This window comes from Brassica napus, chromosome C7 (assembly GCF_020379485.1).
Source record: "Brassica napus cultivar Da-Ae chromosome C7, Da-Ae, whole genome shotgun sequence".
Lineage (NCBI taxonomy): Eukaryota > Viridiplantae > Streptophyta > Magnoliopsida > Brassicales > Brassicaceae > Brassica > Brassica napus.
Window position 1 is genome coordinate 22,587,774 of NC_063450.1, and position 110,381 is coordinate 22,698,154.

At 37.4% G+C, this 110,381-nt stretch overlaps 16 protein-coding genes, 2 long non-coding RNA genes and 1 pseudogene across 35 annotated transcripts; 8 read left to right on the forward strand and 11 right to left on the reverse strand.

Moving 5' to 3' along the window:
- The first annotated feature begins 6,326 nt into the window (after positions 1 to 6,326).
- On the forward strand, positions 6,327 to 8,105 carry LOC106425387 (glutathione S-transferase T3-like). Its single transcript, XM_013866120.1, has 3 exons — positions 6,327 to 6,437; positions 7,346 to 7,650; positions 7,769 to 8,105. The coding sequence occupies exons 1-3, from the start codon at positions 6,327 to 6,329 to the stop codon at positions 8,103 to 8,105; spliced, it is 753 nt and encodes a 250-aa protein (XP_013721574.1).
- A 3,679-nt stretch (positions 8,106 to 11,784) lies between these two features.
- Positions 11,785 to 13,298, forward strand: LOC106425355 (annotated as a pseudogene).
- A 3,012-nt stretch (positions 13,299 to 16,310) lies between these two features.
- Positions 16,311 to 17,192, reverse strand: LOC106425388 (glutathione S-transferase T3-like). Its single transcript, XM_013866121.2, has 2 exons — positions 16,971 to 17,192; positions 16,311 to 16,910 (listed from the first exon to the last, which is right to left on the reverse strand). The coding sequence occupies exons 1-2, from the start codon at positions 17,190 to 17,192 to the stop codon at positions 16,311 to 16,313; spliced, it is 822 nt and encodes a 273-aa protein (XP_013721575.2).
- Positions 17,193 to 18,820: 1,628 nt separating this feature from the next.
- BNAC07G11420D lies at positions 18,821 to 20,478 on the forward strand. 2 transcript variants are annotated; one of them, XM_022705394.2, is made up of 5 exons: positions 18,821 to 19,166; positions 19,383 to 19,483; positions 19,617 to 19,730; positions 20,053 to 20,136; positions 20,304 to 20,478. In XM_022705394.2, exons 1-5 carry the CDS (start codon positions 18,917 to 18,919, stop codon positions 20,358 to 20,360), a joined length of 606 nt encoding a protein of 201 aa, XP_022561115.1. In that variant the 5' UTR covers positions 18,821 to 18,916; the 3' UTR covers positions 20,361 to 20,478. The 2 variants fall into 2 exon arrangements, with proteins under 2 accessions (XP_022561115.1, XP_013721534.1); XM_013866080.3 differs by having other exon boundaries at positions 18,830 to 19,166; positions 19,380 to 19,483.
- A 586-nt stretch (positions 20,479 to 21,064) lies between these two features.
- On the forward strand, positions 21,065 to 22,352 carry LOC106425344 (CRIB domain-containing protein RIC2-like). Of its 5 annotated transcripts, XR_007326044.1 has the most exons (4): positions 21,065 to 21,265; positions 21,359 to 21,497; positions 21,649 to 21,737; positions 21,992 to 22,352. XR_007326044.1 is itself a non-coding variant. In XM_022705395.2 (3 exons), exons 1-3 carry the CDS (start codon positions 21,145 to 21,147, stop codon positions 22,162 to 22,164), a joined length of 408 nt encoding a protein of 135 aa, XP_022561116.1. In that variant the 5' UTR covers positions 21,065 to 21,144; the 3' UTR covers positions 22,165 to 22,352. The 5 variants fall into 5 exon arrangements, 1 of the variants encoding a protein (XP_022561116.1); XR_001285096.3 differs by having other exon boundaries at positions 21,359 to 21,737; XR_007326043.1 differs by having other exon boundaries at positions 21,649 to 22,352.
- A 2,205-nt stretch (positions 22,353 to 24,557) lies between these two features.
- LOC106425421 (RGG repeats nuclear RNA binding protein A-like) lies at positions 24,558 to 26,107 on the forward strand. Its single transcript, XM_048764077.1, has 6 exons — positions 24,558 to 24,714; positions 24,812 to 25,079; positions 25,158 to 25,218; positions 25,310 to 25,423; positions 25,783 to 25,833; positions 25,910 to 26,107. Exons 1-6 carry the CDS (start codon positions 24,558 to 24,560, stop codon positions 26,105 to 26,107), a joined length of 849 nt encoding a protein of 282 aa, XP_048620034.1.
- Positions 26,108 to 27,775: 1,668 nt separating this feature from the next.
- LOC106425435 (squamosa promoter-binding-like protein 10) lies at positions 27,776 to 30,589 on the forward strand. 8 transcript variants are annotated; one of them, XM_013866165.3, is made up of 6 exons: positions 27,782 to 27,975; positions 28,548 to 28,772; positions 28,862 to 29,486; positions 29,618 to 29,739; positions 29,827 to 30,072; positions 30,159 to 30,589. In XM_013866165.3, exons 3-6 carry the CDS (start codon positions 28,891 to 28,893, stop codon positions 30,311 to 30,313), a joined length of 1,119 nt encoding a protein of 372 aa, XP_013721619.2. In that variant the 5' UTR covers positions 27,782 to 27,975; positions 28,548 to 28,772; positions 28,862 to 28,890; the 3' UTR covers positions 30,314 to 30,589. The 8 variants fall into 8 exon arrangements, with proteins under 8 accessions (XP_048618404.1, XP_013721619.2, XP_022561250.2 ...); XM_022705529.2 differs by having other exon boundaries at positions 28,865 to 29,486; XM_048762447.1 differs by having other exon boundaries at positions 27,776 to 27,975; positions 28,548 to 29,486; positions 30,165 to 30,589.
- A 316-nt stretch (positions 30,590 to 30,905) lies between these two features.
- LOC106425436 (squamosa promoter-binding-like protein 11) lies at positions 30,906 to 34,582 on the reverse strand. Of its 3 annotated transcripts, none has more exons than XM_013866170.3 (5): positions 34,287 to 34,582; positions 31,931 to 32,576; positions 31,728 to 31,849; positions 31,359 to 31,607; positions 30,906 to 31,240 (listed from the first exon to the last, which is right to left on the reverse strand). In XM_013866170.3, exons 2-5 carry the CDS (start codon positions 32,527 to 32,529, stop codon positions 31,095 to 31,097), a joined length of 1,116 nt encoding a protein of 371 aa, XP_013721624.1. In that variant the 5' UTR covers positions 32,530 to 32,576; positions 34,287 to 34,582; the 3' UTR covers positions 30,906 to 31,094. The 3 variants fall into 3 exon arrangements, with proteins under 3 accessions (XP_013721624.1, XP_022561252.1, XP_013721623.1); XM_022705531.2 differs by lacking the exon at positions 34,287 to 34,582 and adding an exon at positions 32,678 to 32,902; XM_013866169.3 differs by lacking the exon at positions 34,287 to 34,582 and adding an exon at positions 32,643 to 32,900.
- A 3,838-nt stretch (positions 34,583 to 38,420) lies between these two features.
- LOC125590493 lies at positions 38,421 to 39,119 on the reverse strand. The gene has a single exon (XM_048764078.1). The coding sequence runs from the start codon at positions 39,117 to 39,119 to the stop codon at positions 38,421 to 38,423; it is 699 nt and encodes a 232-aa protein (XP_048620035.1).
- Positions 39,120 to 41,091: 1,972 nt separating this feature from the next.
- On the forward strand, positions 41,092 to 42,311 carry LOC106358024 (stress-associated endoplasmic reticulum protein 2-like). Its single transcript, XM_013797762.3, has 3 exons — positions 41,092 to 41,265; positions 41,713 to 41,869; positions 42,070 to 42,311. The coding sequence occupies exons 1-3, from the start codon at positions 41,263 to 41,265 to the stop codon at positions 42,114 to 42,116; spliced, it is 207 nt and encodes a 68-aa protein (XP_013653216.1). The 5' UTR covers positions 41,092 to 41,262; the 3' UTR covers positions 42,117 to 42,311.
- A 49-nt stretch (positions 42,312 to 42,360) lies between these two features.
- On the reverse strand, positions 42,361 to 44,741 carry LOC106425452 (F-box only protein 6). Of its 3 annotated transcripts, none has more exons than XM_013866187.3 (2): positions 44,405 to 44,741; positions 42,361 to 43,774 (listed from the first exon to the last, which is right to left on the reverse strand). In XM_013866187.3, exons 1-2 carry the CDS (start codon positions 44,551 to 44,553, stop codon positions 42,541 to 42,543), a joined length of 1,383 nt encoding a protein of 460 aa, XP_013721641.1. In that variant the 5' UTR covers positions 44,554 to 44,741; the 3' UTR covers positions 42,361 to 42,540. The 3 variants fall into 3 exon arrangements, with proteins under 3 accessions (XP_013721641.1, XP_048618406.1, XP_048618405.1); XM_048762449.1 differs by having other exon boundaries at positions 42,361 to 43,704; positions 44,405 to 44,673; XM_048762448.1 differs by having other exon boundaries at positions 44,371 to 44,577.
- A 3,171-nt stretch (positions 44,742 to 47,912) lies between these two features.
- Positions 47,913 to 48,475, reverse strand: LOC106425389 (stress-associated endoplasmic reticulum protein 2-like). The gene is made up of 3 exons (XM_022705953.2): positions 48,467 to 48,475; positions 48,263 to 48,419; positions 47,913 to 48,098 (listed from the first exon to the last, which is right to left on the reverse strand). Exons 1-3 carry the CDS (start codon positions 48,473 to 48,475, stop codon positions 48,052 to 48,054), a joined length of 213 nt encoding a protein of 70 aa, XP_022561674.2. The 3' UTR covers positions 47,913 to 48,051.
- Positions 48,476 to 49,087: 612 nt separating this feature from the next.
- Positions 49,088 to 53,889, reverse strand: LOC106425428 (histidine kinase 3). The gene is made up of 10 exons (XM_048762450.1): positions 52,790 to 53,889; positions 52,424 to 52,705; positions 52,177 to 52,346; positions 51,872 to 52,084; positions 51,604 to 51,790; positions 51,494 to 51,545; positions 51,146 to 51,375; positions 50,970 to 51,068; positions 49,809 to 50,893; positions 49,088 to 49,730 (listed from the first exon to the last, which is right to left on the reverse strand). The coding sequence occupies exons 1-10, from the start codon at positions 53,276 to 53,278 to the stop codon at positions 49,478 to 49,480; spliced, it is 3,060 nt and encodes a 1,019-aa protein (XP_048618407.1). The 5' UTR covers positions 53,279 to 53,889; the 3' UTR covers positions 49,088 to 49,477.
- Positions 53,890 to 54,623: 734 nt separating this feature from the next.
- Positions 54,624 to 56,087, forward strand: LOC106425431 (nuclear transport factor 2A). Its single transcript, XM_013866158.3, has 2 exons — positions 54,624 to 55,107; positions 55,771 to 56,087. Exons 1-2 carry the CDS (start codon positions 54,811 to 54,813, stop codon positions 55,840 to 55,842), a joined length of 369 nt encoding a protein of 122 aa, XP_013721612.1. The 5' UTR covers positions 54,624 to 54,810; the 3' UTR covers positions 55,843 to 56,087.
- On the reverse strand, positions 56,013 to 57,497 carry BNAC07G11320D. Its single transcript, XM_013866156.3, has 2 exons — positions 57,129 to 57,497; positions 56,013 to 56,639 (listed from the first exon to the last, which is right to left on the reverse strand). The coding sequence occupies exons 1-2, from the start codon at positions 57,267 to 57,269 to the stop codon at positions 56,196 to 56,198; spliced, it is 585 nt and encodes a 194-aa protein (XP_013721610.1). The 5' UTR covers positions 57,270 to 57,497; the 3' UTR covers positions 56,013 to 56,195.
- Positions 57,498 to 57,694: 197 nt separating this feature from the next.
- On the reverse strand, positions 57,695 to 58,864 carry LOC106425430. The gene is made up of 2 exons (XM_013866157.3): positions 58,193 to 58,864; positions 57,695 to 57,967 (listed from the first exon to the last, which is right to left on the reverse strand). The coding sequence occupies exons 1-2, from the start codon at positions 58,590 to 58,592 to the stop codon at positions 57,951 to 57,953; spliced, it is 417 nt and encodes a 138-aa protein (XP_013721611.1). The 5' UTR covers positions 58,593 to 58,864; the 3' UTR covers positions 57,695 to 57,950.
- A 1,285-nt stretch (positions 58,865 to 60,149) lies between these two features.
- On the reverse strand, positions 60,150 to 62,402 carry LOC106425408 (agamous-like MADS-box protein AGL9 homolog). Of its 2 annotated transcripts, none has more exons than XM_013866141.3 (8): positions 62,113 to 62,402; positions 61,405 to 61,489; positions 61,235 to 61,302; positions 61,051 to 61,150; positions 60,935 to 60,976; positions 60,795 to 60,836; positions 60,524 to 60,666; positions 60,150 to 60,401 (listed from the first exon to the last, which is right to left on the reverse strand). In XM_013866141.3, exons 1-8 carry the CDS (start codon positions 62,349 to 62,351, stop codon positions 60,308 to 60,310), a joined length of 813 nt encoding a protein of 270 aa, XP_013721595.2. In that variant the 5' UTR covers positions 62,352 to 62,402; the 3' UTR covers positions 60,150 to 60,307. The 2 variants fall into 2 exon arrangements, with proteins under 2 accessions (XP_013721595.2, XP_013721594.1); XM_013866140.3 differs by having other exon boundaries at positions 60,150 to 60,404; positions 62,113 to 62,344.
- An 18,752-nt stretch (positions 62,403 to 81,154) lies between these two features.
- LOC106425413 lies at positions 81,155 to 82,786 on the reverse strand. Its single transcript, XR_007326045.1, has 3 exons — positions 81,812 to 82,786; positions 81,515 to 81,736; positions 81,155 to 81,417 (listed from the first exon to the last, which is right to left on the reverse strand). It is a non-coding gene; the product is annotated as an uncharacterized LOC106425413 (long non-coding RNA).
- A 15,512-nt stretch (positions 82,787 to 98,298) lies between these two features.
- On the reverse strand, positions 98,299 to 101,826 carry LOC125590322. Its single transcript, XR_007326634.1, has 2 exons — positions 98,928 to 101,826; positions 98,299 to 98,831 (listed from the first exon to the last, which is right to left on the reverse strand). It is a non-coding gene; the product is annotated as an uncharacterized LOC125590322 (long non-coding RNA).
- Positions 101,827 to 110,381: the final 8,555 nt, after the last annotated feature.

Genomic DNA, 110,381 nt, shown 5'->3' on the forward strand with positions numbered 1-110,381 from the left:
CGCCCCCCCCCCTCTTTCTCTCTCTATAATCATCCGATTTGAACAATTTTGGGCTCTATTCCCCTTGATTTTTCGAGCTCTACCTGATTCCTACACTCGTTTTCATCCTAAGACAGGTATACTCCGCGAATCTCCACATTCTGAAATCGTGTTCTTGAGCAATTTTTTGGGTTTTGTGAATTTCTTATTTCCGTGTTGATTCCTTGATCAAATATGCATGAAACAGATGTTTAAACATGGAATAGAACACAATTGTCTGTGATCAACGAGTTTGGAACAGGATTTGAGATGATTTAGGGATTGAGAATTTTTTTGAATTTGATTTTTTTTTATCACAACTCGATTTCGCTTTTCATTTTCATGTTGCTTTGAGTTCTTAATTGATTATAACCATGTTGAGAGCAATGATTCTATTTTGTAGAGAATGAAGCGCACGAAAATGTCAGCAAAGAAAAACACACAAGAAGAGGGTTCGTCTCATCTGGAGAAGCAAAGGCCAAAGAAGTGGGATAAGTCTGATACCACCCACTACAACAACATGAAGAAGGTAGCCGTTCCGGCTACACAACTAGCATGTCCTGAGACGATGACAATATTGGGAATCCAAGCAGACATTGAAGGACTGTTCCAGAACATGGGTCTAGGCCAACTATGCAACCTCAACGAACCCACTTATCCGGAGTTGGTACGCCAGTTCATAGCATCCGCATACGTCACCCGTCCCGATGATAGGCATCAGGAAGGTTTTCTGGCATTCGTTGTGCAGAAAGTATACTATGAGGTAACTTTCACAGACCTCTGCGGACTATTTAGATTGAGTGCAGGGGAGAGGACATCTGGTCTTTATTGGACTTCAGAGCTGTTGAACTTCTAGGAAACGATTGGCACAGGGGTTTATAGATCTTCTCAGGCAAAGGAGTCACTTATCCGGAGCACAGTACTGAGATATGCCACACGCCTCATTGGCTCATTGCTATACGGGACAACCACAGCCGCATCAGTCACGCAATGGGAGTTGTGCCTCCTGTACCAAGGTGTGAGGCATTTGCTACCGGCATTTGCAAACTCTACATTCCCACCTGCTACTACCTTCAACATGGGAGCGGTGCTGGCCGCAAACTTAGCAGGATACAAGGGGAAAGTAACCAATTCCAAGAGCAATGCATGTGGATTTGGTGCAGTGATTACTTGGATCCTTAGACATGTGGGTGTAGACTGCAAGAACCAGCAGGTAGCACTGGACAGATCGAACAACATTGCTTGGAACTACCTGGATGTCATTTCTCTTGTGAGTAAGGAGTTCATAGCTGGTCCCCACTCGAAGATCCATCGGGATGGTCCTTACGTCTACGTATTCCAGGACCGAGCGAAGAAAACACTCTACTGCCACCTACCTCAGATCGGTCTCACTTCTCTACTTTCAGAGGCTGCAGTTGAGTTCCTACCCCCTGCTACCGCACTAGTAGACAAGCCATCCTTCTTCACGCCAAAATATCAGACCAAAGGCAAGGGCGTGGTTGATGAAGAAGGAGAAGATGAGGCTGCACAAGCCATTCTAGATGATTCACAACCCCATCAGCTACTCCCATCAGACTCCAGCCAGTGCAAGCTGCAAGAGCTTCCACCGAACGCCACTTCGCGCCAGCAACAACATTGGAGAGATCAGAGCATAAAGACAAACAATGACATGCTACACAAGATCTGGGCTGCCATTTCACGTATCAGGCCGTGTCGTTGCCAAAAGGATGATGTAGTTCATCGGGACAACTCTCCATCCACCTCGGGTTCGGGTTCTAGTGGTACACACAGGGTAAGAAAGAGGTCCAAGAGACCCAACGATGCAGGAACATCTGGAGCAGGAGACGAGGAGTAGGAGCTATCACCGGCTATTTTATTTTCTTTTCTATTCTAACGTTTTATGGTCTTATTTTCTGTTAATTTTGAACTGAGTTTTTTTTTGGGTTTCTTAATTATGAGTTCGTATTTCTTTTACATGGTTTCTTCGTTTTATTTGGTTGTGTTCTGAGTAGTTTTTAATTCGTATTCAGCTTTGCCTTGCTAGATAAACCAAATAACTATTATCCGAGGAAAGAGGTTATATCAAGTGTTCCTCGGAATTTCCTCGGTATTTCTTAAAAAAATAAAATAAATAAGTTCAATGGTAGTCTGTTTCCGAGTCATCATCACCAGATGAATCTGAATCTGGATCTTCGTGAAACTCTCCAATCACTGGTTCATCCTCTACGTGAACGACGGCTTCCTCTCCAAAGTCGGTTAAATCGACTACAAGGCCAACTCCAGCTAAATCTTCTGCTGCACTTAAGTTGCCGGATGTGCTTGGTTGTAGTGGGTCTTCTAGCTCAGAACTTCCTTGAACTCGGCCTCTCGGGTTGAGTCTTGTAACAGTAACCCATGGATCATCTCTGTTCCTTACCCGGGGGTACTTGATATAACAAACCTGTAACATTTAGAAAAATTATAAATTAATACACATGATGATGAATCATTCTGAATAATTAACATTTAATTACCTGATCGGCCTGAGAAGCAAGAATGAAAGGATCATAATATTGCAGCTTTCGCCTCGAATTTACTGATGTAACACCAAATGCATCTGTTCTCACACCTCGATCTGGAGTGTTGTCGTGCCAATCACAATAGAAAACAGTACAGCGCAATCCAACCATGCCCAAATACTTGATTTCCAAAATCTCATGTATGTGTCCGTAGTATACATCATCTCCTGATGCAGAACAAACGCCAGCATCATAAGTCGTACTCGAACGTCTCCTCTTCTGAGTTGTGAATGCATATCCTCGAGTACAAAATCTCGGATATGACTTCACAACAAAGTTTGGTCCAACGACCATCTCACGTATCCAATCGTCAAATGTTTCACCTCTGGCCAAACCAGCAGACACCTATTAATAGCACATATATATATGTTATATCAATAAATGTGAATTAGTATAAATATGTGATAAAATATATTTTAATTTGTTTAAAGCACTCACATAAGTAAACATCCATCCAGTAAATTCTCTCTGCTTCATTTCTTCTAGTTCGTCCTCTGTGGCGTATCTATACTCGAACCGCTTTTCTGCCATGAAAATCATGTATATGATGACAATAATGTAATTAATTAAGATTTAAATTTCAACTTGTTAAAATAAAAATTTGTAAGCTCATTTATTTACCTCTCATATTGAAGAACGTCTTCGCAGTTGGTGAGCAAATATGTTTGCAAATGACTGCGCTCCTGCTCAGTAAGTCGACGGTCCTTTGGTTTTCCGCTAAGTCGTCCAACGTCTGTGAAAATGTCTGGAACCGTAACATGATATGTTGCCCGTTCGCCTCTATCATCATGCCGAGCAGGTCTTCTGTTTTTGGTCTGAACTTCTGCTGGAAAGTAGTACTCGGCAAAGTTTGAAGTTTCTTCATTGATCATCTGTGCGACTATAGAACCTTCCACCCTACTTAAATTTTTCACCATCTTTTTCAAATGGAACATATACCGCTCATACAGATACATCCATCTATACTGCACAGGACCACCAAGTTCCAATTCTCTTGCCAGGTGAATAACAAGATGCTCCATAACATCAAAAAATGAGGGAGGAAATATCTTCTCAAGGTTGCACTGAATCACGGCTATGTTAGTCTTCAAATTTTCAATACCTTCAAGAGTCACTGATCTCGTGCATAAATCGCGGAAGAAACCACTTATCCCTGCAATTGCTTCATGAACATTTCGTGGTAATAGTTCCTTGAAGGCGAACGGAAGGAGGCGCTGCATCATTACATGGCAATCGTGGCTTTTCAAGCCAGTAAACTTTCCTTCCTTTCTGTCGATACAGTTACGCAAATTTGATGCGTAACCGTCTGGAAATTCCACATCGTTTGAAATCCAATCAAAGAACGCATCTTTTCCCGCTGCATCAAGTCGGTATATGGGAAAAGGAGCCCTACCATTTTCATCAACATGAAGTTCTGAACGAGCACATATATCGACTAAATCCAGTCTTGACTTCAAATTATCTTTTGTTTTACCTTGAACATTAAGGATCGTGTTCATGAGATTGTCAAAAAAGTTCTTCTCAATATGCATGACATCTAAATTATGCCTTAGCAGATGATCCTCCCAGTATGGCAGATCCCAGAAAATATTTTTTTGTGCCAGTTATGTAGTTCTCCAACAGCATCTACCGGAAAACGCTCATGTCCACCGACTTCTGGCGTCCTTTCTGCACCAAAATCTCTTAGTTGTATCTTCAAATCTTTCCCACAAATTTCCGGAGGTGGACTGTCAAACACCCTCTTGTTCTTCGTAAACAAATTCCTACTCCTACGATATGGATGATCAGGTGGTAGGAATCTCCTGTGACAGTCAAACCAACACGTTTTCCTTCCGTGTTTTAGTTGGAAAGCATCAGTGTTATCTTGACAATATGGACATGATAGCCTTCCATGCGTTGTCCATCCAGACAACATACCATATGCTGGAAAATCACTTATTGTCCACATTAGTACTGCCCGCATTTGAAAGTTTTCTTTACACGAAACATCGTATGTTTCAGCACCTTGAGCCCATAGTTGTTGCAACTCATATATTAGTGGCTGAAGAAACACATCAAGTGATCTCTTAGGATGCTCTGGTCCGGGAACGAGAATCGAGAGAAACAAAAACTCTCGTCGCAAGCACAAGTTTGGGGGGAGGTTGTATGGTGTAAGAATGACGGGCCATAGAGAATACTGTCTTCCACTCTTGCCAAACGGACTAAAACCATCAGTACATAATCCAAGGTAGACATTTCTTCTCTCATACGCAAAGTCGGGATACTTTGATTGGAAATGCTTCCACGCTTTTGCATCTGAAGGATGTCTGATCTCACCATCTGTTGAGTGCTCCGCATGCCATCTCATTGGTTGCGCTGTGCGTTCAGACAGATACAACCTCTGCAACCTTTCCGTCAAAGGTAAATACCACATCCTTTTATATGGCACTGGAACTCTTCCACTCGTATCTTTATAACGAGGCTTTCCACAAAATTTGCATGTAACCCGCTGTTCATCCGCCCTCCAATAAATCATGCAGTTGTCGCTGCATACATCTATTACCTGATACGATAAACCAAGACCAGCTACGAGTTTCTGAACCTCGTAGTATGAACCAGGAGCTACATTATCCTCGGGTAGAATACCTTTTACAAAATCAGCAATCGCATCCACACAGTCTTCAGCCAAATTATAATCTGTTTTAATGCCCATCAATCTTGTAGCAGATGATAAAGCTGAATGACCATCTCTGCAACCTTCGTACAATGGTTGCTTTCCAGCATCCAACATATCATAAAATCTCCTAGCTTCTGCATTGGGTAAATCTTCCCCTCTAAAATGATCATTTACCATCTGCTCAGTACCTACACCATAATCTACATCCGTTCTAATTGGTTCTTCTAATCTAACCGCTGGCTGAGGTTCGCTAGTACTACCATGTTCATAATCAGTTTCCCCATGATGATACCAAATTTTGTAACTTCGTGTAAACCCACTCAAATATAGATGAGTCCAAACATCCCACTCTTTAATAACCTTTCTATTTTTACAATTAGAGCAAGGACATCTTAACTTACCTGTTTTTGCTTCCGGTTGTCGGTGAACTAACCCCATGAATTCGGTTATACCTCGTTGGTATTCTTCCGTAAGCAATCTCGTGTTCGGATCCAAATGAGGTCGATCGATCCAAGAACGAAAATAATTTGAAGAAGACATATTTTTTATGAATCAAATTCGTGTGTAAATAGAGTAAGAGGGAGGATGAAGATATAGAGTGAATGAAGAGGAAGAGGAGTGCTTGTATATATAGATTAAATCCTGCCGACATACCGAGGAAATTCCGACGGAATTCCGACGGAAAAGGCTAGTTCGTCGGAATTTCCTCGGAATTTTGTAAAATCCCCCAACGGCACTCCAACGGCTATAATATTTCCTCGGAATTCATCGGTTTTTTTCGAGGAACACATTGTTCCTCGGAATATTCCGACGGACTGAGGTTTCCTCGGAATTCCATCGGTATATTCCGAGAAAATTCTGAGGAACCCCAATTTTGTGTTTCCTCGGAATTTCCTCGGAAATTCCTCGGTATATTCCGAGGATTTCATTTTCCGTCGGAATGTCCGTCAGAATACTGCTGTTTTCTTGTAGTGCTCTCTCACTCGGTCTCTCTCTCGCTTTCTCACTCGGTCTCTCTTTCGCTCTTTCGGCGGCTCTCATCGAGAAGGGAAAATGGCGAGAGCTCTCTCATTGCCTCTCCTGGAGGGGGAAAAATGGCTACCTCTATCTCGGTGGCTCGTGTCGAGGACGAATCACTTCGACTCTCTCGCTCGGCGGCTCTGATGGAGGAAGAATCACTCGCTTTGCTAAAGCTAAGTTTTTTGGTTTTTTTATGTTTGAATCCTTCAATTCATGCATGTATTAGATTGTTTGTTGTGTTACATGTTGTGTTCTGTTGGATTCTAAATAACAAGAATTGACCAATCGTTGTTGTTCGGATCACAAGGTTTCTCAACTTAGAATTAGTTTGTTGTGTTGATTTATGTCTCATGTTACTGTTTGGCGATTAATCCTTTGATTCCTTTTGGCTTCTGTGTGTGACCAACTGTTGTTGTTCTCGGTATCACAAATTTTGTCAACTTATCATTTGTTTGTTGTGTTGATTTATGTCTCATGTTATTGTCTGGTGATTAATCTTTTGATTGTTTTTGTTTCTGTGTGTGTGTGTTAAGATGGATGGATCAAGCGAGTGAGAATAGAAAGGGGCAAGGTTCTTCCATGAAGAGGACAGCGCTTCCAATTTAGGTACGACATGTCCCTATGATTTAGAAACCGGTATGAAATGAATTGATAGAGTTGTGGTAGATTACGGTTGAGTTTGGTATTAAATGGATGTGAAAGTGTTAGATAGAAATTGATGTTTGAGAATGGTTGTGTTTGGTAATAAATGTGGTTAGATAGAAATCGATGTTAAATGTGGTTAATAAAGTTAGATATATGTCCACTCTATGTGGTTGTTTGTGTTAAATGCCTTGATTAACTATCTTCATTGTTCTTTACCTCTTCTCATCTATAAAACACAACTTTTTTTCTCTCCTATCTACTAAACACAATTATCTTATCTTTATCTCGTCTTAATCCATATTCCGAAATGGATTATCCACATAACAACACCTCTAAATTTGTTGATCTGCTTAACAGTCAACAAGAACCTATTTTTGCTTTTTCACAAGACAGTGTCTCACTGTCTTCGTCACAAGTCCCTGTTTTCTCTCATCAAGCGCCTTAACAGACTCCAACAGAGCGTAGGGAAAGGAGGATTTGGACGCAAGTAGATGATGTGGTCCTAATCAGCTCGTGGCTAAACACTAGTAAAGACTGTATTGTTGGGAACAAGCAAAGATACAGGGCATTCTGGAAAAGAAATGCAGCTTACTTTGCTGCAAGTCCTAAGGTTTCCGGCTGTGAACAGAGAACGGGAGACCATTGTACGCAGCGCTGGCAGAAGATCAACGATGCTGTGAACAAATTTTGTGGGGCTTATGAAGCCGCAAGCAGAGAGAGAAGCTCAGGACACGATGAGAATGATGTTCTGAAGTTAGCTCATGAAATCTACTTCAACAACCACAAAAAAAGTTTACTATGGAACATGCTTGGAAGGAATTTCGAAATGGCCAAAAATGGTGTGAGTTTTTACTTCCAAAACCCATGGAAGCACTAAAAGGACGAAGCTCGATGACAGTGCACAATCATCAAGTTCTTACGCTACTGAAACCACCACTGGTGAGGCTGATCAAGGATGTAACCGACCACCGGGTGTTAAGGCTTCAAAGGGACATGGTAAGAAGAAGATGGCAGAGGGGAAAGAGAAGCAATCCAGGATGACATTTTCTGAGTTTCAGAGTATGTGGAGCCTGAAGAAGGAGGATTTGTCACAGAAAGAAAAGCTTTCCAAGATAAAGCTACTTGACAGTTTACTCGCCAAACAAGAACCCCTAGCTGACTATGAAGAAGCTCTTAAGAAGAAGCTCATTAATGAGTTGTTGGCTTAAGCTTTGTTGCTCTTAAGTTTATGTTGTCTAATTAGTTTAATTTCAAGTCTATCTAGTTGTCTTAACTAGGGGTGGGCAAAAAAACCGAACCGATCGAACCGAACCGACCGAACCGAAACCGATTCGAACCAAACCAAAGTCCATTTCAAATCATTCGGTTGAAGATTTTTCCAACCCGAACGGTTCAGTTCAGTTCGGTTTAAACCGAACCGAACCGATAAACCGAAGTGTTTTTATAGTTATTTAAATTAAAAATATTAGTAATATCAAGATATTAAAATCCTAAGATTAAGCCCACGTAATTTCCTTTGGCACGAAGGAAATCCTAATATAATTTGATTTCCATGACACTTCGTATAACTTTTGAAATATTTGTCATTAAGCCCACATAATTTCCATGTTATTTTTTTTTCAATAGTGTATACTTTTAAACCCTAAAATTAAAACCTAAACCAAGTCTAATTAAAAATAAAAATTCTCCGCTGCGTTTCTTTTTTGCGTCTCCTACTCTCCTTCCTGCATATTTTTGCTTTTGGTGGTGTCAATTCTAATAACTTCAGGTGAGATTTTTAATATCAAGTTCTAAGAATTTGTTACATATATTTATACAACTGAAAAGTGAAAACATCAAACTATTCTTTTAACTTACTAACGATTTTTCATACGTTTGTAGATGGATAAAGGAAAAACAACCAACAAGAAAAGAAAAGAGTCTGATTCTCCGACACATTCTCCAAAGTCTAAAAGAAAACTGCCTACAAGATCGCCTGCATGAAATGTTTTTACTAGGCTTGAAGATGATGACTCAAGGTGTTCCTGCAACTACTGTGGTAAAACGTATTCATGCAATCATGCTACAGGTGGAACTACTAACTTGAATGTACACATGAAAAAGTGCAAGGCTTATTTGGATCATGTTGACTCTAGTTCTCAGAAATCCGATTAAACCGAACCGAACCGAAATACAAACCGAATCGAATACAAACCAAACCGAATATAAACCGAACCGAACATAACCGAACCGAAATCGGTCCAGACCAAACTAACTATGGTTTACTTCAGCAGGAAAAATTCTAGAACCGAACTAACCAAACCGAACCGAACTCGAACCGAACCGATAAAATAACCGAAGTGCCCACCCCTAGTCTTAACCTATCTATGTTTCGTGTTCTTCTGTCTGTTTCTTGTCATGGATGAAAAAATTGTCTATGTTTCTTGTTGTATGCTTATGTTTGATATAAATTGTCTCTGTTTCTTGTTGTTGATGATATAAAATCAGAAGAATAGATGATAAAAATTGAGTGAAAGAGTGGAGCTTCTGGCACGTCGGAATTATGGATGCAGGCTAGTAAGGTAATGAGGCTTCTGTCACGGACTCTATGTATTTGGTCTGTAGTTGTTGTTTGTGATTTAAAGACTGTCTGATCTCATGTTCTTGTTATTATTTTCAGGTCAAAAAATAGTTGTTGAGTGTCACGGACAAGCTGAGTGTCACGGGTCTGCAATGTCTTGTAGTCTTATAGTGTCTTTTATTCTTGGTCTGTAACTAGTAGTGTCACGGGTCTTTATTTTTGGTATGTATCTAGCAGTGTCACGGGACTGTAATTGGTGAATCAGTGTCATGTACTGATAAAGCGTTGTCTTGTAGTGTCACGGGTCTGTAATTGGTCTCTTGTAGTCTTTGTAATGTCTTGTTGTCTTGAGGTCACGGATTGTAAATCTATTTCTCTTGTTCTCTTGTATCATTATTAACCTTTATATAAAGATTGTCTTCTCAAACTCTAAAGATTGTAAATCTATTTCTATTGTTGTTTTTCCTCTCGCGTGTCCATTTTTTTTTTCATTATCACCTTCTCATGTTCTATCTTTCTTTCTCATTCTCAAACAAATAAACAAGTTTGTGTAAAACAAGTCTCATCTAATGGCTTTTTCTTCTCAAAACACATTTGATGATACTTTTGATCAAGCATTTGATGATACTTTTGATCAAGCTTTCGAGGATTTTGCTCTTCAATATGGTCATCAAGAAGAAGAAGAAAAGAAAAAAAAAGAAGAGTTTATATCGAAAGAAATCGTGAAGAAGACAATCTACAATTATGGAATGATTATTTGAGTGAAACTCTAACATATCCTCATAATCTATTCCGACGACGATTTAGAATGAACAAGCCATTGTTCATGCATATTGTTGATCGCCTCTCCAATGAAGTTGAATTGTTTCGATACAAGAAAGATTATCTCGGAAGAAGCAGTCTCTCTCCTCTTCAAAAGTGTACAGCAGTCATTCGTTGTTTGGCATATGGTACTGCGGCTGATGCAGTTGACGAATACCTCAGACTCGGTGCAACTACAACTCGGTCATGTTTGGAACATTTTGTGAAAGGAATAATATCCTTATTCGGCGATGAGTACCTAAGAAGACCAACACCGGGTGATTTTCAACGTCTACTTAATATTGGTGAATATCGTGGATTTCCGGGGATGATAGGGAGCATCGATTGTATGCATTGAGAATGGAAGAATTGTCTCACCGCTTGGAAAGGTCAATATTCACGTGGTTCGGGAAAACCCACAATCGTTTTAGATGCGGTAGTTTCGTATGATCTATGAATATGACATGCGTTTTTTGGACCTCCAGGTACCTTAAATGATATCAATGTTCTTGATCGCTCATATGTTTTTGATGAGATAATAAAAGGTCAAGCTCCGCAAGTCACCTTCTCTATCAATGGAAGAGAGTATCATATGGCTTACTATCTCACCGATGGTATTTATCCGAAGTGGGCAACTTTTATCCAATCAATTCCAATACCACAAGGTCCGAAAGCGGTTTTATTTGCTCAACATCAAGAAGCTGTCCGAAAAGATGTCGAGCGCGCTTTTGGAGTTTTGCAAGCTCGCTTTGCTATTGTAAAAAATCCAGCACTCTTTTGGGATAAAGTCAAAATTGGGAAGATTATGGGAACATGTATCATACTCCATAATATGATAGTAGAAGACGAACGAGATAGATACACTCAATATGATGTTTCAGAGTTCCAACAAGGAGAAGACACTGGAAGTTCACATGTCGATCTCGATTTTTCTATGGATATGCCTACAAATATCGCCAATATGATGGGTGTTCGAATTAGAATTCGTGATAAACAAAAGCATAAACAACTGAAAGCTGATTTGGTTGAACATATATGGCGTAAATTCGGACGTGATGAAGACAACAACTGAACTCAGATGCTTCTTTAAAATCATTCTCGTTCTTTTTTACTAATCTTTGTTTAAATGTTTTTTTTTAATCTCTATGTTTAAGATGTTATCTTGTAATATATTTTATTTAATAAATAAATTTTATCTTTAATCTCTATGTTTAAGATGTTATCTTGTAATATATTTTATTTTCTTAAGAACCCCAAATTAAGAATCTACAAATTTCTTAACAAAAGTTTTTAAGCTAAATTTATTATTTAAAATTTCATTAAGAACCAAGTAAGCGGTCTAGGGTTGAACTTGCTCTTAGATTGGATTGATGGGGTTCTTCCGAATTTAATACATGGAATGTAGTGTTTGTCTCAGGAGATCATCAAAAGGCCCAGTTCGACCCAGAAAGTCCATTAAAAAGCCCAATAATGTTACAAACAAAACATCCGGCTAAAACCCTCGGAGACGTATATCATCGTTTCCAGGTCTTCTTCTTCATCTTCATCCAACTTCCCTTAGCATTCAGAACCAAACCCTAGATTTGATTTCCCTTGCGCTGCATCTGACGATGGAGTTCTCTGCCGCCGATTTCGATAGGCTTATGATGACCTCGCTCGAAACGCTTGTGAGGAACAGTACAAGAAGGATCCTCTCGATTCTGAGGTTTGTACTATTCGATTCTTTTTTTCCTATCGTTCAGGATCATTATTGTACGGAGATGTGTAACCTGAATTAGATTTTAGGAGATCAGATTGATTGATATAGGTTTCTATGATTCGATTTGATATACAGAATTTGCAAAAGTGGGGTGGAGCATTGCTTGAACTTTCCCAGTTCCAGAGTGTTGCTGATGCAAAGCTCATGTTAGATGGTATGAGTCTTTGTTAAAAAAGTCTTAGGTAAATCTTTTTTGCTAAGAAAATAACAAAACAAAATGCAACGGTCTATTGTGTAGATGCTCTTTCCAAGTTCGAAGAGGTATTAACAATAAACCCAGGGAAGCATCAGGCTCTTTGGTGTCTTGGCAACGCCTACTCTTCCCAAGCGTTTCTTAACCCGGACTCCGATGTAGCCCAAGGTCTCTTTGATAAAGCTGCTGACTATTTCGAGAGAGCTGGAAATATGGTACATTCGTATGGTTTTGAATTGAATGTGAGGTACTCTGTTAATGAAACCAACTTCTTATATTGTTGTTTGTTTTTTTTTGTTTGGCAGGATCCAGGTAATGAGATGTATCTCAAGTCCATGGAAGTTGCAACAGAGGTACCTCTTTCAACTTTTTGTGTCATTATTACATTTGGGGAGAATCGTTTGACATTTGGTTCTGTGGTCTTTGTATTTTTTTTTTATTAATCAATTCCTGAAACCTTTCTGTCTATGTGAGTAGGGGCCGAAACTGCATAAGGAGATACATAAGCATGGTGGAATGATGCAGCAGGCACTGGCTGGAGGAGGAGGAGCAGGTCCCTCTGCTTCTTCAAATGCTGGCGTAAATTTTGTTGCTTCTTTAATGCGCTTGTTTCATACAGTTATTTCACTAGTCTCAAGATTATGAGAAGGTAAAGCAGAAAGTGAGAGAAATTATCCTTGCTTTTGCAGGGTGGGAAGAATAAGAAGAAGAACAATGACTTCACTTACGATGTATGCGGTTGGATAATTCTCGCCTTTGGGATTGTTGCTTGGGTTGGCATGGCTAAATCCCTTGGCCCTCCACCTCCTGCTAGATAAAGCCCTAGTAGTGAAACACCATTCCATGAGGACAATAATACTGCCTGCTAGATTCGATTTCCCAAACAGAGTGGTTCTAGATTTGAAGAGATTTCAACGTTTGTTGTGTCGATATGGTTTTGTCTGCCGACCAGATCGTGTCAAATTGTTTTGTTTACTTGATTACATTAGGATGTTTGTTTTTCACTAGTGGGTAAGAAAAGAGAGCAACTATGTTTTTTGTTTCGTGGTACGAACACAACAAGGTGTACACGATTTCTTCTTTGAGTTCTTTTTTTTTTTTTTTACAGAAAAATAATTGAAACATCCTATAAGAATAAGCTAAAGAAAAAAGTAAATTGCAGTATGTGTTCTTAGCATCGACCATTGTTGAAGGGCATAAGAGCATCATTATTGCTAGGACCAAATTGTGTTTCCTTAAGCTTATTTATAAAGCTTATTTTAATGTTATTGTGATGCTAAGAGACAAAGGTTAGGGACAATCTCAAAAGTGTAGATTATTGCTAGGATTTTTAGTGGTTTCTTAGTAAATTAATTATTTATTTTTATAAGTAATGACATATATAAAGGATAAGTTTTAAATAGAAAACATTTAACATCTAAATAGAAAACACAAACACAAAAAAATTACAAAGTTGCCAAATAAAAAAAAAATTACAAACATCATAAATAAAAGCAAATAATCATTTTATTGAATTTATAGAAACTTAAACATTATATATAATTTGGAAGATGTCCAAATTTTTCACATATATTTTCAATCAAATCTTCTTTTAATTGTTGATGGATTTGTGGATCCCGAACTTCTTTGCGACGACCAATTGTATTGCCGTGTTTTGTAGACTTTTTAACGGCAAATGTAAGATCCTCATCTTGAAATTCCTCAAGAATGTGTGAATCTCGTTCATCTTGGACAATCATATTATAGAGTATGAGACATGCTCTCATAATATATGATATTTTGTTTTTATCCCATAAATTAGAAGGATTTCTAACAACGGCGAACCTAGCTTGCAGGACCCCAAAGGCGCGCTCAACATCTTTTCGAACGGATTCTTGGGTTTTAGCAAATAAAGAATTTGCCGGACCTTGTGGTAGTCGGATAGATTGAATAAAAATCGCCCATTTTGGATAAAACCATCTGTCAGATAGTAAGCCAAATTGTACTCCCTTCTGTTGACATAAAAGTTTACTTGCGGAGCTATCCCGTTAATAATGTCATCAAAAACAGGTGATCGATCAAGAATATTAAGATCGTTCATAGTACCTAGAGCTCCAAAAAATGTGTGCCATATCCAGAGGTCATATGAAGCAACAGCCTCCAACACAATTGTTGGTTTTCCGGTTCCCCGTGAATACATTCCTTTCCAAGCGGCGGGGCAATTCTTCCACTCCCAATGCATACAGTCGATGCTTCCAATCATCCCGAGAAATCCACGTTGTTCACCAACAAGGAGTAGTCTTTCAAGATCCTCCGATGTGGGACGTCTGAGGTATTGATCGCCAAACAAGTGGATTATTCCGGCGGTAAAATGGTGCAAACATTTTCGAGCTGTTGTTTGACCAAGTCGTACATATTCGTCAACTGTATCAGCTCCACCACCATACGCCAATTGACGAATTGCTGCGGTACATTTCTGGAGCGGAGATAGACTCGACCGTCCGACTGCATCTTCTGTTGGTCGAAAATACTCTACTTCTGTAGAGAGACGATGGACAATACACAAGAACAATGGTTTGTTCATTCGAAACCATCGCCGGAATAAATTGTGAGAGTATGTTGGAGTTTCGCTAAAATAATCATTCCAAAGCTTCTCGTGGCCTTCTTCTCGGGTTCTTTCGATAAAAATACGTTTTTTCGCTCTTTTGGTTCTGGAAAAAAATCAGGGTTTTCCAAAAAATCACCAAATATGTTATCAAAATCCTCATCATCATCTTTGTGGTAATGATAATGGGAAGAAGAAGCCATTTAAAATTTTAAAAGAAAAAAAATGTATTTAAAGTGAGCATACGAGTGATGATTTGAATATATGTTATGAGAGAAGATGATGAAGTATTTATAGAAACTAAAAAAATGTATCTTGTGATATTTGAAGTATACATCTTGTGATGGCATCTTGTTTTCTTGTGGAAAACAACCCATGTGACTCTTGAGTACATCTTGTGATACTATAGTACATCTTGTGATACTAACAAACAAACAACCCATGTAAATAGCATGTGAGTCTTGAGTAGCCTAGTTCATTTACACTTTTAACATTAGACATAAGAGTTCATTAAGACATCCGATTCATTACACATGAAACATAAGACATAGAAAGAGTTCAAATCCATTACAAATTATACATGAGTTCAAATCCGACACAAATTACACATGAGTTTATATGAGTTCAAATCACACAAAGCCGAGAAAGACTTCAAAGAGTTCAAAGCCGAGAAAGAGTACAAATCCATTACAAATTACACATGAAACTAAAACCATAACTCATTTGATTTACTTAAACATGAGAAGCATTCCTATTAAAACTAATACGAAAACCATTACACCAACCAAGTATTCAAAGCCATTGGTAAACCTTGATTTCTTCTTAGCTAACTCACACACCATCTTCTCTACCGTATCCAGTTTCTGCTGAGTCTCATAGTCACTCAACAAGGCTAGAGCTTCTACCTTTTCAGCCAATTGAAGCGTGTGTATATCCCTGGCTCTCATCTCCTCCATAACCGCCACATCTCACCATTTCCATACATGGCACTCTCCATCATCAACATTATCACAAGTGTAGTATCTTCTTCCCGGATCATTTCTAGTGTAAGATGTGGCTAGAACAGGTTGACTACCACAGTAGCATGTCTGCGGAAATCCAAACTCAACCTCGGGTTGAGGAGGATACTGAACCGGCTCACCATAATTGTACCTTATCTCAGCTTGGTCTCGACGTATAAGATCTTCTGTCTCGCTGTAGATATTGTCAGCTGTCTCCCCACCATACTCCTCTGATTCAGAAAGCTGGCTATAGCTATAGTCATGTCCCATGTTCAGCTAAACCTGGAAAAAAAAAGACAAGGTCAACATATTACAAAGAAAGGCTTAAATGCTCAGAAAAAAATTGATTTGGCTCGTATACAAATTACACATGAAACAAAACCACAGAAACAAGACATCATAGAAGCAAACAGGAGATTTCATTATTTCAAAGGTGGTCATAGAAGCAAACATGAGTGGATCTTATTACAGACATAGTTATTAGAAAGTTAAAAGCTAATTAGGACATTATTGTTTCAGAAATACTGGGCCAGAAGCTTATTCTTCACAATTTCTTCAGCCTCACTGAGTGGATCTTTTTTTGCAAGGAGAGTGTCTAGTATGGCTAGCTTAGACAGCTTCTCCTTCATCGTCAAATCCTCCTTCTTCATTTCCCAAATGCTCTTATACTCATCAACAATCTTCCCTTGAGCCGTATTCCTTCTTGCTTTTGCAGCCTTGATACCTTTAGGGTGGGTCTCATTATCACCAACATTGACAGATGCTTGGGAACCTTCGACACAATCTTTTCTCTTTGAACTCCCACTAGCCTTAGGAGGGTTAAGGTTAAGCCATTTCTGGTCATACCTCAACACACACCATGCATGCTCAAGGTTAAACTTCATCTTGTGATCAGAGTAGAAGATGTCGTGAGCCACCTTGAGAACATCATTCTCGTTTTGACCACTGCAATTTTGTCTCTCTGCGGCTGCATATGCGCCACAGAACTTGTTGGTTAGATCATTTATTTTGTGCCACCGCTGCTTCAAATGTTTATGCTCCCTCTTTGCACCACTGTCTGTACCATGAGGACTTGCAGCGAAGTATTCGCCAACTCTTTTCCAGAAGTTCTGTAACTTTTGTTCATTGCCGACAATAGCATCCTTGGATGTGTTAAGTCAGGCATTGATTAGCACCTCATCATCAGCTGGTGTCCATTTCTGTCTCTTCCCACGCTCCGCGGGTGTGTCTTCAGGTGGAGTTGGAACCTCAAACTGTTGTGAACTGAAAGGAGGGATTTCTGATGCTCCAGAATGAAAACTCTCATAAGGAAAGTTTCCATTGAGAACACTTTCGTGTTCACTGTTATGAAGGCCTAAATAGCCAGAAGACTGGCTATATGGAATCCTTGAATCCATAGCACTAAGAAGAGAGAAGGGATTATAGAAGAGAAAGGGAAATTGTTTCGGGTTTTACCAGAGAAGAGAGAAAGAAGATGATGGAGAATGAAGGATAGCTTGAAGGATAATAAGTAACAATGACCTAACCATAAACTACGAAAGTCAAATCAGAGTTATTACACATCTCGTCAATCATACTATACGATTCAATTCACTTAATTTCCATTAAAATAAAACAAAATTTAGTTGCAAACAAACTAGATTATCATCTCACTACATCAAATAAGACAGGAGGATTTGGTTGCAAACAAACTAGACTATACATACAAGTTTCACAACCAACCATGCCTACCAAATTCTAATCAGAGTTCATGCCTACACGTTTTCAATCCGACTTATCAATTCATTAAGTGGAGCTACTAGTAACAACTATTGGAGTTCAAGTGAAAGTGAATTACCTTGTACTTTCGACGAAATGGTTGTTCTTTTTTGACTTGTAAATTATCCGAGTTATTGAGAGCCAAACGAACCTCACCTAATAGCAGACTCACAATCAAACGAAAAAACAGATATCAGTTTCATCAAATAAGTAATGATTTTGCAAACAATAAGTAACTTCATCATACTCTCTCACAGACTAGAAAGACGATAATATATTTTCAAAACCCTAAAGCTACACTAGTTTTCACTATATTTTACCCAAACACCAAACAGACAATCAGACACGGTAATCATAACCAAATATCAACACATATCACAAAGACGATTCAAAATTTTGAAAACCCTATATCTACAACGACAACAAAATCCTCATCCAAGGAAGTAGATCGACAACGACAACAAAATAGATACAAATACTCAATATGGTGGAGGAACACATACCTTCTTCACCTTTGTATTCAGTAAAACGTTGTCGGTGAGACAACAAATCCTCTGTACTGCGTTCGAAATCAAGGAGAGGAGAACCGTCGAGACCGAAGCGCCGTTGAGACAGAAGCCCCGGCGAGAGAGAAGCGACATCGCGAGAGAATCGCCGTGGAGAGAGATCCGCCGTCGAGAGAGACAACAGATCCTCTGTACTGCGTTCGAAATCAAGGAGAGGAGAACGGTCGAGACCGAAGCGCCGGCGAGACAGAAGCCCCGGCGAGAGAGAAGCGACGTCGCGAGAGAATCGCCGTGGAGAGAGAGATCCGCCGTCGAGAGAGAATCACACTGTCAATCGCCTTCTCAATCGCCCTCGCGAGATAACCGACACACACAAACTGAAAGATGGACTCAATTCGATTTTACCCTAAAAATCATCGGTCATTCCCAACCTGACACGTGCATCCTAAGGACGACCACCAACACATCTTAACTAAGGGAGGTACCAAATATAATTCGGTCTTTTTTATTTTCTTTTGGGCTCAATAATGTTAAGTGTCTTTAGAGCATCTTTATTGGTGGGATGAAGATAGAGGGAGAGAGAGTCTCTTGTCTTGCTTTTTTTTTTTTTTTTTTTTTTTTTTTTTTGGTCATTGAAGAGTAAGGGACAGCCCTTAATTAAGGGCTTTTCCCTTCTCTTTCTTCCTCGGTTTCCACTCTTTTCCCCCCTAAGGGATGCCTTAAGGGACTGCCAATACAGATGCCCTTAGACCTTATCGTCCCTTCGGCAACGCCTATGAACGATTTTATATAAATAACCAAACGCAAACGCAGCGTTTCATACGCATCATCATCTCCAAACAGAGCAGCTCGAAACAATGGCTTGCAAAACGATTCTGCGCTCCGTCTTCCTATCGGAATCACGTCGGACTTCCTCCGCGAGTAGATGCTTCTTTTTCCCTCCTTCGCCGGCGTCTGTTCCTGTCCATGGATTGTTCCCGGCGCCGAAGAGACTAAGTTTCAGTGGTTTCGCCTCTGTTCCGGACCGGCTCCCTCGTCTCAATTGCACCAATAACGATCAATCCGAGCAAGGTCCGCCTCAAGAAGCTGTGCTCAAGGCGATTTCAGGTTCGTGTCTCGTTGATTTCAATCCTAGTAACTCGTTTCAGAGTGATTTTGTTTTTGCTTGGCCGAAATGGATTCGAAGAGGAATCGTTTTTGTCAGTTGAAGTAATCCTTCACATGTGGTGGATGAATCTCTAGGAATTTGGATTATTTAGGGTTAGCAATCAAGCTTGAGTGCTAGTTTATTGACACGTGTTTCATGCTGATGGCATGCAGAAGTGTCGAAGACTGATGGGAGGGTTGGGAAGACTACCAATGTGATTATTGGAGGCACTGTTGCTGATGATTCTGCTAAAGATTGGCTTGAACTTGACCAAAAGGTATTTTCTTTCAGAGAATCTTTTGTACTTGTTTAGTCAGTTCCTAGTGGAGTTGTTCTTTTGGTTTTGCTCCTGTGGATTTGGATTGCATTCACTATAGTTTAAGATGATGTTTGCTGACTCGACTTTCCAGGTCAATACATACCCAACAGAGAGAGGGTTTACAGCGATAGGGACTGGTGGAGATGACTTTGTGCATGCTATGGTCGTTGCTGTTGAGTCTGTCATTGACCGTCAAATTCCAGAGGTAAACTTGTTTTCCTCTCAGAGGGTATCTTCATACTACTGTTGATTGATAAGAGAATTGTAGATCATTGCTTCTGATTTTGAATCTGGTTTGAGATGGAAACCTGGTATCTCAAGTAGAATCATGAGTCTTGGTGTATTAGTGCTTAATAGAACTCATCTGACTTCTTAATGTTACACCAATTCTTTGTTTATACTCTTCTCGTGTATAGAAAGCATCAACTGTCGGTCTTTTTAGTTGAGGACTTTCAAGCAATTTATAATACTGGGAACACAAGAATCCTACTAACCATGTATCTCTGTGTTTTTGCCGACATCAAAAGGATTGTGTGAAGCAGACATTATCAAGCAAAGGCAAATATGTATCGGTGAATATTGGCCCTATCCGAGTTATCTCGAGTGAACAGGTTTTTCCCTCTTCCCTCTCTCACACACTCACACAAAAGACATACACATAGGCACAAGAAGCATAGAGATTCTAACCATATTTTACACAGAGGATGAGAGAAAGTTTAAAGATAAAGATTTGGTGAGATAAAAAAAAAAAAAATTGGTGTGGATTGGTTTTTGGCAGGTTCAAGCAGTGTATAATGCAATGAGGAGAGACGAAAGAATGAAATACTTCTTATAGGTTTTTAGGTGTGGTGGTAGAATCACGGCTCTTCCCTCTTCTCTGTTCTCCATTGCGACTATGTAAATTAAGCGGGTGTAAGGCCATCATTTATTTTATTCGTGCTTATTTACACCAACTAAAGTCTTCCTTCTTCAATTATTATATCAAAGATGACTTATATACAAATGAATAGTTGGAGAAAATAAATAGCTAGGTTACCACTTCTCACCCGTATGAACTGGACTGACCCGGTTTGTCATAGCTTTACCGGTTTGCAGGTCTGATCATCTTTTTTGAATTTTACTATTGGAAAACACTAATTTTAATAGTGTGTAATTCATAAAGATGAGAAGTTGTTTTAGTTACAGTAGGACGTAAGTCACGTAATCGTCGTGGGAAGCTTGTTTATGGTTGTATTGATTACAGTTACGAATAAAGGAGATTATTATTGGGTAATCCTGAATGTTTAATCCAGAAATTAGGTTAAGTGGCACTGTTGGCCAACTAGCATCCCCAAATGTACTCAATAATGACACTCTCTAATCCTTTTATTGGGTTAGGAATTAATTACGAAATTCTTCAACGTATTAATGATTATAACTTGCTTACAAAGCCATAAAAAACCCACGAGACTGCAAATAAAACCCCTACCAAAATCCCCAGTTTTCCATCATTTCCACACGCTTACATATCGTATACACCCCCCCCCCCCCCCCCCCCCCCCCCCCCATAGGACAAGCACATACATTTTCCAAGGTAGCAAGAAGCAAACCAGAAAAAAAAAAAAGAAAAAAAGAGAGAGATGAAAGATCGGATACAACAATTTGTAGCATTGCCATTTTCACTGGGTTGCTCAACGCAATCCAGCGTCGCCGTGGCTGATACTCATGATCAACCCAAGAAACCAGACCAGCTCATCAAGAGTACCTTCCTTCTCCTACACTTTGTTCCTTTGCTTCTTCTTTTATGTTGTCTGATCTGGCTTTTTCTTTTTTGGTTCTTTTTGGTTTTCTAAGGGAGAGAAGAAAGTGATGAAAATGGCTTGTTTCAAAAAGAAGACACGAGCATAGACAACAACAACAACAACGGCAGTGCTAATATCTCAGACAAAATTATTCGAAGCTTCAAGAGTTTTTCTCACTACTTCATTCATATGTCTTTTTTACTACTCCCCTTTTTCTTTTCTTTTTTAAGTGGGTCTTAGCCTAACCAATATATGTGTATCAACATGATAATTCATATATTTTTAGCTTAATTACAATTCACAAATAACTGAAGATGACGGGTCATATTTCGTTTTATACAGCTAATACAGCGAGTAAATTTTTAGAGAGACTTGCGACCATTATGATTCTTTGGAATACTCAAGAAACAATACAATAGTCATATATATAGGTTCGTCATTTTCTAAATATTTGGCAATGTTTTATGAATCTACATATGAGATATAACTAGGGTCGACACTGAATTTAAATATTTTAGTTAGATTTTAATAAAATTCATAATAATTTAGGGACCACCAAAACTATCTTTTATCAAAAACTATATATATATATATATATATATATATAGTTTTAAAATTTGGGAATAAAACACATTACACATGAATCACTTCCCGATAACGTGCATTTGCTTCTGTATATGAGCAGGTTATGAAGAGGAGAGGGAAGAAAGAGAGGCGGAGATGGAGATAGGGTTTCCAACGGACGTGAAACACTTGAGCCACATCGGAGTCGATGGAACCATGACCACTTTTGACGTCTATTCCACCACCAATTCCTCATCTTTCCCATTCGCTGGTTTCCATCTCACTGCCGTCTGATTTAATTTGTATCTTTAACTATGAAACAACTTTACATATACTATTTTACATTTCTGTTTATATGCAATGGTTCCATATACGTAAGAGTAAGACCCTCATTGGGTTGCAAAGAAAACACCACAAAGTCTATCCAATAATGACTTTCAAAAGATGCCTTTTTTATCTTTCAATATTCAGTTATAGTTTGCTCACTATCATCACTAACATATCTAATAAATTTGATTATCTTCTACAATGGATTAAAGATCATATTCGAATCAGTGATGCCTTCAAATCACCGGTGAACGGGAACGTGTTCATCGTTTATAATCATACTCATACTCATTACATTAGTAGACATATAATCAATTATTGCTCCTCCCTTTGTAAACTAATTGTTGACAAAACAAATTTTTACCTTGGATTAAATTTAAGCTACTTAAAAAAACTGGGTGGTTTGACTTGCTACGTATATATTTAGGACATACTCGCAAGTTTGTTGATGCGAGAGTTTATGACTCAAACGTTATTAACTGATCTGTACAACTGGTAAAAAGGTTAAAAATTAATGTGGGATATTAATTTGTGACAAATATAATTGACTAACTAACAAATGTACCAATATAAAATAAAATTAACAATATTTATCTATTTGTAAGTTATAATACTAGTTAGTGAATAGTACAAATTCAAAATCTATAATATATTTATAATATTTCAAATTTAATTTGAGTTTAATATAAAAATTATATTCAAATGAAGTTGTTTAAATATACTTTTTTTTTTAATTTTAACTATCCACCCGCAAGCACTAAGAAAACTACTTTTTGAGAGATTCGGAACATATGAATTGGTTTATAGCATTATTACGTTATTGTAAAATACCAATAGTGGCAAAACTGTAAATCTTAGAAAAATACATATTTACATGTCCAAAAAAATAAGATATTCTTTTTAACATATAACTAGACTGTAATCAGCGCTAAGCGCGAGATTTATTCTTTTTGTTTTAAAATAAAATAATATATTATAATTTTAATGATTTTATAAATTTAGAGTTTATTATCGATTTAATAGTTATTTGGACATAGATTACAATTTTGTTTTGGTAGCAGAAACTTCTTGTGTTGTGTTTGGTATGAGTGAAAATTATGAGTTTGGTGATAGTATATAGTAGAGATTTCATAGCACGTTGAGATCTTCATAATAATGTAATTACTATTTATTTGTTATAATAACTAAGGTGATTTAGTAGAATTGTCACCCAAATTGTTGAGCTGAATAGTTAGATTGTGACAAAAAAAAATAGTTAGTTTTGTGACAAAAAAAAAGAAAAGAATAGCTAGATTGTTAGCTTAATCGAGATTATGTGAATATACTTTTACGTAGAATATATTCTAAAACCATTATACCCTATGAACAAATATATTAAATATAAAATAGTATTTATCTTAGAGAGAATCTACCTATTGTTAAATTAGAAGATCTAGATATAACCCATATCATCAATTTTTTAGTAACTGAATTATAATAAATCTATATTATAATAGATCCGTTTTTGCTCATTTCTCAGCGCGTCACGTCATCGTTTTGTGGATCCCACTTTTAAAAAGTGTGAAAAAGTGTCAAACCCATGGCTCGAACCCGAGTTATTGAGATATAAACACCAACATTTATACCACTAAGCTAACTGATACCTTTGTACATTGATGGCCGAACCTAATATATATTTATGAAGGTCGGAAGCTCTTGCCCCTCGGCTTCCTCTGAGGGTCTTGAATCTTTGTGACACGTCAGCAACTCCTTTATGTTTGTGGGTCCCACATTTACATAAAGTTTCTCCGATATTTTAGATTTCCTGAGATATAGTTGAGACGAGACGTAGCTCTTCGCTTCCAAGCGTTTCTGTTCTTCTTCTTCATCTCCTGAACTGTGTCTTCATCGTCTCTACGCTCTACCAAGCGATCTAAGGCTAAGATCGATGCCGCTATTGAATCTGTGCGTTATTTCTTGTCCAAATCTGAGTTTTTTTTGTTTCGAATCTAATTTTTGATTTTTTTATAGCTTAGGCGAACCGGCGGGGTCTTCCTCGGCGAGCCCGTGATGGAGATCTATCCTGAAGCCGATACACAAAACTGATGTAGCTGTGATGGAGATCTATCCTGAAGCCGATACACAAAACTAAATCTAATTGTTTATTGAATCTCAACAGATTTATTTCAGTAGTAAATTTAGGTGTTGATAAGGTTCATGTACGTCTCCTCGCAAAAACCCTCCAAATATGAAACGTTACACCTTCGCTGCAATTATAGATTTCTCTCACCAACTGATGTAATCAGTTGTGTTATGTCTGTGTGATAATTTTGGTTAGGTAAAAAAACAAGGGTTGTAATCAATTCGATTGATTTGAAGATATGGCAACTTTGAACCCTTTTGATATGTTGGATGACGGCGCTAAGGATCCGAGCCAGATTGCCGTTTCCATCGCTGCAGATAAGCCTAAGAAACCTGCACCTGTTTCCGCTGTCTCTGCTAAGTCATCTGCTCCGTCGAGGCAGCTTGCTCAACCTGGTGAGATTCGCTTAACACGATTAGCAAGTTATTAAACTTTCGTGTCTATTTGATTCCATTCGTGGTATCTGATTGTTTTTTTAATGATGTTGATTAGTGAGAGAGGCTAGGAGTGATGCTCCACGTGGCGGTGGACGTGGTGGTGGAGACGGTGGATTTAGCTGTGGTCGTGGTGGTTACAACCGTGATTTTAGAGGCGGTGATGGTAACAGTAAGCCCTCTGAGGAAGCATGCGTTTCAAAGCCTCTCTATGAGAAACGTAGTGTATATGGCGGTGCTCGTCGTGGTGGTGGTCGACGTGGTGAAGCTGGTGACGGTGAACGTCCTCGAAGGACATTCGAGCGTCATAGTGGAACTGGCAGAGAGTCTGTCCTAACCTCATTCAATTTTTGTTGTTGTTGTTGCATTAATCTTTTAAGGTTAAGCTTTAAGTTTTGGTGAAGGGGTGACATCAAAAGCGAAGAAACTGGTTGTGGAAATTGGGGAACACCAGGAGAAGGAGTTGTTGTTGTGTAAGCATTTTCTGATGTTTTATCTCATAGTAGTGATTGTGAAATTGAATTAAAAAAGAAGCTCTGGCGTCTATTTTAGGTAGACTGAAGAAGTTGCTGGTGTTGAGACTGAGAAGCCCGTTGCTGATGAGGTTGTTGCTGATGCTAACAAGGAGAACACTGCTGAAGTGGAGGAGCAGAAAGAGTCTGAAGAAAAGGTAAGCAGATGAGTTAAGAGAGATGTTAGGTTGCTAGATTAGGACATGGAACTGAACTTACTCTTGTCTCAGCTTTTTTCTTTATTATCCTTCAATGCTTATTGGCTTGTGGTTTGGTAGGCAATGACTCTGGATGAGTATGAGAAAAATACTTGAGGAGAAGAGAAAAGCCCTTCAGTCTCAGAACACTTCTGAAAGGAAAGTTGATACTAAAGTGTTTGAATCAATGCAAAAACTCTCAAACAAGAAGAAGCCTCGATGAAATCTTCATTAAGTTGGTAAGACATATTATCTCCATGTCTTGTCGACTAGAAACACTCTTAACTGGTTCTGAACTTTGCATTTGATCTGTCTCCCAGGGTTCGGATAAGGACAAACGCAAAGATGACAAAGAAGAGAAGGCTAAGAAGGTTTACATTGTTGTCTGAATGAAGGAGTTTGTAAAAGTCAATAAGTTTGCTTATGGATGTGTTCTGTGGTTTATAGGCTGTGAACATCAACGAGTTTTTGAAACCAGGTGAGGGTGAGAACTACTACCGAGGAGGAGGTCGTGGTGGTCGTGGAAGGGGACGTGGTGGTCGTGACGGGGAAGGTGCTTCTGGTGGTGGATTTGATGGTTACCATAGTGAAGCTGCGCCTGCCATTGGAGATACTGCTCAGTTCCCATCTCTTGGGGGCAAGTAGGATCCATCCTTGGAAACTTGTGCTGTCTCCTTCAGTTTTCCTCATCAAGACTGAAGTGTTTCATGCTGAGTGTTTGCCGGTCTGTTGTTGTCAGGTGTAAATTGTTAGTTGTCGCAGTTTTTAGAGTTTCTGCAAACTTATGCATGACCTGTCTTTTTTTTTTTAACGTTTGAAACAATACCCTTTTCTATTTTGGTTTACCACTTAGTCTTTATAGTAGTTTGTTGTCTTCTCAATATGCCTTTTTTTCCACTCAACTCATCGTCTCCCATCTCTCTTGATTTCTTATATACTGATTACGTCAAAATCTCAAGTGATCATAACCAAAATCAGATGAACCACTATAAAAAAACGAGCCCCCAAAAGAGATACCAACATCTGATTGTCTCATTATGTCCATCTCCACGTTGATGTTATTATCTCTCTGTTCTAAAATGATTACATATGCGGTGATGCTATTTCTGACCGATGCGATTTGACGATATTCGCCCTTGCCAAATTTCAAAGGAGATTAGTGGTCGTCATCTCCGTTTCTGAGATTCACGTAACATCATGGGTATCATCCTCTTACTTTAAGATGAGAAGGTATGAACATCATGAACCTCGCACCAACTCATTAATTCATTACCATATTCTTAGCTTTGAAACAAATCGTTTTTTATCTTAGACATGGCGAATTCATGGGCTTTCTACTTTGATTCTTGATAATGAAAAGTTATTTCAGTATATATACTTAAAAATATGTAACCTTCTGTTTAGAATATGTGACTAATAACGTCTTCACTCATTGTCCACATCATATTGTAATCCATGGCTTCATTTCAGCCTGACTTTTTTTGTCTATCACAAATCATTTTCAACAAAGTCCAGTAAAAACTATAAAAATAAATAATTTTGTAATTATATAATTTTATAAATTTCTAGAGTTATTAATTTAATAAAAAAATAGTATACTACAATTCTATATTTTTGAAGTTAATTTTGGATAAAATAAAATAAAATTAATTTATTGTTCGTATAAATTGTTAAATTTTTAAATCCGAATATTATACATTTTTTACGCTATTTGATTTATATACTAACAACTACCTAAGTAAACAATAACCAATCCCTTAAATTTCAGCTTTTGAACATGGAAGCGCTAATAATGTTAATGTCCATCAAATCATTACGAAGATAAGATAATAAAATATCAACAAATATGAATTCGCCGGTCATTCTTATATCAACTTAATCAAACCGTGTAATATCCGATGTTCCATTCATCACCATAATAAATAACACGGAAAATCAAAAGTTAAAAAAAAACCGACAACAACCCATACACAACACTACACAACTCATCAAACAACGTATCCGGCTCCGCGCTTGCGCGGAAGCTATGCCCCTAGTACATTTATAATGTTTTAGATATGTAACATTATCTTGTAAGACAATTTCAAATTTAGGTGACAATTTTCCAATAGATAAAAGTAGGATTCTATTTTAATAGATTAGATAATTAAAAAAAGTTATATTTATACCGGAAAAATTGAAAATAATATACCAATCTCTAGCACACAAAAAAAAAAAATCTCAAAATTGAAAGCAAATAAAAACACAAACAAAGAAAAAAAAAAAGAGCAAAAGGGAACCAAAGCGCAGTAACAGTAACAAAAAAGTAAAGAATAATGGAGGAGGAAAGCAAAAAGGAACAAAAATGAAAAGAAGAGTGTGAGGATGAGAGTTATTGGGCGGTGGTTCCCCTGAGGCAATTTTATGTCGTCTCCTCCCATTCTTCACTGTCTCTCTTCTTAGTCCCGACAAAAACGATTCTTCTTCGATCGGTTTACTCCGGCGACGTTCTCCTACTCTGTTTTCTACTTCAGGTTTCTTCCTCTTACTCCTCTCCCCCAATGTTCTAGGGGGAACATAAATTTGTATCCTGAGATTTGGTGTTTCTATTATTACAATGTAACTTTATACCTTCTTGTCCGAAAAAGTGATCTATTCTGAGTTCGAATTCATCATATATTCAAAATGGTGTCATTAGATTGTCTAATTGGTTTGTAGCATCCATAATGGCCATCCCTTATGATTAGTTAGTTAAGATGAATTTATTGGTGTTTGAGGGGGACCAGACCATTTGCTAATGAGGGTGACCACCGTGATTGGGATTGAAACCTAACTCATTGTCAACTTCTCTTTATTACTTGAGTCTCTATTGTTTGTTGCAGATTTGATTCATTCTTGGCTCTGGCTCTGCCGTTTTCTTTTGGCATCCTTTGTAGAGGCTTCTTAGCTTTGTGTTTAGTTAGGAACCTTCTTGAAAGTACATAGGAGGATTGGCTTTAGTATTCCGTTTACATTGTGTTTCTTGATTTTCTTGTCATTCAGATTTTATCAAGAGTTTATTAAATGCCAACTTAGTTTGTTTTTTTTTTTCTTTTGTGTGATGGAGAGAGCAGAGGAGGGAGCTTAGAAAAGTCGTAAACTTTCTCTTGTCCTTTTTGCTGGTCTGGGTGAAACATAGAAAGTTCTCTTGCTGAAGAAACTAATGGTCATAAAGAGTTTTTGAGAGTGAAAAACGTTGATGAGCTGTGTCTGCTGCTTGAAATTCACATGTTTTTCTCTTTTTCTTTTTATTTCTTGTGGTATTGATAGTTGAAGGGCATCCTCTATAAAGGTAGCTGAAAGATTCAGCTTTCTCTAATTTATTTTTTCTCTTTCATTTACTATCTCTAGTTTCTGCAACCTTGTGGCTTTGGTGTTTAGAAGGTCTATGAAATCAACCCACATCTTGAATGGACTGCAACATGGTATCTCCGTTGTGGGACTGGGAGCATTTGATCACCCCCAACCTGTCAAAGACTGAAAATGACAAGAAACAGCCGTCTACTACTGATTGGGATATTGAGAAAGGTGAAGGGATTGAATCTATATTTCCCTCTTTCGCTGGCTCCTCCACCACCGGTTTCCTAAGCTCACAGTTGACCTCCACCAACTCATCATCTCCCAAACTCAAAAGTTCCCTTGGAGATTTTGACCAAGTCAAGGCATCCACAGCTCTCCAGGTTGCCTCTACTGAATCGGACCTTTGTTTAAAACTTGGAAAGCGGAGTTACTCTGATGAAGAGACTTGGGGTAGAAACAACAGTAATGACATTTCAGCCGTTTCTGTGAAGCTCTTGACTCCTCCATATGTTGTTGCTCAGAAGAAATCCAAATCATCATGTGGTCAGAGCATGCAAGTCCCTCGTTGTCAGATTGATGGCTGTGAACTGGATCTCTCATCTGCCAAGGATTATCATCGCAAGCATAGAGTCTGCCAAAGCCATTCAAAGTGCCCTGTAGTTACTGTGGGTGGCATGGAACGTCGATTCTGCCAACAGTGTAGCAGGTACAAAAAAAAACTGTGATTATGGTTCTTACTTTTGTTTATGTTCATGGCCTCATTTTAGTTGTCCATAAATAGTTTTCATCTGCTGTAATATCATACGTTAGAGAATTGATTTCTATTATAACTTTCAGGTTGCATGCCGTCTCTGAATTTGATGAGAAGAAACGTAGCTGCCGTAAACGTCTTTCGCATCATAATGCGAGGCGCCGCAAGCCACAAGGAATGTTTCCTTTGAATCCAGAGAGGGTGTACAGTAAGAACCTATAACTCAGGATCTTTCATCTCTCTCTGCACAACTTAAACTCAGGCAACTCTATTGTGATACGTTTACTCTTGCCAGATGGAAGACAGCATACGAATATGTTGTGGAATGAGTTGTCCCTTAACACAAGATCTGAAGAAAAGTATGCATGGGGTACTACTTATGAGACAAAGCCTACGCAGATGGAAAGCGGCTTTACTCTGAACTTCCAGAGAGGTAGTGGCGCTGACGCTGAGGAGCAGCAGGTGTTTGCTAGTAGCAACCTCTCTTTCTCTGCGTATCAAACCTCAGCAGGGAAGTCCAACTTTCAACTTCCTAGCAAAGGTTTCATATATTCATTCACTTCTACAGTGCTCTCACTCTTCTGTGGATTTCTGAGGTTGAAACTGAATTTTATATGTTTTTGGAAGGTGTAGGAGAATACTCAGGAGGCCTCTATGAAACGCAAGATTTCTACAGTGCTCTCTCTCTTCTGTCAACGTCTTCGGATTCACATGGAACCAAACACCATCCCATGGTTGAATCACAGTCAATACATGGCACTTTCCCTACCCATTTTATATGAATTGAGTAGTGAATGCAAAGTCACTCCATTACAAGTCAGGTTGCATCTGGTGGGAGTTTCTTTTTAAATAAAATTATAAATCATCTAACTTTCATTGTTCAAGCTAAACCGAGTACGCGGATAGCTCTGGTTGTCTCCACTTTTCAAAACCTATTAAGTCAACTCCTTGTATCATGTTGTATTGGATGTCTTGGATTCTGCTGTATGGCAAACTTCGTTACTCTCTCTCAGACATGTCTAGTGTGTCATAAACGTATATCAACTGTTTTCATTAAATGAGGCCTCTTGTGTCAAAAGTGTTTTGAGGTTTCTATTCATAGAGAAACCAACCATCAACCACCCTATAATCCATGGCTAGATAAAGTAATTTTTATAGTCTTTCTCTGCCTCCATAAGCATCACTTGCAACATCTTCCCTTACCGACCAATTGTTGACTGAGATTTTAACATGAACGTAGATTATCGATCAGGTGCCTGATATTAATTACGACTATAAATGCAGAGTGGAAGCTTTTGGGGAAGATGGATATTTGGTTTTTCATGTCTTTCTACATTTGCAATTTGAGAACAATTCCAGCAGACAGCATCCCAAAGTACACACAGATTCTTTGCCATATATTCAATGTTTAGTGTTTTGTTGACAACTGGTAACCAAACAAGGATACAAATAAGAAAGCAGCCCAAGTCGCCATACAAATGCAGACAGTATGAAGTTGTTCTGATTGGTTTTGATTAGTATCCAAGCTAAGCTGGTTTTACAAAGTTGACACTACTTACTCATCTATTTTGGTACACCATCATATGAAAAGAGTAGAGAAAGTGGCTGTGCATGTGGTTGGACCAGGTGATCAGAAGAAGTTGACAGAAGAGAGAGAGCACGGTGGAATTCTCGTGATTCATGGAGGACTCCCGAGTACTCTCCCACACCTGCCAAAACATTTCACCTTATTTCAAAGGTGGACTAGGAGGGATAACATAACAAACCAACATATATCTACTAGAACCTTATGACAAAAGGAACCGGTGCAGAAGTGCAAACACCAACCTTGGCCATGAAGTTGAAACTTAGGCTTCCCTGCTGAGAACCCGCCTGAGGTTTGATAAGCAGAGTAAGAGTGGTTGCTACAAGCAAACAGCTGCTGCTCAGAGCCATTACCTCTCTGGAAGCTCAGAGTAAAGCCGCTCTCCGTCTGTGTAGGCTTTATATCATTGGTGGTTTCCCATGCAAACTTTTCTTCAGATCTTGTATCTAGAGACAAACCATTCCACAACATATTTGTATGCTGTCTTCGATCTGCAGGAGTAAACCGTTGGCATTAGATTTCCCTGAAACTGTGCGTGTGTGTGACAGAGACAGATGCAAAGATCCTGAGAAACACACAAATTTGGTCAAAGCTGTGAAGTAGGTTCTTACCGTACACCCTATCTGGATTAAATGGAAATACTCCTTGCGGCTTGCGACGCCTCGCATTATGATGAGAAAGACGTTTGCGGCAGCTTCGTTTCGTCTCATCAAATTCAGACACAGCATGGAACCTGTTAATTACAAAAGATATCAGTTGTCAACCCTGATGAGGGCAACATGAAAACTGAATGAATCATCTTTATAGTTTTTACCTGCTACACTGTTGGCAGAACCGACGTTCAATGCCATTCACACTAACTTTGGGGCACTTAGAATGGTTCTCGCAGACTCTATGCTTGCGATGATAATCCTTAGCAGATGAGAGATCAAGTTCACAGCCATCAATTTGACAACGCGGGACTTGCATGCTCTGACCACATGATGATTTGGATTTCTTTCGAGTAACAACCGGAGGAGTCAAGGAAATGTCATTATTGTTGTTTCCACCCCAAAATTCTTCGGAGTATGTGCGCTTTCCTAGTTTCAAAGAGAGGTCTGATTCAGCAGAGGCAACAGATGCCTTCACCTGGACAAGATCTATGTTGCAGCAAGAATCTCCACGGGAACTTTCTGATGCAAGCATGCGTTGTTTGACTCCGGGAGAAGATGAGTTGGTGGAGGTGGACTGTGAGCTTTTGGATACAGGAGTGTCCCAGAGACAGGGAAACATAGATTCGATTCCTTCACCCTTGTCAGTTTCCCACTCGGTAGCTGTTGTGAGCTGGTCTTTGTCATTTTCAGTCTTTGACGAGTTGGGCAAGATCAAATTCTCCAAGTCCCACAGAAACGGAGATCTCATGTTGCAGTCCATTCAAGCTGTATGATAGATATCATACATAGACCTTCTAACCACCAACACTGCAGAAGAAGAAAAATACATGAAATAAGAAAAGAAAAACTACTCAGACGAGCCAACACAACTACCTTATATATAGAAGACACCCTACAACTATCAATACCACAAGCAAGAAGAAAAAGCTTTGTCAATTATCAAGCAATCAGCTTATTTTTTTGGTAACTCAGTGAGGAAGAGAAAGCTTTGTATGTTTCAACCATAACAACAAAGAGGGCAAGAAGAAAGGGTGTTTGTTCCTTTTCATGGCAACCTTCTTCTGCTCTCACTATATAACAAGTGGCATTTAATAAACTTGGCCCAGAGAGTGTCAAACCAGCAAATTGACAAGACACACGATGTAAACGGGAATCCTATAAAGCCATCTTAACTGCAAACCTTCTTTGTTTCCTAACTAATTTCCAACAAAGTTAAAAGCTTTAATCAAAGGGTCTACAGAGTCCACACACTGAATGAAAGTTTTATGTCAAAGAAAACGGGAGAGAGACAATAATAAGTGGATCTGTGTTGAAAGATGAGAGTAGTAAAAGAGTGCGACAGTAAGTTAGGTTTGGATCCCGATCAGCTAGGGTTTATCACAGTGGTCCCCCGACGCCAATTAAAATTCATCTCACCACCTGTCCTATGGTAAAACCTTTTACCGAACCATACCAAACCGAACCGAAATAGACAATATAGTATGTTTTTGGTATATACCATATAAATCGAATGGATATGATTTTATAAAAACCATAGGATTTGGATATGGTTTGGTTTATAACCGATTAAACCGAATAAACCGAACAAAACCGATCAAAGTAAAAACATGTAAATATGTACATATTTTATAACGTCACATCAAAAATATATTTGTTATATAGGTTATTCTTTTGTTAATAATTATTAACATATTTTTATAGTAATAAAGAATCATAATTTGAAAAACACTTAAAATATAATTAAATAATAATTCATCGTAACTGATGCTTTTTATTTTCTTAGTCTTCTTCTTTTAATCATTTTGTTTTCTTTTATCATTGATTAAATTGAAGTGAAGGTTATAAATTTGATGGAAAATAACTAGAAAAAATTCTTCACAATTTTTTTCTTATTTATAAACGAACAGAGTTTCACTCGACGAAGCATGACTTTGATGAACATTAAATATGGAAGAGTGGAAACATTTTCTTTCATACTTCTCTTTTTGCTTTTTATTTTTATTTAAAAAATTTCGAGCTTTGATTTTAATTCTAGATTTGATTATTTCATTTGAAGGTATAAGCGTTTTTATTTTTTTGTTCTTTTATTTGAAAATATAATATATTTTTAATAAATGACTGCGATGACAATATGACTCTAAAATTTATATAATATGATCCCAAACTAAGTTGTCCAAAAAAAAAAAATGATGTCAAACTAAATAATTATGTTTTGGTATAAAACCAAATAAACCGTAAACCGACGGTATATAAACTGAACCGAACCGAAGTAAATATGGATTTAGAATGGTAATTATATTTTACTAACCGAAATACTGAAAAACCGAAAAAAACGAAGCGAAACCGAACCGATATCCGGATTGAACACCCCTGATTTAAATATAAAAATTAAAGAAAGAAAAGGTTATCAATGTTAGTTACAATAAAACTTAATCTTAGACCTAAGAAAGGCTATTCATTCACCCTGAAAAACTCAACTGTAATCCCAAATCTCAGGATAGAAGAAAAGAATCTAACCGTCTGTAAAAGAGAAGGAAGCTCTCAAGTGGTATAAAAACCAGAGTACGAGAGCGTCGCCGGAGGTAGCCGATCGGCGAAGGGAATCGTGTTGACTAATAGCGACAAGTGAAGAATGGTAGGAGGAGCCGAGGAGGAGGACACAATCGCCTGGGGGAAATAGTATAATAAAGCTACCTCAGGAGTCCTTTCTATTTCTTCCTTCCTTTTTTTTTTCTTTTTAGTATTTTATTTTCTAAACTGTTTTGCTTTGCCCTTTGCTTTTTTTTATTTGTCGGCCGGCATTTCTTTTTCTTTTCCTTCTTTTTTTGTTTTAAATTTTCCGCTAAAACAAATAAGCACAAAATTCAAAAAACACGTATTTCATGTTTTTTTTTTAATTATGTGCTGAGAAAACATTATTAACAAAGATTCAATCAACTTTAACCCAATTAATATACGTCACTTGAATCCTTGTTGATAATGTATCCTAGTATTATTATTATTTGTTGTAAATGAAGTGTGGGAAAATACTTATCTTATCATTACTGTCGACCAGAATGTCCATATATATATAAGGTATTAGACCGTCATAAGGTCATGTTTATCCTAACAAGATAAGGATAAGGATAAACACTATGTTACAGATATACATGAAAATATATACTAGATAAACACATAGTCTCTGGTTGTCTTTATCATGTCCCGGATTGGGCCTGCAGTACGGGCTGGTCCATGGTCGATCATCATTTGGTTTATAACACTCCCCCTTGATCGACACATCCGGTACAGGTTCGTTGCATGCTTAATGTTACCTCATTAAAACCTCTCCTGAAAAACCCCAAAACCAATGTGGCAAAATGGGAAACCAAGGACAGGAAAAAGAGTACAACACATGAACTCCCCCAGATGAATGCATCACTGTAGTAGACGCATTCCCATCTGGTATCCGAGTCTTCTTGAACGTTGAAGTTGCCTATGACTTGGTGAAGATGATCAGCTGGATTCTCCTTGAATGAACTTGTAAGTCTTGGACGTTGGTATGTCTTTTGGAACTCCATTAAGATGTGGTCAGGATGTACATCTTTGCTGCTGATCACTCCATGTCTTGGTTGAACTGATGGTGCTTCAAACGGTGCTCGGATGGACTTTATAATCTGCAATAAAACTTTACTTGCAGGTCCTTTTTCATGTCCCACGGATTCTCTTTGGTTATATGGCTTTCCCAAAACGTGGACATTCAATATATATTGAGTCATAGACCCAGAACACATACGAACAACTTTACTTCATATCTTTCGTTCATTCGGACTTATATCTCTTCGTATGTGCCAATGGCTTTATCCATTGTAACCAATCATTCTTTATTTTCTTTTGTCGATCCATGTTGAGCTATAGACCTTGTCTATATTCGTTCATAATCATGAGTGTCTAAGGTCATACCATCAATAATTATTTGCTGCAATGAAACTCATCACACAATGAATTCGCAGTCATACACTCATGTCCTTTATACATGGTTATCGATCTTTTCTTGCTTTAGCAATGCTTATAATCATTAAGCCACGACCAGACATCCTTCTGGTCACTATCCTGGTTTATGGTTCTCACTTAGACGTGCTGACTTAATCATATACACACACACACGGCTATGATTTTTCTACAGACTTTCCATATGTAAAACATAGCATGTTTAATCAATCGATAACTTGTATTATTGAACCTTTGAACCATTAAACCTTTTTCTCTCAGTTGGTCTTTATTATGATCACAAGGAATTATAATATTTTCTGTATGGACTGACTGCACTAAGTAAATACTTAGTCTTTCATATTACTTACAGCTGCTGTATATTACAATCCATAAACAACTTAGGAACAAAGCTTGTTCTATGAGAATTTCTTTCTCATATTTCTATGGTACGTTGATACCTTTATCCAGTGATCCATTTGCTGCTTACTACACCATTATTTCTTTAGTAAATATCCAGACAAAATCAAACTTGATTTTCTGTAGTAGCATCCACCATATAGGAGCATATCTCTTTATAAATTGTTCCTTGGTCCTTGTGAGTATCCTTGTGTAATCAAGCTATACTTGAACGTTATTTAGAAGGAACATGGACACACTATACCATGTGGTCATGTCCTTTAATCTCACGGAATTTCTTATCTCACAAGATCCATTCACTGGTTTCTTTCTTAGATGGCTTTTCTGTATGTACATGGTTACTACGCCCATCTGTCTTATAATTACTTTGAATTCTTTGAACACCCCACGTCCCTATATAGGTTTTATGAGTACTCTACGTGGGTTCATGATCCTCAGGTTATATCCTTCAAATCCCAAGTACTACAATCTTTTATGAGCTCTTATGTATGTAAATACATCTTTGGTGTTAACACTCTTTATCTTTAGTTTCATACTGTTCCAGACATGATCTAATTAGATTTTGAGATCTTATTATCCAAGACCTTTATACCTTGCAGTTTGGCGTCCCAAACTACATGGTCTGGTACCTTAGATGTGTGGTTGCGCAACCTTATTTCTCTGTCTGAACTGGTTTCTCTTATGAACTCGGATTTGTACGATTCTGAGCACCTTTCATTACTTTCCGAGGTTCCTTATTATTTGGAACTTATTTGTCTATCTCTAATAGACATTGTAGCAACTTGATTGTGTCTCTTAGACATCTAATTCGTGGTGCTTAAGCTGGTATGACATAGTCATTTTTCTTTTCGGGTCAGTGTGTCTGGCATATATTTCTGCTAGCTTTTATATCTTTTGATCATATTCTTTTAGAACGTCTAGATCATAATCTTTGGTCTGAGGATCTTGCCAAGACAACTATGGTTGATACCATTATATTTCTCTTTTACTCTTTACTCTTTATCAGCCTGATAACTTTCTCCTTTCAAAGTTGGATAATCAGATTACTATCTTTTGTAATCTGTGTTCTTGGCCACTTGATTAAATCATCCATGTTTGGCACAAGATACATTATAGTTTCGTGGAGGAAGTCTTATTTATCTAATATATATTCCCAATCCTCATCTGAGGTTCCATCTTAAATGGCACACATATATGTGGTGGAATATTCGTATTTTCTTAAGATGGTTTGTGTATATGTCTGGTTTATGACCCTTAATCATTCAGAGGTGGGAATGTCTATGCTTACATGTATGGCCTGATGTAAATCAATATTTATATACATAATGTCCTTAAGCTTTAGGCTGGACGTGGGTGATGTACCATTAGTGAGGGCTTTAAAGCTTTCCAGCCGTGTATATTATGGTTGTAAACCATGGAATCCGAATTTATGATATGATCATGGACTGTGGGTTTTAGTCCTCTCTCCCCCTCATGAACATACTCATAATTTCGTAGTGCTTAGGACAGTGGAGCCTTAATTATTTTAGTGATTTTCCCTTTTGTGTACTTATAACACATTGTGAGATTTTATGGGATCACTTTTGTGCCTTAATTAATTTTTCATCATGTTTTGGATCAAGATGGCTAATCTGGTCATGCCATAAGTGTTTATTTCGTGGTGAACCATACTGGTTACCATGGCTTTATGCCTCTTTCATACTGATCCTTAGCATAGAATAAATCAGTAGAAAATATGGGTATAGGCATTCATAATGCTTTTAGGCGATTTTTCAAAAATCTGAAAGGAATCGTATTTTCTTTGCTCACTGGTTCAATGTAGAATGTTATAAATCTTTATAACTCAATGGGTCTGAATAATGTCGTGTCTTTTGCCATTGTCAGTACCAATTAATTGATTTCAAGTGATTGTAGGAAGGTAAAGTTGAACCTATACAATCAAGATGAAGTTAAATCTATGCGAGAAATCAATCTATCAGTGAACTGACTCATTAGTCTACACCCAACAATTGATTTTATGTGATTGCAGGAAGGTAAAGTTAAACCTATACAATCAAGGTAAAGTTAAACCATGCATGAAATCAACTATCAGTGGACTGATTATCCTTTTATTAAGGTTTTATTTGTTATTTAATCAAGAATCATCAAGCAAGACCAAGCAAGATAATATATAAAAACAAAATCGTTTTTATTATTTCAATAACATAAATGAATAACAAATAAATCAAATCAGATATGAAAACATAAAATCAGAATGTCGGAAAATTATTCAATGTATAATCCGACCTCATGGTCCATGAGTGTCCACTCGGAATCCTCCTCAGATCTCTTCTTATCAAATGTGGCTTTATTAGCTTCAGGGATTTTCATCTCACTGTCTAGTACTTCATAATATATCTCCATGATGTCATTAAACCGTCTGATGTTATCCATCCTTTTCTGCTTCTTTTGCTCAATGTCTAATAAATATGAGAACAGGTCATAATAGGTGGTGAAACCTTTGGCCTGATGTGATAACAACACTTCCTCTGAATGGAATGTGTCACGAGTTTTGTTTAACAAATCCTCGTTTGTTACCAATTCACCACATAGTCTAAGACTATAGGTGATTCTCATAAGATCAGAGTGATAATTGTCCACGGATTCATAATCCTGGAACCTTAGAGCTTCCCATTTTTTCTTGGATTCGTGCAACAATGGCTCACAGAATCTAGAATTCAAAAATGACCAGAGATTATGAGGATCATTAACATATCCAAACTCGTCTCTTAGGTCCTCACAGAGATGGTGTCGCATAATCATTATGGCTCTGTGTCTTTCACACGCAAGGGTGTCATTGCCATACTTGATGCACTTCCCAAGTCCTCTAGACTTCAAGACGGCTGAAGTGTTTATAGCCCAATCAAGATAATTATCTCCAGAGAGATCAAGGGCTTTGTAATCTGAGGGTATGAAACTCGACATCTGAAATCATTATTCAAAACAGGTCTTAATCAAGTAATCTTTTTGAAATTTTTCATGCTTCATATCAATGCCACACACGGACCAAAAGAAAAAAAAATTCTAAATGATGCATTTTCTTAAAACCATACGGTTTAAGGTGTGGATCAATGTATTTTTCAGATTTAAGGTCCTCTTATTTCAAACACAAGGTTTCAAGGCCTTTAGGGATTCTATCTTAGATGATCAGGAAAATGTTCCATATTTTCTTCATCCCATTGGATCGGATCATTTAGTATAATGATTTTTTTTTTCAGTTCAGATCAGATTGCTTGAAAACTATGAATGATCTATATCCCTAACAGTCGAGATTTCATGTTCAGTATGCAATATTAGTATGCAAACAATATGCAATCAAGCAAACCAATTCAATCATGAAATCAGGTTAGGGTTTTCGAAAAATATACCATATATTTATTATTATTTTTTCGAAAAATAATCAAATCAGAAATTATTGTGACTTAAAAAAATAAATCAGGAAGATTTGATTTATTCAAGCAATTTATTATATACTTTTCGATTTAAAAATAAATATATTTTCTGAGATATATCTCTGATATTTCGATTTTAAATATTAAAAAATATTTTTTTTCAATCCTAATCAAGTTCTAGTCGTTATCAATCATCAGGAAAACAAATTTCTCAGACAAGAACATGAGGTAAAACCTCGGATTAATTTATGAAACCATGATCAGATTTTCAAAAAAAAATTATGTAACATGCAGTCCTTAACAGTTCTAGTTGATTCAGATCAGATAAGAACATTAAACAGGACAATAATGATAAGTTTAAGCAAGTAACAGTCGGTTTCTTTCAACATATAGCAGTCAGATTTTTTTAAAAAAATTGTTTAACTTTCAATCCTAAACAGTTCTAATGTGAAACTATCATCAGGAAAAGTTTTAAACAATTTTAAAATCAGTTTCAGATTAAGAACATGTTCAAAAAAAGTTCAGGTTCGAGATTTTAAAGAGTTTATGGTTTCTGGTTTTATTTTATTTGCAGAGACATGTTGCTAAATATAGCTACATGGCTGCGGATGGGGGTATTTAATACTTTATGGGTTTTAGATGAGTTTTCGATGATACCTGAAAACTTTTGATGGGTTGATCGGTCTATCAGTTAGAGATCTTCCTGGTTAGCTGATGGATTGCTCGGAATTATTGTTTTTGTTGCTGCTTGTTGGAATAGGAGACTGGTATATGGTTGAGAGAGATTTTGGTTTCTGGAACAAATTTTTCGTCTGTATTGTAGTTGAGCGTGGGGGCGCGTCCGAACTCCGATTGATGCGGGGTTAGCGGCGTTGGCTTCGTCTCGTCAAGAGCTTTAATTTGGTATCTGGCTCGTCGTCTGGATCCACCGGAGTTGAGGGATAGAGCTGTTTGAAGTTTGTCAGGAATTAGGATTTTTACTGCTCGAATTTATTTCTGGTTTTTAGGGTTAGGGTTTATGAGAGCAACGTCGTGCTGATAACGTGTTGTAAATGAAGTGTTGGGAAAATACTTCTGTTATCATTACTGTCGACCAGAAGGTCCATATATATACAAGGTATTAGACCGTCATAAGGTCATGTTTATCCTAACAAAATAAGGATAAAGATAAACACTATGTTACAAATATACATGGAATATATATTGGATAAACACATAGTCTCTGGTTGTCTTTATCATGTCCCGGATTGGGCATGCAGTACGGGCCGGTCCATGGTCTATCATCATTTGGTTTATAACATTATTAGATTTGTTATTAGAAAAAAATGAAAATGTTGATGCTACGCGTTCTCAAGATTTTCAGTACTTGACATGACACGTCTGCTACCTGTCCAACGAGTCTTGAGTCTCGAGCTTTAGAAAACCGTCCACTTATTTACGACCACGTAGATATGACACGTCTTTCTATCCAATCAGAAATGGGCTGTGACGATGTACGTTGTGAGAATAGCAAAGTTGATCCCTTTTTAAGGTGGGTGGTGAAATTGAATACGATCAAGACATATAATAGTAATAAATATATTAGTAGTTGGGAAAACAAAAACAAAACAAAAAAGTGTTTTTTTTTCTCTCTTCAGCTCGATCGAGATCACAGCGTTTTCTTCTCCGGCGTAATCATGGTATCATTCGATCTTTGCATATGAATTCATTTTTTTTCATATGATTAGCATTTATATTTTTATTCTACGTCTGATCTAATTAAGGTTGTATACTGTGTTAGGAGGTATAATGTAATGGATCTACTCTCTCTCTCTCTCTCTTTTGTATGATCAATCTATATACAAAAAATGATCTCTTAAATCTGTTAATCGTATTCAATTAGCTAATATCAATCCCGATTATGACAGACATACGTTGATCCGTTTTCGAATTAGCTAAGTTTTTTTTTAATATCTGCACTATTGTTGTTTGATTGTTAGATGCATGGCCAAATCTTTACCCAAATTGGATGTTTTTTTTGTTGTATGTTAAAGAAAGAGTTTCCGATTTGGAATATGTTTGATCCTGAAAGAACCGTTACCAATTGGAGATAATGTATGAAAACTGATTGATTTTGATAATTGCAGACAACTTCAAAGAGACTGGCGGACAGGAAGATAGAGAAGTTTGACAAGAACATTACTAAAAGAGGTTTTGTTCCTGAGACCACCACCAAGAAGGGCAAGGACTACCCTGTCGGACCCATCCTCCTCGGTTTCTTTGTCTTCGTTGTCATTGGCTCTTGTGAGTGTATTTCCTCTTCTTTATTCCCCAATCTAATTCACTTTACTTTGCCAAAACTTAATCTATGTTGAATGAGGGCACCCAAAGAGCTTTCTTCTAGATATTGGCTTCTTGATTGTTATGACCACTTATATACCCATGTGCATGTGTTGTCTTCATATATATATTTACTAACTTTCATACATGATGCTTTGTTACAGCTCTCTTCCAGATCATCAGGACTGCGACCAGCGGAGGCATGGCATAAACCGAATCACCATTCAAGCTAAGAGGAAGCAGTTTTCATTATGAATTTCTCTTCTTCTGTCTTGTCTCTTTTTCCCTTTGTACTGTACAATGTGTCAACTTTCTGTTTTTCTGTTTTACCACAGTACTAATGTTATGCAGAACAGAATGTTTTCTTTAAAGTTATTATATATCCAACGTTAAATGTTTTCTTAAACTTAGATGCCCTTATACTTTTGGTTCATGTAGTTGATACTAAATACAAAAAGGGTTAAAAACAGTTTCACTTCCCAAGCGGTTATAATACAACCCAAGTTACTCATTACAATACCAAATGTTTTTGTATATTACAATTACAGTCCCACTAATCAAAACAAACAAACCAACCGAGTGTGAACCGTACGTAAAACTGAACAAGAGAAGAGAAGAGAGGAGAGGAGAGAAGATCAAGCCCTAGCCGTAGGGGAAGGTTGAAACGCTGTTCCGCAAGCGATCCAAAGTCTCTTTCTCCCACGAGGAACGGTACATCCAGGAACCTTGGCCCACTCCCCAGTAACAGCATTGTAAGTTATCAGACGGTTCATCTGTCTGGACCTCAAGGACAACAAAATCAGACAACCTTTGTTGCCTAGACAATTCATCCTAACGTGCTTTCCGTAAAACTCCAAGCACCATACGTTTGGCATTCTGTCAACCTCCTTCCACAGCAGCGTCATCTTCTGCAGCTCCCACACGCAAACGCACGTGGCTGCGTTTTTACTCACAAGACCCACCAGCATCAGCCTCTCTCCGCACTCGGCTAGCGTGTGATCGCTCAGGTGCGGCGGACACGGTATGATGTACTGCTTCCATCTCCCAGAGACCATGTCGTAGGACAGTATCCCTTCCGGATCCGTTAACATGAAGTAAAACGTGCTGTTAATAGCCACAGGCTGTGACTTGAAGTTGAGCAGTACTGGGAGCTTAATGTTGGACGGGATGATCCCTCGTTTGGTCCATACGTTTCTCAAGGAGTCATAGACTTCATACGCTCCTTCGCACCCAACCCACAAGACCTTATACCCATCACTTGTGGAGTTTCCGTTAAGAGTCATACCTACCACAACGCGAGACCATACCTTAAACGACCTAGCGGGCAACTCTCTGAAAGACTTGGTCAGAGGGTTGCTCACGTAGAAGTTGCGATGACCAATGTCGAGGAAGCATACTAGACCTCCCGCAGAAGCCATTGGCAAGACAATGGTCTTCTTGGGTAGGGCAGGGATGACCGGATGTCGCCATTTTTTGGAACAAGGGTCGTAGACTTGTCCCGAGTTGACATTCTCGTGGGTTATGGTGTAGAACCACGGGATGGTCTGAGGAAGGTCGGTGCAGTATTTGGAGAAGCTATCTGAATCGATGAGAGCGTTCCATTTGTGGCAAACAGCACGGAACTGGAAGAGCGTAGCAATAGGTAGTCTGGAAAGAACAGATTCAAAGAGATCTTGGGGAAACTCTTGCCAGAGTTCTTGATCCATGATGCCATCATCTGCTTCCGTGCGGGATTTTACTTGATTCTTTTGTTTTCGAGATCGCTTGGCAGTATCTAACATCTTCAAGTACCGGGGCCTCTTTCCAGCAGCCATTAGAGTATCACAAGAAACATCAGAAGAAGTGTCGTCAAATAAGGGCAAACAGCATCTGGTGAAAAAGAAGAAAAAGGAACAATATCTGTCAGGAAAAAAGACACCTTTGTCCTCGTTTCTAGAAATGAATTCATTACACTGGAAACAAAGACTTGTCCTAATATCAAGTACACTAGTGCTAAAAGAATTAACATTTTTTTCCGGTTTAAGCATTGGAAACACTAAAGGTATTTAGAAGGTTAAAGAAGTGAAGCTTCTTCAAAATACAAAGGGAAGGCCTCTCAAGTAAGGGATTCACAGTAATCATTCATCAGCAGGGGGTGGGTGCTTGCTTTTCAAATGAGACCAACCAACATTTAGACAAGAAGATTGAAGTAAAGAAAGCAGCTGTAATAAAGGCAGCAAAATATTTCTATGAAAAATAGAGAGCTTTTTTATATAAGCTCAAATTGGGCAAAAGAAGATTTGGAATCAATTGAGAAATCAATTTCATATCTTTCAGCTTGTTCAAAAGCAAATAACAGAGAAAACAGGAATAATCATAGAGATGGCATGATTCCGAGGAACAATTGAAATTGAAGCATAAGCCCTAAAAGAAACACATTACTATGAGGTTTCGAATTCGCTCTAATAGGATTGAAAGCACCGTACATAGATCTAGCCTGAGAGGGAGAGGGATGCTCACCGGTTCTGATGCTGAGGGTTGTGGAGAACTACAAACGAGGGAGAAGAAGACGAAGAGGAGGGAGGCGAAGGAGGAGGAGGAGAGCTGTTTTGCAAGAGCTCTTGAAGCTGTCCGATGAGCTGTCTGAGCATGGCAAGCTCTTCTTCCATGCCCCGCGTCAAAAGAGAGAAAAAAATAATCAATGGCACAAGTCAGGAGCAGTAGCAGCCATTCTTTAGAAAAAAAACGAAGCTCCTCTCACCATCTCTCCGCATCTCTCTCTCTGTCTTCTTAAAACCATCTTCTTCTGTTTGTCTTTTTATCTCTTCTCTCTCTCTTTTGCTTCATCTTTTTCCATGTCAGTTGGCCCCCTCATCATTATATTTCTTCCCAATTATTCCAGCTTTTCCTCTTATTTCCTCTTTTACCCCCATACTTCCCAATTTTTCTTTTTCCCCCCCTAACTTTATTCTTCTGTATGTTATATTTTCTAATTACAGTTTCATAACACATTTTGTTGTTATAAGTTTTAACAATATATAAAGTTGTATACTATTATGCAAGACAAATGCTCTTGACTTACTTCAAAATGAAGTTTTTATACAACTAAAATCATTTGTCTTCGATAATAGTATACAACTTTATATATAGGTAAAAAGTGTTTTTTCTCTCTCTTGCGAAAAAATATGCGATTAGGGGTTTTCGTTCCATCGCCGCTGTCACCGGACCTCACGCTTGAGGACGAGAATTCTCTCTTTCCCCCCCCCCCCCCTTCTTACAAAATGGTCTCCTATGCAGCTGCTGTTTTGATGTCTCGTTCCCCCCACTCAGTTTCGGATAAGGAAGTTCAGGCGCTCGATTCTCAGATCGACGCCAAACTCCAGCTCTCTTCCATTCCGACCTCTTCTGCTCCGACGTATGCTGAAAGATTCAAAGCGTCTCTCAGAAATCTCCGAAAGATCTCAGATCCAACTTACCTCGAAGACGGCACACCAGTGGTTCAAGCTCTCCCGGTTGTTCTTCTCCAAGCCTCTGAGTTGTGGAAAGACCACATCGTGACCCACTTCCATGGTCGACGGCCTCACCCGGAAAAAATCATTGCTGATTTAAACCCGGTATGGGAAAAAATTGGAAACATTACAGTCCGTACAATCTCGGAAACCAGCTGTCTCATATACGTGCCATCAGTTCAAACTAGAGAGTTGGTATTACAAATGGGATATTGGCAGGTTGATCATTGTGCTTTTTCAGTTTACCCCTGGTCTGCAGAAGGGGATCTTCAGGAGCAGGAGCTAAAGACCGCTCCAACTTGGGCCATTCTCCGGAATGTACCACCACAGCCATAATCACCTTGCTAAAGCAATGTCTGCCACCGTCTGATCCGATTGTGCTTTCATTAAGTGATGATAAGTACCTATGGAGAACGGGAAATGATTCCCTTTCAAATGTTTTCTCTACCGCTAAGACGTGGTCTACTCTTCACCCTCCAAATCCTCTGGTTTTTTGGCATTCTCAAGTCTGGTTTGCTGGTAGAATTCCCAAGCATGCGTTTATCTCTTGGTTGGTGGCCTGGAACAGATTGGCAACTCGGGACAGGATTAGAGCTTGGGGTCCTGAGGTATCTCCGGGCTGTCTCCTTTGTTCAGGGTGTGATGAGTCTAGACAACACTTGGTCTTTGACTGTGTATACAGTTCTGAGATCTGGTCTTACTTTTGCTCTCGCACCCAAGTGAATCCTCTCATAGGGTTTGAAGAATGTCTGAGGTGGCTAAAGACTTCTTCCACAGATCCAAACATTCTCCTTATAGTAAAGCTCATCCTCCAAGCTGTTGTTTACATGGTTTGGAAAGAGATAAATGGTCGTCTCCATTCAAGCGTGAGCAGACCTGTTCAAGCCATCATTCAGGAGGTTAAACAGACCATCAGATTGAGGCTTGATCCTTTATCTCGGAATATGAGAATCACGAGCAGCTCTTCTCTCACTTACTTGGGTACTTGGTTAAGTATCTTCTAAGGGCATTGTTAAGTCTCTGAGTTTTTTTTTAGTTTTGGTAAAAGTAGGTCTTAAATTTTGTAATTCATTTTTGCAAAATAAATAAAGAGGAAATTATTAAAAAAAAACTTTACATATAGTTAAAACTTATAACAACAAAATGTGTTATGAAACTGTAATTAGAAAATATAACGTACAAAATGTGTTATGAAACTACAAGCATCTGTACCGGAGACGTTTCCGGGACGGGAACACTGTGGGGACGACACGGGGATGGAAACATTTAATTATGGAATGTTTCTGAATAGTTTGTTTTAATATTTTCATTTCTTAATCTTGTTCCCTTTCTTTTCATCCAAATAAAAAAATAAGAAATAGAAGTCTAAACTAGATTTTGAATTTATAGCCTTCTTTCTAATGTTTTAGTTTATAAACTTTTCACTAGACAAGATTTACAATTATATTTTTTCATTTTTCGGTATATAAATATACATATATACATATATTTGTTGATATATATATCCCGTATCCGTATCCATAAATATTTAGTTTTGTCGTTTCCCGTCTCCTTCTCCGTTTTCGTATCCGTATCTGTCCCCGTATCTCGGTGCAACATAGGTTACAGCAACACTGAGTGGAGTTGAAATATAGATATGTTGCATATGACTGTTTTGGTTGAGCAAATGATTAAGGGAAGGTGCTGTATTGTGTAAGAATAAAAGAATATCAGTAATACCATTGTTAGAAGAAGACTGCAAAAAACTTGATTCCAAAGGTTATACTACTGTATTTGTTTTTTTTTTTTTTTTTTTGCTAAATACTACTGTATTTGATGCTATACGAAAGTGATTGAATGTGCGAGAAAAAATGAGCATGGAGTGTAATTTGTGCTTAATTTGCCTGGGGTTGTCTTTTTCTTTTTGGTGTAATAATTAAGTTTTCAAAACCATTCCACACGGTTTGTAAAAGTAGTCGTAAAGCGTGGAGGTTGATTCATTTTTGCCATCCCATCAATAAGCTTTGCTCAATCATGTCACTTCCATTTAACCATAGCAATTGCCATTTAATTATAAGAAAAAATGATGAAACTAACTCATGATAACCTCTCAATGCTTTCTTTTTCTTCTCCAACTATTCTTACTAATGTATATACCGTCCAATTGAATTGATACAAAGCAGTAAAAAACAAATTATTAGCAATGATTTATTTCCCATCATTTGTTTGTTTCTATTCAACCTTTGAATGATGAATAAGCTTTTTTTTCTTTTGTTCAAAAGCATTCTTGGCTTCTCTTGACTAGAATTGTTCAGGACAACTTTTGACTTAAAAAACTTGTTCGTGTGAAGACTTTATCTCCGGTTCAAAATTTATCTTCAGTTCGCCGAACTGTTTGGCCGAGTCATCACAAGTTCACAACCCGGTCCGATTCGAAGGGAACTGTATTTGGATGAGACAAGCCAACAAAAATACAAAAGTATAAAACAACAATGGGCAAAAGTAACTTCAAGACAACATTAAAGGATGCATATTTTATAGAAAAACCTATCAAATTTCTTCATAACAAGTAGTAAACAGGATAAACACATTCTACAGTATAAAGGAAAAAGAGACAAGCCAGAAGAAGAGAGATTCTCATATTGAAAATGAATCTTCTAGCTTGAATGATGATTAGGTTTACGCCATGCCTCCGCTAGTTGCAGTCCTGATGATCTGGAAGAGAGCTGCAAGAAAGCATGTAAGAAGGTTAGTAAATATATGAATACAAACACATACACATAAGATGATGCCAACAATAATCAAGGAGCACGTAGCTATTTGGTGCCCTGAACATAACATAGAGTAACTTAAACCAAAAATAAAGGTAAAAGAGATTGGTAAAACTGACATGAACCAATGACAACGAATACAAAGAAACCGAGGAGAATGGGTCCGACAGGGTAGTCCTTTCCCTTCTTGGTGGTGGTCTCAGGAACAAAACCTCTGGTAGTAATGTTCTTGTCAAATTTCTCTATCTTCCTGTCTGCCAGTCTCTCTGCAGTTGTCTTCAATTATTAAAATCAACTTAAAGAGTCAATAATCATTAATATACGCTGCCCATTGTTGTCTGACTACAGATAGCAATGGTTCTTTATGGATCAAGAAATATAATCAGAATCAGAATCTCTTCAATAACCCTCATCAAAACATCGAAATTTGGGTACGCACAATTTAGGCATGTATGCAAATCAAAAGAGAAACTGGGAACATGCCCGGTTTGTAGACATAGCATAAAGAAAATTTTATTTTGGACTCCCAAAAATTTAGTGATCAATATGTATATAGATCATTTGGTTCTTAAATTGATTAAAGAAAATCTATAAATTTTGGAAACGGCTTTTGATTGAGAAATGGCAATTGGGATTTTAGCCAATTTCTAAATCAGTTGCATGTTTTTTCCTCAAAAATGGAGAAACTCACTTCTAGTGCATTCCTCTATTCTGAGGAAAAACGTACAACCTGAGATGCTCTTCGCCATGCACAGTACTCTCGTCTAAAAGCATTTTCTTAACAAGTTGCTAAAACGAAGAAAGAAGTGTGTTTACTTGCTTGTTAATTGTTATATAGACAGAAATCAAAAAGAGACTACACGAGTTTCGTTGGTTTGTAAGAACCATTTTGAGGCAGATCCAGTCAGTGTAAAGCAGAGGAGAGAAAGTAAGCTATCTTCAACTTCATATCACAAGCCGTATCTATATATATAGTAAACGTCGCTGATAATGAAGAAGCTGCACTGTTTCTAACATAAGAATCCTAAATCATTCACACACATACACACACTCTATGCCTCCCTTCCCTCCTGTCCAAAGCAAGTCAGAATCTATAGATTCTAGCTGCAACTCATCTACACAGTTTTGGTCTCCCAGATCAGAGAAGAGAAGAAAATAAAAAACTTTACAGTAGAATCGTTTTGTTTCCTACAAGAAAGTTCAGAAAGGATTATTACTAGAAACTGAGATGGGCAAGCTAGAGAATTGTATGTTACTACTACTTCAAGAAGATGCAGAGGAGACGCTAGTTCTAATATTCCTTCACCCTTCTCTTCTTCCATCCCATTCCCTCTTTATGATTCTGTGTCTGAAGGTGAATTGAAAAAACGAGAAACTTCTCTGTACAACTGCTCTGCTTCAAAGGGTTTTGATACATACCCATCCATTCCACACTTTAGACATTCCTCATGCGTAGCTTGAATCACATCAGCAGTCATTGCTAACACCGGAAGATGCCATCTTGATCTCTTAACTTCCTCTTCTGTCAAAGCCTTCCCATTGTTCATTTCCTCTTCCATACCCCGTATTCTCCTTGTAGCCTCAAACCTGCAGAAAGACATCTCAAGTATTTATTACATATTTTCAAACATTATTACAAACCTTGCTGTAACAGTCAGACATTACCCATCCATTTCTGGCATCTGAATGTCCATGAAGCAAGCATCAAACTCGTGTGGTGGCTTAAGCAATGAGATTGACTTTACCCCGCTCTCAGCGCATACCACATCAGCTCCATACTTTTTCAAAGCTCCTGCTGCCACTCTGAGGTTCACGTTGTTATCATCCACAATTAGTATTTTTCTGCCAAGGAGAAGATTCCTGAGAATCAAAGCAGGAGGTCCCTTGCGTTGAGGAGTTTCCCTGTTCCCAATACCTAACCCTCTCTGCAAAGTTGCTGCCAGCATACTCGCCCTTAATGGCTTCACTATCAACACTGGAGGGTCTATAACGTTGCTTAAAGTATCTGATACTGAGGTGTCTATTGAATTTGCTAACAAAAACAGTTTAGGAGAATGGACAAGAGGTTCCTTAACGAACACATCAGCTTCTTTATTCCACACTTCTTGCTCTACGAGTATCATATTCACAGTGGTAGCGCAAGTCTTCATGAAACGTAGAGCCTGATCAACAGATGGAACTAACTCAACTCGGATTCCTAGTCGCTGAAAATGGTACCACGAGACTTGCGCTCTAGCAGGCCTATGGTCCACAAGTACAGCTTTCATTCCCTCAAACTCGGGCTTATTATTGTTATGCAGTTCACTCTTTCTTTCAGTTGAATGCACGCCATTAGCAAACACGGCAGTAAATGTGAACGTGGATCCAACCTTGGGAGTACTCGAGAATCCAATTTCTCCCTTCATCAGTCCTACTAGACACTTGCTTATGCTGAGCCCGATCCCTGTGCCCCCATGCGTCCTGGATATAGATGGTCCAACTTGCATGAACGGTGTAAAAATGCGTGACTGAGCTTCTACAGGGATCCCTACGCCAGTATCCTCAACTGAGACGATTAGGTTGATTTCAGATGGTGCTGGTGCTAAGCCCCTATGTCCATTGGAGCTGAAAGCTTTGAAGTTTTGCCAGCTTCTCTGCCGGTCTGCAACTGGAAGCCCGCTCAGTGTGTTTTCTGATGCCTCTACATCACTAGAGTCTAGTAGCTCCTCCACCAAATGAACCGTTACGAAGATGTGTCCTTTCTCAGTGAACTGCCAGGATGTTTATAACTGATCAGCTATCAACTACGATGTGCATGGAATGGTAAAAAAAGTATGTCACGTTTACCTTAATGGAATTACCCATAAGATTTGTGAGTATTTGTCGAAACCTTCCAGGATCCCCAATTAACATTTCTGGAACACGGTCAGATATGTATACTGCCAACTGTGTTCATCATCAACACTTACAAGTTACAAACAAATCTTGCTTTGCAAATCATTAAAGATCATTTGTGTGTTTACCTCTAGCCCTTTTTCTTGGGACTTGCCAGAGAAGAGTGACAGGACATCGTCTAATATTCCTCTCAAATCAAACCGCACCTCCTCAAGCTCAACCTTTCCAGATTCGATCTTTGCTTGATCCAGAACCTCGTTTATTAGCGAGACTAAAGCTTTCCCACTTGCCTGTGCGGTCCTAACGTAATCCTGTTGTGTAACATCTAACTCTGTGTCCATAAGCATATGGAGCATTCCTACAGCCCAAATCAAAGTCAACATGAGATCACAAGTGGAAGATATTTAGTTCCGCTTTTTTCTTGAGTAATAGTATTCATGGAAGAGAGGTGAGATAAGGAGTTTGATGATACTCACCAAGAACACCATTCATTGGAGTTCTGATTTCATGTGATACAGTGGCGAGGAACTGCATACAAGAAGTTAGACTACAACCCATCCCTCTATTAGATGATGCATGTACGTACCTGTGACTTGGCGACATCTGCTGCTTCAGCCTTTTTCTTGAGCAGCTCCATTTTATGACAATCTTCTTCTGCTCTGCGTATTCGACTCAAGGTTGCATGGAATATATGTGCAACAAGCAACGCAATCACAAGGATACCAAAAGATGTCACCATCGATTGCACTGGCCATGGTGGTTTCTGCTTAAACCTGCAAAGAGGAAGAAAGCTCACAACCCGTTCTTCTTTCAAACAAGAAGAAACAGAAGACATGCTGAATTGGCCAAAGTACCTGCAACGCATTTCATGCTTTCTAAATGGATCGCCAAAGTTTAGTTGACTAACATGTTCCAACACATCAGCCGACACATCAGAACCATACATGCTAATGGGCTGAGAGTGGTTGGTGGTATCGTATACATTGACAAGAATCGTTTGCTTGCTAGCCAGCTGCTGAAGCAAGTTTTCCACCAAGGTTTCAATGTCAAACACTCCACCAAGATACCTTGAGGGACATCCAAATAAGAGATCAAATAATGAGAAAAAGTGAAAAATTTCAAACTCCGTTTATTTATTTTATACGTCTATGGTACAAACCCGTTAGTAGCCTCGATTCTCTCTTTTGGCGTCGCATTGGAAGGGAGATCTCTCTTGTATACAGCAAACGTCAAGATCACCCCAAGTCTATTCGTCTTTATCAGTGGGAAAGGAGCTGTCAAAACCCCTTTACCTGATCTCCTGGCCCGCAACACGTTTTCACGATCTTCCTGTCAATAAAAAAAACTCAGTGAGCATTGCTCCAAACTATAAAGCAGAGATTGAATATGAACAAGCCATGTCTTACTTTCCCGGACAGCATATCGAGAGAAATAACGTGGGAAACCGTGTCCTGAGCAAAGATGACAGGAGCATACTCCTCTTGAACAGGGGATGGTTCCAAAGCTTCTGTGTCGTAGTCATCCTTGTGAACAGGGTTCTGTTCAAGTGAATCCATCCTCCTAATAGTCCAACCTTGCTGCCTCTCAAACTCTTGCCTCTCTGAGTGGAGCACTCTCACAGCGTATGCGACCCCGCTCGTGAGAGGCCTCTCAAAGGAAGTTCTATCAGTGTACTCCGAGAACGTCCTCTACAAAAAAAAAAAAAAGCTTCTTCATGTTAGTATAAAGTGAATGATTGGGAGACAAAAAGAAGGAGAGGAAGCAAAAGAGACCTGATCGATGGCAGAAGGAAACTTGGCATGGTGGAAGGTGGAGATCAAGATAGACATGGCTTGAACATGATTCATGCTGACGTTGAACTGATCCTGGAGCATACTAGCTCTCTCATCGCACATACTAGCAAGCGTCTCTTTCCTCTTGTCCATAGCTTGAGAGCTAAGGCACCAGAAAGTCCAGAATGAAATCAAAACCCAGGAGACGACCCAAGCAACCAGCACCTTCCTCCAAAAAGTCTTGCCGAATCTAACGGAGCCAAAGAGATGATGAGAGAAACTCGGGATCTTGAGTCCGCTTGTGGAGATCTTGTTCCAGAAGAAGCACATGTTATGATTCTTCATCTTAGTCTTGTCAGGATCACCGACAGAGCCGACGGGAAGAGGAAACTTGTCGGCATCAACGAACCAGGAAAGGAACCAGCAGCATAGCATCCAGAAGAGCTGCCCAATCTTCAGACAAAACCCTAGCACGTGGAACAGACTCATCCACCACTTGAAAACACACACACGATCAAACCCCAGAACCAGAGAAGAATCACAGATCCTTGTTGTCTCTCCCACAACCAAAAAAAAGAGGAAAAAAAAAAGGAAACCAAAGACAGAGGAGAACGTGTCAGATTAGACTAACCAAAGGCGCCCTTTTACTTAAATCAAAGATAACGACAGATAAAGAGAGGAAATAGCCAAAACCAAAAATAAAAGGCTGAAACAGGAACTTAAGAGGTTCCAAAGTGAGATTCCTCCAAATCCAAAACAGTAAACATATATTGTGTACGTGAATTGACTAGAGTATGGTCCTCCAATACAACAGAAATTGTGAGTGTGATGATGAGAGCAAGAAGTATATAGAGACAATAAAGGTGAAAAGGGAGCTTGAGTTGATATCTAATGGAGGGAGGAACTAAGAATTAGGAGGAGAAGCAGAAGAAGAATCTACCATTGGGAAAGATGAGATGAATATGGTGGAAGACAAATGTCGGCTTCCTCTCTTCTGTTCATTATCTTTCTTTCTTTTTTTTCTTACTTCTATATTATTATAATAATCTCAAGCATATGTACTAATTACGAATAAACGAATAATTTTTAAAATTCATTCCTGAAATTCCGTGGTACTGTTAAAAACTCGATTCTATAGCAAACTGAGATTTGTTGGCTCTGTTTAAAATCTCTTAACCTGTTTTTTTTTTTGAATTAATTAGCACTTTAATTGTTTAATATACACATCATTTCAAATGATTGGTAAAATAACTTATCCGATGTTATTAAATAAATAAACGGCTGCAGCAAAAAAAAATAAGAAGGAAAAAAAAAAAAAGTTAAGTGGGGCCCACAAAGAGGAGGAACAAACGCATTATGTGGTCTCACTTCTCACCCTTCAATAAGAGAAAATTAATTAAATTACATAAAATACAAAAGGCGTGTTATGAGACGAGGGGTGCAGTAGTTGGTAAAGTGACAACAAATGTTTGGCCAGTATCAAAACTATAATACACGCTTCGAAAATAACCCAAAGGCCAAAGCTCAAGCTGTTAGTCAAATTACATATAACCCCGTTTATTCTTATTCAATATACACCTGCTTTAATAAATAAAAACAAATAGCCAAAACTAAACAGAGAGAGAAGCATTCCCATTGTTTTTTTCACACGTTACCACCTTCCACTGATACGTATTCGTTATTGGGTGTTTATAACAACCGACCCGGAGGATCATGGTTTTACCGGTTCGATCAACACGCGTCTTGAAACTCTCCTCTCCATCACTTATTGATAAATATTGGGCCCAAAATTATGAGGTTAAAAGCCCACTAAAAGGTATCTTGAGAGCCTCTTTCATTCAGTATCTCGTCTTCGATCGATCTGATGTATTGGGAAATTTTCGGTTTTATCTCAGTTTCATTCTTTGCTTCTCTCTCTATAATCTTTGAAAGCACGACGCAGAGAGAGAGAGAGAGAGAGAGAGAGAGAGAGAGAGAGAGAGAAAAGGATCAGAAGAGGAAGACGATAGAGAGAGAGAGAGATGGATCCAGACGCAGTTGCCAAGGCCTTCGTCGAGCACTACTACACGACCTTCGATTCGAATCGCGCGGGGTTGGTCTCTCTCTACCAGGAAGGATCCATGTTGACCTTCGAAGGGCAGAAGATCCAGGGCTCTCAGAACATCGTCGCCAAGCTCACCAGCCTTCCTTTCCAGCAGTGCAAGCACAACATCACCACCGTCGATTGCCAGCCCTCTGGTCCCGCCAACGGCATGCTCGTCTTCGTCTCCGGGAATCTTCAGCTCGCTGGAGAACAGCACGCTCTCAAGTTCAGCCAGGTTGTTTTCCCAGAAATCTCCTTCCCCCCTCGATCTATGTAACTTCGATTTGAGTGTTTTCTCGTAATCCTGGTTGTCGATTGTGTTACGATGGGGTCTCTAGGGTTTTAGATTGGTATGCTATTAGGGCACTAGAAGCTTGATTGATCTGCAATTGACACGATGTTTCATATTCTCAGCGATGCATTGAGTAATAGCTCTGTGATTAGGTCTGAGGTCAAGAGTTTTTTCCCCAATTGATTGCGTTAGATGTAATTCAACTCTGTAGTGTGTGTATCATCTGCTGCTCTGTGATGTGTGTATCTCTCTGCTGCTAGACACTCTGTGTATCTATCATCTGCTACTAGAAACTTTGTTTCTCTTTTTAATGGTGAAGACTCTTAACTAGGTTTGTGGAGTGATGCCTGCATCATTCAACTCTTAGTGCTACTTGTGTCTTTGTTATCAGTGTTGTACGAACTTCAGTCAGGCTACTATAATGTAAATGGTAGATATGTATCATGTCAATCTGACCTACTCGTAGTGAGGCTACATTTTTCATCTCTTGTGTTCTGAATCGTGGATATTGGTTTCTTTCCCTACATAAGAGTTAACATAGAGATCAGCACTGCACGTTGTTTGGATTTTGACTGTTTCATAATTGTACTTCCTTCTGTGCCCCAGATGTTCCATTTGGTGTCGAATCAGGGAAACTACTACGTGTTCAACGACATATTCAGGTTGAACTATGCCTGAGGAATGTGGTGGCATGGGTATATGGACCATTGTTTCAAGTCAAAAGAGACTGATGGAAAGTTTGGGGGTTTAGATTCATGTTTTGGGAACTGAAGCTTTTACGTTAAATCAATGGAGCTCTCTTGTTACTTTGATTGAAATGACTCCTTTTGTTTTCGGGCACTGATCCATGATTCAGTAACTGCTTATTAAGGATAAAACAAAAGGTTTGTTTGAAAGAAATGTAGTTCTCTGTTGGAACTCTTTTTCATACTGTGCATTTTTTTTACAAACAGTAGCAAATATTGAGAGTGTGACCACTGTTTCCAGATTGCAAATGTATAACACAAACAGCTCACAAAAGAAAGCTATTATTATTCATCATCGTCGTCGAAACCCAAGTCTCGCAACAGCTCGGGCACTTGGATATGAACTCCAGTGTTTGTTCCATTCCCATTGTGATGATTGTCTTCGTCCCTGGCGTTGGAGAGTTTGTTCTTGATAGGACGGATCTTACCTTTGAACATCCCGGAAAACATACCTCCGATGGATCGGATTGGGTGGGTTAATCTCTCTTTCATCATGTAAATCATTGAGTACTCAGAGAGCTGCCAAGTCAACGTCAGGATGATCAAAGCAGAGAGCAGAATGTGGGTTACTTTGTTCTGCCTCTTCACCTCCTTGATGTCCTTGGCTATTTCTTCTATGCTCTCTTCCAGTTGTCTCTCACCCTCTGCTCTTCCTTTAGATGTTAAAGATGATTCTGCTTCTTCCCTGGTAGTCTCAACTGCTTTTGGGAACGGATTTGGTGATTCCAACTGAGTTTATATATAAAAAAATTTAGCATCAGCCCCGAAACTGGAACAGGTCATCAAGACATGCCAGTACAGAGAATGTTCTTCTGGCCATCAAAAAGCAACTTGACAAAACACAAACTTTACTTTATGAGAATGGTCATTTTTTGTTCATTGAGAAAGATAAGCCCACGGTTACATCCCAAAACAACCAGTTGTTCAAGTAAGAATAAGGAGACGCTAACAAAGATATGTTCATCTACTTTTTGTTAATGATCCAACCACAGCGAGTTGGAGCTTTTGGTTTGCAAACAAAACTTTGTGATGAAAGCACGCATCACAGCAGAACAATTATTACACTGACTCGTTTAGTTTTTTTTTTTTTTTTGGTCAGAAAAGTCAATGATTGAAACATACATCATATTCAATCTGGTGCTCACAAAAGTTGATCGCTGGGCAAACATCAGATTAATCGATTTAAATGAAAATAAAACGGATGGGGGAAAAGGGTACCTGAGAGATAATCCTAGAGAGCAAAAGCTGATCGTCATCGTCTTCAATAAAGGATTCACCAGCAATTTCTCTATTCTTCTTCTCATCAAGAAGTTTTTCGATGGCTCTGCTCAGAACCTCCACATCCTCACTCGACTCCATACCCAAAAACTTTTGCTTCTATAACCTCTCCACCGCCCTCTCTCTATGTATCCACCATCTCCCTTGGAAAGATGTTTGTTGCTTACACTTCTCTTTTTTTTTTTTTTTTTTATGTAAGCGGACACGTAACATCTATTGACTGCTTCTTGAATAACTCACGGCACCTCCAGCCATTTATTCTTCTTTTGTCTATCCGAGAAATTTGATCGAGACGGGTACAATCCAAATTTGTTTTAATGTGATTTGGTTTTGTTATTTCGATTCTTATGAACCAAAACCAGTCGTGAATTCATACGGTTTAATTCTGTAAAATCCAAGCTAACAAATGAAGCTTTACATTTCGAGGTTATGATCGGGACCTGACAACTTTTATCAAACTACAAACAAATATTTTACGGCTAAATTGGATAAAAGAAACAAAAGCGAAGACAAATGTACTTTTTGTATGCTTTTTATAAGAAACTCATGTTACATAATAATAATAGAACCATCCATGAAAAAAAGCACAAATAAGAAAGGTTCTCTCTACTATCTATCTAACAGACAAATCTTTTTGAAAGTAAAAAAAACAATATCCACATGGTTTTCCCCAACCAAAACACACAGATAAAAGAGGATATAAAAACTCTAAATCTGGATTCTTTTTTGGTCCTCTGCATGAGGGATGATGATAGCATCACTTCACAACAGCTTCCATTCTACAAATGAATTATATCCAAAACAAACATTGTAACTAGGCATGAACATGAATCGGCTAGCTTTAATTTCGGGAAAAATGTATTACGGCACACAACGACTAATATATGATTTAGCGTTTGTTGAATTTCAAATAAAGCGGTCAGAGTTACGTTTGATCCTGATTCTCTAAAAGCCCCAAATTCAATAATAACAAGAAGATCTGGATAGACTCAAACGAAATTTACCAGAAACCTCCTTTCTGGGGGGAGACGGTGGCGCCAAGACGTAGCAGAGGATTGACCTCCCGGCCATGGAAATGGCGGAAACGATCCCGACGACATAGAAAACCACGATCAGAGCCAGAACCCAGGGCAACAGGAGGAAGCCGATGAAGAAAGTCACAGATCCACAGAGCATAAGGGCAACAGATACGCCGAGAAGCAGCCACGCGAATCCCGACGGAGATATGTGAGCCATGGAAAGCGACGACGAAAACCGAGGCCGACGACTTCTCACCACCGGTGAATCGGGGAAGTGGTCCGGGAGAGAAATGGGCATCGGAGGAGAACGGAGGAGAGACAGAACAAGGGCAGATAGGTCGTAGAAAGCCCTACTAGACTCTTCATCTCTTTGTCTTCTCATCATGTAGGTGAAAGTCGGGATAATAGATACGCCGATGGTCTGGGAGAAAGAAAGGTTTTAGGAGTAATGGAGACAATAATGCGGTTCCCCTAGAGACAAGGGAATTGAATCTTCTCTGCAAAAGGATCACTTTTTTATATTATTTTTTTTATTAAAATCTCTGAAAAAAAGCAGATTTCTTGTGTTTGGATAACGAGAAAAGCAACGGAAAATGAATAAACAATAAAGAAGGCGCGCGTGTGAAGAATACGCGGCGGTGAGGCGAGTTTGTGGGATGTTTGTTTCAGAAGAATGGAGGTGGAAGACAATTTGAGAGGGGGGGGGGGGGGGGGAGTGTGGGTCCCTTTAATGACGTGTAGTGCCTTATCTTCCACCACATAATCTTATATAACTCTCTTTTCTTAATTTTTGTTTCAATCATGCCAGAGAAGTCGTTTTCTTCATTTTTTTTTTTTTTTTGGCTATTTGACTTTTACGGCTAGTTTGAAATCATATAACACGAGTTTTAAAAGAAGAAAACATGTTGTGCCTCCAAATTGTTACACCAAATAAGAAAAGTTAATAATGCATCTGCACTTTACAGACTTGTCTATTCAATCCAGCTCTTAGGGTTGAAAAACAACAAATTTGTAATAGTGAAATTAATTAAGGGGATTAACAATTTTCCTGACAATTTGTTGATAGTTAACAAATATTTTAATGACAATTATTGAAAGGTTCATTATAGAGAAGTAATATATATTGCAAAATCTTTGAAATTTTTATTAGTCATGATCAGTTTTACTAAGATTTTGATTGGTAGAGCATTAGCTAGCAGTATGCTATAGAAGTAATATGTTGCAGGAGTTGTATGCTTTTGTTAAACAATTTAATAGGATGATTGGTAAAACAATATGAATATGCTATTTAAAATTATTATAAAAATTAGTATATACTGCGGGAGCTGTATGCTTTTCTAACAATTATTGATCGGAGAATATAGATCATGATGCTAATGATAATGCTCTACTATCAAGACCTAACTGTACGTACACTCTAAGAATCAGATACTTCATTTACTGTAATATATATACTTCTAAATTCTCTTAGCAGTTAGCTCTCTTCTTGTAATCAATTTTTTTTATTTTTCTGATTTTGGTTTGGCTAAGGTCGGTCTACTCAAATTTTTGGCAAGTTCGTGGAAGATGAGTCCTCCTTCGGCCTTGCATAAGAAGTAGCCCAGATAATATCAGGTGTGGGCCTATATATAGATAAATTAACCAATGGGTTTCTCCTTAACAGGCAGTTAACAACTTCATGTTGATTTTCATACATACAAGAGCCTCTGGATAAGCTAGTGTGAGTTATACTCTCTGTCCACTATACATTATAGCTCATTGTTAAAATATATATTTAAACAAAAGTCTTACCCTTACTACATAACACAAAATGGGAATTAGAAAGATTTTGGAGCTGGAAGCATATACTCTCTACTTAACACAAATTTATCTATAGAAGCCATAAGGGAATATGTATACATGTACTCAAGATTTTAGTGTGACGGTGTTGGAGCATTGGGAGTAATGTGTCCAAAAAAATTATTTAATTGTAGAAGGGCATAATAAACATTACACACACACAAATGCATACAAGACAGAGATATATAGAGCGAGGCAATCATCATGTAGCTAAGAGGGGAAGAGAGTTTTCATATAAAATGTCAAAAATTGAAGAAAGATTCAAATAGAGCTAGTGTCATAAGGTAACCAACCCAACATGTAATTAATTGCACTTGGTCCTGCTTCCATTCCATGATTTTGATGCCCCTGATACCTGCTACACCGTTACGGAAAGTTTTACTTAAGATATGCTAAAAAGAAAATATTTTACGTACACAGCACAAACTAGCTAGAGATAAAAAAATTGATTAATCACATAAAGAGTGAGTTAGTTACCCCATTTGAAGAATGGGTTCGCATTCCAAAGGCTGGAAGAAAGCATGATGAGAGTGTTGCTGTTGATCATGACGACCATAGTCAACATGACGATCTTCTTGACTCGGGTTGAGTTGAAGTGGCATTTGATATCCATCAGCTAACTGTCACGTACATGTACTTGTTAGCGGAATAATTATTTTTTTTGAACAAATTAGCGGATTAATTAAATACTTAGTAATTACCAAATCAATAAACATTCTTGAATTATTGTGAATGATTAGGACATTACCCTTAGCCTGAGAGTTTTATTTGTCTCATTTAACATGCGTTCCTGCTCCAAATATTCATATATAAGAGAGTGAGCTAGCTAGTATTTTTAGAGTATATGTCATTTGTTTCATCATTCTATTCTTTTTTTTCTTTTATTACCTTACTCTGGAGATCATTGAGCTGGTCGAGCATGAACTGTGTCTGCAAATTTGATATAGGGTCTTAATTAATATAGACTTCATAGTGGTATATGATGAGAGAAATGAAAGTAGTACCCGGAGAGCTCTGATCTGCTTCAAAGAAGAGTCAAGCTGTCTCTCAAGTAACTCAAGCTCCTTTGTACTAAGAGGTCCAAGATCTTCTCCCAATAGATTCCTATTATTTCAAGACAGAAGTCATCACAAATCCGTAAGGAAAAAACAAACTCTAGCAGTAGCTTAAGGAGTTGATTAGTTGTACCTTTGGGTTCTTTGTAAGGCTTCGTAACGCTCCTTAAGCTTAAGATACTCCTGTTGGCTACTAAGTTCCTGCTTACCAAAAAGTTACCATTACTGGATTTGAATTAACCAAAGGAATTCATGACTTTGTCTAAGCATAAAAAGGTAAGGAAGAGAAGGAGGGGACGGTACAACTGCTAAGGCCTCTCTTGAAGGTACATTGGGCTCTGGAGGTCCATAGTTGCACTTTTGGTATCTCTCCAGTGTCCGGATCATGCTGCATCACACCATTAACTAATTAGTCATTTATCAAAATCAACTTTTAGAAAGAATATCTGGGAGTAATTTCAGAGAAGATCTATCTCAATTAAGAACCCAGGGATGAATCTATCTGAAGTAAAGATCCAATGGATAAGATGAATTTGACATTGTAATCCCTAAGGCTTACAAAAACGGGTAGCCCTAGCTAGCTACTTGAATCACCCCCAAAACTTTCTGAATTTGACTGCAAAATTGATGAATGATTTGATTTCATAATGTAGCAGAACTCTTTTAGAAGTGAAGAAAATATTAATTAGAAAACCGTTATTAACTAATATCACCACCAGAGAAATTAACCCTAATTTCCTATAAGATTATCAAATGCCTCTTCTGTGATAAATCTAAAACTCAATGTATCAAATAATACAGAGAATCTAAATATATATATATCAAAGCTATTTAATTAATCTAGTAAAATGATCAGAAATGGGTATTCATTTCCTCTTTGCTTTTCTTTTAAAAGATGAAAGAAAACGTGCGACACAACAACACATCAAATGACACTACAACATATGTAACTTCTTTTGTTTACTTATAAAAAATCAAACCAATAGATAAAAATGGATATATAAACAATACCTGGAACTACTGCAAAACTCGTACAGTTTTCCTCGATTAGAGAAGATGATGAGAGCAACCTCTGCATCACATAGAACCGAAAGCTCGTATGCTTTCTTCAAAAGGCCATTTCTTCTCTTTGCAAACGTCACTTGCCTATTTATCTTGTTCTCTATCCTCTTCAATTCTACTCTCCCTCTTCCCATTCTCCTCTTCTTTCCTTCTCTCTTCTTCTTCTCTTTTACTTTGCAATTCCTCATATATATATATGAATGAGCTTCTCTCTCCTTCTTTTTTTCTTATTTGCTTTCTATTTTTTCTTTTATTTTCTAACTTTTTAAATGTGTACATGTATATCTTTGTAAAAATGTATCTATATATCTCTAAGTACATTAACATTTCGTCAGCTTGACTAGTTGAATCTTTTAACTATATTCTCTTTATCTATACCCCCTCAATTATTGTACTACTACTCAGTAACGAATCCAAACTGATTTCTGAGTGGGTGCACGTACACAGTATAAATTTACGAATAATAATATCTGTTTATATAAAATTAGGCTAAGAAACACACTATTTTTTAAAATGTTATGGGCGCATGTGCATACCCTCTCTCCTTACTAGCATGTGCATACCCTCTCTCCTTACTAGCTTCGCCCCTGCTACTACTCACAATTTACAAAACACCACATAGGATTTATGAAAATCTTGCAAAACATGGAATGTTAATTACTCTATCACCGCTTAGATATTTTTTCAAACTTTGGAGAATATCGGGACTTTTCTTTGTTTGTCTATACATAAATGGTAAGAGAAAGTGTTCCACTTATCTCCTCAAACACTAGTTGTGGTTTCAGTTTAAATATTTAGTTTAGAAAAAGTGATTTTGGCCCTGTTAAAGAAAGTTGCATTCTTTTTTTTTTTACTTCGATCACGAGTTATTAAGGTTTAACTAAAATTCCTACATAAAAACCCTAACATTTAAAAACCATTAAATTAAAGCTTTAATTAATATTCCCTCCGTTTCTTAATGATAGACTTTCTAAAAAAACGCTTGTTTCATAAAGATGTATTTTTTGTGTTTTCTATGAAAAAATTGTAAATTTTAAGAAAATTAATTGACTTTATTGAATTACTATTGGTTAAAAGTTATTGAAAATTGAAAATTATAGAAAATGATATATTTATTATGGTAGTTTAATGTGTTTTCTTAATATGTGTGAAAATACTAAAAATTTTATCTTTTAAAAACGGAAGGAGTATGTTCTCGAGAGACGGAGATATTTAATTAGATGAGAGATTAAATCAACGGTTGGAAATCAATGATGAGAGGAGAGATAGCGCGTGGGATATGAGTTGATGGCAACCCTAAACTGATAGTGTAGGACAATGGATGATATTCAACACGTGTCAATCTCTGGATGGTAAGCTTTGATAAATCCACCTGATTTTTATTTATTTTAATTGTTTTACTTTTCTAATCGAGTTCATTGAATCATGTGACCTAACCTTAACTAGGTGAAGCCCTGTACGATTTTCTCAACTTACTGAATTACCCCTGTGAATTGTGATTGGTGAAAAATGTAGAGTAAAACATACCCTTTTTATGTTTCGTTAATGGTGTGATGATATTTAATGGGCTTATTCTTGTAATAGCCAGAGAGATAGACTGAGTGAAGTAACATTGATTTTGACATAATTCAATGTCAAACATTTGTATCTTATGCTACAAAAAAATAGGGGGATTCTGATGGCCGAAATCGTCGGAAATTCGTCGGAATAGACTGATTCCGACGAATTTCCGACGAACCCGTCCGTCGGTACTGTTTCGTCGGAAAAAAAAATTCGTCGGAATTTCGTCAGAACTTCCGACGACTTTCTGACGAATACCGAGAAACGTCATTCTGACGAACTTCCGACGATATTACGATGCGGATACACGAGACCAGAGTTCATCTGAAAAACTACGTACCGACGGAGAACGTTCGTCGGACAGTTCCGACGTAGAGTGTTCCTCGGTGTATTCCGACGAACTTTGGGCGTCGAAATTTACCGACGGACAACGGTCGTCGGAATATACCGACGAACCTCGTTCGTCGGTATATTCCGACGGAAATGTGGTTTGTCGGTAAATTCCGACGGATATATGTCCGTCGGTATATTCCGACGACCATTGTCCGTCGGTATATTCCGACGACCATTGTCCGTCAGTATATACCCATTTTTTTTTACAAATTAATTTTGCATTTTAATATATTTTTTGATATTAATAAATTTAAAAAATCAGAAATTTAAAACTAATAATATTATAAAATTTAAATTCATAAAAACCGAAATAGGAAAAAAACATTCATAAAGTTTAAAATTCATACAAACCGAAATAGAAAAAAAAACATTCCGAAAGTTTTAAAAAGCCGAAATAAACTAAGATGAACTCGAAGACATCAAACGATCTAGCTTCTGCATAATCTCGGTGTTGAACTTCTTCTGGGATGCCAACTCAGCAAGGATAGTGGCATTCTCCGAACGGATAGTGGCATTCTCCGAAAGGATAGTGGTGTTCTGCTCCTCCAATGCCCCAATCCGTTCATCTTTGTCATGTAGCTCCTCGAGAATCATGGGATCGGCATACGGAGCTTGCGAAGAAGATGCCGGATACGAAGAAGCACGACGGGCCAACCCAACTAAACGGCCTCCTTTCCTTTTAGGAACCGCCTACAAAAATATTTAAAGTAAGTAAATAGGGACAAGTAAGTAATCGACATTATAAAAAAAATATATTAATAAAAAAATTACCTTTTCAACCATCTCATTTATTTGCAATAGAGACAGGTTGGTTGAAGCTCCCGTGGAGTCGCCGTCATCAGAGAGAGGCTGAGATTGGGAAACTATTTCAGCTTCCACCAAATCAACTACACCTTTGATCACGGGGTCCTGAATTTGACCCGTCGTCTTGTTAGTGTGAGCCACCTTAATGAGTTGGAGACGATCAACGGGATTACCGTCATTTGCTTCGATCTAAAAAAACCGCCATTATTAGCCAAGAAATATATAAAATATTTATTTAAAAAATATAAAGATAAATAATAATAAAAAACTTACAAGTTCATCCTCCTTAGTAGACATAGAGCAAGCGCCGAGGTTGTGCACATACATACCTTTCCCGCCACGATCGCTCTTCCGGTTCCTGGAGTTCCTAGAAGACGTCTCTGCAGTTTCGTCCTTCTCCCAATGAGCTATCAACTGCTCCCACACCGCCCCGTTGATGAACCGTGGCTTCTTGTTCTTCTGCCAAACTGTCTTCCACGCGTTTATCTGCTTTGTGTAAGAGTCCATGGCCTTTTCGTTGAATTTCTTACGGACTGTTTCCGTAAGATCGGAGTGCCAGTTGAACTCTTGCTACAAAACAAACACAATTTAATAAGTAAATATATTTAAAAAAATGTAAAAACTTTAAAAAAATGAAGAGTTACTATACCGCAAACTGATGAAACCACAACTCTCGTTCGTCGTTAGGGATCACACACCACTTTGGATATCCAAAACGGAGCATGGAGTACATCATCTGGTTGATGCTCCGGCTAATGCCATTTTTCGACTTGGTGAACCTGTAAAAAAAAATACAAGTTAGCAAGTCAATTAAAGGAAAAATATAACGGTACAAATAAAAAAAATACTAACCAAGTGCTATGGCCTCGTCGTGGGTTGGGTTGGAGAAACGGGAGATGCTCTCGACCTGGTTGTTGAACCAATAGATGAACCGGCATGACCCCCGGATCCTGTTGAGCAACAGCGTGAGGGGCAGCGTGAGGGGCAGAGGGAGCTGGAGCGGGAATATATGCGGGAACCGAGTCATGAGACGATCCCGACGCACGGGAACTGCTCACCGAACTACGTCGAAGACGGGCTGCGGGGCAGGCTTCATCCTCGGCCCTAAAAAAAAAAAATTAATACATCAAACATATTTTCAAATCATTTCTATTTTTAATGTTTTCATTTATATATTTACAAAAGATTTTATAAACGTTTTAAAAAAAACTATTAAACCTTTTATATATATATATATATGTATACAAAATTATAAAAAATTTATAAATATAGAAAAATGTTGTTAAAAATTTATAAATGAAGAAAAATGTTGTTAAATATTTATATTTTTTTTAAAAAAACGTTTTATTATACATAGTTTATTAGTGGAAACTTATAAAAAATTATAAAAAAATTTAAAATTTTTATTATACATGATTTACATATATATATATGTATACAAAATTATAAAAAAATTATAAATATAGAAAAATGTTGTTAAATATTTTTAAAAAATTTTAAAAACGTTTTATTATATAGATTTCATCACTGGAAACTTGAAAAACGTTTTTAAAAATGAAAAAGACGTTTTAAAAAAATCAAAAAACGGTTTTAAAAATCAAAAAACGTTTTTAAAAATAAAAAAATGTTCCAAAAATAAACTAAAACAACAATCCAAACAACAATCCTAACTTATATATCCTAAACTATCAATCAAACAACCTAAAATCCGAGATCTAACATCCAAAACCCTAAACAATTGAGATTAAAGAAGGTTTGGGATGATTCTTACATGATTTAGGGTTTGGGGGAGGAATCGCCGGTGTAGAGGGATGAATCGCCGGTGTAGAGAGAGGAATCGCCGGTGGAGAGAGGAATTTAGAGAGAGAGAGATGCGGAGATAACGAAGAAAGAAGAAGGAGGAGGGTTATTATATCAGACTATTCCGAAGGACACGGGTTCGTCGGTATTCCGTCGGTATAATTAAAATATACCAAATGCCAATTCGCGAAAATTTTCAAGCGGTTTGGTTCTCCCGGGCAAATTTAAATTCCGACGGAATGTGTCCGTCAGTATATTCCGACGGACACATTCCGTCAGTATATTCCGACGGAATTCCGACGACTTAGTGTTTAGGGTGTTGATTTCAAGTTTCTAAATGCAAAATCCAAATCTTTGATAATATATATAGTATTTTGCATAAAGATTTAACAATAAAAATGTTTTATAACACGATTTTACACAATAACATTTTTTGTTGTGTAAGCTTATATAAATATGATTGTATAAGTATATAATGTTAAGATGAGATGTTATGAAAACAATGATATGCATACATAAATATTTTAATGAGTTGTTATATTTGAACGGTTGCGATCTAATACTATACTAAACACTTATTATGTGTTATTTTCATAGTTTTGGCATCTAAATTTATAGATTTTTATGATTGAAACTTTATAGAAACACATGTCGTCGGTATTTTCCGACGAAATACCGACGACCTTTCCAATTTTCAATGAAACTCATTGTCGTCGCTATGTCATCGGTATATTGCGAGGGATTTCCGACGGACCATTAAAAAAAAAAAAAAAAAAAAAAAAAAAACTAATCAGAATCTTCTGAATCTTCATCAAACTCCCCAACCTCGGCTTCCGGCTCTGAATGTACGACAGCATCATGTCCAAACACAGTCAAATTCTCAACGAGTTGAACATTTTCCAAATCTTCAACTGCCTGGGCGTTGCTGGTAGACTCTGGTTGCAATGGTTCATCATCATCAGAAGTTCCATCCACTCGTCCTCTTGGGTTGATTTGCGTTACAGTAACCCATGGATCGTCTCTGTACGTCACCCGAGGGTAACTGATGTAGCACACCTATACATATCAATTATACAAGTATTAGTAAAATATATAACATTAATTAATTATATTGGTAAAAAATTATGAATAGATTGACATACCTGATCAGCTTGCGAACCAAGAATGAAGGGATCATAATATTGAAGTTTCCGCCGCGAATGAACTGATGTAACACCAAACGCATCAATCTTCACTCCTCTATCTAGGGTGGTGTCATACCAATCACAATAGAATACTACACAACGCAATCCAACCATTCCAGGAAATTGGATTTCCAATATTTCTTTTATGTTGCCGTAGTAGACATCGTCACCAGAAGAAGATGAAACACCAGCATCATATGTTGTCTTAGAATGACATTTCCTTGTGAATGCATATCCTCGCGTACAAAATTTAGGATATGATTTGACCACATAGTTTGGTCCCTGCACAAATTCGCGTATCCAATCATCGAATACAAGACCTCTGGCCAAACCATCATTCACCTATAAAAAAAAACATATATGATTTCAAAATTAATTAGTTTATATATATTAAATTTAAACTAATCATTTGCATAGGGTAATATGATATATGACTCACATAACTACGAAGCCACACAGCAAATCCGTTATCTCTAAGTTGTCGAAGCTCATCTTCCGTTGCATGCCTGTGAGTCATACGCAACTCCGCCATATATACACTATATACAAAAATATTATCAATATGAAATAAATTTATTGAATATTAATCTAACAATAAATGAATAAATATTTTTACCTCTCATATTGTAGAACATCTTCACAGTTGGTGAGCAAATATGTTTGCAAATGAGCGTGCTCAGTGTTCGTAAGTCTCCGCTTCGTGAATTTTCCACTAAGTCGTCCTATTTCCTTGAACATGCTTGGGATAGTAACATGACATGTTGCTCTCTCCCCTTTATCATCATGCCGAGCAGGTCTTCGGTGTTTTGTATGCACTTCTGGTAGAAAATAATTTTCAGCAAAGATTGCAGTTTCTTCATTGATCACCTGTGCCACTATAGATCCTTCCACCCTGCTTTGATTTTTGACCATCTTCTTCAGATGATGCATATAACGCTCAAAAATATACATCCATCTGTACTGCACAGGACCACCAAGTTCCAATTCTCTTGCGAGATGAATAGCAAGATGTTCCATTACATCAAAGAATGATGGAGGAAATATCTTCTCAAGGTTGCACATGCTGAATGGTGCGTTTGTCTTCAAATTATTAATACCCTCTTCAGTCACTACTTTGCTGCATAAGTCGCAGAAGAAAACACTAATCCATACATAGATAAAAGACATAATTTTCGTAAGTATTAAGTTTTTATAAGCATAATTGTTAAATATAAAAATAAATTAAATTGTAAAAATATAATATACCTGCAATTTGCTTCATGAACATTACGTGGCAATAATGCTGAAAAAGCAAACGGAAGGAGGCGCTGCATAATTACATGACAATCATGACTCTTCAAGCCAGTAAACTTTCCTTCGCTTCTATCAACGCAGTTCCCCAAATTTGATGCATATCCGTCAGGAAATTTCACTTTATCTGTAATCCAATCAAAGAACTCTTCTTTTCTAGCACCATCTAGCCGATAAATGGGAAAAGGGGCCGTACCGTTCTCATCAACGTGAAGTTCAGAACGATCACAAATATCGACTAAATCCAACCTTGACTTCAAATTATCCTTCGTTTTACCTTGGATGTTAAGGACTGTGTTCATCAGATTATCGAAGAAGTTCTTCTCAATATGCATGACATCTAAATTATGCCGCAATAGATGACTCTCCCAATATGGCAGATCCCAGAAAATACTCTTTTTGTGCCAGTTATGTAGCTCTCCAACCGCATTGACTCGAATGTTTTCATGTCCACCTACATCTGGCGTCCTTTCTGCATCAAAATACCTAAACTGCTTCAACAAATCTTTCCCACTAACTTCCTCAGGTGGACCATCAAACACCTGCTTGTTCTTCGTAAACGAAGTCTTACTCCTGCGGTATGGATGATCAGGTGGTAGAAATCGTCTGTGACAGTCAAACCAACACGTTTTCCTTCCGTTCTTTAGTTGGAAAGCATCTGTGTCATCTTGACAATATGGACATGATAGCTTCCCATGTGTTGTCCATCCAGATAACATACCATATGCTGGAAAGTCACTTATTGTCCACATAAGTACTGCCCGCATCTGAAAGTTTTCTTTGCGCGAAACATCGTATGTCTCAAAACCATGCGCCCATAGTTGTTGCAACTCATATATTAGTGGTTGAAGAAACACATCTAGTGATCTTTTAGGATGATCTGGCCCGGGGACAAGAATTGAGAGAAACAAAAACTCTCGTCGCATGCACAAGCTCGGCCGTAAGTTGTACGGTGTCACAATAACTGGCCATAGAGAATACTGCCTTCCATGCTTTCCAAATGGGCTGAAACCATCAGTAGATAATCCAAGATAAATATTTCTTCTCTCTTCCGCAAATTCTGGATATGTTGACTGGAAATGTTTCCAAGCCTTTGCATCTGAAGGATGTCTAATCTCACCATTTGTGGAATGCTCTGCATGCCATCTCATTGCTTTTGCTGTGCGCTCACACTGATACAACCTCTTCAATCTTTCCGTCAAAGGCAAATACCACATTCTTTTGAATGGGATCGGAACTCTTCCCCTCGTCTCCTGATAACGAGGTTTCCCACAAAATTTGCATACATTCCGTGTCTCATCCGCTCTCCAGTAGATCATGCAGTTGTCAATACATACATCTATCACTTCATACGGTAGTTGAAGACCTGCAACAAGTTTCTGAACCTCGTAGTATGAACCCGGTGCAAGGTTATCCTTAGGTAGAATACCTTTGACAAAATCAGTAATCGCATCCATACATTCTTCAGCCAAATTATAGTCTGTCTTAATACCCATTAATCTAGTTGCAGATGATAAGACTGAATGACCATCTCTACAATTTTGATACAAAGGTTGTTTTCCTGCATCCAACATGTCAAAAAATCTCCTAGATTCGGGGTTTGGTTCTTCCCTTCTATAATGATCATGTACCATCTGCTCAGTACCTACATCATAATCTATATCCGTTCTAGATTCTTCTAACCTAATATCAGGATGAGGTTCACTAACAGGCTGAGGTTCGCTAGTACTACCATATTCATAACCAGTTTCCCCATGAAGGTACCAAACTTTATAATTACGTGAAAACCCTTTCATATACAAATGAGTCCAAACATCAAATTCTTTTATAACCTTATTATTATTGCAAGAAGAGCAGGGACATCTTAACATACCACTTTTTGCATCCGGTTGCTGTTGAACAAGCCTCATGAATTCTCCAATCCCTTGAACGTATTCTTCCGTAAGCAAATTGGTGTTCGGATCCAAATGAGGTTTATCCATCCACGAACGATAATAAACTTCTGAAGACATGATTTTCACGGAATTGTTATGACTAAAGAGAATGAAGAGAGAATGAAGTGTGAATGAGTTGAATGAGGAGGTGTTGTATTTATAGGAAATTGGTTACGGACCTCCGACGACTTTCCGACGAAATTCCGACCGATGTAAAGCAGTCCGTCGGAATTCCGTCGGTATTGTCCAATCTCAAACGGCTATATAACGGTCATATATATTTGTCGGGAACGGTCACATGGTTCGTCGGAATGTCGTCGGAAATTTGTCGGAATATACCGACGAACTTCCGACGACTACAACGGTTACATTTTTTATCGGAATGTCGTCGAAAAGTCGTCGGAAAATTCCGACGAACCATATTTCGTCAGAAATAGCCGATGGAATTCCGACGACTTAATTTTTTTGGATTTGGTCGGAAATTTGTCAGTATTCCGTCACAAATGTCCGACGACCTTGGTGTCCGTCGGAACCTCCGTCGGAATTCGGTGTGTTTTTTTGTAGTATTATTTTATCCGGTTCTGCTCGGTGGATTAAAAGGTTTCCAGTTGCAAGTGAAAAAGTAGGTGACGTCTTTCTCTTAGTGGAATCATCCACGTATACATTTATAAACCACATATATATGCACCGAGTACTTTATTCCATATCACCGAAATAGTATAAGAATATAACTCCACCTACAACTTTTAAATATTAAACATATCTCAACTTTAGTTATCCCTAATCCCACCACAACCCCTAAATATTACACCCTAAGCTCTAATCAGTAAACCCTAAACCCAAGTCTAAACCTTAAACCCAAATATAAACCCTAAACCCAAATATAAACTCTAAACCCAAATAGAATGAAACAAAATAAATAACATAGTACATATTGGTGAAATTATGAAATGTATGTGATTGCATGTAAGAAGTTAATACTAACCCCAGTCATACCCTTTCATCTTCTAAATACTAAACCCTATTCTCTAATCATTAAACTCTAACCCAAATATGAACCATAAATTCAAATATCAAAATCTAAAAAATACATAATATTATATAATATTAAATTATATTATGTAATATTAAACTATACAATATAAATCACAATACAATTTTTACAGACACATGTAAAGATAGTTAGAATTTAAGAAAATTACAAACTATATTTCTAAACAAAATTCAACACTTTTTATTAACCAACAAATGAAATGGAGCATGATAAAATAGTATAAAAACAAAATATAATGCATAACAAAATATACATTTCTATTTTATATGCATAGAATATTTTATATGCATAGAATATTTTATATGCATAGAATAGAATACAATAATAAAAATTGTTCATCTTCTCCCACATACAACATAGATTTCCTGTAAATTCAGATACATACATGTTCAGGTGTCTTGCTACAGTCGCTTTTGGAATCTGAGAAGCATCTCCTTTTCGTCACCGACAAAGCCTCCTAAACCGGTTTCTTCCTCCACAAAACTTTTCGGGAACGTAGTCTGTAACATCTTCATCGCTCAAATCTATTTTGGAGAAATCTATTCACTTTTCCAAATATCAGCAATAAAAAACTTATTTTGTGAGTGTGTGTGGGCAACAAAGAACCATGTTTTATCTTTCACAATTAATAATCATTAATTAAATTTTTTTCTTTGAAGGTTGAGCCGGTGAAAAAGAGGGCTAATACAATATTATTATATAAATGTAATAGTGTATATAAGAATGATAGGGAAATTGGCTAGTTTGTGAATTAACTTTTTTTTCATGTCATACAGTCCAATTTCCCATATCTAAATTCTTACTGTTAGATTTGTTATCTTTTTCCTCATTTATAGTCCTATGTATTTTTGATATTATAAAAAATGATAACATTCTCATAATTTAATGTTTGTTGTTTGAGTTTGCCAAACACTACTATGTTGATAACTTTAGTTTGGTATAAAAAGAGTTTTGAAGAAAACATTAATGGATAAAATAAACATAGTTTTGAATATAGGTTATAGTATATTTTGGTCATCTTAGGGTTCGTCCGATGTAAGAGTTCATGTCTGACTAAAACTTTTAGTCCTTTTTGTTTGCAAACGTAATAGCTTTATTTTGGCTGGTAAGTAGGTGTTGGAGACAAAGGTATGATTCAATTAGAAAACTAAACATAGCATTATTATTCTGTTTGGTTATAAAAGCTTCCTTTCTCTGATTTGCAAGTTTAATCATCACTAGTTTGATTCTAGAAGCATTACAAGCAATTTTGTAAGTGTTCCATTAGCCCTTATTAAACAGGGCTCCAGATTTTTTTTTTTTTTTTTTTTTTTTGTTTAACCAGACGGGGTTCGGGCTTTCGGCTGTACCATTACGGCCCTGGACACTCCTCCCCGCCCGAGACTCGAACTCGTGATCTCTCAAACCGGAGTCTGAGGTGTTACCAGTTGAGCTAGTTTGTCCGGGTAGGGCTCCAGATTCTGATAGTTTGTTTTGCTTCAATTTCGGTAAAATAAAGAATTTACTGGTTAACTTACGACAATCAAAATTGGTTAGAAAAGGGTATCTAGAGGACAAGAGAGTAAGCCAAGTACGTATTCACTTCTTATCAGATCTGGTCATACATTTCAATGTAAGATGACGACAACTGATAAAGATGTTGTGCACTAAACCAGAGAAACTAAAGTACATTCAACTATCTAATTATTTACTGATGTCAGTGGTACTATTTAAAAAAAAAAATACATTTCAAGAAAATAAAGTCATCATTCTTGAAGTCTCTTTAAGGTATTTTTATACGGAGGAAAACAGAAAACCTTGAAGGCATACTATAATTTAATGATAGGACGTGAGGTCTTGTAAGTTATATAATCTCGTACGTATCGTATCGCATAATAGATTTCTACGTCTAAACTCTAAAGCATATACATTATAATAAAAGTTTGACCAAAAAAAAAAAAAACATTATAATAAAAAAATGGTCAATATGTAAGAGAGAAGCACTTGGAATACTCTTTATTGCTTTGGGGTCCTATGCCCTGGAGCACACACATGACCCAACAAGGATAGATATACATCGATGAGATCCAACGGTTATAATGAGTTCTCAGAATCAAAAATGCTATTTTCTTCGATGATGCTAAAGAAACGGTGATGATCGATGGGGACCAGACATCAACTTGCAAATTTGCGATGCAAACTGTAGAACAAATAAATGCCACGTGAAACCCTACACGACAGCTAAGTTGCGAAGTACTATTAGTGATGTGGTCCATTAGGCGTTAGGTTGAATCGGACGGTTATAAGACGGTGTGTCATGGAGGGGAATAAGAACCGTCTGATTAAGCTTCTAAAAATAGACAGACATGGTCCATGTCAAGACGTAATTAGAATGGGACCTCATTGTCAAAAACAGAAAGATGGGGTTATATTCAAATAGTTCTTGGCAGTGGCGGATATAGGTAGGCCAAGGAGGTAGCACTTGCACCCATGAAAAATTTAAATTCTGTTTGATGTTACTTATTTTTTTAGTCATTTCCCCTTACTAAAATCATATTATATCTTCAATTTCTGTGTTTATATGTAATTTGCCCCCATCCAAAAAATTGTCTACATCCGCCACTGGTTCTTGGGTTTACTGAGTGGGTTTTTAAAAGTTTTTGGGGACCAGTCTTTTGTATAGTAAGTGACTATAGTCTCGGACTCATCGTCATTATGTATAAAATAAAAGGTTTCAGCTTCCAAGAAATTAAAATGTTCAAACGTGTGTAACTAAACTTGATTTGGTTTTAACAACATTACTAATTAACGAATTTTTTTTTACAAACGGAGAATTGTTGTGTTACTTACATTTACTTTTAGATTTCAGAAACAAACAGATGTATGGATCTTTTGACTCTTTGTACTATACTAACGTAGAGATTTAAGACATCGAAGATGTAATTCGTCAATCCATGTGAAACGTCATCATGAGTCTCCATAAGTTTGTGTATGTTTTACAGTGTGAAGTCAAGTCTGAATGCAAGAGTAAAGACAGAGAATGAGAAATGTGAACTGAGAATTGTAAATACCTTTAATAAAACAACCTTGCCTGCATTCTCGATATCAATTGATGATTGTTTATAAAAGCAGTTTATGAACTCCAAGTGCTTGATCCTACAAGACTAGAGCCAAAACACGTTCTAAACTAGTGGAACAGATGTATGGATCTTTGACTCTTTGACATTACATTTTTGATACGGAAGGCAACATGGAAAGCTCTTTAGGGGTTACCTTTGGATAGTGTAAACGAGAGATATGGTGAAAAGATCTTGTTTTCTTCTCTGTCACAATCGTGACTTATATACACATTACATGATAACACCAAATCATAATAGAATCTACCGATCTCTATCTACCCTTATCTTTACAACAGAACTTATCCAATATACATTTACGTACGTCGGTCTAAAACCATCTAGACCCTTCCTTAACACTCCCCCTCAAGTTGGAACGTGCAAGTCACACACTCCAAACTTGGACAACAAGCAACAAAATGGTGAAGCTCCCAAAGCCTTTGTCAATATATCTTCGAGTTGCTCATTAGTCCGAACATGAACGGTAGAGATGAGCTTGTCTTTTACCGCGTCTCTCACACTGTGACAGTCTTTCTCTATGTGTTTCGTCCGTTCATGGAACACAAGATTCGCTGCGATGTAGATGGCAGCTTTACTATCACAAAACAACTCCATCTGTGTCTCATGCTTAACTCCAAGATCCTCCAGAAGTCTCTTCATCCACTTCAGCTCTTTTAATGCATCTGACATAGCACGATACTCGGCCTCTGCAGACGAGTGTGACACTGTGTCTTGCTTCTTAGTTTTCCATGCGACAGGTGAGTTGCCAAGTAACACCATATACGCTGACGATGATCTTTTCGTGAGCGGGCATGAGTTGTAATCAGAGTCGCAGTATGCTCGTATCTTCAAATCACTGTCAGACCTCAGCATAATACCTTGACCTGGACTCCCCTTCAAGTATCGTAGAACTCTCATCACTGCCTCCCAGTGTGCCTCTCTTGGCTCATGCATCACCTGAGACAGCAAGTGAACTGCATACGACAAATCCGGCCTCGTTATAGTCAAATACACCAGACGACCCACTACTCTCCTGAACTTCACAGGATTAACACACAACGGACTCTTATCCGCAAGCAACCGATGGTTCATCTCCATTGGTGTAGTTGCCGGTTTGCTCCCAAGCATCCCAACCTCATCTACGATGTCTAGCGCATACTTACGCTGTGATAAAAACATTCTCTGAGGACTTCTCGCGATCTCTATACCAAGAAAGTACTTGGCCTTCCCCAAACTTTCATGTGAAAACAGTCACTCAAGTACTTTTTGAACTTTACCATCATATCCAGATCATCACCCGTGACGATCAAGTCATCTACGTATATGAGAACTCACACACTCTTATCTCCCTTGATATAAGTAAACAACGAATAATCCTCATATGATTGCACAAACCCGAATCCTGTAAGAGCTTTTCTCAGTTTCTCAAACCAACACCTGGGAGCTTGTTTCAACCCATACAAAGATTTACGCAGCTTGCACACTTTGTTTGGATTATCCGATTGAAACCCTGGGGGAAGTCTCATGTACACTTCTTCTTCCAAATCTCCATGTAGAAATGCATTATTGACATCCATCTGGTGCACTTCCCAATTCTTTGCTACATAAACTTGTAAAAGAGTTCAAACCGTGTTCATCTTGGCCACAGGTGCGAATGTTTCTTCATAATATTCACCCTCTACTTGATGGTTTCCACAACAGACAAGTCTAGCTTTGAACCTCTGTATAGTCCCATCTGCATTATACTTAATAGTGAACACCCACTTGCTACCAATGGCTTTCTTCCCTGGTGGTAGGTCAACTACATCCCATGTTCTACTAAGCTCAAGTGCATCTACTTCAACCTTCACTGCCTTCTTCCACTTTTGATCCTTGAAAGCTTCCTTATAGTTCTTTGGTATCAACCCGACACTCACAGCCGCAAGGAAAGCCTGATGGGCAAATGAAAACTGGGCATCATTCACATAATCAGTAATGGGGTAAGGTGTTTTACCTGGAACCGTTGTTGATGACTCTGTTGGAGGATCGGCGCGAGTGATGGTGTTATGTTTATCAAGAGAACTTTGCGTGTTGTAGAGCACATAATCTCGTAGCTTAGCCGGTGGTTGTGAACTTTTGTGTCCACGCCCCAAAGCTTCCTTGTGCACCACATCTTCACTCAACACTTCTCCGCTAGTACTCGGTTCTTTATCACAATGCTCTGCTTCTGAGTGTTGCTCTGTCACAGACTCCACAACGCTCTTGACATGTTCAACACTCCCCCTGTCGAGCACAATCTCAGTCTGGGGTATCTCATCATACGTTCCAAATTCCATCGCAACCGGAACATGAACTGTCTCATCTCTCTTTGCTGTATACGGGAACACTGTCTCATCAAACACCACGTCTCTAGAGACAAATAACTCGTTTTTATCCATATCGAACAACTTCCAACCCTTCTTTCCAAATGGGTATCCTACAAAGATACACTTCCTACTTCTTGCTCCAAACTTATCTTTGTCCCTCCTTGCTTGATGAGCAAAACTCAGACAACCAAACAACTTAATATTATTATACTCAGGTCTCTTACCATACAAACACTCGTATGGCATCTTTCCCTCAAGTAACTTTGATGGAGTCCTGTTAATAAGGTGAGCAGCAGCCAACACACTCTCTCCCCAGAAACTGACAGGTAGATTCGCCTGAAACAATAGTGACCTCGCAACGTTCAAGATATGGCGATGCTTCCTTTCCTCTCTGCCATTTTGGTGTGGCGTGTTTACGCAAGATGTCTGATGGAGAATCCCCTGCTCCGCAAAGTATCTCGTCAGACACATAAACTATGTTCCATTATCACTTCTCACTGTTTTCACATTTCTACCAAATTGTCGACTAGTAAGAGAAATGAAGTTTGGGAGAACTGTTTTCACCTCACTCTTCTCAAGAAGGAGATGTATCCATACAGCCCTTGAGTAGTCGTCAACAATAGTGGGAAAATAAACCGCGCCACACAAATACGGAACACGATATGGACCCCATAGATCAATGTGTATCAAATCAAATGAACCCAAACTTTTATTAGAACTTTATGAAAACAACTCTCTAGTCTGTTTAGACTGAAAACAAATATCGTATCCACCAAATTTGGTTGAGACGTCTTTAACACCAGAAATAAGAGGCAAATAACTCAAAACACCAAATGTGGGATGTCCCAGCCGACGATGCCACAAAGTCTGATCTTCCGATGCCTTGACTCGATGACCTCTCGTGACTGTCACATCACGATAAATATAAACACCATCTTTCACTTCACCGGCTCCAATCAGAGTCTTCGTAAAACGGTCCTGTAATACACATAGAGTATCAGAAAACACTGCAAGACATCCAGTTTGCCGAAACAACTTCGCAACCGAAAGTAAAGTACAATTCAAATTTTGAACATAGAGAACATTCAACAACGTGAGTTTCTCTGACAACTTTAAGCTACCACACTTTGTTGCCATAGTATGACTACCATCCGCAAAACTCACAGGACGAGGTATCACACTGTGAACCTCACTAAGTAAAGTGATATCTCCTGTCATTTGATGCGATGCTCCAGTATCTATAATAACTTTACCCGTTTGCACATTACCATTCAACTTGTCGGGTATTGGGGACTGCTTCTGGCGCTCCAGAAATGAGGCAAGTGACGCCCGTTGCTCAGCACTTAGCGGTGGAAAACCTGAGGTCTGACTGTTCGCATTTGTAGAAGCTGCGGACACTTGCATTGCATTGGCTCTGGAGCTGTTAGTTCTTCCTCTGCCTCTGCCTCTGCTACCTCTCCCACCTGACTGATTGCGCTCGTTAAACCATTATGGGAAACCAATGAGCTGCCAACACTCCTTCTTCTCATGACCAGATCTCCCGCAGTGATCACACACAACACCACTACGTCCTCGTGCAACAACAGCCATGATACCTCCTGGCGAAGACTCCTCACCTCCTACCTTCACATTGAACCCGACTGGTGCTTCTTTTGACTCAACGTGAGACACACCAATCCTATTCTCCTCACGTACTACACGTTGATACACCGTATTGAGATCAGGCAACATCTCTGATCCGATAAGTGTCGTAACAACATTATCGTATCTCGCTTCATCCAACCCCATAAGAAACTGGTGTACCTTCTCTTCTTCATACTCCTTGGCATACACCTCTAATGCTGCACAAGTACACAATGGGAGAGGTTTACAACACAACAGCTCTTCCCACTTCTTAGATAACCTCCCAAAATACTCCATCACACTCGAACCTTCCTGCTTACACGCAGCCAACTCAGACTTGAGTTGATGAACACGAACTCCACTTCCCACCGAGAGGCGCTTCTTAAGCTCGTTCCACATCTTGCATGCATCAGGGGAGAAGGGCATTGTTGATCGTATGGTAGGTGAGATGGACGCCCTTATCCACCCTACTATCATCGAGTTTGTTGTTCTCCACATCTCTATCTCCACCGGATTCTCCTTCTCGTCAGGAATCTTCAAACTACCATTGATGAACCTGAACTTTCGTTTGGCTCTAAGTGCGTTCTCCAACTCTGAAGACCACTCAGAATAGTTCTCTCCCGTCAAGATCACAGGAGTAATACACGTTCCTGGATTATCGGCGGGGGCGAGATAATAAGGAGACGTCGTCCCTTCAGTCACAGACTTCGATGAACTCACGATTGCTGTCTTCTCTTCACTCATCTTCTATCTCTCGTTAAAAATACTGATCTTGTCCTTCGACTGGCTCTGATACCATGTAAACAAGAGATATGGTGAAAAGATCTTGTTTTCTTCTCTGTCACAATCGTGACTTATATACACATTACATGATAACACTGAATCATAACAGAATCTACCGATCTCTATTTACCCTTATCTTTACAACATAACTTATCCAATATACATTTACGTACGTCGGTCTAGAACCATCTAGACCCTTCCTTAACAGATAGCCATGAATGAGAAGAAGGTACTGGTCCAACAATCTTCACTTCTTTTCATATGGAATCAAAATTTAATCCAAGTCAATGGACTTATAAAAGTTATATTCACGCTTATTCAATTTCTTACTCAGTCCATTTGGCTTATATAAGAATTGGTTCCAACACCTTTCTCTTGCACCAACAATTTATTATAAGAAAGTTCCACATCTTTTTTTCATGTCATTTCTCTTTTCTTCACCTTTGAGATTTTTCAGCTGATCGTTTCAGTTCTTGGCAAAACGCTTTCGTAGATTCCACCTTGGATTGGTTTAGATATCTTTCCAACCCTTTTTTCTAGAGTGACAAATGCTTTTTTTGGTCTGTTCTCATATCTCAGATTACAACAGCAGCTGCAGTACTTGTTAATTGTCTCAGAGCCTAAAAGTAAGTACATGCCTTCTGTGTGGCAGATAAATTCTTTTACTCTCCAGGGGCATTCACTTACATCAAGCTTCTATAGGTGTTCAGTTGATTCAGTCTCACCACCGTTTTCATTTTACTGGAATTGAACCAACTCTAGGAGGTCATTTTTTCACTTCCGACTGCATACAGTTCGCTGGCCACAGACATCAGCGATGACAAACTTTTTGTAATACACGATAACTTCTTCTTTTTTGTTAGTTTGCTAGACATCTGGAAAAACTGGTGTGAGTTATATTTTCTATCCGCTATACACTAATGTTCATTGTTAAATTATATATTCACACAAAAGTCTCGTACCCTTACTACATAACACAAAACGGGAGTCAAAAAGATTTTGGAGCTGGAAGCGTGTATACTGTACTTAACAGAAACTGCAAATATAGAAGCTCAGAAGGGAATATGTATATATCTAGATGTACTAGAGATTTAGTGTGACAGTTTCGGAGATAAGGCGAATAAAATTTTGTTCAAAATATCATTGAATTATAAAAGGGCATAATAAACAATACACACAAACGAATGCACTCAAGGCATAGATTTAGAAAGAGAGAGAGAGGTACTCATATCATGTAGTCTAAGAGGGGAAGAGAAAGTTTTAATATAAAAAGTTAAAAAAACTTGTAGAAATATCAAATAGAGTTGGCGTCATATGGTAACAAATCCCACATGTAAATTATTCACACTTGGTCCTGCTTTCATTCCATGATCTTGCTGCCCCTGGTACCTGCAGCTCCATGGTAAAGTTTTACTTAATATAGGCTAAAAATAACTTATACGTACGTAGAGATCAAAATTAATCATATAAAGTAATAGTTAGTTACCCGATTTGAAGAATGGGCTCGCATTCCTTTTTTATGTTACCTTACTCTGGAGATCATTGATCTGGTCGAGCATAGTGAGTAGACAGTTTCGTATATGATGAGAGAAATGGAAGACGTAGTACCCGGAGAGCTCTGATCTTCTTCAAAGAAGAATCAAGCCGTCTCTCAAGTGACTCAAGCTCCTTTGTACTCAGAGGTCCAAGATCTTCTCCCAATAGATTCCTATAATATTTCAAGACAAAAGTCTTCATATATTTTTAAAAGAAGCAGTAGCTTAAAATGAACCGATTAATCTACCTTTGGGTTCTCAGCAAGGCGTCGTAACGCTCCTTAAGCTTGAGATACTCCTGTCGGCTACTAAGTTCCTACTCGCCAAAAAAAGTTTACCATTATTGGATTTGATTTAACCAAACCAATTCATGTTTTTGATTAAGCAGAAAAAAAAAAAGAAAGAAAAGGAAGGGGTACAACTGCTAAGGCCTCATCTCTTGAAGGCACATTGGGCTCTTGAGGTCCATATTTGCACTTTTGGTACCTCTCAAGTGTCCGAATCATGCTGCATCACATCAAAATTGTCATTATTAGTTACTCAAGTATCAAATTTAACTTCTGTAGTCTGAAAATAATCAGATTAAAAATCAATGGACGAAAATTGGGGGTGTTTCCTAGGGTTCACAGAAAAATCTGGGACATTTCAGAGAAGATCTAAAGAACCAACTTAAAGAGGGATGGATCTGAAGTAAAGATCAAATAGATATAAGAAGAAGAATTTGACATAGCTAGTTGAATCACCTCCAAGAAGTTCTTGAATCTGACTGCAAATTTGACATAACTTATGTGTTTGTATTTCCTAGCCCATATTGTATTAGAGTTTCATACTTATGTAATTCCCTATATAAAGGACTCTTTATTGTCTAATAAAGATATAGACTTTCCTCTTATTTTCATAACACGTTATCAGCACGATAGCCTATAGCCCTAAGCCTCCACGAAATATTCTTCAACTCAGCCGAAAATCATCAAACCCTAAACGAAAAAGAATCAGTCTCGGAACTTCAAAGAGGCCGTTCTCCCAAACCGTGAGGACCAAGAAAACGATCAAGATATCAAAATGAAGCCCTTGCCGAGACGAATCAGTCTGTGCAAACCGCTTATCGATCTGACCATCGACGCGTCCTCACGCATAGATACAGTGCGCGCCGATTTGCTTTGGAAACCAAATCCGATTCCAACAAGGATTTTCTCGCTGAACTCAACTCCTGTGCAAGATAAGTTTATCATACCTTAGTTGATTCATGTTATCTTGTTAACTTATGGCGTTCATGTTATCTAATGATCCTCGTGTTGTTTCATGAGCCGAGGGAATTAAAATCTAATATCAACAAGAAGTTCAAGCCGAGAGGAGTTGCTGCCCGTACGATCAAACTCTCTTTTCCATTCAGATCAAAAAGAGTTCATAGGCGTTCCCGATCCGTCTCAGCTCAGCCTACAGACGATCTCAGTCCGATCCTAGCTCAGACAAACTCAGCCTCAGCTCGCATCCCGGACAGCTCGCGTTCCCGACAGCAAGCATCCCGTTCGCGACAACTCCAGCTCACAGACAGCTCGCGACCTCAGCCTCAATCCGTTCGCGATCCGATAGCAGCCAGCTCACGTCCCGTTCGTGTTCCAGTTTGCGGTTCATTCCTTTGGTGGTCCGTTCAACAAACATCTAAGATTAAAGGTAATTCAAAACCTAAGAACCCATAATCGAATATGGATTGTTTGATAAAGAATTAAAACCATAAAACCCTAATCTTTTATGAATCAAAAACCATAGGGTAATAGATCAAAATCCCAAAGAGTAAAATCGAAGCTCAAAAGTTCGATACCCCAAACCCTAATCGAGATTGATCACTTGATCAATTAAAATCGAAATCTTTAATGGTTTTGAATCTCAAATCGAATCCCATTAATCTAAGATCAAACTCGAAAACCTAAAACTCTAAAACACATTCGATTTTTGCATAAACCCTAATTCGAAATCTGATTGATTGATTAAAACTAATTGAATGTTGATTGAGATTGAATTTGATCATATTGAAATCGAAATTACTAGCTTTGATAGATTGAAATCCAAAACCCTAATTTTGTAATCGAAATTTGAATTTGATCACATAGAACTGTTGCTAGTATTGATTCATAACTGAAATTGATTAATTGATTGAATGATTCAAGATTGAAACCTTAATTGAAACAGCCTGTTAGGATAAGTGTTTCCATATAACATAGTCTTGATTGTTTGATATCGAATACTTGAATTTGAAACTGTATAATCCGGTTGAAACTGAAACTACATGCTAGGTTAATTGTTCTAGACTTGATCATACCTTGTGGTCGTGCGGCTTGTTGCATCATACATACATAACCTAATTTGATCATATTGATTGATTGCAATTACACTTAGAATCTTATGCTAGGATGGTAATGACTTGATTCCATCAAGTAGCCGTGTGGCTTGATCTTTGACTTGGCCGAGAGATTTGTTTGTGCATTACTGTATTGATTGCATCATGCATATTTCGTATGAACTGATAGAAACCACCTAATCACATGCTAGGATTATTAAAACTTGATTGTATGATCTGTTTGTTAATAGAAATTGCATGTTTTAGGTTTGCAAATCATATGCTAAACATTAAAATTAGAAATCGCATGCTAGGCATAAAATTGCAAATCACATGCTTAATTGAAATTTGATTTGTTTGATCACCTAATCACATGCTAGGATTATTAAAACTTGATTGTATGATCTGTTTGTTAATAGAAATTACATGTTTTAATGTTAGAAATAGAAACATAAACATTAAAACTGAAATTGCATGCTAAAACCTAGAACCCTTAAAAATATGAAGGTTGTTACAAGGTTGTTATAAAGTTGTTAGGGTTTTTGTCTTGGCCGATTTTATGCTTGTATAACTTGATATTTTTTTCATGCATAATTATATGTTTGAGGTTGCATAATTAGACTAAGAATAATTACATGTTTGAGGTTGCATAATTAGACTAAGAATAATTACATGTTCCTGTGTCTAAATCCTATTAGAATTAGGATTTGAAATTTAACCTAAAATCTGATCGCATGATTATTGGTTTTTCCTAAAAATTTAAAACTTAATAAATTTAAATTAGAATTCTATAATTTGATCATATGAAACCTAGGGATAAAATTTCATGATTAGATTGAAATTATTCATATGCTAATTGATTAAAAATCGATTAAACCTAGGAAATTGAAATCACATGATTAAATCCAATTATAAATAGAAATTGCCTTGATCACATGCTATTGATTGAAATCTAATTTGGTTGCTTGATCACATGATATGTTTAAAATCTGAATCGTATGTCTTAACAAAATCTGATTCGCATGCTTCAAACCCAAAATCTGATTTGTTTGATCGCCTACCTAGCTCGCATGCTAAGAAATTAAAATCTAGATTGATTGTTAAAGATAAAATCCGATTGCATGCAGCTTGGAACCTAGATTTAATTTGCTCAGTCACATGCTCACATGATCCAAATCTGATTTGCTAGATGATTACTTGATTGAAAATGATGGCTTGCTTGTTTAAAACTTAGAGATTGCATGAAATCCTATCTGCATGATTAAAAGCTTGGCCGTAGGATCAAAACTTCATCATATGCTAAACTTGATTCGATTACATTGCCTGGTCTATATGTGTTTTTAAACCTTGAATCATATGCTAATCCGAAACACATAACCAAATCCTAAAACTGTTTGGATTTGGCTTGGCCAAAACTATACATGTTCATATGAACATTTGTAGGAACGTTTCTCAAAGCCTTGGCCAAATGAAATCTTAGCCAAATTTTAAGACATGATCAATTGTTTAAAACTTAAAATCTGATCATAAAATTACTCCTTGGCCGAAATCTATAAGAATCCTAGAACCATTCGGATTTGGCCTGGCCGAAAATTATGTTTGGCCTAATGAACAATCGCATGATCTTTAAAGTCTTGGCCAAATGTAGAAGCTTGGCCTAGCTTAAATCTTGATCAAATGCAAAGTCTAAATTCTCTTGGCCAACCTTTAAAAGACCTTGACCGAAGGCAAAAGCTTGGCCAAATTGAAATTTCTATTGGCCAAATATGAAATCTAGTCAAACTAATAGAATCTCTTTGGCCAAAGCATTTTGGTAAAATCATCTTGGCCGAATCCTCTTGGCCAAAATTCCTTGGCCAAAGTCTTTTGAATAATCTATCTTGGCCGAATTTAAATCTCTATTAATCTAATCAGACTTAATTTATTTCTGGCTATTTGTTGCACACTTTGATTTATTTAATGCATGATGATTTCAAAATTATTGTCTAAGAGAACAAAATTTGATATTAAATTACCTAAGTTTGGGATTCAATACGAGATAAATGAACATTAAGTGTTATTATCTCGAGGGGGAGAATCAGAGAATCCCAAAATCCCTAAATAAGTTAAGCATCCACGACAACAATAGCCCAAATAGAACTCGGCCAAAATCAAATCTGAAAATGAAATTGCACAACATAAAGATTATATGGAGATTAATGATTGACAAATCGGTCATGCCATTCCGGTTAAGTATGCGACATTCTATTGAATGGTTTAAGATATGCTGCCCCTTTGAATAAGAGAATTGATAATAAGAGTATTCACCATGATATTTCGAAAATAAGCAAAAAAATTTGTGGGCTTGATCACCCACAGATGGACTGATCATCCATCATATGTGACGACATATGGTTGTACATATCCTTGTCAAAATCTACAATAAGTTTGCAGGAGTAATTGGTGATACCGGTGGATTTATGAATCCTTATAAGTTGCAGCAAAATTTGCTCGCATAATGCCAAAGAACAAATAGAGACTCTCCCATGAATTTGATAAAGGGTCAAGAATAAATGTTCCCATATAGAGAACTTAAATAAGTTGCTCCACCACAAAGTTATAAGATGGGATCTGAAATTGAATTAAGTGTATACGTTGGATATAAATCTCCATAAGAATACATAAGGCCACGAGAGATATGATTAAGGCTAAGCCATGGATTAGATAAATCCGTATATCCAACATCAGGGAGAGAAATAATAAGCTGGTAAACGATTTCGAAAATGAATAATGATCCTCAAATATGAATATAGAATAAGAGTCCAAAGAATGAATCATTCTCAGAACTTAAACAAGTCAATTGCCAGACATGTTTAATGACTCAAACTGAAATATACCAGCGGGTTATGCTCTAATAAAATTGATATTGGACTTAGTTAAGATAAGATGGTTCCATACATGTATTACTCGAAAATAAGAAGAGCATAAAATTGAAATGGCAGATCCGAAATTAAGGTTGTCCAAAGGAAACTTTAGACATGACCATGAATAAAGATCAGGTACCTGAAAATAATATGATCTAAATGCATTATGTCATGTCTGGATTATAAATGGAACCGGTAAAATAATATGGACGTCGATGATGATATAATATTTGAATACAAAAGCGCTTGACAAAAGCGAGGATCATGAAACCAAGGTCTATCATAGAGTGCACTCAGAGAAATTACTCAAAGAAATTGATTAAGCAAAATTATAATGCTATAAGACGTGGTATATGAAATCTCTTAAGAGAAGAGATGTAGTCAAACCAGTTGGACATAAGTAAGTCTTTGGTGAGAAAACATAATAAGAATGTTGAAATTGCATAAAGTTCTCACAAAGACCTAGAATCAATTATAAAGGAGACATACTCCTATGTGGTGGATGCAACGACATTCTGATTCCTTATACGTCTGGCAAATAAAATACATATCTATACGGTCCACTGGATAACAAAATTTATGTGAAAGTTCCAGAGGGTATCGAACTACCGAACACATCAAGTTCTCGAGAACAATATTGAATATCTTTATGTAAACGACTTGAATATCCTAGGAACCTCTAGAGAAATTTCCCAAAGATAGAACAGATCAAGAAAGAATTCGAATTCAACATGAAAGGTTTTGGGAAAACAAGATTATATATTGGATTATACATTGAGCACCTTGAAAAGAAAATCCTTATGCATCAAATGACATACATAGATAACATGCTCAAGAAGTTTGATATGGACTAAGCTTACGAATTGACAAGTCCCATAATTATAAGGTTTCTCAGTTTAGAAAAGATAATTCCGTCCCTAATCAAGAAGATGAAGAGATCTTTGGTCCCAAAATGCCATGTCTAAGTGCCATAAAGTTTTGACGGATTTGGCGAGCCATACAAGGCTAGATAAATAATTTGCCGTAATCTATTAGCTAGATATAGCTCATGATTGACCCAAAGACACTAGAACGGGATTATACATATTTTTGTTACCTACAGGGAACTAAAGACTTGGGTCCATTTGATACTAACCTACCCAAAGAAGGATAGATTATTTTGGTGATACAGGTTGTTTGTCCGTCCAAGTTCACTCAAGCGAGGATTTGGTGAATCTAATTACTAAGGCGTTACTGACATCCAGAGATGTACTCAACAGGGGGAGTAATACGTGTTGTATTTTTTTTCCTTCACCATGGTTTTATCCCATTGGGTTTTCCTGGTAAGGTTTTAATGAGTCAACATCCAAAGCGTATTACAAACCACTTCGAAGATGGTCTTCCAAGGGAGAGTGTTATAAACCAAGGTCTAGTGGAAACCCATATTCGAAGGCTCATATTCTTATGTCTTTGTATTTCCTAGCCCATATTATATTAGGGTTTCATACTTATGTAATTCCCTATATAAATGGCTCCTTATTGTCTAATAAAGATATAGACTTTCCTCTTATTTTCATAACAATTAATGATTTGATCGGATTAATTGGAGAATCATAAGGTGGAAACTCTTTTATCCGTGAAGAAATTATTAAAGAGAAATTAAAAAAAAAATTAAACCCTTATTAACTAATATCACTACCATAAAAATCAACCCTAATTTCATATAAGATCAAATGCTTCTTCTGAGATACATCTAAAACTCAAGGTATCAAATAAATCATCAGAAACTCAAAAATATATACAAAAATGTATTTATTAATATTTAAAATGATCTGAAATGGGTATACGTACGACACACCACATCAGATGATTACCCATACAACTGTTAAAACAATATATGTGTCTAGATCTAAATGTTCGTGTGTGTTCGTATGCAAGTATATATGAATATAAAGTAAAGAACACATAGAATTTGTTAATGAGGATCGTTTCTTACATTCCCGGGACCACGTCCAGAACTCATTTACTAGAAAAAAACCGCAATCTACGGCTGCTATATGGCATCCACCACTATTATCTAAATTTACAATGAAGAACAACTACTAATTATTGTTTTTTTTTGCGAGTATAGTTCTCTATAACAAAACTACCGACAGATCTCAACTGTCGGTAGGACGACGTCACGCACATCCATGTACATCTTCAATAAACCCTATACGCGTAACCGTTTTTTGTCACCGTCTCATTCTCTTTATATTCTAACCGAGTAAAACCTTAATTTCATTAGGCCCACATCAACTTCAAGTCTTCTAATGAAGTTGGACCTTACTTCTCAAAGCCCATTCAACCAATTCTCTTATCAAGCCCACATCAGCATCCCGTTAATGACAATTCTCGTGTCATTAATGTGTTCCACACACAATATCATATCTTAGTAATTCTTATCAACAGACAATACCATATGTTCTTCATTTGGTCGCACCCATAAGTCAACGTATCTTGTGTTGCACACATAACTCAACGAATGATCTCTTTATCTTAGCAACTCCACATCAACATGTTCTTGTATTCCAGCATCTCTTTGATGATCTCTTCTGTCAGCTTATAAAGCTCAGTCAACACAACTCTTCAACAACACTTATAAAATTCATATCAAAACATATATAGATAAAACTGGATATAAGAATACCTCGAACTACTGCAAAACTCGTACGGTTTTCCTCTATTAGAAAAGATGATGAGAGCAACCTCTGCATCACAAAGAACGGAAAGCTCGTGTGCTTTCTTCAAAAGACCCTTCCTTCTCTTTGCAAACGTCACCTGCCTATTGATCTTGTTCTCTATCATCTTCAATTCTACTTTCCCTCTTCCCATTCTCTTCTTATTTTCTTCTCTCTTACTCTCCTCTCTCATTCTCCCTTTGCAATTCCTCGGATATCCGGCGAGTTACCAGACATCATTGCCGACCTAATCTCACAAAATAACAAAAACTCATCTTATTAAATTGGTATGATCGGATAAAGAGAAAAAAAAATATGTGTAATCTTTTTATTAAGCAAATTATGTTATATGAGTACCAAATGCATATATAGTAATTTCTCTAGTAATTAAAGGGTCATTAAGAATGGAAGCTGAGAAAGGCTATGGTGATGACACCTCATTCATAATTGCATACTTGTAAAAAAATAAAAAAGAAAAGTTATTCTCTAAAAATGTATCTCTATTAATAAGTAAGGGATATACCCCTCTATTATTATAAAGTAATTATGGAAAAAAAATTATATTACTATCCATGTTTCCAAGCAAAAAAATAATTAATCTTGTGGGATTATTCAATTAGTCTGAAAAATATAAAAAATTAGATATCATCTTTTTAGTAAGTATTTATCAATTTTCTTTCAATAATTATTTGATAAATAAAATAATTGACTAAATCATTTAAATAATTTATGAAGAAATAAAAAATAAGTATAAATTACGGGATTATTTTATTTATATTTTTATTTACATTTTTATTAAAAAATACATTCATTTAAATCTAATAAAACTTCTCTCTTATTAAAACATGAACATTCCCTTGGATTTTTTTGTAGGATTTTAAATTAAATACTCCACTCTATTATTATAGAGTAATTATGAAAACAATATTATACTATTATATATGTTTCAAAACAACACAATAATTAATTTTTTCAAAACAATATAAAACATGGGAAATTACCACAAATACCACATTCATAGTATTATTTTTCATGTTTACACTAACCACATTTACCTTCACTTTTAATGAATGGTAAAAGACATTTATACCCGTAGGATTAACTAATCTAGACTTATGGTTTAGAGTTGATGAGTGGGGTAGGGTTTTTTTTTTTTGACAGCAAACATTTACAGACTCATGTAGACTCTGTAAACCAAGGTGGTAAATCTGCATCCATGTGCACGACGAAAGACGGTTGTTTCCGAGCACTACGTGCCAAGCTATCCGCCCTTGTGTTCTCCGTCCTAGGAACATGAACGATATCTGAGTTGACAAAACTTTGTCGCAAAAGCTTAATATCTTCCAGGTAGCTTTTAAATGCTGGACATTCCTCTGGTTCCGAAACCATCTTCACCAATTGAAAACAATACGTTGCAAACGTAACTTGAAGCTGCCTTAAATTTCGCATACATTCCATTGCCCGAATTAATGCCTCCATCTCCGAATGAAGAGGTGAGAGGCATGGCCTTACATTCCTTGCCCCCAATAAGCCATCAAACTCTGGTAACGTACTGAGCCATCCTTGTCCTGAAAATAGATCCTTATCTTTCCAAGAACCGTCCGTGAAACACCATCTTCCCGTGGTCCCTAAATCAGGCCTTACATGTACTTCATGTGCCAACCTATGATTATTAATAACCAGTGCCTCAGCTCACGGTGTTGATTCAACTTCTGCCAGTCGAAGCGTTTCCCTTGGGTCAATGTCAAGGTTACTGAACACTTTGTTGTTCCGGCCCTTCCAAATATACCATAATATCCATGTAAACTGATGATCCTCCATTTTTGGGTTAACTCTCCAAAATAGATGGTCCATATTAGCAAAAAGAGAGCCAATTGGGAAAATGTTTGGATTTGATGGGATCTTAGATAGTGCCCACACTTGACGTGCTGGAGAACATTCGAAGAACACATGGTTTATTGATTCCTCCGGGTCTCCACACCTGGCACAGCAGGTATCTCCTTCTATCCCTCTCGCTTTCAGGTTTTTCGTTACCGCTATACAACCGGACAACAACTGCCATAAAAAATGCTTTAGCTTCGGGGGACATCTCACTTTCCAGCAGAATGCTTTGAGGATATCTACATAGGGATCATAAAATTCAGGTGGTTTCTCCTTATTAGGATAGATCCTTTCTACCTAATACCCTGATTGTACCGTATATTTCTCGTTCTTGGGAAAGTTCCATCCATTTCTATCTGCCAACTGATTTCTACTCAATGGTATACTCTCTATTATTTTTGCATCTTGTGGATCCACCAAGTTCCTAATTGCTTGTAAATTCCATGTGCGGGATTCCGAATTAATGAGAGAATCCACTGTGAGGTCCGGGTAACTATTATGAAGGTTTTTGTTAGCTGGTCTCGGGCGAGTGGATGGGGGCCAGGGATCATTCCATACTGAAATAGATGACCCTGATCCAACCCTTTTAATTAGTCATTTACAAACCAGAGATTAGCAGAAATAATACTCCCCCAGCCATATGACGGGGAATATGAGCAAATCGGTTCCAGGGGTGAAGCATTCCTGTAATACCGCCCTTTGAAAACTCGAGAAAAAAGAGAATTTGGCTTCTCAATCAGCCGCCACAACTGCTTCCCAAGCATTGCCGTATTAAAATCAGTCAAGTCCTTAAAACTCAGCCCACCATTGTCCTTATAGGCACACAATTTATCCCATGATTTCCAATGCATACCTCTTGTACTGCCTCCTGGACTCCACCAAAATTGGGCTACTGCGCCCGTTAGCTTCTTCACTGTAGCTTTCGGCAACCGATACACAGACATCACATGGTTTGGCAAAGCCGTAATCACTGATTTAATAATCACCTCCTTTCCACCCTTGGTAAAAAATCGAAAGGTCCATCCATTAACCCTATTATTCAGCCGCTCTTGTACGAAGCCAAACACTTGCACCTTAGAGCCACCTAGGCTTTCCGGCAGACCTAAATAAGATCTCATTCCACCTAGATTCTGAATTCCCAAAATATCTCTCAACTCTTGATGACTAGCTTCCTCAATCTTATGTCCAAATTGAATTGAGGATTTCTGGAAATTAATCTGTTGCCTTGAGACAGTCTCGTATTCCTTTAGAATCCTGAGAATAGTCTGACACTCTTCCTTGTTTGCCTTACAGAAAAACAAGCTATCATCTGCAAATAACAGATGAGAGATTGTAGGGCAAGCTCTTGCCACTTTCATACCAGTTAATTGTTTCACCCGCCCCACCTTTTTAATATTTGAAATTAATGCCTCCGTACACATAATAAATAAATAAGGGGATAAGGGATCCCCTTGCCGTAAACCTCGCTGAGAGGTTATAAGACCCCGAGGTTGCCCATTGAGAAGTACCCTATATTGGACTGAGGAAACACACTCTCGCATTAATTTGATCCAATGAGAATCAAAACCCATTTTGTGAAGGAGAGCCTCAACAAAATTCCACTCTATCCGATCATATGCCTTGCTCATATCTGTTTTTATTGCCATAAACTTACTCTGGCATGAAACATTTCCTGCGCGATAACAATATTATCCGAAATTAACCTTCCTGCCACAAAAGCCGATTGTGTTTCCGAGATTAATCTGGGAAGACAACTTTTCAATCTTTGACACAAAACTTTCGATATTATCTTGTATCCGACATTACAAAGACTTATCGGCCTTAGTTCCGTCATCTTTGTCGGTCACTCCACTTTTGGTATCATACAAATATTAGTTAAATTTAGCCTTGGGTCCAAATCGCATGTAACCAAAAAAATATTCACCAGCTCCACAACATCCATTTTAATAACATGCCAAGAATGTTGAAAAAAGAGAGCTATCATCCCATCCGGTCCTGGAGCTTTCTCCGGATGCATCATGAATAGTGCTTGTCTGACTTCTTCCTCTGTTGCTAACCGCAGTAGCATTTGATTCATCTGTGGAGAAATTGTTGGTCCTATCTCATTCAGAAAGCTATCAAACTCAGTAGGATTGGTAGAATCAAACAAACCCTCAAAATAATCTACCGCCACCTTTTCAACACCATTCTCATCTGTGATCCAGTTACCCGTATCATCATGGAGACCCACTATTTTATTTCGGATTCGGCGTTGCTTTGTTAAAGCATGATAACAGTTTGTATTAAGATCCCCAGATAAATGTCACATATTCTAACTCTTCTGATGCCAATACTCCTCCTCATCCTTATAGGCCTCTTGTAATTTCCTGGAAATCTCAATAATATCCTCTTGTGATCTATTGTTATCTGTTTGTACATCTTCCAAAGCTTGTTGAAGATTCTGAATATTTTCCTTCCCATATGGTTGATTCTCTTTCCGCCAAGAAGATATCTCATGACGACAATTATTAATTTTAGTGATAAAATCCTCTAATTGGCATGTCCGAGATTTTGTCCAACCCGACACAATTGATTCCATAAGCCCCTCTTGGCGTATTCACCTCTTATCAAACCTAAATTGTCTCCTTCTTCTCTTTGATGGTTTATCTTCCAAAAAAGCAATCACATGACGATGATTCGATCCCACCATCCTCAAGTATTCTGTATAAGAACATGGAAACAGTGTGTGCCATTCCTCATTAGCCAAAGCTCTATCCAGTCTGCATCTGACCATCACCGCTCCTTTTCCCTTTACCTCTTCGACCTTGCCATGACATTTTATTACCACGAGCCAGATATTCCAATAGCCCACTATTTCGTATCATATTGTTAAAAGGAATAAATGATGTCGCACATCTTAGAGAACCCCCATCCTTTTCATGATTCCCAGTAATCTCATTTAGATCTCCTATAATAAACGAAGGCTCCGATCTGGATAAACCATACTGGGTTAATCTCTCCCAAACATGTTCCCTTAGTTTCTGATCCGGTTCTCCATATACAAAGGTAAGGAAAGCTTGTTTCCCATTGACCACCGCCTCAACATTTATCATTCTATTGCTAGAATATAAGATTTTAACTTGGTACTCATTGTTATAATAAAGAGCTAAACCGCCACTTCTCCCAATTGGATCCACCGTAACCAGACTATCAAAACCAAAGTGTGATTGAAATCCTTGTACTAATCCAAAATCTTGTTTCGCTTCCGATAAAAACAAAAAAATCTAATTTCTGTTAATGCCATATTTCCCAAAGATAACTTTTTGTCCAGTGATTTCCAAAACTTCTGCAATGCTAACTTAATATTTTCATATATAAATATACTGGTTTTGCCCTTTCGAGCCGGAAGATTGGAGTTTAATGATACCCAACAATCTTATGATCCCAAGGTCCTGTAGCCCATAAAAACTGTACTCAAGCCCATTAAGTCCACAACGGACCCCATGAGGAGCATTATCACACCATAGAAACCCATTCTTCCAATTTACCGATGACACATTACCGCCATTCAAAAAGCCCATCAGAGCAAGATACATATTATGTTATATCTAAACCCTTACGGTTCTCTCTATGATATGCATAGGGTTCATATAAATGTAAGAAGATTTTCAACACCTTAGCATACCAGCTATCTTTATAATATGTACCATTAAAACCGTAAGACCGTCTCGGTTTATCTCTAAGATCATTGCAAACCAGATTTTCTCTAAGACCATAAGACCATCTTGATTCATCTCTAGAACCTAAGCATACCAAAGGATCACTGATACCATATAATCCAAAACCCATGACTTGCCAACAATCCCATCTCAAATATGCATGAGGAAAGATGAGTATGATACTACACTTATGCGCAAAAGACATCACATCCATCAATACATATAATCCACAATGAATAAACAGCGCTATATAAAGCCCTTTAATTGTTGTGAGGAACGACATGTAACCCCGAAAGAAAGGAATTCAAATACGTCTTCGTTATTCCCTAATATACCTCGCATATCCCATCTCCTTGATCGCAAACGTATATGCACCATGATTCCCAAATATATCTTTACCAATGATCCAAAAGCATCCATAGTTCCATAACAAAACAAAGCCAATACTATGCATAATAAACCCGTGATAGGCCACCACCCACAGCCATGCCTCCACGCCAAAGAGGCCAAACCCACTCCGCAGAGTAAAACGTTTGCGTATACATCAAGAAAGCACCACAAACTCAAAATTCCAGTTTTATTCCAAATCTTAATAAAAAGCACAATAAGCATCACAATTCCATCTTTCCCCACCCTCATCACCCCGACGAAAGCTCCATAAATAAGACAATATATTTGAATAATTAAAAGAACACCCCCACAAACCAATTCCCTCTTGCTTAAACTCGCTTTAAGTAAATCTTGATTCATAACCTTAAAACTTGAGATGCGTCGACTTCGGGTTTGAAGGCCCCTTGCTCTCCGGCGGCTGTGGGGTAGGGTTTTTGTAATGTAAATTTTAGAATTCTAATAAAAAAAAAACATTCATAGTAGCACTTTTCATGTTTTTCATAGTAATACTTTTCATATTTACACTAATAATTTTTAGAATTCTAATAAAAAAAACTTATTTATATATTTATTAGAATCATAAATTTCATATTTCCAAAAACCCTGCCTCATCCCTCAACTATAAACCCTAAATCTAGATTATTTAACCCTAGGGGTATAAATGTCTTTTACCTTTCATTAAAAATAAGAGTAAAAATGATTAGTGTAAACATGAAAAGTGTTACTATGAAAAACATGAAAAATGCTACTATGAATGTGGTATTTGTGGCAACTTCCCTTTTGAAGATGTCTCTTTAGTGGTAGTAAACATGAATAAATGTACCAAAAAGTGGTAAACATGAAAATTCTCCGTTAAAATATTAATGACAAATCAAATTTTAATTATAAATTTATTTGTTTATTTTAATTATAACAAAATCTGTTGAGAAAAGTTTAGAAAATACTACCAATTATTCAAATATTTTTTTATACAATAATGTATTAATGTAGTAACAAAAACATATTCAAAATTCATGTAATCTTCCAAACTCAAAAATAGTTGTGTAATTTTTCAAAGTTTTCTTGACAAAATATAAAATTTTAAAATAAATATTCAAACTCAAAATGATAATATTTCAAATTTTAAAAAAGATAAAATCATAGATAATAAAGTAAAACTTTTTGAAATGCACCACGAAAAAACAAACTATATCTGTTGTAAAAATTAAAGCAATCTAATATTTTAAAATATTAATTAAAAATAAAAAGTAAAACTTAATATCATAACATCCAAAAAAATTGTCCTATATCAATAAAATTTTCAAGAAGAATATGATGGATGATACTATGTATAAAATATACTAAAATAATATGGCTATATTATTTAAACAAAATAGTGTTTTTATTTATAAATTCTGTAAAATAATAAAATGATATATGTTAAAGTATATTTATTAAATACAACATCTAAATATAAATTATCTTTAAAATATTTATTTTCTATAATATAAATAAATAATTTTTTGAAATAGGTTATCTATTTGATTATTTTATATTGTTATTTTATTATACCTAACTCGAAAGTATATTATTAAGTAATAAAAATTTATAACAAAGTAAAATGTATTAAACAAATCACTACATATTAATATTGCCGAATAAGAAATATAAACAATAATACTAAAAAGTTATACAATATATAATACTAAAATGAAAATTATATATTTAAAATATTTGTAATAATATCAGATACATTTATAAAAATATCCGCACGGATGTGCGGATTAAAATCTAGTTTACTATTAAATTTCAGAAAGAAACACTATTATTTCGTGAATTAAACATGTTGCACTAATGTAGTGATTAAGACATCTATTTATCATCCGATATATTATCGGCCCGCTGCAGATTGCGGTTTGTATATATATGTCTAGAGCCATCCCACTATTAAGCTACTTGGACATAACCTGCGGGTTGTGGTCCACTTTGACATATTTATTAAACATGTTGGCACTGATGTAGTGATTTACGATATCTAAGATATATTTCTTCAATCCATGTGAAACATCATCATAATCTCTATTAAGTTTGTGTTTGTTTTATACGATAATATGAATTGTGAAGTCGGGTCTGCAAGAGTATAGAGTAAAGACAGAAGAGAACTGTAAATATCTTATAATACAACCTTTCTTGCATCTTGATATCAAATATTCATTGTTTAATAAAAACAATTATTGAACTCAAAGGCGTGTTTAATCATGTAGGACAAAGCCAAAACACGTTCTAAACTACTAGAACACATGTATGGATCTTTGTCCATTACATTTGCGATACTGAAGGCAACATGGAAAGCTCTTCAGGGGTCATCTTGGAGATGACCATCGTAGGATAGACATAACCGAGAATTTGGATTAGTATACACTGCTGCAACAAATACCTAATGATCCTTCTTAGCCTTTTCACTACAAGAAATATCGGCACTAGTAGCGTTGAAAATGTGCTACTATATCGTATATCGTTTTCGTAGCGTTTCGAAGAACGTCGTGACAGCCGCAGCTATAATAGACCCCCTCCCTATCATAGCGTTTTTTCGTGTGCTATCTTAAATAGAGATGTTATAGCGTTAATCATGAGTTATACGATAGTCATTTATAGCATTTGATTTGTGATATTATGTAGTTTTCTATGGCTTTTTCTTAGTATTGTAAAATATTTTATAATGACATAAATATAATGCTATAATTTAAAATAAAATACTTAAATTTAATTAATTAATACTGATTAATTAATTAAATTTGATTACTTTAAAAAAAAAATTTAAAATTAAATGCAAAAATTAATTCTTAATTAAAAATAAAATTTTATTTATTAATTAAAATTAAATTACAAAAAAATGTAACACTAAACCAGAATTAAAAAAATAAATACACCAGAACACATCAAACCAAAACTAATTAAAACACATTAAACCAAACCTAATTAACCAAAACCTAACTAACAAAACCTAAACCTAAGCCCCACATATCAGCTGCGCCTTCGTCTCGGTCGCCACAGCGCTTCAGCGTCACCATCTTTCAGTCACATACCACTTCTTCTACACCGACGCCTCAACTGGCTCTGGATGCTATGGCTGAAGAAAGGATTCAATAGGGTGTTGGAGCCACCGTTCGATCTGCTTGTCGCGCCTCCTTTTCCTCTGCCAAATCTTCTGTCTCCTCCATAAAATCTCATGTCCTCCGCATTCTAAAAAAACAAAGCAGTATGTAAACACATACAAAATGAATTTCATCAACAGATCTAAGGATAGAATCAACAGATGGAGGTGGTGGCGCCTCCTTCTCCTCTGCCAAATCTTCTGTCTCCACCGTAAAATCTCATGTCTCCTCCACATTCCAAAACAGCAAATCAGTATGTAGACAAATAGAAAATGAATCTTATCAACAAATCTAAGGAGAGTCCAAACGAAAACAACTTACACGAATTCAGAAATAAAGGAGAGATTTCGTTTGAGCTGCCAACGAGGTGAGAAGTGGAGTCCTTCGTAAAAGATGGAGAATTTTTCTGGGTTTTCTTAGGGTTTATTCCAGAGAAGAAGAAAAGATGGAGCTTTCATTTTTTTTTCAGGTTTACGACGGTAGAAGAGGAGAGGAGCAAAGATTGTTGATCAAAAAAAAAAAAACAGAGATCGAGAAAGAGAGAAAATCATTAAAAAAAGAAGCAAATATTTATGTCCCTTAGATTAAATTCATCAACGGTTAAGGTTAAAAATGAAGCTATCCCCACTTTCTTGTATTAGCCAATAGAAAAGAATCACTAGGATTGCTATTAAAAAAAGAAGAATAACGTAAAAGGAGGTGAGATAGAGATTATACCACACAATTCTTTCTTTTTTATTTTATTTTATTTAATCTTATTAAGTTTGACATATCATTTTATATGTTTACAAAGACTAATGTTTGAAGATTAAGTGATGTTTAATTTCAGTAATTACAAGTAGTAATTGCAGAAATATCAATTATGATATATAATTATGATTTTCTTTAAAAAGAATTAAGAATTATTATAAAATGATTAAGAGTTTGAGTATAAATTTGAAGAATAGGGTTTGATGTAGGGTTTGGTGTTTGGCATTTATAGTGTATGTGTTTGATTAAATTTAAAATTTAGATTTTGTATTTAGAGTTCACAGTTATAGTGTATATGTTAGAATTTAGAGTACAATTTAAATTTTTGAAAATTTTAAATTAGGATTTATGATGTAGGTTAATATGAAGTATGTGGTTTAGGGTTTAGGGTTTAGGGTTAAGATTTATAATTAAGTATATGATTTGAGTTTTAGAATATATTTGGAATATAAGTTTAAAGTTTATATTATAAATTAAAAAATAGATTTACGACTTTGTATGTAAGATTTAAGTTTGGGATTTAGGGTATTATATTTAGGGTATAGATTTAAGATTTAATGTTTGAGGTTTAGAATTTAAATTTGGGATTCTATTTTTAAAATTATTAAATTTTAAATTTAAATTTAAGATTGAAATTATATTATGAAAATATTGAAATTTTAATGTTTATGTTTAGGGTAAGGGTTTAAACCCCAAATTAATCATACCCAAAGCTAACTAAGAATCTTAAAACTCTATTGTTCGTTATTTAATTTCAAATATTAAATTTAATCTAAAAGTTTAATTATCATTTATACATTGCAATTTAATCATATACCCCAAATTAGATATTTTTTCTTTTTCTTTTTGTCACCATTTGAGATACATTGCAATTGAGTACCAGAGACATCAAAGGTACCACCACCAAGATCAAAGACAAGAATTATTTAATTGCTTTTCCTTTCAAAAGCATAAACCACAGAAGTAGCAGTAGGCTCATTGATAGATAATACGAATAACATCAAGCCTAGCAATGCGATCAGCATCTTTAGTAGCTGTCATCCGTGAGTCAATGTGAAATCTCCCAGCTGCAAACTGTTGTTTACAAATGGCGGGACACTCAAGTTTGACGTTTCCGTTCTCATCTTCTCGTGTGATGACCTGCAAAAAGGGTAAACGATACTTGTAACAAGGCGTCTTTGAATAAGACTGTTTCACTAAACAATAGTTCTCAGAACCTCACAGAGAGAAACAGAGCAATGTCTAATTCATCATAACCTGAGACAAAATAGAATATGTACACGAGTTATGTAATAGCATTTTTACAGCTAAGCCTCAACTCTCAGCTGATAATGTCACATAAGCTAGAATATGTACACGAGTTATGACTTTGGAGACTACTTAGAGGGATTAATAAGCAACCAAGACTCAAACTTTAAACTTATATATTCATAACAAACAAACTTCAACCTACTTTCAAACCTTCAAGGAAGAACAATGCATAGATCCCGCCAAGAGGACAGATTAGCCTGACTCGTTTTGCTGCAAGTTTCTGTAGTTGTTGTGATCAGTTCCGGTACCTGAAGGAGAAACTGAGCCGAGCCGACCCTTATGACACAACTTAAGGGGTAGGGGTCCATCCCTGAACTGGTACAACTCTTTGAGGCATCATTAAAATAGTAAAACTTTTCACAGAAAATTCATATAAGAACTAAGTTCCTAGTTGCATAAATCAATAAAAGAGAAACAATCAGAATCACACACCAAAAAGCCAAACTTTTTTCTGCTAATCCAACATAAACAATCCAGTTCTGGTCATACCGTAAACAAATACAAAAGTAAGTGAACAAAATCAAGGTGGAGTTTTGTCAAGAGGAAACAGCAGAAAGGAGAGATTTTTAATAGAAATGAACATAAACAGTAATGCCGAAATCGATTGAACAAAAGCAAGGGGGTTTTGTCAGCAAAATCGAACAAAAGAAACTCGTGAAAAATGAACAACAAAAAAGGGAGATTTTTATAGACCCAATTGAAACTGGAGCTTTGGAGTAGAAGAAAACCTGGAATCTAGTGGCTATCTAGGTCATAAACGTCTTCACGCTGAGCCATACCTTGTCCAAGGATATAGGTCGATGACCTCTAGAGTTTTGACTTATGTGCGATTGAGATTGATAAAACAAAGGGAATATGAAGAAGAAGCGGCAAATGTGATGGTGGTGAAAAGCAGCGGAGGAAGGTGAAGGAGCCAATTCGCCGTGTATGGGGGAGTTTGGGTATGACGAAGAAGAAGAGTCCAGCGGCTTGACAGATTAGGGTTCCTGAGTTCGAATTTGAACAAGACCAATCCATATGTGTTTCTTCGATCAGAATGGATATATATATATATATATTGATTCAAATAAACAATGAAGACGATGATAGAGAAAATGAATTTGTTTTTTTTTCTTTGTAAAATGAAAACGACTTGGGCAAAAAAAATAACAATTTCTACGAAAACATAAATTTTTGGTGGGAATGTGAAATTTCGTTAAATGTTTTGCCCTCCAAAATAACATTTCAGCTACAAAACTGATTTTTTTTTGTTTTAACTTAATAAAAATTTTCATTGCGAGAATTTAAGGCGACGATTAAGTTGTGATCTGATTTTGGTATTTTTGGTAGCAGTTCGTGAATTCGTGCTACCACGTACTGCTACCAATACTCATATTTCTTGTAGTGTTTGTTGGATCCAATAAGAGTAGGATTACAGCTGACATACAAATGTCAGGGAAAAAAGGCGCAGTATTGATCTTCCCAACCGTGAAGTATTCACCATGAGCTTAGCATATCAGTCGACACAAAACACCAGAAAAGAACATGACTGAACTGATTTCTTACGAGACCAACTATAGCCTGAAGTTCATTCATCCACTTCATCATTGCTTCTTCAGTTTGAGGAGGTGATGTCTCCCAGGTGAGATCACCTACGCATCCATCGCAGGATAGACATAACCGAGAATTTGGATTAGTAGAAACTGCTGCATCCAATACCTCATGACCATTCTTAGCCTTCTTGTTGGATCCAATAAGAGTGAGATTACAGCTGACATACAAATGCCAGGGAGAAAAAATGCAGTATTGATCTTCCCAGCCGTGAAGTATTAACCATGGGCTTTGCATATCAGTCGACACAAAACACCAGCAAAGAACATGACTGAACTGATTTCGTACGAGGCCAACTAAAGCCTGAAGTTCATTCATCCACTTCATCATTGCTTCTTCAGTTTGAGGAGGTGATGTCTCCCAGGTGAGAGCACCTACGCATCCATCGCATGATAGACATAACCGAGAAATTGGATTAGTAGAAACTGCTGTATCCAATACCCCATGACCCTTCTTATCCTTCTTGTTGGATCCAATAAGAGTGGGATTACAGCTGACATACAAATGTCAGGGAGAAAAAGCGCAGTATTGATCTTCCCAGCCGTGAAGTATACACCATGAGCTTAGCATATCAGTCGACACAAAACAGCAGCAAAGAACATGACTGAACTGATTTCGTACGAGACCAACTAAAGCCTGAAGTTCATTCATCCACTTCATCATTGCTTCTTCAGTTTGAGGAGGTGATGTCTCCCAGGTGAGAGCACCTACGCATCCATCGCATGATAGACATAACCGAGAAATTGGATTAGTAGAAACTGCTGTATCCAATACCCCATGACCCTTCTTATCCTTCTTGTTGGATCCAATAAGAGTGGGATTACAGCTGACATACAAATGTCAGGGAGAAAAAGCGCAGTATTGATCTTCCCAGCCGTGAAGTATACACCATGAGCTTAGCATATCAGTCGACACAAAACAGCAGCAAAGAACATGACTTAACTGATTTCTTACGAGACCAACTATAGCCTGAGGTTCATTCATCCACTTCATCATTTCTTCTTCAGTTTGAGGAGGTGATGTCTCCCAGGTGAGAGAGCACCTACGCATCCATCACAGGATAGACATAACCAAAAATTTGGATTAGTAGAAACTGTTGCATCCAATACCTCATGACCTATATAAAGCTCAACGATATCCCAATCGAATGCTGTAAAAGATTGTTCCCTCAGTTCTAACCAATTAAACTCCGGAAGATGATGAATGTAGTTAAGATTTGTAGGCGGGTAATCCATGTTGATATCCATTTAAGCACAAGTATAGCTGGAAATTGGAGGTTTAGATTTGACAAATGTGAGAAACCAAAACAAAATCACAGACAATCAGAGGAAATATGCGATAAGTAAAATCAATAGAAAAGGGGAGAAAAAGAAACAAAATCGCCAATAAGCACAGAGAAAAGCAGCGCTCGTAAAACTACAGGGGCGACTAAAACCATGAAAGAGAAAACAAGCGTACATTGTGTTACAGAGCTTGAGAGATGTGGGATTAGATGCCGCCGGTGGAAGATATTGCCGTTGAAGAGCTGCCGTCTCCGTCAAACTGATGAGGATTGTGACCTAGGGTTTATTTGGCAGAGGGAATCAATGATTATTTTTATAATTAATTGGATAAAAGATTTAAAAAATAAATAAAAAAGGGTCTAGTTTTTTATTTGTTGTTTCACCGCAATTTTACCTTTTTACCTGCAGTAAAGTGTTCGACCGCCCAAAAACTAATCTTGGAAGGTACAATGCGGTTGTAGTCATGACCCGATAAGAGAAGGAAGGATTCACTGATTTTCAGAAGAAAATATGCACAAACTTTGTAGCGACGTTGGATTCAATGCAGTCCATAAATTCAACTCTGTTTGCTCAAATTCAATTGTGAAAAAAAAAAAACATTTACAGTTTCCAGACTACTCACGGAGTAAATCTACATTATAATGAGACACTTTATTCACTCCTCAGCGCGCCACGTCAGCGCCAGGTGGGTCACATTTAAAAGAGCAGAGTTAGTCACTTATATATTTTCTGAAGCATTGTAATTGTCTCTGAAAGGGATGCAACTGTTCATCACATTTAGAACGGTTGCTTTGTAGCAGCTTTTGGATAACACATAATTTTAGGGCTTTTATTATCTGACCATAATTTTAATCATTCGTAGATAAATATTACATATTTTCAAGCTAAATTGAAACCATCTTTTTGCATCAATATTTTTATATTGAGAAGACACAACTTTCTAACCTAATAATTGTAAAAAGACACTAATAAGATATTTTAACTATTTAAAAAAAAATAATCCAAAAGTTACATATTGGAAAAACAAAACTAATCTTAGTTTTTATGCAAAGACACAACCTTTCAACATTGAGATTCACAACCTTTGAAATTAATTGAGATTACTATTATTAGTAGATTATTATATTTTATTTGGCTGGAAAAGTCGTATCAGCCTCTCATTTTTATCATTCATTGGATTAATTTGAAAACATGAGAATTTTTGCACAAATAGCCGGCAAAGATCACGGAGCCAAATGATATAAAAAAATGAGAAGATGGAAAACTAAAATTTAAGCCAAAAATCTCGTTGAAGAAACCGAAGCATATGTCCTGATGATAGCAGCCACTGGGAAGGAGTGCACCGATCTTCAAACAACGGATAGAAACAAGTCAAGGTAGCTTGTTTGTGGACTTGAAGAATTTTTCTATCCAAAGAATCAAAGAACCAATTTGGCAGACCTCAAAGCTCACACGACGTTAAGTCGGTACTTCCATTGGCTCCAGCCATATCGTAACACAAATAACAGCCTCCTTCATGTATGTATTTTTGTGGGTATATTTTTTTTAGTAAAATATTAAGCTGCTTTATATGTTTATGTTTTAAGTTTGGTTCCGGTTCCATAATAAAAAACAGTGTTTTTAAAAGGGAAAATTCCATATTAATACACAACTTTAATTACTATTTCCAACTTAATACACAACTTTTAAGAATGACCGGAACAAAACACAAACTATTTTTTTTGCTCTTTTAATACTTCTACTAAATCCCGTGTATCCATATTACATTGGCTCGTTAACGCCATTATCAAGACGGTTAACACCGTAACATACTCGTTAATTTCTGCTGTTTAGCACTAACCCATGGTTAATAAACTAACTAACCTTAAGCTTATTATTCTCAAATGAAACCCTAATTTATCTTCATCGATTAATAGAGAGAGGAAAGAGATTCAGAGAGAGAGGGAAAGAGATACAGAGAGAGATGATCAAAGCCAAAACTCGGGATGTAGGTCTAAAGAAAACTGAACTTGTGACCATGAAAGAATTTAAAACGTTGTTGCCGTAATGTAAAAACTACAAGTTGTTTTTCATATTCAATAAAAATCAGTTTTTGTAATACTGTTTTCTTTCATAAAAACAGAGCTTTGTGTGTCTTGTTCAAGAAGAAACAATATCTTCTAACAGCATTTGTGACAATGGAGTTGTTTCTGTGATTTTCCATGGCTTAAAGTAATTAGTTGTTGTTCTTATGTGCTTGTCTTGTTAGTCATGTCTGATTGTGGTATTGTCTGTGTGGTTAATTAGTCTTATTGTTTCTCTCAAGATTTTATATTGTTTTGTGTTTATATAAGCAGACAAAAGCTTTAAAAAGCTTAATAACTTGATAAATAACCAAAGACAACTTCATCCTCCCATTGATGACCACTTGCAGCTTTTTCCTGTTTTTCTATAATTTCATTCTCATTCATTTCTTCTTCATCACTGATCTCCTCTCTATTTTCATCCTCACTCTTCTCATCCTCACTCTTCTCTTCATCCGCATTCTGACCATAGACAATGTACAAATCAACTTCACCAACAGCTTCAGTTTCTTTACACAACTTCCTAATCTCGGTATCTTTGTCTGTGTATATCGATCTAGCCGAAGAGATATTTTCTTTCACTACCTTATACCAAACCTGCTCTACCTTACTTTTGATTCCTCTGTCTGATATGAACTCCTCGAAAACTGACCACGTCAAGAGATCCGGGTCAACAAACAAATCTCTAACACAAACTCCACCACTGTAAGAGAACTTCTCTTTTACGTATGACATAGAACCGCCATAGCGAATGTTCATCTTCAAAGCACCATCAATGACACTGTAAAAACAAAACAGCAACTATGAGTGATTCTCAGAAAGAATAACAATTGTAAAAAGAAAAGGTGATCACGTTTGCTTCTAACTCTTACCTCATCTTTGTATTAGTAAGTCACTTTCTCGCTGAGTCTACACGATAATGACGAAAATTGTAACACCCCGATCCGACCGACTAGGCCGCGGTCGAAGCCTTACGTCGCTCGGTCCACTTCCTGGCCAAACTTCTTAATTTTCGCTCTTTAATTATAATATCGCTTAAAGGCGAGGGCTACTTAGATCTTAGCTAAAGACTTTCTCAGTCCTTTATAGCCTAGATCCTTTCAACAGATACGCAACGGATTATTCTCTAATTAACCATTGGTCTAAAACCAATCTAACACTTGTCTGGTCGAATCACCTTAGCTTTGGTCAGTTTACACAACTACCGATTAGCTTAAAGGTCAATCCCAAAACCAAACCAAGTCATACGATCTTGAGGTTCCATTCCCCAAAACCATTCTATCTAGATCTACATAAGTAAATGCTAGATCATACCTTTGTCACATCTACAGAGCTTATTAGCTCATCGGTCCTCCATTGACTCGAATTGCTCTTGCTTGACAGCTGGACCACGATCACTCAATGATCTTACTTAAGGTCCTTATCTTGACTCCTGCACCAAACAGCTTCCCTAGGTACTTAGTCATTCAACCAACCATCCCCACAGACATAAGTAACCTTTGAGAAGTCTTTGAAAGGATAAGGATATACATCTGGCCTTTCTTGGCTCATGCACAATCCGAAATCCTTTTGCCTCATAGGCAATAGTACCAAGTCCATCTTCTGGACTAACAAAGCTCATTAGATCCTAAGTCAATCAACCAACCATCCTCACATGACTTGGAACTGATGAGTGATCATCTGGCCTGACCGGCCTTGGGACTTAACCCAGACAACAGATATGATGTGTTCATACCAACCGATGCATTCATTAATCAGGTTAGTTCTGACACCTTGAACCATCATCCAGAGGTCAGGTCGTCCATACTCAACCATGATCAGATCTTACATGGTCTTCGTTGAACAATCATACTTAGGCTCAATACTTTTGGTCTACGACACATAGTACTAGCCATATACTTCGTCATGACTCTTAGCCAATCTCGAAGTTATCAACACCAAGGTTGATATCTAGAAGCATCACATCAATACTCTTACTCCAGCAACATGACTATCCATACTAGTGCTCGGCCATCGAACCATCGTCATGAAACATGATCCGACCACTAGACTTGATAAGCCATCGTCTACTTAGCAGGTATTGACATAACCGGCCTTCCATTGCCATCATGTGGGTCCACGCCCTACATAAGGCATATGGCGCCTATCCTACTCAACAACCCGAAGTTGATTGTAAGATATCCTACTTAGCCTTTGCGGCTAGAACCATCCAACCACTAACCATGGATTATGGTTCATACATCAATCATGTTGTACGGATTGCAGTAGCCCTTAAGGCCTTTGCTATTTCCTTACACTCATGTATTGACCTAACTGACAACCCATTGCCATCATGTGGTCCATGCCCAACATAATGCATGTGGTGTTCTTTTAACCATCAAATCACTCGTACCCTTTTCGGTCCCGATCCGTTCGTACCCTTTCGGTCACAACCTGTTCACATCCCATGGATCATGATACGTTTGTACCTCTTGGATCACGACACATTCATACCTCTTGGATCATGACACGTTTGTACCTCTTGGATCACGACATGATCGCAGATCTTGGATCACGATACATTGCATCCTTGGGATCACGATGCACCCTTTGGTCATTGGTACCTTTTGGTCCTCGTACCTTTTGATATTTGCAACCCTTGGTATCTCGTACCTTTTGGTTACTTGCATCCCTTGGTATCTCACAACCTTTGGTAACTCATGACCCTTGGCAACACGCAACCTTTGGCGACTAGTACCCTTTTGATCCAACCTCTCGGCTATGGTTAGCGATCAACGTAACCAACCATGACACTAGGGTCTATGACGTGGTAACATGGTTAACTATCATGTTCCATATATATATATATCATATAGACATAATAATATGAAGAAACAGAGATAGAACCACTCACAACGGCTATAGCCCTTACCGATCGGTTAGTCAGTCTCCCGACTAACCGCCCTTGGACCCTTGGTCCTTTGCGCCTATTTCCCTCCAGGAATAGGTCTTCCTATTGGCCTTAGTGGCTTCTATAAGCCACAGCCTCATATGGCTAAAGCCATACTCACTATGAACCGGATCGTGCCCTTATGGCTTTGATCCCGGATCCCGCCCTTCCGGCTTGGATCCTCGGTTCTCATTGGGGGATCCCTTTGTTTAGGACGTGTGTCCTTTGTCTCAGACAGAATGAGACTGAATGAGAATGAATGAATTTATCCCTGGACGTCCTCCCTTTATATAGAAAACCAAAGGGTATGTGCGAAGGAACACATCCCTTCCAAGCATCCTTTCGGAACAGATCTTGGCCATCGATTACAATCAACGGTCCAGATTGCACCTAATGGATCTTGGAGGTTTCCAGATACATCTAGGCACGTCCAACAACATCTAGGCATGTCAAACCCAAGCCCAAACTGATATCCCAAGCCCATGGCCCGACCACAAGAGCCCACCGGCCCGTAGCCACCTTGGGTCGACCATATGGCTCGACCATATGGCCCGACCATAGTCCGGACCCGGCCCAACTGCCCGAGACCCGAACACTCAGTCTAGCTGAGTTGAGCTGACTCCCAGCTGACCCAGCTGAGTGAGCTAGTAGCTCAGCTAGTTGAGCTGACATAACTTGGACCGAGCTATACTGCACTGGATCGAGCTACTCGTCTACATCACCCAGCTATTGTACAACTCTCCCAACTTGTTCTCTTCATCCTATTCAATCCGTTTAAGTCCTTTTATCCATTTATTGACATAGACCCATGATCCATTCTGATCATTTCACTCATCCCACCTTGTTCACGATCAATTCTCTTGATCTGAACAAATGCAGTCTGGTTTCTATCGAAACGTCTAGGTCCTATGTCAAGATCCCGGGACGGGGATGCGACGAACATTCCGACAGGCAATCGATGATTTGTTTGGTGAAAATCAATGAGAAATTTTGAGGAAGTTAGGGTTTTCAATTTGAGAGAATAAAAGGGTAAACAAATCGACATCATTTAAGCTTAAGGTTAGTTTATTAACCATGGTTAGTGCTAAACAGCAGAAATTAAAGAGTATGTTACGGTGTTAACAGTTTTGATGATTGCGTTAAGGAACCAAAGTAACATGGATACATGGGCTTTAGTAGAATTATTAAAAGAGCAAAAAAAAAATTAGTTTGTGTTTTTTAATGGGCACTTTTAAAAGTTGTGTATTAAGTTGGAAATAATAATTAAAGTTGTGTATTAAACTGGAATTTTTCCTTTTTAAAACCAAGACCGCGTTCGATCGTGAAACAGTCAACAATCATGTAGTCAAATTTGATCTTGAAACTATTGAACCAAACAAAAATCATTAAATCAAAATTCATAAATTAGATAAATAAAAAATATTTAATATTTTCAATGCTTTATATTTCATATTTATTCATAATTTTATTATTTACCACACTATATAATAATATTTTGAATAATTTTGAATCGTTATTTAAATAATTATTCTGTTTAGCTTCCGGTCTAGTTTAAAACACAAAGAGGGTCGAGCTACCCACAATTCTGAGTGATGGTTTGGTAACTAGATGCAAATGTACAGCGCTAACTTTGGCCGGGGAAACAAGTCATTTTCTACATGTTAGAATGGTGTGGTGGCAAGTGATGCATTTTTGCACGATAGCATTTAGTTTTAGTTTGCACTCAGCCTGGACTCTCGTATTCATTAATTACTATATTCATGCATGCCTTAACTGATAGTGAAAGCTATAAGGATCAAAGTGTGTTTCAGTCATGGAGTTGGTATTCGAGAGATATTGCAAGATGCTC

What these genes read in the sequence shown, in the direction of transcription:
- LOC106425387 (XM_013866120.1), top strand. Translation starts at nt 6,327, where the DNA reads ATGGCTACCTCTATCTCGGTGGCTCGTGTCGAGGACGAATCACTTCGA. An exon ending in TGCTAAAGCTAAGTTTTTTG is followed by an intron (nt 6,438 to 7,345) that starts GTTTTTTTATGT and finishes GCGCCTTAACAG; the next exon opens with ACTCCAACAGAGCGTAGGGA. An exon ending in GATGAGAATGATGTTCTGAA is followed by an intron (nt 7,651 to 7,768) that starts GTTAGCTCATGA and finishes AACCCATGGAAG; the next exon opens with CACTAAAAGGACGAAGCTCG.
- BNAC07G11320D (XM_013866156.3), bottom strand. Translation starts at nt 57,269, where the DNA reads ATGGAGTCGAGTGAGGATGTGGAGGTTCTGAGCAGAGCCATCGAAAAA. An exon ending in TCTCTAGGATTATCTCTCAG is followed by an intron (nt 56,640 to 57,128) that starts GTACCCTTTTCC and finishes ATATAAACTCAG; the next exon opens with TTGGAATCACCAAATCCGTT.
- LOC106425430 (XM_013866157.3), bottom strand. Translation starts at nt 58,592, where the DNA reads ATGATGAGAAGACAAAGAGATGAAGAGTCTAGTAGGGCTTTCTACGAC.
- LOC106425435 (XM_013866165.3), top strand. Translation starts at nt 28,891, where the DNA reads ATGGACTGCAACATGGTATCTCCGTTGTGGGACTGGGAGCATTTGATC. An exon ending in TTCTGCCAACAGTGTAGCAG is followed by an intron (nt 29,487 to 29,617) that starts GTACAAAAAAAA and finishes TATAACTTTCAG; the next exon opens with GTTGCATGCCGTCTCTGAAT. An exon ending in GAATCCAGAGAGGGTGTACA is followed by an intron (nt 29,740 to 29,826) that starts GTAAGAACCTAT and finishes TACTCTTGCCAG; the next exon opens with ATGGAAGACAGCATACGAAT.
- LOC106425421 (XM_048764077.1), top strand. Translation starts at nt 24,558, where the DNA reads ATGGCAACTTTGAACCCTTTTGATATGTTGGATGACGGCGCTAAGGAT. An exon ending in GAGGCAGCTTGCTCAACCTG is followed by an intron (nt 24,715 to 24,811) that starts GTGAGATTCGCT and finishes GATGTTGATTAG; the next exon opens with TGAGAGAGGCTAGGAGTGAT. An exon ending in CATAGTGGAACTGGCAGAGA is followed by an intron (nt 25,080 to 25,157) that starts GTCTGTCCTAAC and finishes GTTTTGGTGAAG; the next exon opens with GGGTGACATCAAAAGCGAAG.
- LOC106425452 (XM_013866187.3), bottom strand. Translation starts at nt 44,553, where the DNA reads ATGGAAGAAGAGCTTGCCATGCTCAGACAGCTCATCGGACAGCTTCAA. An exon ending in AACCCTCAGCATCAGAACCG is followed by an intron (nt 43,775 to 44,404) that starts GTGAGCATCCCT and finishes CTTTTTCACCAG; the next exon opens with ATGCTGTTTGCCCTTATTTG.
- LOC106425408 (XM_013866141.3), bottom strand. Translation starts at nt 62,351, where the DNA reads ATGAGGAATTGCAAAGTAAAAGAGAAGAAGAAGAGAGAAGGAAAGAAG. An exon ending in TCAATGATCTCCAGAGTAAG is followed by an intron (nt 60,837 to 60,934) that starts GTAATAAAAGAA and finishes TATTTGGAGCAG; the next exon opens with GAACGCATGTTAAATGAGAC. An exon ending in ATAAAACTCTCAGGCTAAGG is followed by an intron (nt 60,667 to 60,794) that starts GTAATGTCCTAA and finishes TGTACGTGACAG; the next exon opens with TTAGCTGATGGATATCAAAT.
- LOC125590493 (XM_048764078.1), bottom strand. Translation starts at nt 39,119, where the DNA reads ATGTCGAGTTTCATACCCTCAGATTACAAAGCCCTTGATCTCTCTGGA.
- LOC106425389 (XM_022705953.2), bottom strand. An exon ending in ATTCGTTGTCATTGGTTCAT is followed by an intron (nt 48,099 to 48,262) that starts GTCAGTTTTACC and finishes GCTTTCTTGCAG; the next exon opens with CTCTCTTCCAGATCATCAGG.
- LOC106425388 (XM_013866121.2), bottom strand. Translation starts at nt 17,192, where the DNA reads ATGGATTCAAGGATTCCATATAGCCAGTCTTCTGGCTATTTAGGCCTT. An exon ending in GGACACCAGCTGATGATGAG is followed by an intron (nt 16,911 to 16,970) that starts GTGCTAATCAAT and finishes AATGAACAAAAG; the next exon opens with TTACAGAACTTCTGGAAAAG.
- LOC106358024 (XM_013797762.3), top strand. An exon ending in CTTCGTTGTCATTGGCTCTT is followed by an intron (nt 41,870 to 42,069) that starts GTGAGTGTATTT and finishes GCTTTGTTACAG; the next exon opens with CTCTCTTCCAGATCATCAGG.
- LOC106425431 (XM_013866158.3), top strand. Translation starts at nt 54,811, where the DNA reads ATGGATCCAGACGCAGTTGCCAAGGCCTTCGTCGAGCACTACTACACG. An exon ending in ACGCTCTCAAGTTCAGCCAG is followed by an intron (nt 55,108 to 55,770) that starts GTTGTTTTCCCA and finishes TCTGTGCCCCAG; the next exon opens with ATGTTCCATTTGGTGTCGAA.
- LOC106425436 (XM_013866170.3), bottom strand. Translation starts at nt 32,529, where the DNA reads ATGGACTGCAACATGAGATCTCCGTTTCTGTGGGACTTGGAGAATTTG. An exon ending in TTCTGCCAACAGTGTAGCAG is followed by an intron (nt 31,850 to 31,930) that starts GTAAAAACTATA and finishes TGTAATTAACAG; the next exon opens with GTTCCATGCTGTGTCTGAAT. An exon ending in TAATCCAGATAGGGTGTACG is followed by an intron (nt 31,608 to 31,727) that starts GTAAGAACCTAC and finishes TTACTCCTGCAG; the next exon opens with ATCGAAGACAGCATACAAAT.
- LOC106425428 (XM_048762450.1), bottom strand. Translation starts at nt 53,278, where the DNA reads ATGAGTCTGTTCCACGTGCTAGGGTTTTGTCTGAAGATTGGGCAGCTC. An exon ending in TTCCTTCTGCCATCGATCAG is followed by an intron (nt 52,706 to 52,789) that starts GTCTCTTTTGCT and finishes TTTTTTTTGTAG; the next exon opens with AGGACGTTCTCGGAGTACAC. An exon ending in CAGATGTCGCCAAGTCACAG is followed by an intron (nt 51,546 to 51,603) that starts GTACGTACATGC and finishes TCTTGTATGCAG; the next exon opens with TTCCTCGCCACTGTATCACA.
- LOC106425344 (XM_022705395.2), top strand. Translation starts at nt 21,145, where the DNA reads ATGAAAGATCGGATACAACAATTTGTAGCATTGCCATTTTCACTGGGT. An exon ending in ACCAGACCAGCTCATCAAGA is followed by an intron (nt 21,266 to 21,358) that starts GTACCTTCCTTC and finishes TGGTTTTCTAAG; the next exon opens with GGAGAGAAGAAAGTGATGAA. An exon ending in AATTATTCGAAGCTTCAAGA is followed by an intron (nt 21,473 to 21,991) that starts GTTTTTCTCACT and finishes GTATATGAGCAG; the next exon opens with GTTATGAAGAGGAGAGGGAA.
- BNAC07G11420D (XM_013866080.3), top strand. Translation starts at nt 18,917, where the DNA reads ATGGCTTGCAAAACGATTCTGCGCTCCGTCTTCCTATCGGAATCACGT. An exon ending in GGCTTGAACTTGACCAAAAG is followed by an intron (nt 19,484 to 19,616) that starts GTATTTTCTTTC and finishes TCGACTTTCCAG; the next exon opens with GTCAATACATACCCAACAGA. An exon ending in TTGACCGTCAAATTCCAGAG is followed by an intron (nt 19,731 to 20,052) that starts GTAAACTTGTTT and finishes CGACATCAAAAG; the next exon opens with GATTGTGTGAAGCAGACATT.